This window comes from Rhinoderma darwinii, chromosome 3 (assembly GCF_050947455.1).
Source record: "Rhinoderma darwinii isolate aRhiDar2 chromosome 3, aRhiDar2.hap1, whole genome shotgun sequence".
NCBI lineage: Eukaryota > Metazoa > Chordata > Amphibia > Anura > Rhinodermatidae > Rhinoderma > Rhinoderma darwinii.
The window spans coordinates 330,398,147-330,520,042 of NC_134689.1; the positions used below are offsets into that span (position 1 = coordinate 330,398,147).

A 121,896-nucleotide genomic window follows, 5' to 3' on the forward strand; every position below is an offset into this window, starting at 1 on the left:
GAATCACCTCCCTAAAACAGCTTGTACATAAGGAAGACCATAGGACTCTTACACTTTCAGAACTCCGCTCTAAATATCCCGAGTTACCCATCGACCACTTCAGTTTTCTTCAAGTCGACAGGTATATAAAAAAGGTTTTACTGCAACTGCCAGACTTGGAATGGAATCCTTATTTGCTCCTAAAATTTTCCAGTCCCAACTCCCCGAAGGACCAAATATCTAGAAACTACCAATTCCTTCATGTTCCCCTTGATTACTCACAATCCCAGACTCCCTTAACTAAATGGCAGGGTGATGATCAAACTCTAACTCCTATCACAATACTGGCGGCTCTAGAGCAGGCACATAAATTTATTCCCTCTGCTCGTTTAATGAAAATGCGACTTAAGATTGCCCACAGGTCGTATTTGACTCCAAGTGTGGGGCATAAAATTGGTATCTATGAATCGTCGTGTTGCTTCAAATGTCAAGCACCGGCAGCCAATCTCTATCATTGCTTGTGGTCATGCCCGCACATTCGTGTATTTTTGTCTCGCATACGCACATTCACTACTACTCACCTCACCAATTTTGTCCCTGATACGATGATGTGGGGGGTATTTGGGTACATGGACCCTGAAGTTCACGGGTGTTCCCCCGGGGCACACAAATTGTTGCATTATGTGTCGGCAGCGGGGACAAAAGCCATATTACAAACCTGGCTTGCTAATCAGCCCCCACCTTTCAAATTATTCTTGGATAAATTATCCCATAAGGAATTACAGGTCCAACTATTTTTTTGAAACATGGGAAACATTTATTGCATTACTCCCGCAAAACATTCAAATACAAATATGGAAAGCTTTGAACCAACGGTCTGGTTCCACGAACAGGTGCTCCTGGGGAATGCACCCGTGTAAGATGTGGTCAGAATCCTGGTGGTTGTCTGGTGTGGGTGAGAGCCATGCTTCTTCTTCTTCTTCATGTCCTCCCTATTACTATAGACCCCCCAATATAACTGAGGGGATGGAAGGTCAGATATATAAACAGATGGAGCGGGCTGCACAGGCGGGTACTGTAGTGATAATGGGAGATTTTAATTTCCGGGATATTAATTGGTGTCATGGTTCTGCTTCAACTGCAAAGGGGAGACATTTCCTCAACCTGTTGCAGGAAAATTTTATGGGCCAGTTTGTGGAAGACCCGACTAGAGGTGAAACTCTGTTGGATCTGGTCATTTCTAATAATGCAGATCTTGTTGGGAATGTCAATGTTCGTGAAAACCTCGGTAACAGTGATCACAATATAGTTACATTTTACCTATACTGTAAAAAACAAACGCAGGCTGGGAGGGCAAAAACACTTAATTTTAAGAAAGCCAATTTCCCCAGGATGAGGGCGGCAATTCAGGATATAGACTGGGAAGAACTAATGTCAAATAATGGAACAAATGATAAATGGGAGATTTTCAAATCTACTTTGAGTTATTATAGTGCAAAATTTATTCCTACAGGTAATAAGTATAAACGACTCAAATTAAACCCCACATGGCTTACACATTCTGTGAAAGGGGCAATACATGACAAAAAAAGGGCATTTAAAAAATACAAATCTGAGGGTACAGCTGTAGCCTTTGTAAAATATAAAGAGCTTAATAAAATCTGTAAAAATGTAATAAAATTAGCAAAAATACAAAATGAAAGGCAGGTGGCCAAGGATAGTAAAACAAATCCTAAAAAATTCTTCAAGCATATAAATGCAAAAAAGCCAAGGTCTGAACATGTAGGACCCCTAGATAATGGTAATGGGGAGTTGATCACAGGGGATCAAGAGAAGGCAGAGTTACTAAATGGGTTCTTTAGCTCTGTATATACAACAGAAGAAAGAGCAGCTGATGTAGCCGCTGCCGGTGCTGTTAATATATCAGTTGATATACTGAATTGGATGAATGTAGATATGGTCCAAGCTAAATTAAATAAAATAAATGTGCACAAGGCTCCGGGACCAGATGGGTTACACCCTAGAATTCTTAAAGAGCTTAGTTCAGTTATTTCTGTCCCCCTTTTCATAATATTCAGAGAATCTCTAGTGACTGGTATAGTGCCAAGGGACTGGCGCAGGGCAAATGTGGTGCCTATTTTCAAAAAGGGCTCTAGGTCTTCCCCGGGTAATTATAGACCAGTAAGCTTAACATCCATCGTGGGGAAAATGTTTGAGGGGCTATTGAGGGACTATATACAGGATTATGTGACAATAAATAGCATTATAAGTGACAGCCAGCACGGTTTTACTAAGGACAGAAGTTGTCAAACTAACCTAATCTGTTTTTATGAAGAGGTGAGCAGAAGTCTAGACAGAGGGGCCGCTGTGGATTTAGTGTTTTTGGACTTTGCAAAGGCATTTGACACTGTCCCCCATTCGACGCCTAATGGGTAAATTAAGGACTATAGGTTTAGAAAATATAGTTTGTAATTGGATTGAGAATTGGCTCAAGGACCGTATCCAGAGAGTTGTGGTCAATGATTCCTACTCTGAATGGTCCCAGGTTATAAGTGGTGTACCCCAGGGTTCAGTGCTGGGACCACTATTATTCAACTTATTTATTAATGATATAGAGGAAGGGATTAATAGCACTATTTCTATTTTTGCAGATGACACCAAGCTATGTAATATAGTTCAGACTATGGAAGATGTTCATGAATTACAGGCAGATTTAAACAAACTAAGTGTTTGGGCGTCCACTTGGCAAATGAAGTTTAATGTAGATAAATGTAAAGTTATGCATCTTGGTACCAACAACCTGCATGCATCATATGTCCTAGGGGGCGCTACACTGGCGGATTCACTTGTTGAGAAGGATCTGGGTGTACTTGTAAATCATAAACTCAATAACAGCATGCAGTGTCAATCAGCTGCTTCAAAGGCCAGCAGGATATTGTCGTGTATTAAAAGAGGCATGGACTCGCGGGACAGGGATGTAATAATGCCACTTTACAAAGCATTAGTGAGGCCTCATCTAGAATATGCAGTTCAGTTCTGGGCTCCAGTTCATAGAAAGGATGCCCTGGAGTTGGAAAAAATACAAAGAAGAGCAACGAAGCTAATAAGGGGCATGGAGAATTTAAGTTATGAGGAAAGATTGAAAGAATTAAACCTATTTAGCCTTGAAAAAAGACGACTAAGGGGGGACATGATTAACTTATATAAATATATTAATGGCACATACAAAAAATATGGTGATATCCTGTTCCTTGTAAAACCCGCTCAAAAAACAAGGGGGCACTCCCTCCGTCTGGAGAAAAAAAGGTTCAAGCTGCAGAGGCGACAAGGCTTCTTTACAGTGAGAACTGTGAATTTATGGAATAGCCTACCGCAGGAGCTGGTCACAGCAGGGACAGTAGATGGCTTTAAAAAAGGGTTAGATAATTTCCTAGAACAAAAAAATATTAGCTCCTATGTGTAGAAATTTTTCCTTCCCTTTTCCCTTCCCTTTGTTGAACTTGATGGACATGTGTCTTTTTTCAGCCGTACTAACTATGTAACTATACTATGTAACTCCCCTGTCCCCGCATAGATACGATGGGTTCTGTTGGGGTGGCTGTGTGCGGTGGGCTGGTTCCCGCGGACGCCTCCATCCTCGATTTATGTTTTTCTTTTTCAAATTTAATGGGGTGGGGAATTGCTTTGGGGAATTGCTTACAATTTAAAACAAATATGAGTGCTTCATCTGCATTGCTTCCTTCCCCGCCCCCCCCCCCCCCCCCTAATCTACTTATACAGCTTGACCAGTTAGGTCAATCTCTTGATGATGTTTAATTTGTGTTTACTGGAAATCTAACTGGTCCTCCGGACTGCTGATTGCATTACATTGTTCCCCCTCCCTTCTTTCCTTCTGTTTTCCCCACAAACTTAATTGTTTGGAAAAAAATAAAATAAAAAGAAGGTTAAAAATAAAAAATAAACCATACCAGAATCCCAATTTTTTAGTCACTTCACATCCCAAAAAATGGAATAAAAAGAGATCAAAAAGTCACATGTACCATAAAATGGCACTAATCAAAACTAGAGTTCGCTACGCAAATAACAGGCCCTCACACAGCTTTCTTGATGGAAAAATAAAAAAGTTATGGCTCTTAGAATATGGCAACACTAAAAGTAAATGATTTTTTATATAAAAAAAAGTATTTTACTGTGCAAACGCCATAAGACATAAAAAAAACTATAAACATATTGTATCGCCGTAATTGTATCGACCCGCAGAATAAAGTAAATATGTCATTTATAGTGCACGGTGAATGCTGTAATAAAAAGGAATAAAAAAAACAATAGTAGAATTGCTGTTTTTTAGTCACCACGCCTCTTAAAAAAAAACTACAACCAAAATGGGGTCACTTTTAAGTTCCTTGAGGGGTGTAGTTTGCCAAATAGTGTAACTTTGGGGGGGGGGAGTTTACTGTTTTGGCACCACAAGACCTCTTCAAACCAGACACGGTGCCTAATAAACAGGAGGCCTCAAAATCCACTAGGTGCTCCTTTGCTTCTGAGGCCGGTGCTTCAGTCCTTTACCACACTAGGGCCACATGTGGGATATTTCTAAAAACTGCAGAATCTGGACAATAAGTATTGAGTTGCATTTCTCTGGTAAAACCTTCTGTTTTACAGAAAAAAAATAGAATAAAAATGGATTTTGTGACAAAAAAAGAAATTTGTAAATTTCACCTCTACTTTGCTTTAAATTCCTGTGAAACGCCTAAAGCGTTAAGAAACTTTCTAAATGCTGTTTTGAATACTTTGAGGGGTTTTAAAATAGATTTTAAAATAGGGTGTTTTATGGGGGTTTCTAATATAGAAAGCCACTTCAGAACTGAACTGGTACCTAAAAAAAGAGGATTTTGAAATTTTCTTCAAAATATGAGAAATTGCTGCTTATGTTCTAAGTCTTGTAACATCCTAGAAAAAGAAAAGAATGTTCAAAAAATGATGCCAACATAAAGTAGACATATGGGAAATGTGAACTAGTAACTTTGTGTGTTATTACTAGCTGTCTTACAAGCAGATACATTTAAATTCAGAAAAATATTTTTTCCAAATTCTCAAAATTTTGCTATTTTTCACAAATAAACATTAAATATATTGACCAAATTTTACCACTAACATAAAGTTCAATTTACCACGAAAAAACGATCTCAGAATAGCTTGGATAAGTATAAGCATTCCAGAGTTATTACCACATAAAGTGACATATCAGATTTGAAAAAATGGGCTCTGAGCCTTAACTGGTTCCCGACCGCTGGCTGTGTATTTACGGCCAGCGGTCAGGGTCCTTAAAACCCGCGCCATAGACTATTTACGGCGCGGGTTTTAACTTGCTGCCCGAGTGAACGGGCAGCTGAATGTCGGGTCTCCGGCAGTCAGTGACTGCTGGGGACCCTGAGGAGAAGATAGAAGCAGCTTTCGCAGCTTCTGTCTTCTCCGATCTCTTTTAAACAGCGCTCAATGAACGCGCTGTATATAGGAATAGAGGCATCGGCCGTGCTGGTCTCTATTGGTCCCGGTGATCATGTGACTGGTCACATTATCGTCGGGTGCCGTTAGTGGCAGACTGCTGCTGGGTCTTACTAGACCCAGCACAGCCCTATTAGTGACAATAGTCACAATGAGAGGGCTGATTTCCCCTGTAACTGGGGCTGCTGTGCAGCTAGCCCTGAGCCAATTACCCTAATATAGACTTGTAATATATTAACATTTACGGTAGACAATGACGATCACACATAAAAGGTCTATTTTAGGGTAAAACTATGTTATTACCAAAAAAAATAGCTGAAAAGTAAAAAAGCTTATTTTTTTACTATTATTTTCAAACTTTAAAGAGGCTCTGTCACCAGATTTTGCAACCCCTATCTCCTATTGCAGCAGATCGGTGCTGCAATGTAGATAAGAGTAACTTTTTTTTTTTTTTAAAACGAGCATTTTTGGCCAAGTTATGACCATTTTTATATTTATGTAAATGAGGCTTTCTAAAGTACAACTGGGCGTGTTTAAAGTTATGTACATCTGGGCGTTTTTACTTCTTTTACTAGCTGGGCGTTGTGAATAGAAGTATCATCCACTTCTCTTCACAACGCCCAGCTTCTGGCAGTGCAGACACAGCGTGTTCTCGAGAGATCACGCTGTGACGTCACTCACTTCCTGCCCCAGGTCCTGCATCGTGTCGGACGAGCGAGGACACATCGGCACCAGAGGCTACAGTTGATTCTGCAGCAGCATCAGCGTTTGCAGGTAAGTAGCTACATCGACTTACAGCAAACGCTGATGCTGCTGCAGAATCAACTGTAGCCTCTGGTGCCGATGTGTCCTCGCTCGTCCGACACGATGCAGGACCTGGGGCAGGAAGTGAGTGACGTCACAGTGTGATCTCTCGAGAACACGCTGTGTGTCTGCACTGCCAGAAGCTGGGCGTTGTGAAGAGAAGTGGATGATACTTCTATACACAACGCCCAGCTAGTAAAAGAAGTAAAAACGCCCAGATGTACATACACAATACACGCCCACTTGTACATAACTTTAACCCCTTAAGGACACAGCCTGTTTTGGCCTTCAGGACACAGCCGATTTTTTCAAATCTGACATGTGTTACTTTATGTGGTAATAACTCCGGAACGCTTTTACCTATCCAAGCGATTCTGAGATTGTTTTCTCGTGACATATTGTACTTGATGTTAGTGGAAAAAAAATGGTCGATAAATTCAGTATTTATTTGTGAAAAACACCAACATTTTGAGAAAATGTGTGAAAATTAGCATTTTTCTTAATTTAAATGTATATGCTTGTAAGACAGATAGTAATACCACACAAAATAGTTACTAGTTAACATCCCCCATATGTCTACTTTATGTTTGCTTCGTTTTTTGAACGTCCTTTTATTTTTATAGGACGTTACAAGGCTTAGAACTTTAGCAGCAATTTCTCACATTATCAAGAAAATTTCAAAAGGCCATTTTTTCATGGACCAGTTCAGTGCTGAAGTGGCTTTAAAGGCCTTATGTACTAGAAAGTCCCCATAAATCACCCCATTTTAAAAACTGCACCCCTCAAAGTATTCAAAACAGCATTCAAAAAGTTTCTTAACCCTTTAGGCATTTCACAGGAATTAAAGCAAAATAGACGTGAAATGTACTAATTTCATTTTTTTTGGGTAAAATTAATTTGTGATAAAAAAAATTTGTACCACAGAAGGTTTTAGCAAAGAATTGCAACTCAAAATGTATTACCCTGATTCTACAGTTTTTAGAAATATCCCACATGTGGCCCTAGTGTCCTCTTGGACTGAAGCACAGGCCTCAGAATCAAAGGAGCACCTAGAGGATTTTGGGGCCTCCTTTTTTTAGATTATATTTTAGACACCATGTCAGGTTTGAAGAGGTCATGTGGTGCCCAAACAGTGGAGACCCCCCAAAAGTGACCCCATTTTGGAAACTACACCCCTCAGGGAATTTATCGAGGGGTATAGTTAGCATTTTAACTCCACAGGTTTTTTGCTAAAATTATTGGAAATAGTCTGTAAAATTGAAAGTCCACCATTTTTCTGAAAAAACGTAGACATTTTTAATTTTTACTAGAAATAAAGGAGAAAAAGAACCACAAAATTTGTAAAGCAACTTCTCCCGATTACGGGAATACCGCATATGTGGTAATAAACCGCTGTTTGGACCCACGGCAGGGCTCAGAAGGGAAACAGCGCCATTTGGATTTTGGAGCACAGATTTTGCTGGAATGATTTTCGGTGCCATGTCGCGTTTGCAACGTCCTGGAGGTACCAAAACAGTGGAAACCCCCCAAAAGCGACCCCATTTTAGAAAGTACACCCCTCAAGGAATTTTCCTAGGGGTTTTTTGAGCATTTTGACCCCTCAGGTTATTTGCAGAATTTAGTGGAATTCGGCCATGAATATGAAAATCTACTTTTTTTCTGAAAAAACGTAGACATTTTTAATATTTACTAGGAATAAAGGAGAAAAAGAACCACAAAATTTGTAAAGCAACTTCTCCAGATTACGGGAATACTATATATGTGGTAATAAACCGCTGTTTGGACCCACGGCAGGGCTCAGAAGGGAAACAGCGCCATTTGGATATTGGAGCACAAATTTTGCTGGAATGATTTTCGGTGCCATGTCGCGTTTGCAACGTCCTGGAGGTACCAAAACAGTGGAAACCCCCCAAAAGCGACCCCATTTTAAAAAGTACACCCCTCAAGGAATCTTCCTAGGGGTATAGTGAGCATTTTGACCCCACAGGTTATTTGCAGAATTTAGTGGAATTCGGCCATGAATATGAAAATCGACTTTTTTTTCTGAAAAAAACGTAGACATTTTTAATTTTTACTAGGAATAAAGGAGAAAAAGAACCACAAAATTTGTAAAGAAACTTCTCCTGATTACGGGAATACCTCATATGTGGTAAAAAACTGCTGTTTGGACCCACGGCAGGGCTCAGAAGGGAAGTAGTGCCATTTGGCTTTTTGAGAACAGATTTTGCTGGAATGGTTTTCGGTGTCATGTCACGTTTACAGAGCCTCTGAGGTGCCAGTACAGTGGAAACTCCCAAAAAGTTACACCATTTTCGAAACTACACCCTGAAAGTATTCATTTAGGGGTATAGTGATTATGTTGACCATGTCGTTTTTTTTAGCTAGAATTACGGGAGAGGATAAAACTGAAGGAGCGCCTTGTGGCTTTTTGGGCCTAGTTAGATGAATTCCAGGCACAATTTATTTGCAGACTTTCTGAAGTGCCTGAGCAGAAAACACTGTCCTTCAGTATTCATCTAGGTATAATGAAGTATTTAGTTTTTCAGTATTCATCTAGGGGTATAATGAAGTATTTAGTTATTTTTTTAGGTTTAATTCCAATTCATAAATGGGCAATAATGTACTAGTATTCATCTAGGGGTATAATGAAGTATTTAGGTTTTTTTTTAGGTTAAATTCCAATTCATAAATGGGCAATAATGTACCGGAAATAGGGATGAAAGGCCAAAAATGGGTAAAAAAAAAAGTAGAGAGTAAGTCATAAAATGAATAATTTAGGGAGGAATGGTAGGCGCGAAAACAGTCCTTGATACACAATGCTGGCTTATCAGGACAAGTCTCACACTGATAGCCCGTGTCTTTTCGCATTCCATTTTTATAACAGACGCGACATTTTTTGTATGGTCTTCTCTTTTTCTCAGTGGGGGGCACTTCACTTGGGAAGTGCTGCCCTGATACAATTCTGCTGGCCTCGCTGCTATGGGATGTACTTGCAGCCTCTTCTGCTCGGTCTTTGAAAAGTAGTTGCTTTATTACTTTTTCCTGGTATTCAAGATACCGTGCTTGATTCCCTGACTTCCTATAAATAATAAAAGAATTGTACAGCGCTGTTTGTATGAGGTGCACTGCAGTCTTCTTGTACCATACGCGGGACTTCCTCATTGCGCTGTATGGCTGTAGCATTTGATCTGCCAGGTCTACGCCACCCATGTGCTGGTTATATTCCTGTATACACACAGGCTTGAGGGCGGTGGCATTACGCCCTCTTACTGGAACAGGGGTGCTGCTGTCCCCATGAATGGACGTGATGATAAAAACATATTTTTTATCCCTAAATTTGGTCACCATCACAGTCCCATTAGACAATGACCTGCTATCACCAGATCTCAGTTTCTGGTCGACCAAATTTTTTGGGAGGCCCTTTTTATTCCTCCGTATTGTGCCACAGGCGACTGTATTTTTATCAAATAGGCAGTGGAACAGTGGGACGCTAGTATAGAAATTATCTATATAAAGGTTATAACCTTTATCTAGCAGGGGGTACAAAAGGTCCCACACAATTTTGCCGCTTATATTGAGGACAGGGGGACACTCTGTTGGGCAGATTTGGGAGTCTTTTCCCTCGTAAATTCGAAATCTGTGAGTGTACCCACTTTCACTCTCACAGAGCTTATAAATTTTGATCCCGTATTTTGCCCTTTTACTTGGCTAGTATTGCCTAAATCGTAGCCTTCCTTTGAAGAGCACGAGTGACTCATCTATTGCAATATTTTTATTAGGGGTGTATGCCTCTGAAAATTTTTCACTCAGAAGTGAAATGAGCGGCCTAATTTTAAATAATCTGTCCTGGTTGGGGTCACCAGGCGGAGGGCACTGGCTGTTGTCAGTGTAATGGAGGAATCTCAATATTGCCTCAAACCGAGTTCTCACCATTACAGCCCTGTACATTGGGGTAGCATACAGAACGTCGGTCGACCAGTAGGACCATATTAAGAAGGAGCCCCCAGAACTTTTTAATTTCTGTAGCACATGTTGGATGCCACTTCTGGCCTCTAGCGTAATATGATGCGGGGTGACTGGCCAGATACTGTTCGGCATAAATATTTGTTTGGGTGACCATTAGGTTCACCAATTCCTCCGTGAAGAAAATGTGAAATTTTTTTAATTCCGTGTACCCAGTGGTATCAGTTTTTATTCCTGGGGCAGAAGTGAATTCAGGAATTTGGGGTGAAAAAATATTTGGGGGCACCCAATTGGAGTCACTTGAGTGACTGTCACTCTGCCTACTCTGCCTTTGTGGGGGTTCCTCACTATCGCTAGAGGATGACAAAATAAGGAAGTGTTCCTCATCCTCACTGGCGGTTTCCGTGTCTGTGTCTGAACACAGCATGGCGTAGGCCTCCTCCACAGTGTAATTCTGTTTAGCCATAACTTTATACTTTTTTTTAAATTTTATGACAAATAAAAAAACGATGTCTGAAATGTCGTCAGAAACCTGGTGTATGCGTGTGTATATATATGTAAACCTACCTAAACTACTACTAAAATTTTTTAGATTATTTAAAATTTTAACTTTTTATTTTATGCTAAAACAAAAAATCGCGCCTAAAACGTCAGCGCAGGAAGGGTTAACTCTTTTTCGGACGTCTGCGTACGATATATATAGCGTATATTTATTACCTATATATATATATATATATACTATATAACGTATATATGTATGTATATAATATACACGTGTATATATATATATATATATATATATCTCAAATAATCACCTATATATATCCTACACTACCTATAATTTTTTTCGATTTTTTTTTCGATATTTTTTTTCTTTTTTTAACAAACTAAGTAACTAGGCAAAAGGAGAGGGAAGGGGAGGTGGATTGGGGAGCTCTATGGGGTTAAAAAACGGGATTGTGTGCTGTTTTACAATTGTGAGGGGACACACTAAATTCACTCTGGTCCGATCTCCTCAGAACTGTCACAACTGTGACAGAAATGAGGAGATCCGTCACAGAGGAAGGGCGGCAATTCACTTTTCTGCTGTGATTGGTCGGTCTGGAGTGACTGACCAATCACAGCGATCCACGGGGGGTAGAGCCGTGATTGGTCCCACCGCCGATAGCTGTGACGCTCAGCTGTCTGTGACAGCTGAAGTCACTGTCCTGTCACCGTTTGTTTACAAGCGGTGACAGTTTAACTGCAGGACGAGAATGCTCGTCCTAATGCGGCAACGACCCGCCGCTCAGGACGAGCATTCTCGTCCTGCGTCTTCAACCAGTTAAACACGCCCAGTTGTACTTTAGAAAGCCTCATTTACATAAATATAAAAATGGTCATAACTTGGCCAAAAATGCTCGTTTAAAAAAAAACCAAAAACGTTACTTTTATCTACATTGCAGCGCCGATCTGCTGCAATAGGAGATAGGGGTTGCAAAATCTGGTGACAGAGCCTCTTTAAGCCTAAAAATTCTAAAGTAGCAAAAAGGATGTGTATAAAAATGATAAAAAAAGAAACCTGCATTGTCAACGGAAAAAAACATTGCAAAAATCACGTCGGTAGCCCAACAAATAAAACAGTTATAGCCATTTAACTAAAAATGGCTAAACGGTGTCTGGTCCTGAAGGCTCAAAATAGCCCGCTCCTGAACTGGTTAAAGGCCCAAACTAGGCTGCATCTTTAAAGGGAATGTGTTGCCAGCAAAACATGATTTATTTTTTTTAAACAATTAGTGTATAGGTGATTAAACATTACAATTAGTGTATAGGTGATTAAACATTGTTCTAATTTTTTATTTTTTTTCAGGAGTCAGGAAATATTATAAATTGGATTCAATTGGATTCTAATTTATAATATTTCCCATTGCTGGTCACTAGATGGAGCCATTCCCAAAATTGCAGCATTGCATGTGGTAAAGCAACCACATTGCTTTATGCTGCAAAATTGGGTAAAAAGCCCTCGCTCTAGTGAGCTCTCAGCATCCCCCCCTCCTTTATCCTGGCTAGTGCCGGGATAAACGAGGGGTTTGAACGGTCTAACCTCCTACACTGTGTGTCGCCATTTTTTGAGCTAACACACTGTGTAGAAGGTTAACATACAGTAGTAAACACACACAAACACGAACATACATAGAAATCTCTTACCTTCTCCTGCCGCCGCGGCTCACTCCGGCCCGTCCGCTCCGTCTGCTGCCGCTGGTCCAAGTGCACAAGTCCGGAAGCCGCGACCGGAAGTAGTAATCTTACTGTCCGGCCGCGACTTCCGGTCCACAGGAAAATGGCGCCGGACGGCGCGCATTTCAAATTGGACTGTGTGGGAGCGGCGCATGCGCCGTTCCCACACAGACGCCGTACACAGAAGTGTGTGGAACGGGCCCCGTTCGCAGTCCCTATGGGACTGGAGCTGCCGTATTCCATGTCTGTATGTGTCGTTAATCGACACATACAGAAATGGAAAAAAAAATGGCAGCCCCCATAGGGAAGAAAAAGTGTAAAAATAAGAAAAAGTAACACACAAATTAATCCAAACGTTTTTAATAAAGCACTAACATCATTAACATATAAAAAAAAAAATTGTGGTAACACTGTTCCTTTAAGGGGTTAACATAGTATGATACATTGTTTTATTTAAAAAAAAGTGTTCAAAAGTTTACATAGCCTTTAAACCACCCCATGTAAAAATGGACGTAGAAGGAGGGAGGAGAGGAATTTTGCCTTCTCTGTTGTGGGCACCAATCCACTTGAAGTGAATAACATGCTGGGTGGGATATATTAGGCAGCAAGTGAACTGTCAGTTCCTGAAGTTGATGTGCTGGCAGGAAGGGAAAAATGGAAGGTTATGAACGACTTTGATAAGGGACAAATTGTAATGGCTAGATGACTGGATCAGAGCATCTCCAAAACATCAGGTCTTGTGAGATGTTTCCGGTATGCAGTGGTTAGTACCTACAAAAGTGGTCACTGGAAGGACAATGGTGAACCGATAACAGGGTCATGGGTGCCCAAAGCTCATTGATGTTCGTGGGCAGTAAAGGCTAGCCTGTCTGGTCCAATCCTATAGAAGAGCTACTCTGGCACAAATTGCTGAAAAAGTGAATGTTTGCTCTGACAGAAAGGTATCAGGACAAACAGTGCATTGCAGCTTGCTACATTTGGGGCTGCGTACATTGTAATATTTAGAGTGCCCATGCTAACCTCTCTCCACCGCCGAAAGCTCCTACAATGGGCACATGAGCTTTTACATCATGTGGACGACTGGGTGCGTGTGCGTGTCTCAGAACCGGCATGCAATATGGGAAAAAGGCAACCCGGCGGAGACAGTGTAAAGCTCTGGGAAATGTTCTGCTTCTGTGGGATGTGCTGAAAAAAACAAGTCCTATCACTGGAGGCCCCACTTTGCAGCTTACAAATCATGACCCCACAGGTCAGAACTGTTTTGGCAGCACGAGGGGGACCTACACAATATTAGGCAGGTAGTTTCAATGTTATGGCTGAAAAGTATATTATATATATTTTTATTTTTATTGGGGGGGAGGGGAGAGATTATGAGAACTGTCCAGAAACTGCTTGATTCGTGGCAGTTAGTGGAGGTTACAGAAACAGCGTAGGTCGCAGGCTACTCTGTTTCCATAACTGCCATGCACTCAGTGAGCTTTGCTGTTTTCTTCTTACATGGGCGGAAATATCAAGCGTCAGCAGGAACACAGAATGCTAGAACGGGTTTAAGGGGCCCCGTTCTAGAGATAGGTGCGGGTCCCAGAGGAGGGACCTGCATCTATCCGACATTTATGGCATATCCTGTGGATATGTCATCAATGTCCCTGATGGGAAAACCCCTTTAAGTGTAATACACCGAACATAGTTAAAAGATTGTCATAGACGTTTTGCAATCGATTACATATGACAGCAATGTCTGGATGATGGGGTCTCAACCGCTGGGAACTGACCATTGACTAAAATGAAGGGAGTACGTCCCAGGCATTTTTGGGTGTGCTGATGACTATGAATGCATATTGTAGGAAAACCCCTAATGATGGTTACAATGTCATACACGAGTAATCATCTGCTGAAGATCCCAGACCAGTGAGCTCCTTACGTCTCATAGTGAATTGTTGTTTACGACTCACCGCTGTTATGACTGATATAAAAATAGAACAATGTGGATTATATAATTCTGATAAGAGGGTAACTTGAAGCTCATGGGTCCCAATACAAAATCTAACGGGGTCCCCACCTTAGGGATGCACGATGAATCGAAACTTCGATACGGTTTAGATACCGTGCACCCGCAAACAATTCGATACCGTTATTTTGTGTATTTCGATACTAAGTTGTGCGGCCGCACAGCTCAGTATAGTAACACATGAATGTATGAGAGCGGGGCTGCGGCTGTGTAATACAGCCATTGCCCCGCTCCGGAGTCCTGACAAGTGCGTGCCGTTAGCATGATGTGATGTGGCCAGCGCTGCACTAATGAGCAGTGGTACTGAAGACCGAACATGGCAGGCGCACTGCAAAACACCCCCATGTTCTGTCTTCAGTGTCTGTGCCGCCGCTCATCACCTCCCTGTGACGCGATTTAGGGCCATACCATATATGGGCAGACAGCCCAGGGTCCATTGAAGGACCCCAGGGCTGTCCTACCATATTTCCTGTTAGGGCATACTTAGGTATGTCCTAACAACTGCCTGTGTACTATCTGTACACAGGCTAATGTACTGGTATATAGATATATGCCGGTGTACTATCAGTATATAGATAACTGCCAGTACATTAAAGTTTAAAAATAAAGTAAAAACATAAAGTAATGGTAAATAAAATAAAAAATACACATACGCCTTTTTTACAATAAACATTAAAATAAGTCTCAATACATAAAACATACACATATTCGGTATTGGCGCAGCCGTAATAACCTGCACAACAAATTTTTTGCGTCATTTACAATGTGTACGCTGTAAAAAAATACAATAAAAACTTTTCTTTCACTTATTAATGTGAGGCACGAGGTGTAATGAATTTAACCTCCATGTACCTCACATTAATAGTAATTAACCCCATCATGTACCTTACACATTAACCCATTATGACTGAGAAACATGATGGGGTTAATTACTATTAATGTGAGGCACGTGGAGGTTAAATTCATCATCACACCATGCGCCTCACATCAGAAAATGGAAGAACTTTTTTTTTTTTTTATTACTGTTGGCAAAGTATCGTTTTGGTATCACGAAGAATCGCTATCGAAGTCCAAATTCTGGTATCGTGACTGTCCCTACCCCACCTACCATGTGTCATTTATACCTATGTATCCCCTACCAGGATGCACACTGTTACCTATGTACCCCCTACCAGGACCCAGACTGTTACCTATGTACCAACTACCAGGATCCAGACCATTACTTATGTACCCCCTACCAGGACCCACACTACTACCTATGTACCCCCTTACAGGGCCTGTGTGCGACTGCTACCTCTGCACCCCCGATTTGGTACCATAGACACGAAGGTAATTGTTACAAGCTGGTTATGGTCACAAATGGTGTAATGCACGGAATAATAGCTGCTATAAGAAGCGCCGCTGAAACTAGAAGAGTAGGGGGAAGCCAATGAAGCGAATGGCATCCAACAGCGACCGGTTTCACCCACGCAAGGGAAAGTGACCAGAGAGCCGCGTCACCAGGCGCATTAATCTCACCGGCCTTGTCAATCATCGTCTGCTCCTCCCCGTCACATTCAGTAGCCTCTGGCCTATATGTGCCGCACAGAACAGGGGCGTCACTGGGTGGGGCGGAGCTACAGGGGTGTTTGCGGGACAAGGTGGGAGTGACCGGTGCCATGGGCGGAGGAATACCCTCAGAGGGAGGGGAGGTGACGCGGCTCAGACGGAGGGGGATGAAAAGTTAGAATAGAAGAAAATTATAGACAGAGTCAGGGGAGAAGTGCGAGCAATGAGCGGCAGGTAGAGTGTAACATAGGGACAGTGACAGGAGAACACGGGACAGTTACCTGAGTGACACAAGTGTGTGTGAACGGGAGCCACTCCGCACCCTGCTGCCCACTCGTTCTAGCCTGCATCTTGTCCTACAGGGTGCCATGTCCTCCATCCTGCCCTTCACTCCCCCAATTGTTAAGAGACTGCTGGGCTGGAAGAAGGGAGAGCAGAATGGCCAGGAGGAGAAGTGGTGTGAGAAGGCGGTGAAAAGCCTGGTGAAGAAGCTGAAGAAGACTGGACAACTGGACGAGCTGGAGAAAGCACTGGCAACCCAGAGCATCAGCACCAAGTGCATCACCATCCCCAGGTGAGGGCTGCCAACTCCTCTCTGCTCCTCCACCAGCCATGCTTGCTGTTGTCGGGACGGGGGTACTGGCATAGCAATTATTGTTATGGTGATATTTCCATCATTGCGGCTATTCTGCACTTCATGTCCTGGAGTAGAAGTGACATGAAGCACATGCTTATATAATGCTCATGACACTGTCATATGAGTTGTCACCAGTTCATGTCAGCACTGTCACAGGGTCCTGAGTACTGGAAACAAACTGTGCCCCAATTCTTCATGGCACAGACATGGGGGTGGGGGCATCATTACTGTCACTTGTACTAATCGCAGCATTGTGTATATGGGTCTTCTGTCGTCTGGTTACCCCCTGTATTCACAATATGACTGCAGAATATAATGTCTCTGGAACACTCAATATATTGATCCATGTGCCCTATAGTATAAAACTTTCCCAGAGTTCATATATTATTAATTCTGTCACCTCCCCTGAAATAAAAAAAAATATATCACCTGTAGATCTAAGTCCTGGAGTCGTCCACTTCTGTCAAGTCTTATAAAGTCTTATTAGACATTTCTTAGTTCTATCTGTTTATGAGAAATCTGAGTGACAACCAACATGGCCAGCGTTAGCCAGCTAGCAGTCTGCCCCTGAGATTTCCAAGTGGCAAGTCTGCCTAGTTAAAGGGACCTGTCACTAGGTTTAGAGCCACTAAACCCTCAGCATGCCGTTATGTAGCTGGGGTCAAAAATGGCCGTTTAGGCAATACTAAGTAAAATCAATTACACGTCACTGAGATGCGGGAGCAGCATTGGGCGCATGCGTAAAGTGCACATGAAGCCGAGGGCAGTATACTGCTCATGTGCCCGATGCCGCCGGACTCCTCTCCCAGACTCTTCTAAATAACTTAAGTAAGTTATTTTACTAACTATTGCCTAAATTGTGCTGGAGGTTTAGTGGCTCTAAACCTAGTGACCGGTTCCCTTTAATGCAGGGATACATTACCTTCTATTATATCGCAGCATAACTTGATCTAGAGTCTGGAAAGCCGGGCGACAACCCCCGGGAGGTTTAAATGGCAGCCCTGTGCTTTTTGAAAATAGCAAGGGAAGGAACAGGTATACCGTAGACTATGTTCACATCTGCGTCGGTGGCTCCTTTAGAAGTCTCCATCGTAGATAAGCCGAAAAAAAGGCTCCGCATGCTGAAGGACACCGTGACGGAAACCTGACGGAACCCATTAAAGTCAATGGGTTCCAACAAGCGCTGTTGGCGTCAGTCTTGCGACAAATCCGGCCCTTATGTTTTTTGTTGTTGTTCGTTGTTCTAGTCCTGTGATAGAGCAGAACATTTTTACAAGGTGTTCTAAAAGTAGCTCATGACATTTCCTAGTTAAATTGTTCGCCAGCTTGTTATGAACCCTGTCGGCCAATAGGAAACTACCAAGGGAGTTGTTCCCTTCCTTATATATGTCTTCAAATCAAGAAGGGCTTAAAAAGGGGTTATCTTAGATTCCATACATGTTTGTAACGCCCTTCAAAGCACGTCAAAAGTTCTGGTAGATCCATGCCACTCTATCGGCACATCTCCTTGCCTGTTGGTGAGGCACCTGATAATCTATGGATGGAGCACGAGAGTATCTCTTTTGCCATTTTAGTTTGCAACACTCCTCCACCCACAATAAAAAAAATATCCTGTTTTGCGGATACAATGAATACAGTGGCGTTTTTTGGTTAATGCAGAAAAGTTTTGCTCATTTGGACCTTCTGCAGTCTTACAATATGTCATAGGGATGTCACGATACCAGAATTTGGACTTCGATACCGATACTTTGTGTAGTATTGCGATACTCGATACCAAAACAATACTTTTGCCAATAATAATAATATAAAAAAAGTTCTTCTGTTTTCTGATGTGAGGCGCGTGGTGTGATGAATTTTGAACTTCCACGTGCCTGACATAATGGACAACATTGGGTTAATTACTATTAATGTGAGGTACGTGGAGGTTCAAAATTCATAATACCGCATGCCTCACATTAATAAGTGAAAGAAAGCAGTTTTGTATTTTATAACAGCGAAGAACATAAATTACACTATAAATGTGTTATTACGGTCACGGCGATACTGAATGTGTATATTGGTTTTTTTTGTTTTATTTAACATTACTTTATTTTATTTTTTTTTACTTTTTATTTTTAAACTTTAATGTACTGGCATATATGCTAACAGGAAATATGGTCAGACAGCCCTGGGGTCCTTCAATGAACCCTGGGCTATCTGCCCATATATGGTATGTCCCTCGATCGCAACACAGGAATTCCCTGTGACGTTATCCAAAGGTTCATCCCCCCTTCTCATTTACCTCTGAATTCTGCGGTCGGCTTTGATAGCAGCATTCAGGGGAATAGCGGCGGAGATTAGAGGTTTCTCTGATCTCCGCCGTTATAGAGCGGGGCTGCGGCTGTGTAATACAGCCATTGCCCCGCTCCTGACAGGAAGTGCATGCGCGGTCAGCATGAGGTGATGCGGCCGGCGCTGCACTAATGAGCGGCGATGCAGGCACTGAACACAGAACATGGGGGTGTTTTGCAGTGCGCCCGCCATGTTCTGTCTTCAGTGCCGGCGGTCATTAGTGCAGCGCCGGTCACATCACCTCATGCTGACCACGGGCGCACTTCTCAGGACTCAGGAGCGGGGCAATGGCTGTATCACACAGCCGCAGCCCAGCTCCCATACATTCATGTATGGTGATGCGGCCGCACAGCTTAGTATCGAAATACATGAATTAACGGTATCGAACCGTTTGAGGGTGCACAGTATCGAAACAGTATCGAAATTTCCATGCATCGCGCATCCCTACTCCATGGGTAAGCTTTATTGTCATTGGATCATACACTATTCATTCATATAAGTGGCATTTGATCCAAGGTGTCAGTGACTGTGATGCCAGCATTTTATTATTTGTGTGAGGACGACACATAATCTGCATGTTACAAAAGTGTTCCAGGCAAGGAGGGCATGTGAGTACATGTATGGGGACGGGCAGGGGGGCAGGCTGGGCTCAGGGCTGAGAATAGTACAGTTGTAAAGCTGGATTTTAGCCATTCTTCACTGAAAGTATAATCCAATTGAAGGAATTTCTTGTTTCTAAATGCGCACACACTGAGTAGTTATGTCATCTTAGATAGCATTCATTTATCTAGGGCATAAATCATCTAACACGGCTGGCATCTGAACTGGCAGAAAAACCTTAAATACTTTTTCTTTTTCTCAAGAGGAACTCCGATATGACCGTATAGCAGATATGAATTTTCTTTTGTTTTATGAGCTTAGAAAGAGAGGACTCACATTAGTAACATGATTAGTAACATGATTGAACGTCATCGGATAATAAAGGTGGCTCAGTGGGTAACACTGATGCCTTACAGCCCTGAGGTCCTGGGATCAAACTTGACTAGGGGGCTCATCTGCATGTTTTTAAGGCCACAACCAGGAGTGGATTAAAAAAAGAGAAGTAAGGGCCTGTTCACATCAGCGTTGGCTTTCCGTTCCGGGGTTCCGTCTGAGGTTTCCGTCGGGTGAACCCCGCAACGGAAAGTCAAACTGAAACCACATCTTCCATTTCCGTCACTATTGGTATCAATGGTGACGGAAACATGCTAATTTCCGTTCGTCACCATTCCGGTAGGTTTTAGTTTTTCCGACGGAATCAATAGCGCAGTCGACTCCCTAAATGAGTGTACATACAGAGACAACTGTCAATCAGTGATTAGGACCGCCCACTGGACTCCTATGCCCAGAATGAGCAGAGGTATTTGCTACAAAACTAGATCTCAATCTGCTCAGCTCTATTACATCCTGCCCACAGATTGCTCTGCATTTTTAACGTGACAGATTCCTTTTGAACAACAATCTAATCTAATAGAAAATACGATGGCCTTGGCTCCATAAAAGGTATCACTGATTTCAAAGCACGGACTATGAGATCATACTTTACTGCTCATAACTTGACAGCGCTGTACACATCTATGTGGGTGGACCATTGTGTATGATCTTGCGGATGCCAGGTAAAACGGATAGAAGTATTCTTATTGGAAAACAACCAGAGCAACATTCCTAGTGCTCAGGAACTCAGAGACCTACTGCTTGTAAGGGTATGTGCACACGACCTCTTTTCAGACGTAATGGAGGTGTTTTACGCCTCGAATTACGCCTGAAAAGACGCTCCAATACGTCGGCAAACATCTGCCCATTGCTTGCAATGGGTCTTACGATGTTCTGTGCAGACGAGCTGTCACTTTACGTGTCGCTGTCAAAATACGGCGCGTAAAATGGCGGCTCGTCAAAAGAAGTGCAGGACAATTCTTGAGACGTTTTTGGAGTGGTTTTTTCATAGACTCTATTGAAAACGCTGTGAAAACGCTGCGAAAAACGCGAGTTGCTCAAAAAACGTCTGAGAATCAGGAGCTGTTTTCCCTTGAAAACAGCTCCGTATTTTCAGACGTATTTTGTTAATCGTGTGAACATACCCTTAGGGTATGTGCACACGACAATGGCAAATACGTCTGAAATTATGGAGCTGTTTTCAGGAGAAAACAGCTCCTGAATTTCAGACGTAATTGCATGTACTCGCGTTTTTCGCGGCGTCTTTTACAGACGTAATTGGAGCTGTTCTTCATTGGAGTCAATGAAAAACGGCTCCAATTACGTCCCAAGAAGTGTCCTGCACTTCTTTGACGTGGCCGTAATTTTGAATGACAGCTCGTCTGCACAGAACATCGTAAGACCCATTGCAAGTAATGGGCAGATGTTACCGACGTTTTGGAGCCGTCTATTCAGGCGTAATTCGAGGCGTTAAACGCCTCCATTACGCCTGAAAAATGGTCGTGTGTACATACCCTAATAGTCCCTCTCGATAATGGAGTCTTTCCAATTGCTGCAAGGTAGAGCTAATAAATAAACTGAAGGACTGATAGTATGATTATGAGTTGGGAGTTAGTAACATAGAACATAGATGTGTTTCACTTCCAGGTTTTCTAGCTAGTCTTTATGTACCTGCACCTGCTGCATGACGGAAAACCATGAAATGTTAAATTGTTTGGTGTTATTTTAATTGTTTAGCTTTCACTTATTCTTTCATCCCTTTAAATCTACCTGCAAGTTCTAAGTAGTCTATGGTTTCATTATATCATATCATTTCACCTTAAAGGGGTTTTCCCATCTCATAAAGTGATGGCATATCGCTAAAATATGCCATTACTTACTGAACAGAGGGGGTCTTTCTGCATCCCCTTTCCTGTATTTTCCTGCACAATAGTGCTACAGTCACCAGCTGTTAAGGAAACTGCAGCATGGCCCATTCAGGTAAACTGCACCACAACTGTGCTGTGTGATCAAGGCCATTCTGCAACTCCCTGCTCAGCTGGTGGCTGGGAATGTAGCACTAAATGAGCACTGCAGCCCTTTCGTTCTCCGGATTGGTAGGGGTCTCCCATCAGTCAGACTCCCCATTTATCAGAAAGTGATGGCATGTCTTAGATATATGCCATCACTGAATGAAATGGGAAAACCCAAGTTGTAAGCATGTGTGTAATATCCCAATTCTAAGTGACTGACTAGAGAAACACCTTATCAGCTAATAACAAGGTGACAAGTGCTGGAGGCCAGAATACAGATTAGCAAGTGTCATAGTTTGCAGTAACAGACGCAGCTACTCATAAGCGTGGTCACTGGAAAGAAGTTGTGGAGCTTCCCCGTGAGATCCAGTTGTTCATCCATCTGCCTTTTTTAACTACCCTTAGTAAGGCCAGGATCACACACGCAGCGTTGATGCAGTTTTTGATGCATTTCTTTTAGCCAAATCCAGAAGTAGATCTAAAAGGATGGAAAGGTATAAAGAAAAGACTGATGCATCTCTTTTCTTTTGAGTCCACTCTTATGATTGGCTCAAGAAACTGAGCCATAAACTGCAACAAAACTGTTTGTGTGATCCTGGCCCAAAAGAGGAGACTTTAGAATATTATATCATTGATTCCTATGAGTTGTGCAATTTCAAGTAACCCTGAGAGAATGTCAATTCTGAATTCTGTTTCCTATATATATATATATATATATATATATATATATATATATATAGTAAGGCAGGTAGGAGCAGCACAAGTGCAAATGACAAAATAAATGGCCGGTGCTAAGCTTCAAATGATAGGAGTGACTTCTCCCCATATGATGTATAACAAAAAGACAAGAGCATGGAAGCAGCAAGTGACGTTTATTTTGCATTTGTTGGGTGAATAAACGTCACTTTTTTTCGTGAGTGCTGCTTCCATTCTCTTGTCTTTTTGTTATATATATATATAGATCTTTGTGCTATTTCATGTCTTCCGTGTCAAGTACAGTATATGCCCTCCAAAGTCATTTTAAGGTCTGCTTTGGGTATTTTTTATTATTTAGTTGTTTTAAATAATAATGTAGCTGCGAATGCCTTGTAGTTATTCCTTAGGGTATGTTCACACGCCCTATTTACGGTCGTAATTGAGGCGTTTTTCGCTTGGAATTACGGCCGAAAAAACAGCTCCAAACCGTCGGCACACATCTGCCCATTGAATACAATGGGTCTTACGGTGTTCTGTGCAGACGGGCTTTTTTTTTTAGTGCCGCTGTCAAAAGACGGTGCGTAAAAAGACGGCCGCCTCAAATAAGTGCATGTCACTTCTTGGGACGTAATTGGAGCCGTTTTTCATTGACTCCATTGAAAAACAGCTCCTATTAAGTCCGTAATGGACGCCGCGAAAAAAAAACACGTGCACTTGCAAAAACGTCTGAAATTCAGGAGCTATTTTCGCCTGAAAACAGCTCTGTAATTTCAGACGTATTTTACGTTCAGGCTTCATCCACTACAATGTATAATCCATCGGTGCATCGACTTCTCATGTGTATTGTTGCGCTACTTTTCAAGCTGCGATCTGATCACACCCATAGGAATAGGTTCAACTGAATTCAAGTGCGACTGTAGATCATGGCAAAGCTTTATTGCCTGCAATTGTGGTGCGACTTACAGACGTCTCATGTCTAAACTCTAGAAAGAGTAAATGTGGACCAGGGCAATTGGGCAAAGTTTTCCATTCACTTCTATTAATCTGCAGTTCAAGATAAGAAACTTTACATAAAAGTCCCACCAGGCTGTGACATTGTGGTTCTGTCCTATATATAAGCCAGTATTTGTAAAATAAAATGGAATTCAATCTGTTGACTGTCCATCGTCTATCATTGGACATCACTGACAAGTGTCCTGATTTGCCCCATGTCCTTTAATTCCGTTCTGTTACTGCATGTAACCTACCAGTCCGTAGAGGGGTGGTGCTGATACCCATGTGCCAGGCTTATTCTCCTTCTTTCTTTGTCTATACTTCTGGCATTAATATGTGCATATTTGTCATGGAAAGGGAAAACTTCTGCGTTTGATTATTATTATAAGTACATCGCAAGCTACATATGTTTGCAGCTAAAAGTTGGCAGTCCGATTCCACATGCTGCACCTTTGGCACTGGCTGTGTAATGATCTGTTTACTCTCAGCTCATTCACTGGTATATCGGATATTGTATTTCACGGTATCTGTCACTGTCTCATTCAGAGTACATTCCTATGTTTGTTTATACACACAAGTCGTGTGTAGCTAGCGGTGTATATCAGGGAGCGGCTGTGTTGTGAGACAGGTGTGAACCTTGCCCAGATGTGGTAACTCATGCCTAGAAAGACGTCCGATTGTGACTCATAGCTTCTGCATCTACTGGATCCCTTCAAATCATCAGCAAATGGAGTGATCAATAAGCAACTTTCAATTGGAGACTTCATAATGTGACAGGTAGACTGTGATATATTGCTAAATGCAATATTGGATCACCTACCTTTGCCTTAGGTTTCATTTCCTAACATAGTTCTGTATATAGATAGTGGTTTGAAGTCTTCACTTGTCTACAATGAGGTAATAGAGTGGTCTTTGCTTGTAATTGTTGTACAATACAGTGAAAATTGATATAGCAAGCACCATATTTCTGTTTTCCATAAGAATATATGCTTTGAAGACAACAGATACATACATGGCTGTTGAATGAATACCAAACCGGAGCACAACGCAAGGTAAAAGTATTGACCGAGTCTCCTACATGCTGTACTATAGATGAACACGGCAAAGGGAAGGCAACCTGGAAGTCTGGAGAGTGGCATTTGCTGTGCACCAGACATTTCTGTCATATAGAAGTCACTGACCCCCTGGCTGGGTATGTTGTTGTTGTCGTCTGCTCTTGACCCAAAAATAGGACAAAGCAACGCTAGGGTGAATGTAGCGTAATACATTTCCACTACATGTGCTGATATTTGTGTCATCTTGAAGCTGCAACTACACCCATAATGCACAAATGCATCATCCCAAATGGCTTGGACAATATGAGAAATTTTATGATGATATTGAGTTAGATATCACTTAGCAGAGCGAGTGCCGTCTTAAAGATACACTAAACCTTCAGTCTAATGTAGTGGAAGGGTTTTCTGGGCTTTATAAAAAAGATGTACTTTTACGGTTACCTGCATACAGCATCATTTAGTAAATTAAAAAATCGTACTCACCTTCGAGTCGATATCCGCTCCAGCACCACAGGTCCACGGTGACCTCTGTTTACATAGGCTGGAGCTGTGACTTTCCATACCAGCAGATGACCACTCCATACAATTACTGGCCGCAGTGGTGATCTCGGCACGCACATCACATGATCGCTGCAGCCAGTGATTAGTCACATGCCGCTACGACATGTCACAATTCCAGTAAAAGTGTCTGACTTTGTTTTTAATGCTCATTTAACAAGACAACCATAGCGTTCCCCCTAATAGATGCAGTGTTCCTACCTGAAAACAGTGATCCACTTGATTATGGGCATCACTTTACATTCCAGCAAGCTCCTGTACCACTCTGCACCTAGAAACAGGAATTTGGTTCTGTGAGACCAATCGGTGACTGCTTATATATGTATGTATATATATATATATATATATATATATATGTGTGTGTGTATATATATATATATATCTGCAATTTTCCGATATAGGGAAATCAGCCCCACATGTCATAACATTCATTTTGGTGAAATGTGAAAATGATTGTATCAAAACAGCAATGTGTTTGTGGTCATTCTGTGGCCAGATTGCTGGGCTTCTAACTATAGGACCTTTCTTCAGTGCTAATTGTAAGGGTGGATTCACACGCGGCAGATTTTTTTGCAGAAAATTTTGCAACTGAAAATCCGTTCCATACATCTGATAGGGTTATTTCTGCAGCAAGCACATCGATTTCTGCAACTTCTATTCAGATGAATGGAACTGATTTTCAGTCGCAGAAGTTTTTGCAGCAAAATCTGCTGCGTGTGAATCCATCCTAATAAAACCGTACTTAATGTCACCCACATATTGCGCAAAACAAAAGCTGGCTCTGGTTGTGTATATTCCCACCAGCAAGTGTGGATCAGCTGCATAGATTTCTCTACCTCCTGAGGATTTGGCATAACAAGTTGAGGGCTGTACTTTTCAATGTTTAAATTCAGTATAATTGCCGTCTTGTTAAACCCCCCATCCTGTTGTATCAGGTTGCAATATAAGAGCCCCGTTTCAATTAATGATAACCATCTGTACATGTGGATTTCTGTATATGCAGATGTTATTCTCACTACGAAACCTTCATAGTGCAGAGGGGGCGAGGAGCAGCCGTGTAGATGTGTTCCCTTTTATTGCCTCCCGCAGCTGCACGTCTACGCTCACAGAACAAATTTTCAACTCTAAATGTAGAATAGCAATAGCAAATGCGGATGCTTTTTTTGCAAATGAAAACATAGAGTTTTCATTTAATGATCATCAGTCCCTGTGTAAAGGGTTAATGGCGCAGCACTTGGATTTATATGTACAGATTGTTTTGGTAAAGTTCCAGAATTGCAAATAAAAACAGTTCTTCTCTGCTAGAAAGGAAGTTATCTGCTTAGTAAATTCAAACTTCAGTTTGTAGGCCTGTGACCTTCAGAAAATTTAGTTTCTCATTGAAATTAGATTGTAAGCTCTGTGAGAAAGTAACAAATATCATTTAGTCCAACCTATGATTTGTATGGAGCCCTAATTCAGCACTTATAGACTCTTATAGGGCTCTACTGTACCTCCGTATTCCTGTTTTCATACCGGTTTTCTTCTGTCGGAATCCATATAGAAAATAAAAAGTAGCCTGCTCCATCAGAGCGATTGACCACCGTAACACAGTACTGTGAGGAGCAATATATGGCTGTACACTGAGTGCCTGTGGCTATGTAATACTGGGCTGCAGGTACTCCGTGGGCCTCCTGACAGCCTTCATGTGCCACCAGACAACCTCTGTGTGCCTTTGGATAGCCTCCTGCTCTGCCGTGTGTACCTGCTCTAACGGAGACATTGATCCGCAAAAAAAATAAATGCGTGCATGGCCCCATACAGATGAATCGTTCAGTATGCTATCTGCAAAATCTGAAGAAAAAATGGTCGTGTGCATGAGTCTTAAAGGAAAAGTGTAGAAATAATCTGATGTTTAATCTAAGGGCTCATTCAGACAAGTGTGTTCCTCCTCCGTGTGCTGTCCGTTGAAATAACGGTCTCTTGCAAATCAATGGGGCTATTCAGACATGCCTAATTTTTCATGCAGCGTGTCCATTGCGTGAAACTCACTGCATGTCCTATATTGGTCCGTTTTTACGGACCTTTACACCTATTGAAGTCTATGGGTGTGTGGAAAAACATGGACAGCACACGGACGACATCCGCAGGCTGTCCGTGTTTCACGCATCAGTAGCTAAAGAAATGCTGAGAAATACAAAATTCAAAAAAAGGCAGTGCTTGCCGAGGATAATAACGGACCTGAAAAACGGATGCCACACGCAAAGTATGCTGATGGCACACTAGAACGCACACTGATGGCACACGGACATGAAATGCAGGAAATACGGTCCTTTTTTTGCGCACGCAAATCGGACACACGCTGGTGTGAATGTAGCCTTAAGACTAGGGTATGTCCATTTGCTGTGCAGTTGAATGCAGTAAAGTTTCTCTGTTTATCTGTCACTTCAGACTGGAAATAGGCTGTGTGTTTTTCTATGGGTTTACTTACAGGAAGTTCAGAAAAAAGTCTTCCCTCATGATCCACTGAGGAATGTTTGTCCACACTTTAGCGTTCCAGAAGGAAGGGGGAATATGCCGTTTACTTCTGTTATCTTTTGCACACACAGGTCATGCAATCTATAAGAACTAATAGGTTATAACTTGAGAAAGTGATAAACGCCAACCCCAACGATCTACTCCACTGTCATCTGAAGATGAGGTCGTCCTCTTCTTGAACTCATAGGCCCTGTTGTGGTTGGCCATTCCTACCTGCCCATGCTTTATCTCAAATATCTCCAGTTTTGATAGTATCCGATCCAATAAAGTGCCATGATATACCTAGTGTTTGGACAGCTATATGCTTAAATGACCTTGTGGATTTTATATCTGAATCTTGCTACATGATATCACTTATAACATAGTGTTTTTGACATTTTGGAGAAGGGAGTAAGGCTATGTTCACACTGCGTTTTTCCCGTACGTTTCACGTATGCATCTGGAAAGCACACAGTGCATACGTCAAATGTACTCATAGGTCCCATTATACAGACGGAGGTCAAAAGAGTGTTCTGGGTGACGGATGCCGCTGTATGATCGGGGAGGGTGCTGGGACTCCGTCACCTGACTCTATTCCCTGAAATCTCATCACCCCACACTGCTCTGACTGAACAGATCGAGGGACACTGTCATTGCAGTCGGGACAGCAGCAGTAAGAAAAAGCTGGGTGACAGGATCGGGTGAAGGAATCTCAGCACCCACTCTCCCTCTGTCCTGTTCCCTATGCTGCCCCTTTTAAACAATTGCAGGCAAGCCTGCAGTCCACCTGCATTGCGAGCCAACTAATCACCCTTCAAGATCTGCAAAGCAGCTGGAGTCCCCAGCTGCTAATCTCCGCCCAGGGAAATTACGGCACTGGAGCTTCCCTGGGATAGCCCCAGTGACATAATTGTCCATATATGCGGATCGGGTGCAGGCTTTGCTCCTGCTTGCATACAGCAGCACTGCATTTGTTTAAGGGTCGGAGGGGCTGCTTAGGGGACAGAATAGATGGACAGAGGGTGCTGGAAATCTGTCACCCCTTTGAGATCTTTAAAGCAGCCGGAGTCACCGGCTCCTTATCATTGCCTGGGAAAGTTACTTCGCTGGAGTTTCCCTGGGGTAGCCAAAGTGATGAAACTGTCCATATATGGACAGTTACGTCGCTAGGACTACCCCAGAGAAGCTTCAGTGTTGTAGCTTCCCTGAGTGGAGATAAGTGGGGACTCTGGCTGCTTTGAAGACCTTGAAAGGGAGGATAGTCGAGCAGCCGTGCAGGTAGGTGTGGGGTTGTACTTTAAGGAAGTCATGAGGAGATCTTCTCCAGGAAGCTCCAGTGATAACTGTCCATATATAGAGATAGAGATATATATATATATCTCTAAGTGTAAGACAGTCACCGGAGCCCGGAGCTTCCCGACGTTTCTGTTTAATGTTTATGCCATGAACTGAGTCATGAGGTTCATGGATAATGGATACCATTATAGTCAATGGGGGATGGATTCCACTGTATGGCATCTACCAAAGCTTACTTCAACGTATAAGTCGGAATATTTTGCCGACGTATATTTTAAAACAGAGACCATAATGCAGTGTAAACAGGGCCTAACAAAACCCTTGAAATAGAAATGAAATAACTGTTGACCTTAGCCCGTATAGACTTTAGATTGTGGGTATGTGCTGTTGAAATGTGCAGGATCCGCTGACAAAAATATAAGTGCTGCCATTGTGCAAAGCTGGTGCATTGAAGGCATTTCTGTCTGTTTGGAGTTTTTATGCTTCCTACTTATATGTTTGGATGTTCTTGTTGGTTCAAAGGGATTTAATGGTTTGTTGTGAGTGAGAAATTGGATTATAGATTCCCCTGGGCCAGGTACTAGCATCTTATGTCTGGATGAAGTATACGTTTATATACGTTATAAATAAACTCTATAGGCAACAAAAGAAAATATTGTATATACATTCAGTGCCTTGAAATTGGTTGAATTTTGTCTGATTCTACTTAAAGGCTATGTAAACCTTTGATGGGCATTTTTTTTTTTGAATAAACAGGTTGATCATTGTGTTTGGTGTAACTTTATAATTAGTCTTTATTAAAAATATTTTTAACTTTTTTTAGATGCAGCTGCTCTGTATTCTGTATACAGATCAGCTGTATGTAGCGCAAAATCCTGTTCCCGTCAGGTCCGCGGGACTGACGGTTTCAGTGACAGAGGGTCCTGCGTGTCGATCCACCTGTTATCCAACACATCTAAGTTCAGAGACACATAGGACCTGCTGACACTGAACCTGTCAGGTCCGCGGGACTGACGGATTCAAGTCAAAATGAAAGATACAGCTGCTCTGTAGAGAGGATACAGAACAGCTGTATCTAAAAACACATTTTTAATAAAGACTAATTCTAAAGTTGCACTAATCACACTGGAGATACACTATTAGGCCTTATTTACACGAACGTGTACGTTTTGCGCGTGTAAAAAACGCAGCATTTTGCGTGCGTTGCAGTTCCGTGTGTCATCAGTGTTTGGTGTGTGTCTGCGTTATTTTCGCGCATATGGCATCCTTATGTCACACGGTTTTGAAGTTTACAAAATTAAATGAAGGAGGTGGTTTTCTTTTTCCCATAATTTCTCGAGCAACTGTTGCGTGAATCACGCACAGGACACGGATGTGCGTCCGTGTGTTGTCTGTGATTTTCACGCACCCATTGACTTCAATGGGTGTGTGATGCGCAAAAAACGCTCAAGTATAGGACATGCAGTGAGTTTCACGCAGCAGACACACGCTGCGTGAAAAACACGGAATGTCTGAATGGCCCCATTGACTTACATAGGTCCGTGCGACGTGCGTGAAATACGCTCTTGTAAATAAGGCCTTACTCAGGGTTGGAAAAGAATAAAGCAATAATCCCAAACAAGTTAGGTGCCAGTGACAGATATTTAGGCACATTGAATACTTGGATTTATCTAATTCTGCAATATTTCATGCTGCAAAGGAGTTAGTATAATATTTCATAATGTATCGTTGTTTTGTTAGGGGTGACGGGGGGATTTAAACGTTTGTTCAGTTGTGATCCTAGCGGATGCACCCCAAATAGCAGAGCCGGCTTGTGGTTGGTTTGAGTTTCCCCAACAGAAGCTTCTTTCCATTTTTCAGGCAATAAATAGTTCTCCTCTTTAACCACAAACCATGTGACTTTGGAATCTGTGCACAGGGAGTGGTTCATACACAGCTACTTCTGTGTACACCCGGACCATTCCTCTCCCATCTCAATACTCACCGGAGGCTGTCTGTGTATATAGATTGACTTATGCCCCGTAGATTTGGGGTGCTGCAACTCAAGCCTGGAGCTTTTATTTATCACTGGACAGAGGTTTTATACTTAAGTGATATCTGAAAAATAAACTAACCTGTGCCACATATGTATCAATGTGTCAAACTCCAGAGAAACATCCATCAAGACTGCTATTTTGTTTCTCTTTCTAAGAGCAAAAAAACTTTTTTTAACTGGCTGACAAAAAAAACATTTTTTCTTTTCGACTGATAAGTGAGATATATCACATACGTATACTTAACCACATCCTTTCTATCAACAACAAGTTGTCAGTAGGTGTCCCAGTATATTCCTTCTATATTCATTTTTATGATGTACATCAGATGTCCCAATTTTTGTATGGCGTAATTATCAATGAACATGTGAATGTCCCAGGAATCTCATAGTCCTGCTGGGTGTTGGGGATCCGTATCTTGTCTGGACAGGACACAATGAAGAACATTTGAAAGTTGTATTGAAAGACAATTGTAAATCCCAAAGAGACAGAAGGGTCTGGGAATACAAATTTCCAACAGTCTTTGACACACTTAAAGGGAACCTGTCACCAGCATTTCACCTATTGAACTCCTCTCACCCCTCGCTGGCCACTGCTGATATTGAACGCATGAGTTGAGTCAACCTAACACAATAATATTTACAACCGCTCTTTTTTTGCTGACATTTTATAACTCATATTATTTCACTCTACCCTCCAAAAACAAAATGACACAAAAACCTGTAAGGAAGTCGTGTGACCATTACACTGATAGGAATGTATTGATTCGCGCAACAATGGCAACTGTGGCACTAAGTTACAACAAAACACTTTCAACCAAATTCTGCAGGACAATTGTACCCCAGTGTAAATGAATGGAGATCAGGGCAGGTGCGCACAAGTTGCATAACTTTCACATTCACTTTTATTGAACTCAAAGTTAGAAAATGTACATGAATTGTGTATAAACCACGCAAACTGTGTCGTTGTCTAGCACCGGCCTGTGCTAATGGCACTACTTGCTGCACTATCAAATGGAAAGCAGAAAAAACAAACTAATATTTGTAAATGTGCCCTACGGTTCCTTTGTCATCCCTACTGTGAGGGCAGATTCAGACGAACGTTGCGTTTTTGCGCGCGCAAAAAACATTTGACAGCTGCGTGTGTCATCCGTGTATGATGCGCGGCTGCGTGATTTTCGCGCAGCCGCCATCCTAGAGATGAGGCTAGTCGACGGCCGTCACTGTCCAAGGTGCTGAAAGAGCTAACTGATCAGCAGTAACTCTTTCAGCACCCTCGACAGTGAATGCCGAACACAATATCGAGAAACCTGTTAAAAAAAAAGAAAAAGTTCGTACTTACCGAGAACTTCCCGGCCGTTGCCTTGGTGACGCGTCCTTGGTGACGAGTCCTTGGTGACGCGCCTCTCTTGACATCGGGCCCCACCTCCCTGGATGACGCGGCAGTCCATATGACCGCTGCAGCCTGTGCTTGGCCTGTGATTGGCTGGAGCTGTCACTTGGACTGAATTGTCATCACGGGAGGTCAGACTGGAGGAAGAAGCCGGGAGTTATCGGTAAGTCAGAACTTCGTTTTTTTTTACAGGTTCATGTTTTTTGGGATCGGTAGTCACTGTCCATGGTGCTGAAACAGTTTAACTCTTTCAGCACCCTGGACAGTGACTATCTCCTGACGTCGCGTACCGGAATTTTTTTTGCCGGGTTCGGCCGAAACCGGTGAGGTTCGGTTCGATTGTCCGGGTTCGCTCATCGCAAAGACACTCCATTTGGATGTTTGGAAACAGAAAAGCACGTGGTGCTTTTCTGGTTACATTCATCCTTTTGACAGCTGGTGCGCTGCTTCCGTGCGACCTGCGTGGTTTTCACGCACCCATTGACTTCAATGGGTGCGTGATGCGCGAAATACGCGGAGATATTGAACATGTCGCGCTTTTTGCGCAGCTGACAAACGCTGCGCAAAAAGCACGGACTGTCTGTACTGCCCCATAGACTTGTATTGGTCTGTGCGTGGCGCGTGAAAACCACGCGGCCCGCACGGACCGAATACACGTTCGTGTGAATCCCCCCTGAAAGTGACAGCTCTTGCAGCTGCTGCCTCCTGGGGAGCCTCTGTTCAGAAGACCGCAGCAGCAAGAGCTGACTCTTCACACTAGTGATGGCAAAATGACATTTGCCTGCCCAAAGATGTTTGGCATGAATACAGAATTATAGTCAACAATTGGCCACTTATAGAATGCTTTACCTGCCTCTACAACAAGCTTCTTTGATGTGGAGATGGGAGTAGGGGTTCCCTGGGAGAGAAAACTTGTTATTTTCTTTTTTTTCAGGGGTTCCCCATTCTAAAAAAAAGATTGGTAGTCACTGGCTTACATAGAAAGATTTTTCTTTGGTGTTCAGTTTCTTTTTATGTGAAGATAGAAATGAAACTATTTACACACAGGCCTGATATTGAGAGAAGGCATAAGGAAACCAAAGTAGTATTCTGCCTGCAGCATGGCATGCACAAGGGTGTTTGTGTTCATTGTTGTAACTCTGGAATAAAAATTGTGAATCAAATCTGCCAAATAGAGATAAAGGCCCTGTTCACACAGAGTTTTATGGCGCTGATTTTGACGTGGAAACCACGTCGGAATCGGCGCCAAAAAACGCCTGAAACCGACTCCCAATGCCGTAAGAGGAAAAAAAAGCTACATGCTCTTTCTTCCCGCGGTTCCTTCTCTGACCTTCAATTAAAATCAATGGGAGTCAAAGAACATGCAGGCAGGTCAAAATCTGCCTCAAACTTCCGGAAGGAATTTTAGGGCAGATTTGTTCTCCGTGTGAACAGGGCCAAACGCTTCTTTTATTTCTAGATCCAGTCCTAGTTTTGGCTAAATAATACGACTACTATTAACAAAAATAGTAATAATAATAATAAAAATCCTGCAAAACTCAACTTGTAAAGTGTCTTTCCTATGACACTATTGTTGAAAGTACCTCCTTCACCTTGTTTTTCTTACCCAGAAAATCTCATTATTAAATAAGGGGGTTGCCCAGTTTAAAGGGAACCTTTCACCAGCATTTCACCTATTAAACCAGCAATACCAGGTGGTAGTGGGTGAAAAATCATTTCTATATAACCTATAATTGTCTTCTTAGTCGGCTCTGTAGGTTTAGTATTCAGTTATTTGGTGTTCCCACACCGTATGCTAATGAGCATAAAAGAGTCAAATCTTCATTCCTCAAGTCTTTCCGAGTTGACTCCGCCTCCTATCTTTTGATTGACAGCTCCTCACCTCCCCCCAGCACACAGAATCCTGCGCTTGTGCATTGATGTCCTGTCCTGGGGTGTGAGCACAAGGGGACACCGGATTATTACGATAAAAGGCGCAAAATGTTTGCAGACCGTTATTTACAGTCGGAGGAGGAGTTTAGGAGCGGGGATAATGGCAATGAACTTTTGATAGCAGCGGCCAGTGAGGGATAAGTAAAGTTCAATAGGTGAAATGCTGGTGACAGGTTCCCTTTAAGCAAATAAATGTTATTTTTTTTGTATAATGAAAAGTTCTACAATTTTCCGATATATTTTCTGTATTAATTCCTCACAGTTTTCAAGATCTCTGCTTGTTCTTATTCAGTAGAAACATTCATTGTTTGCTTACAGTGTATACTATTCTGTCCCTGGTCATGTGATGGACACACAGGTGCTCGGCTCGTTACAGTTACAGTATGTGTATCAGAGCTGTGTCTTCTAATGATCCCAGCACCTGTGTGTCCATCACATGACCATGGACAGAATTGTATACACTGGAAGAAAACAATGAATGTTCAGACTGAATGACAACAAGCAGAGATCTTGAGGAATAAATACAGAAAGTAAATTGGAATAGTATAACTTTTAATTATACAAAATAAATAATATTAATTTGCTGAAACTGGGCAATCACTTTAAGGAATCTGCCCTGGCGAACACCTGATTGCTGTGGGTCCCGCTTCTGAATGTGAAGGAAGTTTTGGCCGGACACACATGTCCCTTGGAGTGGCTGCCACAGGAGAAATGTTAGAATTTTTAATATTTATGTAATCCTGGCTTTGGCTTGGAATAAAAATGCATAAAAACTGCAGCAAACTCAGCAATGTGTGAACAAGTCCTTAACCTAAGCATATTTTTGGTTGGAACTGGTATATATTTCGAGTAAGCCTATGGAAAACTCTATTCAGAAGTTTTCTTGGATGGTCCCAAACCCAAGATCTCAGTGTAACCGCTGAGCCACCCTGAAATATCACATGCACATGAAACTCGACAAGTCTGACATTCAGAACTAGGAAAACGCTGGATTGAATTTTTAACAGAAGAGGACCACTGAAGGACGTATATTTACTAGTCATTGTTTAACTTTAGGGGGAAATGCTCTTTAATGGAAAATGAATGTTCATAATTCCTGATAAACAAACCAATATTTTGTTCCTTGACATCCATCTCCGTTGTGGGCTTGGTAAGATTAGGTGCGGGGCAGAGTGCAGACAGCACCAGGGTGAGAGCTCCAGGCATTAATGCAATTAGTCTGAACAGGCGGCTGCTTACAGTAATAGGCGGCACTCGCAGGGATCACGTTGCTGCAGACAGTGTATTCAATCTCCACTCAAGAACACCAGGATCTGACTGCTCCATCTTAACCCTTTACTCCCCTGCACTTTCCACATACAAATGAAGGGCTTCTCCTTCACTGGATTTGTGGCAGCTATTTCTGGCAGTATTCCACATGTTGTATAACCAGTTTCTGAAGCATTCGACATTCATTTATATAATATAAGCTGTGGTAATAGTAGACATTTTTTAGGGCAATTTGTACTCGCTCATTAGACTTGGTTTTGTCAATAAATCGAAGTAGAATTTTTTGGTTGTATTTAATTAGTAGACTGGATGAAACTACTATTATATGTTTGGATGCAGTTTGTATAGAATGTGTCCTTTATTTATTACAGACATTTTTTTTCCTCTGCAGTTTCAGAGCATGCTTCCTTTAATGAAGATTGTAATATTCTCTAGTTGTGTTTTTGTGGGTCCTCCCAGTTGACTTAAAAGGGTAAAACTGCAGTATAAGCAACTGCACGCAAAATAATGTGTGGTAAGTCACATCTGGATTTCAATGGTGATTGTTCTAGGTACAGAGAGGCTTTTTAAAGCGTACCTAACCTTTCAGGTGACTTACAGAATAAGCTGCCATATGTGTGTACATGAGGAATAACACTATTTCTGACCATTATATGACTTGAATTTTGCATTTAGCAGTTTTCCCCTATGCAGGCTCTATCTCTAATTCTCTGCTTTCTCTAAGCTAGTGGGTGGTATTTAACTGCTATCATGTCTCCTATACAAAGCACACACATAGCAGAAAACATCCTCATCTACAATCTCTTTGTAGCATACCCTCAGGAACCGCAGCAACATAGAGGCCATCATACAGCAGTAATGAGCAGTGTAGCTGTGAATCCAGCACTGGGGTGAAATAGAACAACCACTAGAAGCTGCAGCAGCATCTCTATGTGTCTCTCTGCCTCTCTCACTGCTCCTGCTCCCCTCTCCATAGACTTATATGGTCAGCTGTAACCTTATCCCTTAGTGAGCGGATAGTGCATCTTGTCTTGAGACAAAAAGCAGTAAATTCATAGTGAGTAAACATTTAAATGGAGGGGGCAAAGGAGGAGTCTAATAAGTGGAGAAAGACATTTTATGTAATAAGATATATTACAGAGTTTCTGATATTCACTTGTACTATTGATTTGTGAAAAGTTTGTTAAAAAGTTACTGACCATTTTAGAAAAAACATCCACCAAATTTAACTGGATACAGTAGTGGTGCGCCACCATTGTTGCCTGTGTGTGGACAAGGCCTAAAACCTCTGCATGGGAAGGGATGATTCTATGATTCTGTACAAGATGCGCCAAATTTCTCACAGTGACTCATTCTGTATGATAAATCTGGGGTATCTTACTAGACATGTTGGGCTACATTCAGACGTGCGTGCTCGATTTGCGCACTTAAAAAACACTGCATTTTTCCTACTTTTCATGTCTGCGTGTCATCAGTGTGCGTTGCGTGTGGCATGCGCTTTTCACGCCCGTGCAAGCACTAGGTGTGCAAAAACACACCAATATAGGACATGCAGTGGGTTTCATGCATCCCACACTCGCTGCGTGAAAACTCACTGTCTGAATAGCCCCATTGAAATGAATGGGTCCGTGTGCTGTGAGTTATTTCAATGCACAGCATGCGGACGAGGAACACGCTCATCTAAATGAGCCCTTAGACACTTTTGTCTATCGATACTTCATAAATGTAGCGCACAGTTTTATGACTCAATTGGGGGAGGGGATTTACTAATACTGGCGTTTCATACGGCAGTCTTAAACTAAAGTGGGCTGAAATAGGAAGCGCCAAATTTATTAAGAGGGGCACGATGTAACGTTATGGTAAATCTGTCAGGCCGCAGAGGGCCCCGTCCCTCAGCTAAACCCTGCCCACTTTTTATTTTGGAAAGTGGCAAGTAGTGTGAAAAGTCACAAATCATAGAAAAAATCTAGCATGCTCCATTATCGGCAACTTTTTTTGCCATTACAATGGCGCAAAAGGCTTTGATAAATTCCACCCTATGAATGGTATAATATAGTAGAGTCTGGTTCCAATTTGGTTACACAAGCACAGCCCTTGTGAGTACATCAGCTACAAGCTACAAATTTATAAAATTGAGGTGTTAAATTGTAGTTCTAAGGTGTGAAATAAATAGGGATCAAATAGCAGAGTACCTGTATACCTGAAAGCTCATACTTCCTAGAAGGCTCAGTGTTAAAAACTATGTACACCTTTGAAATCATTTATTTTTTTTAAATAAAAATTCCTATCAGTTTGATGGGTGCAACTTTTAAAATACTTCTTATTAAAAAAGTATTTGTACTTTTTGAGATACAGCTGAACCTGCCAGTCCCGGGGACCTGACAGATTCAGCGCTAGATACAGCTGTTCTGTATATGGACTATAAAAGCAGCTGTATCTCAAAAAGTAAAAATAATTTTTAATAAAAAGTATTTTGAAAGTTGCATCAATCACACTGATAGACATTTTTATTTAAAAAATTATTTCAAAGGTGTACATAGCCTTTAAAATCTGCGCTGTAGAAAGATTATTCATCCAGATCACTCTAGGAATTGGATGCTTCCATAGTTCTCCATAGATAATGTATATCTAATCCATAGAGGCTGCCCATAGTGATGATAGTCATGTATAGTTTTTATATCACTTACACTTTTGGTTACTGTTTATGTAGTGTCTCTGAAGCTGGCCATTGATGTAATGATTATTAACAATCCAATCAATTTTATGATCGTCGCAATTTTCGACAATGGTGCTGGAAATGACATGACCGATGGAAATCTGCTCTGTTGATCGGATCACTTTTTTTTAATGCTCTTAAAGAGGCTCTGTCACCACATTATAAGTGCCCTATCTTGTACATAATGTGATCGGCGCTGTAATGTAGATTACAGTGTTTTTTATTTAGAAATACGATCATTTTTCACGGAGTTATGACCTATTTTAGCTTTATGCTAATGAGTTTCTTAATGGAGAACTGGGCGTGTTTTACTTTTTGGCCAAGTTGGCGTTGTACAGAGGAGTGTATGACGCTGACCAATCACTGACCAGTCAGCGTCATACACTTCTCTCCATTCATTTACACAGCACATAGTAATATAGCTATATCGCTATGTGCAGCCACATACACAAAAACAGTGTCCTGACAGTGAATATACATTACCTCCAGCTAGGACGTGATGTCTATTCATAATCCTGACACTTCGCTAACGTTTCTGTGAGATTTACAGCAAGTCAAGCGTAATCTCGTTTTAATTGACAGTTTACAGCGTAATCTCGCGAGATTACACTTGCCTTGCTGTAAATCTCACAGAAACGTTAGCGAAGTGTCAAGATACTGAATAGACATCACATCCTGGCTGGAGGTAATGTATATTCATTGTCAGGACACTGCAGTAACGTTATTGTGTGTATGTGGCTGCACATAGTGATGTAGTAAGATCACTATGTGCTGTGTAAATGAATGGAGAGAAGTGTATGACGCCGATTGGTCACTGATTGGTCAGCGTCATACACTTCTCTCCACAATGCCCACTTGGCCAAAAGGTAAAACACGCCCAGTTGTCCATTAAGAAACTCATTAGCATAAATCTAAAATAGGTCATAACTCCATCAAAAATTATTGTTTTTCTAAATAAAAAAAACACTGCTGTAATCTACATTACAGCGCCGATCACATTATGTACAAGATAGGCCACTTATAATGTGGTGACAAAGCCTCTTTAAAGAGGCTCTGTCACCACATTATAAGTGCCCTGTCTCCTATATAAGGAGATGGGCGCTGTAATGTAGGTGACAGTAATGCTTTTTATTTTAAAAAACGATCTATTTTCACAACGTTAGGAGCGATTTTAGTTTATGCTAATGAGCTTTCTTAATGCCCAAGTGGGCGTACTTTTACTTTCGACCAAGTGGGCGTTGTACAGAGGAGTGCATGACGCTGACCAATCGGCATCATGCACTCCTCTGCATTCATTTACACTGCACTAGCGATATAGTTATATCACTATGTGCAGCCACATACACAAACCCTAACATTACTACAGTGTCCTGATAATGAATACACATGACAATCCAGCCTGGACGTCATGTGTACTCAGAATCCTGACACTTCTGAATCTTTTCTGTGAGATTCCAGCAAGTGAAACCAAATCTCGCGAGATCACGGAGGTAAACGAGATTTCGTATCCGTTGCTGGAATCTCATAGAAAAGAGTCAGAAGTGTCAGGATTCTGAGTACACATGACGTCCAGGCTGGATGGTCATGTGTATTCATTATCAGGACACTGTAGTAATGTTAGGGCTTGTGTATGAGGCTGCAGATAGCGATATAACTATATCGCTAGTGCAGTGTAAATGAATGGAGAGGAGTGCATGATGCTGATTGGTCAGCGTCATGCACTCCTCTGTACAACGCCCACTTGGTCGAAAGTAAAAGTACGCCCACTTGGGCATTAAGAAAGCTCATTAGCATAAACCAAAATCGCTCCTAACGTTGTGAAAAAAGATCGTTTTTTTAAATAAAAAGCATTACTGTCACCTACATTACAGCGCCGATCTCCTTATGTAGGAGACAGGGCACTTATAATGTGGTGACAGAGCCTCTTTAAGCCTAAGTAGTAGACACTACAATCCTAGTGTTCACTTTACTATTGTCAGAGAAAGTTGTTTGACTTCGTTCTTTTACCGACAAGCATTGTGGAAACAAATTTTTAAAAAACTGTTTTAGACTTTAATTTCATATGGCTCAATACTTTTTTTTTTTTTTTTAAAGTTTTTTTCCTGTTGCCAATTTCTTCATGGTAGGTTTCACACACACACACACACGGGGTAATTTACCGAACTTTCTACGCCAGTTTTGTGGCGTAGAGAAGTTGCAAAATAGCACATAGTTACAATTTATGGTGCATGTTGTGACATGGCCTTTTTACACCACCCTTGCCACTTTTGCGGAAATGAGGCTTGGCTTTGGAAAAAGGACGGGACCACATCGGCTGGACAAATTTATCATAATTTACGCCAGAATACTGGCCTAAATTATAGTGGTAGGGGTCCTCTACCTTGCTACAGCCTATAGAGTGAAATCTCCACCAGCTGGGAACCGGTGTAGATTTCACTCTATGGGTCGCAGCACGGTAGAGGACCCCTATGTTGCCCCACCCCTTTTGCCACATTAGACAGTTAAATATAAAAAATGAAATAATAAAATATAAAATATATATTCACCTCTTCTCACCACCGGGTCCCCTTAGCATTATTTGGCTCATACAACGTACGGACGCCGGGCAGCGTCAGGATGTTGTATGCGCCACATCACTGATGACGTTGAACTGCTGCCTTGCATATAAGGCCTTGAAGCTGCCTGGTATCAGGACCTTGTATGAGCTGTGCTGGAGTGCTGAGGGGACCCGGAGGGGGAGAATAGGAGCGGTGAGGTGACTATGTGTTTTTTTTAATTTTATGGCCGATGTGCGGGGAATGGGTGGCGGCATGGCTGCGGTCATTGTGGCATACAGCCTGGCCAAAAGATGTGAGACTTTTATATAGAGGCTTTCACATCTTAATAAATGTGTTGCATTTTACTCCAAGTTTTGCCAGTCTTTATAAATTGCCCCCATAGGGTTGTGCTTCACTTTTGTTGGCGTCTTTTTTTTTTGGGGGGGGGGGGGGGTCAAGCGCTGTGGCCTGATGTTTGTTCGAAGTGTATGGGAAATTCTACTTACAGAGTTTTTGTTTGTGGCGTTTTAGTGGTGTTTTTTTTTTATCACAAGGCAGCATGCTGAAGGTATCTCATTCCTGAGCCACGGCCCTGGTACATCTAAGTGCGGGCACGGATAATGTTATCATGGTTATTTCTTTTGTCATAGTTTTCGCTGCAGTGATGATCTGACTTGGTTACATAATGTTTTGCAATACTGTTGCTTTCCATACAGTTTACAGGATTTAAGATAAACTGCTGATCCCAAGAGATGTTCCGCAATTCTGGACAGGAAATGATGCACTGTAAAGATACTGGGAGCTGTTTGAGGCTTTTTTCTCCCTTTTCCCTGGTTTATCTTGTACTATTGATTTCATAATTGTTTGTTCTGTGACTGACTGAAAATATCCATCTAGCTTTTACCTTATGTCTTGTTGCAGATAGGTCGGTGCATTTGGAAATATGGGACAATCTTGGTTTATGAGAAGGATATAGGACATTTCATTACCACTTTTGTTAAATTATCTTCCACAGCTACAGCAGCCTGACGTAACTTTGCAGTGAACCGTAGCATTGTACACCTGAGCGCATTCTACTCTATATCCATTCTCGCTTCCATTTACTAAACGTTAACAAACTGTGTTCCTTTTTTTGTGGGGAAGAGGGGATTGTTAGCCATCTAATTCTGGGACATTATACTTAATAACACTAATGACTAATGTTTGTATGAAAAAAAATTAAGAAAAGAAATTAAGAAATCTATAACACGCGGGATTGTCACATCAGGGATCCAATTAAAATGATCATTTAAAAAAAATATATTGTTTTTATAATGTAAACTTGTGGGTTATAGGAGAAACAAAATTAACAAGATTTAATGGACTGAAGGACCATTAATTTTAATTTATTAATTTATTAGCAGCAGTTATTTGTACGTAACAGGAGAGAAATGTTATTATTCTGCTTGATCTGCTCACTGATATAAACAGCATCATGGAGCGCTTGATTTAAATTGAAATCAGATTTTATTCCCCTTGGTTTCTTCTGTAATATCAGCTTGTATTAAACAATCTGAGCTGCGCTGTAAGTACCCACTCTCAGCTGCACTCTTGGAGACAGGCACGTTAACCCTTCATGTTGATGGCAATGCCGAGAAATAGTACTTTACGCAACGCTTACTTATCCATTATGTCAAAACATATAGTTAATTAGAAATGCACCTAAGCCATTTTGATGAGACCGTCAGGAGCCCGTTTGGCTACTGGGATAAATTGATAGAGTGGTTTCCATGGCCGAGCCCTTAGGGAGTTACCTCGAGAGAATGCTTGTAATGTTAGAGACTATTTCTCCCTAAAGTAAAAAAATCACCAGTAGATGTAAGTCCTTAAGTTGTTGTCTCCTCTCAAAATGTTAATAATCAGTTTCTAGAAAAGATGCCACAGTAGTTGTAACTCAACTTCTCTAGACTACTAAAAGGCAAATTAGCCTATGGCTTATTTCAGAGGGCCGAAATACTGCCTCATTTAAGGGTCTGTATTACAGTTGCAACATACAGACCCCTCTGGTAATACAGAAACGAATTAAGAGCACCATAGCGTTCAGAAGAGTAGATTCACTCAGGAATCCGGATGTTGAAGTTGTCATACATTCCCTAAAATTGATCCATATCATGGCTGTCTGAAATAGGCCTTACACCACATTCAGACAGCTGCAATATGGCTCCGTATCACAGCCAACTGAATGCGGCCTAATTGCTTACTGGTACTTCCCATGATCCAGTATTTCTGCTTAAAAGGGTTGTCTCATCAGAGACATCTCCTGCATTATGGGGTCCAGCCCATGTCCGCCAGAACAAGAGCCGCAGCTTGTTAGCAGCTCTGCACTCTGTCTCGACGAGGTGAGCCCTGAGTGAGGTTGCCCCCTCTATGACGTCCATATGCCTAATAGAACATAACGAAAGGAGTTGTCCTGATAGGACTACAAGTTTAAAGGGAATGTATCATCAGAAAATGACCAATTTATAAATTAAGTTTTTATGTTAAACATATTTTTAAAGATTTTATTTCCTTGTCAATCTTGCAGTTTTCACTCTGGCCACTGAGCCTCACAACAGACTGATGACTGAGATGATATTACATGGCCCGACCTGGGCTGTTTAAATGCGCACCGATCAACGAGACCGCTTCTGTGAACGCTCGTTTGCCCAATAATTGGCCAGTGTAAAAGGATCTTTACTGTTGTTTAGAGATAATTTCCCAGCAGTCATCTCATCATAACAGGCAGGATTACAATGAAAGGTAACACATATATATATATATAGATAACACAGGATCCACCATTGACAATAGGTGATGGACACGGTTCCCCTCCTGTCTCCTCTCTACACAGTGACCTCTGCACAGGTCACAGAGCATGGCTACAACACTTTCCCATAGATGTCAATGGGTCCCCTCCGGTTCACAGGTTGTTATGGTACATATGGCTGCTGTAAAGCAAGTCTCTGAACTGCTGTTAACAGAGCAGATCAGATGTTCAGGCAAGATGGCTGCCCCTATAATCATGTACAGAAAATGTAAAAAAATATCTACAATCAGAAAATATAAACAAGTTAGAAGAAAAAACATGTTTTGCTATCAGATTTTAATTGGTAAAATAAATTATAGGTGATACATTCCCTTTAAGGCCTTGTACTCATTGAGTGGTTTGGTGTAGTTTTTGATATGTATAGATTTGAAGGTTATCTTTTTAACAGTTCGGTTTTCTAGTAGAGGAGCCCTTGCCAGGGCACACTTTTAGCTACAAGTGGCTTATTTGTTAAAAATAGTCCAGACAGTAGGAAACTAATGCGGTAATTTTAAAAGACACTTGACTCAATTTCCGAAACAATACAAAGATGTTTTTAAGGTTTGTTTATGCTCCATAGATTAAGCCAAGGGAATTCTCTAAGAAAAAAAGGAAACATACCCTGGTAACAATACACTGGTATAATAGCAAAGAACTTAATTGGCTTTGTTCACAAGAGAAAATGCGAGAATGTAGAATAAAGGCAAGACACAGTTACCCATACAGTAGTCTACAAGATCGATGGGAAGTGTTCTAAAGAATAAGAGGTCTGTAAACACTTTAAGATTGACAAAGAGTTTCTTAATTGATAGTTTTAGCTTGTTGGGTTTACAAAGCTGGAAGCTATTGTACATTTATTTCTTTTTAGACTTTTTCCTGTATTAGTTTTCTTATGTATTCGGTTTGGTCCTTTCTTTGTCAGGTTGAGATCACAAAGAGACATTTCAGAAGTTTGTCAAATTAAAACATCAAATTAAAATCAAAGATTATATTAATCGGCCAATCCTCCTGAAATCAGTGGGTTCTGCCAACTTTGATATCATTTCTATTTTAAGAATCTCTCCATGTCATATTACCTACCCTGCATTTGAAAGTTTTTGTTTGAGTTTTTGGCCTTGGATTCTCCGTATCTCATGCCCATTTTCAGAGATTCCTTGGCACACTTAATGGGGTAATCCGACGGCAGGCAAAAAACAAAGCAAAGATCCACCAAGCAACTAGAACCTGGCTCCCCGATGTAATTCTACTGTTTTAATCCTAAATTTTTTTTAATATGTTCGTACCATTACATTCAAATCGCTTCCTGGTTGTAGGCGGAACTGCACGCTGTTCTTTGGATCTTTTCCTACATGTCCCATGATGCTTTGCTGTCCTCTCTGCACACTAATCTCTGTCCACCACATCACTGCCTTTCCTCCTGAATTGTTCTGCCCCTAGTCTGCCTACACCTTCCCACGTCACAGTCACTTAGCCAATAATACCCTGCTGCAGCGCAATGCTAGATTTCTGAAGATGGCTAGCTTAGTAAACGATTGTCATCAGCGCCAACCCTTTTGGTCACATGTTGAATGATGCGCCAACTCCGAGTGAAGTAGGAAGCCGTCCGTTGTCATGTGGTGTCAGCGCGTCATCAAGAACTAGTGAACTACAAAGTGAAAGGATCATGTGACCGGTGTATTCACTGGCGTTTTGATCCAAAAATGAAAAAGCAAGTACGTTGAGAAACATGTTTATATGTAGTGAGGAACTGATTTTGACTGTTTATGTTGCCTGGATAACCCCTTTTAAGTAACTTCTTGGTAAACCTATCTCACTCAAAGATACAGAAATGGTACGAAATCCACATGGTCCTCCTATTTAGTTGTGTATTTAGGTCACTAACTTGGGTGAATTCCTACCATGCTACCCCATGGACTGGGCATTTGGGTTATTTCTGGCTTCATTTCAGTCTCTAAAGACTTAGGCATCACTTTCCCCTGTCTTGTGACATGCCATGACGATGGCATTGGTGGGGAAACTGTTTATTTATTGTGTTTACTGAAGTTAATTTCCTAAAAATGAGTGTTCTCTTTTATATTTTACATATTTGCCAGTGGCTTATTAATGTGAATCTTTATTATGTTCCTCCGTATTCTATATTCTCTGAAAATGTAGAGGAAATTAAAACTGCATTATGTCGCGCAATGTAGAGACCTTAGCTGGTTTTACAGAACTGTAGATGGTACTGTGAGACTTTTATTAAAGTTCTGTATTTTTAAATATATTTGAATCGATAAATTGCTTCATTTTTTTGGGCATTATACAGTGTATTCATCACTCAGCAGGTAGTTCGAGCTTGCGCCACAAATTAATTTTCTTCATAGTTCTGCTCACATAGCTTCTGTTATTGTCGTTGTTTGTTACGACCCAGCAGAGTTCTGCAAGAGCTGCTTATTTCAGACAACTAAATAAACGACATCTCTAGAGTAATTTTATGCTCCATACCACGCACACGTAGAAAGGTGTGACAAGAGCTCTAGTGTTCCTAGTCTTAACTACTGCAATTTTAGTCTGAAGTAAATATCTGCTCACCCAGCCATGTTATCGTATTACCGTGGCAGCATGTCAACAGGTCCGACCGCCGAGAAGATGTGCATATGGGACCAATAGATTGAAATTGTTTATGAAAAAAAGATTGAATTTCTTCAGAAATACTACTGTATGCTACTGAGGCTCAGAGGAATGGGGGATGTTTTCATTTTTGCATGTTCTTAGAACAGAAATTATGCTTTAACTTACAATGTAAACTAAAGGAAAGGTACACTGGAAGATAAACTATATATGGGATAATATACCCGATTGGTTAAATTATAGGTAGCTGCTTCAGAATCTCTTTTGGAAGAGGTTGTAGCTTCATGTCAATCACTGATATTGAATAACTTGATTCACCGCCTTACTTTTCAAAATAACGGTATGCAGCAGCTGAGGTGTGTATTACAGCATCAAAACTTTCAAGCAGTGTTAAGCAGTATACTCCCTCCAAACAGTTCCAACAAGTATGCTTCCTCCAAACAGTGCCTTCCACAATACTCCCTCCAAACAGTGCCAACCACAATACTCCCTCCAAACAGTGGAAGCACAATACTCCCTCCAAACAGTGACAACCACAGTACTCCCTCCAAACAGTGACAAACACAGTACTCTCTCCAAACAGTGACAACCACAGTACTCCCTCCAAACAGTGCCTTCCACAATACTCCCTCCAAACTGTGACAACCACAGTACTCCCTCCAAACAGTGGAAGCACAATACTCCCTCCAAACGGTGCCAACCACAATGCTCCCTTCAAACGGTGCAAACCACAATACTCCCTCCAAACAGTGCCAACAAGTATACTCCCTCCAAAAAGTACCATTCACAATACTCCCTCCAAACAGTGCCAACCACAATACTCCCTCCAAACAGTGGAAGCACAATACTCCCTCCAAACAGTGACAACCACAGTACTCCCTCCAAACAGTGACAACCACAATACTCCCTACAAACAGTGACAACCACAATGCTCCCTTCAAACGGTGCCAACCACAATACTCCCTCCAAACTGTGACAACCACAATACTCCCTCCAAACAGTGACAACCACAATACTCCCTCCAAACAGTGACAACCACAATACTCCCTCCAAACAGTGACAAACACAATACTCCCTCCAAACAGTGTCAGACACAATGTCACGCAAAACAGTATTAGCCACAAATACCTCCATACATTTCTAATCACAGTGTCCTCTCATAACAGTACAAGCGACAGTCCCTCCTGCATCTTACCTCATCACTTTTATTGGGGTACTCATGTGTAACGTACACATACTGTGTGTTTAATGCACAAAAGGATAACCTTCCCCACTAGCAGAAGCCGGGTCTCCTTCACGGTTATTTTTATGACATGTAATATATAGAATTTCATATATTTTGATGAGCAAGTTATGCCTTGAAGGAGAGGATAAAAGGCATATGATTTATCTCCAAGAATTGTCAAGGGAGAAGTCCAAATGATTAAGTCAACTGGATAAATGCTTTTGTTTTTGGATTGATGTCTCTATTATATTGCCATGTATAATAGCACTTTAAATCATACACTTGATCGTGCCCAAATGTCTGAGTAGGAAAAGTTTGTGATTCAATTTTTTTTCCATTTTGGAGTGAATTTTCAAGTAGAAACCCAACATTCAGTTTCTGTCCAGTCGTTCACACCTTAGTAGATTATTTACCTGGAGATGCTCCTTCTGCTGGCATGTTATATGAACCACAACTCTGTAAACACATTGATGGTGTCACCTGGAGCATGCAGAGAGAAGTCTGGATATCTTAGTATCGTGTCCCCGGATATTTTGGCTGGAATCTGCCTGGAGATTCAGGTTTATGGATGTTGCATTGCTAAAAACAATTAATAGACATTTAATCTGATAAATTGTTCATGATACAATCTCATGGAAAGCGTCGTAGATGGATATTAGCAGTTTTACTTCTGCTTCAGGCTTGAAATTCTTGTGTCCAATTTGTGAAAATGACAGCCTATACATAATAGGATATATGGCGCGGAGTTGTACCAGAGAAGAGCACAAAAGCACATTGTTGAGAGGGAATTGATGTTAAAAGTTAAGGCCTGTCGGGTAGGTTACATAAACCTTAGGACACAAGCCAGTATTGTTCCATGAGGATATAGTTGATGTATTCGTGTTTCTTTCTATATTTTAGGATATGATTATATATGATTGCTTATATATTGCTAGATCATTGCATTGACATGTGTGTCTAGATGTGTCTACCATTCCTCCTGCCCATGTAACCAAATACAAAACGTGCAGCACTTTTCATCTGGGAAGCATGGCTAAAAGAAACGTCGGGCCCTAAAAGCCAGTTTAACCACTTCATGAGCCGGTAGTGACACATGCATCAAATAGGAAATGCTATATACAGTAATAGCAAACTATCCAGAAAGGTGGACACCAATAGCAAATTTCTCGGAGTATTGGCCCCCTGGACAGACGTCTGTCTGGGTTGTGCTTTGTATTGTCCAGTCACAAGGTGTGCATACAATTGGAGCAAAAACTAACCAAGCAACACACACATGCAGGTTGTATTAAATGCTTTGTGTTGTCCCGGTGAACATCATGAATCACTTATTTTACTATTTGCCATAGCTTCTATGTACAGAATTTCCAGTCACCCAAATTAAACATCCAGCCAAGAAAATATGGCTTTTGTGGAAGGGAAAACCTAAGGCAGCTGGTTTCTGAATCAGTCAGGTATAATACGTATGATATCTGCTGAGAGCTGGTGGATACAGTTACAGACATGCACCGTACGTTTAGCTTTTGAAATTGACTTAGCTTAATATTCCTAGTTAACGTCTCCTTCCCTAAGGGATTGCTGTCAGCTCCGATGTGGACAGAAAACCTCACGAGGTCCAGGAAATCCTACGTCATTTCCGGTTTTTAATTGCAGCAGAATAATGTTTGAGGTTCTTGCTATCTAGAACTTTGTATACACTGTTGGCTTTATTGGCCATTTTTAACTTGATTGGATTCCTTATATTTTGCTTTTCCTAGTGGTATATTTTACAATACAGATACAACCTGGAAGTGAATCTGGGGCATATTTAATCCAAAATTTGTCCCTTTTTTAAGACCTAGTTATCAGTGCAATGATCATTGACTTGGGTTGAATGGTGCTGAATTACATTACCAGACTCATAGACAAGAATACAGCTGTCTGTATGACTACATGCAATAATTTGCCAATGGTAAAATATCCACACTCTACAGAGGCGATGCTGGATAATAAACTCAACATGTAGGAAAATATACTTTTTGCATTATTTACACGCATAGGTATATAAAACATATTAATTCCAACATTACTATTACTGTTGTAGGACATTTTTCAAGTACAGTGAGGGCTGTTAATCACCTAGAAATGTACATACTTTTCTGGTTATACTTGGGGCGTAAAACACTAAGGTAATGTTTAGACGGAGCGAAAACTGCAGTAGAATTTTTTTATGCGGATTCCACACCCAGAATCATCGTACATTTTCAATACAATACGTGTTCATAGGGTTTGTACAATCCCACCCACAGGTAGCAGAAAAATCTGCGCAGAAATCAGAGCATGTTGCAAATTGTAAAAATTTCAGTATGCTGATTTTTTAGCTAAATGGACGAGATTTTCACCGTGGACTTCAACCTTTGCAATTTATAGGGTGAAATATGCGGCGGAAAAAGTCTGCTACGTGTGGACTTAGGGTATGTTCACACGACCTATTTTCAGACGTAAACGAGGCGTATTATGCCTCGTTTTACGTCTGAAAATAGGGCTACAATACGTCGGCAAACATCTGCCCATTCATTTGAATGGGTTTGCCGACGTACTGTGCAGACGACCTGTTATTTACGCGTCGTCGTTTGACAGCTGTCAAACGACGACGCGTAAAAATACAGCCTCGTCAAAAGAAGTGCAGGACACTTCTTTGGACGTTTTTGGAGCTGTTTTCTCATAGACTCCAATGAAAACAGCTCCAAAAACGGACGTAAAAAACGCCGCGAAAACGCCGCGAAAAATGCGAGTTGGTAAAAAAACGTCTGAAAAGCAGGGTCTGTTTTCCCTTGAAAACAGCTCTGGATTTTCAGACGTTTTTGTTGACTACGTGTGAACATACCCTTAGGCTCAGGCCTTATACTCATGGCTGTATTACAGCTCCTTACAACCTCCGGGTTATGTGGAGTTGTAATAGAGCAGCTATAGACTTCTATATCACTGTGAATACTATATCACTGTGTGTCTTCGATTTCATACTCAGGCCCACAAGTTTTTTTTTCTGTCGGATTCCATATTCTTCATCGATGCCATATTATAGAGGCATTCTCCCCTAGAATATCTTTAACATGGCGCTGCATAAAGCACCATATGGCAGTACACAGAGTCCCTATGACTCTGTACTGTGCTTCACAGCCTTCTGTACTCGCTATCTCATCACCAGGCTTTTATTACATTTTTATTAGGCATAATACAATATGCAGGGGATGAGACCATGGCACCACCTTCATCTTAGACGGCTGCATCTTGCAGGAATGTCAGGAATTACTATTCTGGGTGTATGGGGTTTAATAGTACTGTATATGATTACTAGTGGGGAAAGTCCTGCTCAGGCATGTCATCTGTATTTAGGAAGAATCTACAAAGGAATCTTTAACTGTGCAGAGTAAGTATTATAAGTAGTTATTGGGCCTGCACTATGAGAGGTGCTACATTTGAGCATGTACAAAGTTCCAGCTCTGATCCCTATTCCTAAAGGGATTGTCCAGGATTAAAAAAATGGCTGTTTTCTTCTAAAAAACAGCACCACGCCTGTCCACAGGTTGAGTGTGGCATTGCTGCTCAGTCCCATTCACTTCAACGGAGCTGAGCTGCAATACCAGACATTACCCATGGACAGATGTGGTGCTAAAAGATGGCTGACATGTTTTTCTAATCCTGGTCAACCTCTTTAATTCTCCATTCCTAGATTTAAAGGGGTAAAAAGAAAAAAAAGATTCCCATTGTATTTATTTATCAAGGTGCTATTCTCCCATAGAAGCATTTCTTCTAGGGGAGAATAACCCCATTATACGGTGCCGCACAGGACACCAATCGGCAGTAGGGACTCTAGATGCCTCCGTACTACCTTCTACACATGGCACTGCTGTGTGCATGAGGCCTGACTCTATAAGTATGTGTGGATCCAGGATCTGGTGTGATAACAGGGCCCAGCCACAGCAGGGCTCAAACCACACAGAGGACAATCTCCTCTGAAGCTGATCTTGAAGATGACCTATTGCTGCTCAGTTTTTAACTTTTTTTATTTTTGTAATATTTCCCAAATTATTTACAACGTAGTTCCTATTGATACTATGAAGCGTGTTACACATAGGTTATTAAGCTAATAAAAATAGATATGTACTTTACATAATTGGATGGTGGTCCCTGAGAATAGTTTTTTTTTCTAGTTGACTCAAAGTATTTAAGTGCAGCACTAGTTTGGCAAGGGGAGGGGGTTCCAGCAGGGGTCTCAATGTCTCTCTGCCGGAGTTTCTCTTTAATCATTATGAAAATATATATTTTTTCTCCGATTTCCAAGAATGTTTAAAAAATTCCTTACTGGTAACATGCACTATTTGTATTTAGAAAGAAAAGTATAGCATAATTTCCTGCTGTGTCCAAAACCAAATATTAGAACCCAACCCTAATTGGATTAACCCGTTAGTGACCGGCCCATCGTGTTTCTACGTCGGTCACTAACGGGCCTTATTCCGATGCCATAGACTTTTTTGCGTCGCGGCATCGGAATAAGTAAACAGAGCAGGGAGCTGTCAAATCTCCCTGCTCTCAGCTGCCAGAGGCAGCTGAGGTCTGGGGGCGTCCCTGCTCTGCCAGGTGAGATCGATATTAGTATCGATCTCACCCGTTTAACCCCTCAGATGCGGTGTTCAATAGCGTGCACCGCATCTGAGTGGTTTTGGAGAGAGGGAGGGAGCTCCCTCTCTCTTCCACCGACACCCGGCGATACGATCGCCGAGTGTCTGTGTCTCCAATGGCAGCCGGGGGCCTAATAAAGGCCCCCAGGTCTGCCTGGAGTGAATGCCTGCTAGATCATGCCGCAGGCATGACCTAGCAGATGCCTGTCCATGTTAAACGGACAGGCAGTAATACACTGCAATACAAAAGTATTGCAGTGTATTATAAATGCGATCGCAGAATCGCATATTAAAGTCCCCTAATGGGACTAGTAAAAAAGTGAAAAAAAAGTTTAATAAACGTAATTTTAAAAAAAATTTGAAAAAAAATGAAAAACCCATCTTTTCCCCTTACAAAATGCTTTACTATTAAAAAAACAAAATAAAGTTAAAAAGTTACACATATTTGGTATCGCCGCGTCCGTAACGACTCCGACTATAAATCTATTACATTATTTAACCCGCACGGTGAACGCTGTAAAAAATTTAATAAAAAACTATGGAAAAATTGCTGTTTTCTGTGAATACTGACTTTAAAAAAATTTGATAAAAAGTGATCAAAAAGCCGCATCTACTCCAAAATGGTACCAATAAAAACTACAAGTCTTCCCGCAAAAAAAAGCCCTCATACGACCGCATCGGCGAAAAAATAAAAACGTTACGGCTCTTCAAATATGGAGACACAAAAGCAAATAATTTTGAAAAAAAAGCGTTTTTACTGTGTCAAAGTAGTAAAACATACAAAAACTATACAAATTTGGTATCGCTGCAATCGTAACAACCCGCTGAATAAAGTTATTGTGTTATTTAAATCACACGGTAAACGGCGTAGATTTAAGACGCGAAAAAGAGTGGTGAAATTTCAGGTTTTTTTCTATTTCTCCCCAAATAAAAGTTAATAAAAGTTAATCAATAAATAATATGTCCCCCAAAATGGTGCTATTAAAAAATACAACTTGTTCCGCAAAAAACAAGACCTTATACAGCTGTGTCGACGCAAAAATAAAAAGGTTATAGCTCTTGGAATGCGACGATGGAAAAACTTAAAAAATGGCTTGGTCATTAAGTTTTAAAATAGGCTGGTCATTAAGGGGTTAAAGTCCAGTTTATCCAACCCGGGGAATATAGGAGTGATTACCACTCAGAGTATCATGTTATTTTTTAACTTGTACTTCAGATCGAAGAAAAGCAGTTTTTGGTGTGTATATATATATATATATATATATAATTTATTTTTATTTTTTTAAATTTTACATTTTTTTTTAGTGATGGAACATATCTTGCTTTAGAGAAAAATAAAAGTGGGTGCGGTTCAATATTCCATATGAAGTGACACGGAGCACTGAAAACCCGCAGCCTGTGAATTCACCAAGAGGTCATTTTCACACGGCAGTATTTGGTCAGTATTTTGCACCACTATGTGGAAGCCAAGACCAGGAGTGGGGTCTACACAGAGCAAATGTATATTGGAAAAATGTTTAATTCTTCCATATTTTGCACCCACTCCTGGATTTGGCTTACAAATGCTGATGTAATACTGACCAAAATAGTGTCATGTGAAATGGGCCTGAGTTTAAAAAAAATACCCACAATGGATTCCCGACGACATCCGCATGTGTTATATACAAATTTCACCCTATGCATTGCAAAGGGTGAAAATCTGCTACAAATTCATGACAGAATTGACATGCTCGTGGATTTAAAAAAATAAAAAATCCGCTACATGTAGATGGGGTTTTGAAAACCCCATCCACATGTATTGTACTGTACTTTGCTGTGGACCCTTATGCTGCCTATCTGGGGGAATACAATAAAATCACTCCAGAAATTTCCATGAAAAAAGGTGTGGCGCTTTATTCATCCATAATTCCAATGCAACGTTTCAGCTCCTCCATAGAGCCTTTCTCAAGCCTTGAGCCGCTTGAAGCTCTATGGAGGAGCTGAAACGTTTCATTGGAATTATGGATGAATAAAGTGCTACCCGATTTTGGATATATTTGTCTAGGTCTTTGGTCCTGACCCTGGCGGGCTTCCACCCATCTACGTTTGGTGACTGTGCGGCTGGCTTTATTATTTTTGCTATAAGGGTCAGTTCACATGCAGCGTAAATAAAGCAGAAAATCCGCAGCATAATACAGTAGCAGCAAAGTGGATGAGATTTGAACATGCTGCGTAAATGCTGAGCCGAAAAAAAAAATGCTCCGAAATTTACCTGCGGTGAGTTTTTTTTAATCTGCAGCATGTCAATTGTTTTTGTGTATTCGCTGCATTTTTGTTGCTAGTTTTCCCCATTGAATTCAATGGGGAGGTAAAACCCGCAGCAAATAGCAGATTTTGTTTTTTTCTGCGGTGGAAACGTAGCAATACTGCTGCCGAAAACGCAACTCAGAAAAAATAATAATCTTATGCTTACTCAGAAAACTGTGTTTCTTCGTCCAGGACGGCCTCCTGGGATGGTGCTTCGTCCCAAGTCACAGGCTGCAGCGGTCACATTGGATGAAACGTCACCCAAAGAGGCCGGCCTGCAGGGAGGCAGAGGGATGCGTCGCCATGACTACGTAAATATGAATCTGTATTTTTTTTTCAGGTGCAGTTTTCCGCAGTGGACATTCCGGTCAAAAAACTGCACCACAATTTGGTGCGGTATTTCGGCCGGAATTCCCTGCGGTGCACAGGGCGGATAAGCTGTGTGCTTTTACGCAGAGTATCCGCCCTGTGTGAACATACTTACTGTGCATAGGAAGAAAGCTGTCAATCAACGGCACCTAAGCAGGGTCAGCGCCAGCTCATGAATTCCTCCCACTGCGATGTGAGCGCTGAAAGTAATAAAGTGTACATTTCCCAAAAAGTACACCACATGCACATATAACAAACACAGTGCTGACAGCAGCATCTCTGTCACTACTTCATGCTGTCCTCAGAGAGGGCATTATAAACGTGGTGACAGATTCCCTCTAAATTCCATCCGATTGCCAGTGGATAGGTTAATGGGCAGCTTCAGTCTACTATAAAAAATGGCTCTGTAAATATACATACATTAAAAGTGTATATACCGGTGTAGGGTTGTCACAATACCAGAATTTGGACTTCAATACCGATACTTTGTGTAGTATTGCGATTCTCTATACAAAAAAATGCAGTCCTCAAGTATTGTTTTGTTTTTTCGCTCTTTTTGCATCCTGGCATTTATAACGTTAGATTTTTTTTGTTTGATTTTTTTACAGTGTACACTGATCATCATAAGTGACACTATAAATTTGTTGAGCAGGTTAAGGCTGTGATTACGGACACGGCTGCGGACAGCCACCCGCATTTGCGTGTCGGGCTCCCATATAAAGTATGAGAGCACATTACGTATAAAGCAAAAAATAGGACGTCCTATCTTTTTTCGGAGCCTTTCTACGGCCCAGACTTCTTCCCGCAAATATACGGGAAGGTGTCCATGGGCAATAGAAATTAAGGGGTCCGTAATTACGGACGAAATCTACAGTCGTGTACATGGGGCCTAATACGGTCTCTACAAAATCAAATATGTGTGTTATTTAATATATTAGGACTATTTAAATAATGTTTATATATTGTGTATACTACAGACTTTTTTATTCAACGTCACTTCTTTTTATTAATGTTTATTTTTTATTTTTTAACTTTAATGTACTAGCATATATATATATATACTGATAGTACACAGGTATATATATATATATATATATATATATATACTGATAGTGCACAGCCATATATATATATATACTGATAGTACACAGGTAGTTGTTAGGACATACACTACCGTTCAAAAGTTTAGGGTCACTTAGAAATTTCCTTATTTTTGCAAGAAAAGCACAGTTTTTTTCAATGAAGATAACATTAAATTAATCAGAAATACACTCTATACATTGCTAATGTGGTAAATGACTTTTCTAGCTGCAAACGTCTGGTTTTTAATGCAATATCTACATAGGTGTATAGAGGCGCATTTCCAGCAACCATCACTCCGGTGTTCTAATGGTACATTGTGTTTGCTAACTGTGTTAGAAGGCTAATGGATGATTAGAAAACACTTGAAAACCCTTGTGCAATTATGTTAGCACCGCTGTAAACAGTTTTGCTGTTTAGAGGAGCTATAAAACTGACCTTCCTTTGAGAATCTGGAGCATTACAATTTTGGGTTCGATTAAACTCTCAAAATGGCTAGAAAAAGAGAGCTTTCATGTGAAACTCGACAGTCTATTCTTGTTCTTAGAAATGAAGGCTATTCCATGCGAGAAATTGCCAAGAAACGGAAGATTTCCTACAACGGTGTGTACTACTCCCTTCAGAGGACAGCACAAACAGGCTCTAACCAGAGTAGAAAGAGAAGTGTGAGGCCCCGCTGCACAACTGAGCAACAAGACAAGTACATTAGAGTTTCTAGTTTGAGAAATAGACGCCTCACAGGTCCTCAACTGGCAGCTTCATTAAATAGAACCCGCAAAACGCCAGTGTCAACGTCTACAGAGAAGAGGCGACTCCGGGATGCTGGCCTTCAGGGCAGAGTGGCAAAGAAAAAGCCATATCTGAGACTGGCTAATAAAAGGAAAAGATTAATATGGGCAAAAGCACACAGACATTGGACAGAGGAAGATTGGAAAAAAGTGTTATGGACAGACAAATCGAAGTTTGAGGTGTTTGGATCACACAGAAGAACATTTGTGAGACGCAGAACAACTGAAAAGATGCTGGAAGAGTGCCTGATGCCATCTGTCAAGCATGGTGGAGGTAATGTGATGGTCTGGGGTTGCTTTGGTGCTGGTAAAGTGGGAGATTTGTACAAGGTAAAAGGGATTTTGAATAAGGAAAGCTATCACTCCATTTTGCAACGCCATGCCATACCCTGTGGACAGCACTTGATTGGAGCCAATTTCATCCTACAACAGGACAATGACCCAAAGCACACCTCCAAATTATGCAAGAACTATTTAGGGAAGAAGCCGGCAGCTGGTATTCTATCTGTAATGGAGTGGCCAGCGCAGTCACCAGATCTCAACCCCATAGAGCTGTTGTGGGAGCAGCTTGACCGTATGGTACGCAAGAAGTGCCCATCAAGCCAATCCAACTTGTGGGAAGGCCTTCTGGAAGCGTAAGGTGAAATTTCTCCCGATTACCTCAGCAAATTAACAGCTAGAATGCCAAAGGTCTGCAATGCTGTAATTGCTGCAAATGGAGCATTCTTTGACGAAAGCAAAGTTTGAAGGAGAAAATCATTATTTCTAACCTTGTCAATGTCTTGACTATATTTTCTAGTCATTTTGCAACTCATTTGATAAATATAAGTGTGAGTTTTCATAGAAAACACAAAATTGTCTGGGTGACCCCAAACTTTTGAACGGTAGTGTACCTAAGTATGCCCTAACATCAGGAAATATGGTCAGACACCCCCGGGGTCCTTCAATAGACCCTGAACTGTGTGTCCATATAAGGTATGTCCCTTGATCGCGTCACAAGGACTAAAAAATTTGTAAAAAATATTCGCATGCTATTTAAGCGGTCTAGCGAATATATGTACTCTTTGGGTACAGTAAAGGGTGAACCAAAATTAATTAGCTTTGTGCATGCCTTCGTTTTTACCTGCCTCAACATTTTATAATAAGGAGCTGAGATTGATCTTCTAAGGCTTTATTCAAACAGGGCGTATACGCTTTGTAACAGCACACAGCTTATCCGCCCTGTGTGCCGCACCAAAATTGTCCGCTGCGTAAAACTGTATGGAAAAAAAAAAGGATACATACCATGGCTACACGACCCTCCGACATCCTGAAGTCATGACGCTCTACAGCCCTGGGATGACCCCATGTGACCGCTACAGCCTGTGATTGGCGGCAGCGATCACATGGGAGGAATCCTCATCCCAGGAGGCCGGCCTGGACGAGGAAACACAGAATTCTGGGTAAGTATAAGATTTTTTCTGAGTTGCGTTTTTTGTGGTGGAATCGATGCGATTCCGCCGCAAAGAGATACAACATCTGCTATTTGTTGCGGGTTTAACCTCCCCATTGAATTCAATGGGGAAATCCCGCAAGAAATAAGCAGTGTTTACGCAAATACAATTGACATGCTGCGGATTTAAACACCACACCGCATGTCAATTTCTGAGCGTTTTTTCGTTCAGCATTTGTGCAGCGTGTGGATGCGATTTGTTCTATCTCATCCATTCTGCTGCTACTGTATTATGCTGCGGATTTTACGCAACTAAATCTGTTGCGGACAATCCGCAGTATTTACGCTACGTGTGAAACGACCCTAAGGGTGAGTGCCATGCATTTCCTTTACACTTTTGTATTATTCTAAGTTTTTCATTCCATGCCTCCATGAATTAGGTGTCCATGGCCCAATAGTTGCCTGATATCACCATGTGAATTGTACTCTGGAGCAGTAGAAATTATTTATGAAGCACAGCTCACCAGCTGGTAGGCTGGCACACAAATCTGGGTTGGTGAATGCCAGAAGAACGTTTCCGGAATACGTAATGGCAACATTTGATGAGAAATAATGATCGAAACCGTTTTTCATGCTTTTGTCTGGGCCGCTTAGTCTTAGGCTGGGTTCACACGACCTATTTTCAGACGTAAACGAGGCGTATTATGCCTCGTTTTACGCCTGAAAATAGGGCTACAATACGTCGGCAAACATCTGCCCATTCATTTGAATGGGTTTGCCGACGTATTGTGCAGACGACCTGTAATTTACGCGTCGTCGTTTGACAGCTGTCAAACGACGATGCGTAAATTGACTGCCTCGGCAAAGAAGTGCAGGGCACTTCTTTGCCACGTAAATTGAGCCGTTCTTCATTGAACTCAATGAAGAGCAGCTCAAGATATACGAGCATCACAGACGCCTCGTATATTACGAGGAGGAGCATTTACGGCTGAAACGACGCAGCTGTTTTCTTCTGAAAACAGGCTGTCATTTCAGCCGTAAAAGCCAGCTAGCGTGTGAACATACCCTTAGAAAAGAGAAATCTTACAAAGGCATTGTAGAGAATTGTGTCCTTCCAACTGAAGTAAACATTGACCGGCTGCACAGAGCCCTGACCTCCGCTCCATTGAACATAATGAAGTAGAGTAGGAACAGTGAGTGTGAGCTAGGTCATCAGGGGTCAACCTTACTAATGTTCTTGTGACGGATGGATAAAAATTTCTGCACCTACATCACAAGATCTAGCGGAAAAGAACAGAGGCGAGGATAAACTATATCACACATATGGCACTCTAACAGCTGTGACGTTTGGGTGTCCACATCATCTTTCCTTCTCAAATAATACTGATATATATCTGGGCTGCTCTATGCAGAGTTTTCACACTGAGAAGCTACCTTCGCTGTCCCTGTGCTTTCAGAATTGACATGAAGGGGGAAAAAAATATTTTTCTCCTACAAATTGCAGGCAGGTACGAGGACCTGGCAAACAGCGACCCATCTCAGCTTCCTGGAGCTGTGTAATTAACCCTTTTTGGTGATGATGTGCTTTACATTGCACCTGTTGAAGCTGCCCTTACTATACAAAGCTCTGTGTGTTCACATATAATCTAGTGTGTTTGCAGTAGTGCTCCATGTGTTTGTTCATTGTATGGGGGGTGTGGAGGGTGAACTTCCTCATTCCACGCAGTTGACTTATGATAATTAGTGCAGAAAGAAGCGGCACTGATACTCCTCTGGCCCCGGCACAGCAGTGATGAAGTGTCTGCTTTTTCTGGAAGGATTTTCGCATACGTAAACTGTCACACATTTTCTCTTGCCCACTGAATTCATGTTTTTTTGATCATTTTCAGGAAATAAAAGTACATTTGCTTCTCCTTTCCATTGTAACAAAATCATTTCACTAGTACTCATCACAGCACTGGCATTTACTCTTTTTAGGCCTATATATATATATATACATACATACATACATACATACATACATACATACATTTCAAAATAAACATTATATATTTATAAACATATGAAAATACACATAGTAAATATTTATAAACATTTCAAAATAAACATTCTATATATTTATAAACTTTTCAAAATAAACATATTTTATATATATATATATATATATGTGAGTGTGTGTATGTGTATATATATATATATATATATATATATATATATATATATATATATATAAAACATTTATAGACGTTTTACAATAAATACTACTTGATTTAAATTCGGCCAAGTTCACACACACAGTTTTGATGCAGTTTTTTTACTTCGTTTTTTCGAGCCAAAGCCAGAGGTGGGACCTAGAGGTAGGAAAGACTAATACATCTCCTTTCTTTTGTGTCTGCTCATGTGTTTGACTAAAAAAAAACGGAGCCAAAAACTTCAGCAAAACTGTTTGTGTGTGATCTTGACCCACAGTTGTCAAAAAACTGTCGGATTGGACATGTGTTTTATATACTCAGAAGTTCATGGGGGAATATACACTACCGTTCAAAAGTTTGGGGTCACCCAGACAATTTTGTGTTTTCCATGAAAACTTACACTTATATTTATCAAATGAAATGCAAAATGACTAGAAAATATAGTCAAGACATTGACAAGGTTAGAAATAATGATTTTTATTTGAAATAATAATTTTCTCCTTCAAACTTTGCTTTGGTCTTGGAATGCTCCATTTGCAGCAATTACAGCATTGCAGACCTTTGGCATTCTAGCTGTTAATTTGCTGAGGTAATCGGGAGAAATTTCACCCCACGCTTCCAGAAACCCCTCCCACAAGTTGGATTTGCTTGATGGGCACTTCTTGCGTACCATACGGTCAAGCTGCTCCCACAACAGCTCTATGGGGTTGAGATCTGGTGACTGCGCTGGCCACTCCATTACAGATAGAATACCAGCTGCCGGCTTCTTCCCTAAATAGTTCTTGCATAATTTGGTGGTGTGCTTTGGGTCATTGTCCTGTTGTAGGATGAAATTGGCGCCAATCAAGCGCTATCCACAGGGTATGGCATGGCGTTGCAAAATGGAGTGATAGCCTTCCTTATTCATAATCCCTTTTACCTTGTACAAATCTCCCACTTTACCAGCACCAAAGCAACCCCAGACCATCACATTACCTCCACCATGCTTGACAGATGGCGTCAGGCACTCTTCCAGCATCTTTTCAGTTGTTCTGCGTCTCACAAATGTTCTTCTGTGTGATCCAAACACCTCAAACTTCGATTCGTCTGTCCATAACACTTTTTTCCAATCTTCCTCTGTCCAATGTTTGTGTGCTTTTGCCCATATTAATCTTTTCCTTTTATTAACCAGTCTCAGATATGGCTTTTTCCTTGCCACACTGCCCTTAAGGCCAGCATCCCGGAGTCGCCTCTTCACTGTAGACGTTGACACTGGCGTTTTGCGGGTACTATTTAATGAACCTGCCAGTTGAGGACCTGTGAGGCGTCTATTTCTCAAACTAGAGACTCTAATATACTTGTCTTGTTGCTCAGTTGTGCAGCGGGGCCTCCCACTTCTCTTTCTACTCTGGTTAGAGCCTGTTTGTGCTGTCCTCTGAAGGGAGTAGTACACACCGTTGTAGGAAATCTTCAGTTTCTTGGCAATTTCTCGCATGGAATAGCCTTCATTTCTAAGAACAAGAATAGACTGTCGAGTTTCACATGAAAGCTCTCTTTTTCTAGCCATTTTGAGAGTTTAATCGAACCCACAAATGTAATGCTCCAGATTCTCAACTAGCTCAAAGGAAGGTCAGTTTTATATCTCCTCTAAACAGCAAAACTGTTTACAGCGGTGCTAACATAATTGCACAAGGGTTTTCAAGTGTTTTCTAATCGTCCATTAGCCTTCTAACACAGTTAGCAAACACAATGTACCATTAGAACACTGGAGTGATGGTTGCTGGAAATGGGCCTCTATACACCTATGTAGATATTGCATTAAAAACCAGACGTTTGCAGCTAGAATAGTCATTTAGCACATTAACAATATATAGAGTGTATTTCTGATTAATTTAATGTTATCTTCATTGAAAAAAACCTGTGCTTTTCTTTCAAAAATAAGGAAATTTCTAAGTGACCCTAAACTTTTGAACGGTAGTGTATAAAGTCTTAAACCGATATCTGTGAGTGGGAAATGCGCCAAATTTATAAAAAGGGGCACACCTCTTAAAAAAATTGTCGCATTTTTGTGCGACAGAAATGCAAAGCTACGCCTTGAATTAGCATGTGTAGATTTGCACCATAATTTACATCAGTTTCAGACGCATAAATGATTGTAAATGTGTCATTCTGTGGGAGGCCCCCCCCCCCTCCCTCTAAACACCACCACCGTTGCTGGGAGAAGTAAAAAGTTGCAAATTTTATTGCAAATATGGCATGCACCAAATTATGCGACTTTTTGACACCAGAAAACTGTCGTAAAGCTTTTAACACTTTAGTGACCAGCCTATTTCGGGCCTTAATGACCAGGCAATTTTTTAATGTTTTTTTTTCATTGCCACTTTTCAAAAGCTATAACTATGCTATTACTTGATCGCTTTTATAATACATTGTAGTACTTATATACACTATTGGCAGACCTGTGGGCTTTTTGTTAGGCTAGTGGCTGCCAAGGAAACCATCAGCACCCCACAATCGTGTCGTAATGTGCCAATGGGGTGACAAAGAGAGCTACCTCCCTCTGAGAGTACTTAGATGCTGCGGTCGCTATTGACCAAGCATCTAAGGGGTTAAACTGCTGGGAAAAGAAGTAACTCCATTCCTGGCCGTTAGAACAGGAGTTTGGCTGTCTTTAGACAGCTCAGCACTAGCGGCGCTGTGGCATAAGTGCCCTTAATGACTGCCATGAAAAGGCATATGGGTGGTCTTAAGGGGTTAGTAGATTTCTCCCATGGTTTGTTAATGTGGATGTTACATGTAGAAGAAATGTGTGAAGATTTCATAATTTTACATGACAAGGACAGTGCAGCCTACAATCTTCGACTATATTTCTAATCATACAAAGGACTGGTTATTTGTTAGTCACCAGATTTTAGTAAACTTAGCAAGGTCTTGAGAACCAGCAGCAGCACCATTTAGTGGAGTCCATACAACCTGTTTGAGGAGCAATTGAAGCGAATAAAGAGCCGCTCACCAAGAGCTCTGGCAAACTAGAGCCGTCCCTGCTTTACATGGCCGACCATTTATTTTAGTGCTTGCAGGTAACACTACATTTTCTTATGCAGCTTCTTCCCCTAACTATAACAGCTGATCGTCAGGGGTTAGAGAAGCTGGACCCGGCTTCTACTTATAAAGGGCTTATCTTTCTGAGTCAATCTCTTTAACTCCTTAACGACGAGTGACGGATATATCCGTCAAAAGCAAGTACTAGTTCCTGCATAGACACTGATATATCCGTCGCTCTGATCTTGTGCGTAGTGCCAGTGCATCCATGAGATCAGCGGCAGTAGCACGGCTGTCATACACAGCCCGGCTCCTGCCCCGACTGCCGGAATCAAAGCTCTCTGACTCTGGATCTCCCTCTGTCAACCCATAGCTGGCCCCGCAATAATATTGTGGGGTGCCGATTGGTTTCCATGGCAGCCGGGGGCCTAACAAAGGCCCCCAGGTCTGCCTTCAGCAACTGCCTATTCATGGCCTAATAGATTGCCTGTCGGTTTTACACTGACAGGCAATAATGCTTTGGTATACTAAGTATACCAAAGCATTATATCTGCGATCAGAAGATCGCAAAGTGAAGTCCCTTAGTGGGACAAAAAAAAAGTTAAATAGTTAAATAAAAAAGAAAAAAATAAATAAATAAAAAGAAAATAAAACCACTTTTTTCCCCAAAAAGTGGTTTTATTCGGTAAAAGTGGAAAAAAACAACACATACACATATATGGTATCGCCGCAGTTGTAACAATAAAGTTAGCACATTAATTAAACCACCAGGTGAACGGCGTACAAAAAAAACTGCAAAATTATTATTTTTTCTCCCATTCTACCCATAAAAAATAAAATAAAACGTAATCAATAAGTCCCATGTACCCCAAAATACTACCAATCAAAACTACACCATGTCCCTCAAAAAATAAGCCCACATATGACCACATTGACGGAAAAATAAAAAAGTTCCGGCTCTTGGAATGCGGCGATGCAAAAACAAGTACGGTAATTTTTTTTAAAAGGGTTTTTATTTTGCAAATGTAGGAAAACATAAAACCTTTACATATTTGGTATCCCCGTAATCGTGCCGGCCCAAAGAATAAAGGTAACATGTTATTCATGCCGCATAGTGAACCATGTAAATTTATAACTCGAAAATCAATGCTGGAATAGCTGTTTATTAAAAAAAAAATCCTAAAATAAAGCTAATAAAAGTTCATCAATATATTATAGGCACCCAAAAATGATGCAGTTGAAAAATACAACTTGTCCCGCATAAAACAAGCCCTTATACGTCTATGTCAACGGAATTAAAAAAACGTTACGACTCTTAGAATGCGACAAAACAAAAAATAATCCTTGGTCATTAACGCGCAAAAAGGCCTGGTCATTAAGGGGTTAATGTGTATTTGCACAAGTCAAAAAAAATGCAGCAGTAACTCAAACCTGGAGCACGTAAATACACTCAACATGTGTCCCTTCACTCTAGTAGTAAAAATTGTGTCCCCCATATTTCCCTAAGTAAACCGGCATATGGAGTACACAGAAAAGTCTTCAGTTTCAGTATGTCTTTACTTTGTCTCTGAACATGACTTTGATCTCACCATGTCATATGCGCCTTCAGAGTGAAAGCTAAAGAACATTCCCAGGTATAGAAGACATAAAATATGCCATCAGTGGCAATGTTGTGAAAGATCTTCACTGTCTGAATAGAAACGTTGTTATCCCATTCACTGGAATGCCGGGGTATGCCTGCTCTGGGTGTAGGTGGATGTTTGGTTTGTGGTCCGCTCTTGGAGGTGGTAGTGCCCTCAGAATTTGCATTTCTTTGAACAACGACCGCTTTCATACGCTTCTATTCGATGCTAGTCAGATGAGCCGGAAACAGCTTGTGCTTGTCAGGGGTTTCAAAAATATCCCTTTTGATGTTTACACACAGCCTAGAAGGACAACACCAATGAAAACTGGAGCTTTAGTGAATCCTCCAAATCCTCTCTCTAGAAACCAGTATGTGCAGTTATTGCCACTACTATGGCTATTAAAATGTAATAACTAGCTGGAAGTTGTGGTCCATGCATCATGTCCCAAGTTTATTATGCCATTTAGTCCACCAGAGTATCTGCATTTTAAAGAAAACTTTTCATATGTCATAGAGACATAAGAAGTTTTGATCGGTGGGGTCTGGATACTGAGACCTCCACCATGGCTGAAATGAAGGTGCAGAAGCGCTCAGCTGAGCGCCCTTCACCTTCGGCTATGATTGGTACTTTTTTTTTTAAGCAGAAGGCGATTTGCAATAGTACATCTATAAGATTGTCTTCAGCCCAACAAGGGGCATCGATCACAGTTGAAGGCGCGGGCGCTCAGCTGAGCGCTTCTGCACCTTCAATTGAGTGATCAAGCAAAAATCAGCAGCATCGGACAGGTAAAATAGGTGGGTGCACACCTCTTGGGTCACAGTCCAATGACCCTTCAATATATAGGAAAGAAGAGATTGAGGCAGCACAACCAGATGGGTGAAAAAATAATGATCCTGTTTATTCCACACGCAATGTTTCAGCCCAGTGTGAGCCTTTCTCAAGCATGATTTCAGTGATGGTGGAGGTCTCAGCACTCGAACCCCACCGATCAAAATTTCTTATGTCTATATGACATATTCAATGTTTTTTTAAAGTGCAGATAAATTGTGTTTAGGCTTCGAGAAAGAAGTAATCTTGTGACTTTCGTCATTGTCAAAAATGTAAGAGCTTGTCTACAGCAGTGGGATCCGATCCCATTTTAGGCAAATACGTCATATGGACTGCATATACATAAAATAAGTTGCTTTGCTTATCTTAAACTGATACTAAGTAACAGTCTGTATTAAAGAGGCTCTGTCACCGCATTATAAGTGCCCTATCTCCTACATAAGGAGATCGGCGCTATAATGTAGGTGACAGTAATGCTTTTTACTTAGAAAAACGATCTATTTTCACAACGTTAGGAGCGATTTTGGTTTATGCTAATGAGCTTTCTTAATGCCCAAGTGGGCGTATTTTTACTTTCGACCAAGTGGGTGTTGTACAGAGGAGTGTATGACGCTGACCAATCGGCATCATGCACTCCTCTCCATTCATTTACACAGCAGCATCGCATTCTTACTAGAACATGATCTGCAGCCACATACACAGCGATTCTGCTTGATTAACATTAATCCAGTGTCCTGATAATGAATACACATGACCATCCAGCCTGGATGTCATGTGTATTCAGAATCCTGACACTTCTGAATCTTTTCTGTGAGATTCCAGCAACGGATACGAAATCTCGCGAGATTACGGAGGTAAACGAGATTTCGTTTCCCGTGCTGTAAATCTCACAGAAAAGATTCAGAAGTGTCAGGATTCTGAATACACATGACATCCAGGCTGGATGGTCATGTGTATTCATTATCAGGACACTGGATTAATGTTAATCAAGCAGAATCGCTGTGTATGTGGCTGCAGATCATGTTCTAGTAAGAACGCGATTCTGCTGTCTAAATGAACGGAGAGGAGTGCATGATGCCGATTGGTCAGCGTCATACACTCCCCTGTACAACGCCCACTTGGTCGAAAGTAAAAATACGCCCACTTGGGCATTAAGAAACTCAATAGCATAAACCAAAATCGCTCCTAACGTTGTGAAAATAGATAGTTTTTTTAAATAAAAAGCACTAGTGTCACCTACATTACAGCGCTCATCTCCTTATGTAGGAGATAGGGCACTTATAATGTGGTGACCGAGTCTCTTTAAAGCTGCAGTCATAATTCTGCAGGCTTCAGAGTTTAAGTTTCCCAGCATTCCCTGCTGACTCAATGACTGCACAGAGTATGTTCTGGTGATTTGCATTCTGGTAGGGGTCTTCTTTATTAGGCACTATAGAGTAATCTTCTGAAAGGAGAACTGACTGTCCCAGTGCATTGTAGGACCACCGCTAAGCTTACACCATTCAGCTCTGTCATGATCATTTTTTTTTGTTTTCATGATGTGTCATAATCCGTTTTTGGGGGGGTTTTGTCTTTACTGTGGTCTTTAATGACGTGCGACAGATTGTAATATCATCAGCCGGCTAATAAATTCATTGCAATGCAAAAATGCTTGTCAACTGTTTTCAATAACCACCGGCAGAACTGTGGGTGCAGGTCCGGACTATAAGGCCGCATTTAGATGCATTTTAGCGTCCATATTACAGCCACAAGACCCAGACCCCCTGTGGTTCAAGTGAAATGAACATAGATTACAATAGGGTTCTATGATGATCTAAATTTGGTTTACATGAACTGCCATGAATTAGGGTCTTGTAGCCAAATTATGACTGTGTGGAAGCGACCTAAGGGTGCGTTCACATATTAGGTTTTTTTTTTTGCCTAAGCTGGACACTGCTAATAGAAAATCCATAGCTAGAGAGAGGAACGGTGCATGCAACATTTTCATCCGACTCAAGAAGACGTCTGGCAATACAATTGATGTCACCGTACATAAAACTGACCATAGAAAATGATGTGATACATTTTGTCATTCGTTTCCCTCCATAGTTTTTGTTACACACTGGAGAGAAGAAAGAAATTGGAGGGCCAGGAATATGTGAACAATCAGTACAAGATAATGCAGCATATTTACAAAGTTACTATTTTGTGTAGATTAGATATCTATCTATCTATCTATCTATCTATCTATCTATCTATCTATCTATCTATCTATCTATCTATCTATCTATCTATCTATCATCTATCTATCAACTAGAAAATGTTTTACAAAGGTTTTGCTGCCTCCAACAACCTAACCCTTCCCCCAATCCGCCTCTTTCAATAGGACCCTTTATTATAAGGAGCCATACCTGACAACCCTGACAAGCATTTTTATGGAAGCAGAAACTTGGGGGTGATTAGTTGCTGATGTTGCAATTTGATACGTGGTATGTTTTAGTGATTATATGCCACACGTGGTGCAAATTCGGACAGCTGCAGTACCACTCACTCCCGATTAACCTCACATGTAAGTCAATACCGCTGAGATATTTTGTTACTTTTATGACTAATATCACCCGTCATTAATAACAACCCTGATAGTAGGGCCTCTGATCACAGGCAATTTATACAATAAATACCCTGCAATCCTGATCTTAGGATGATGTAAGTTCTCCCGGGTTTTCCTGGAATTACCTCTGTAATAGACATTAACTCATTGTGGTAGCCAGTAAAATAGGAGGCGGCTGCAATTGGAGTTCATGGATAGATGTGGATTGTGGCCTCAGGCAGAAAACTAGCAGTAAATGTAGACCCGTTCAGTCCGTGTAGTGAGTGGAGTCTGCTTTATTCAGTGCGGAGTGAGTTTACTTCTGGCATCAGTACTCTGTAAGAATGCTGTGCCGAGTGAATATTTGACATTCTGTACTATTAGTTTCTCAGCGCTTGATTTGTAAGCAGAAGTGCTGAGACGCTAACATGCTCAATATACGCCGTACATTTAGACGTGAAAATGTATTCTTTGTTTATATTTAATGCTTTCAAAGCCTTAAAATGGCATTAAAACCCCTTCAATATAGTTTACAGGTGGTGTTGCATTATAAAATGCTATCAGGGTCCATTCACATGTCAAGGCTACGTGCATGGACCCTGCATGAGGGCACACAGTCCTATGGCTCCGTATCACAGACTAGTCATTCTGTGTGCCACCGTATATTGCCTCCATGACACGACATATGGTGAAACGTGCCACCATTTTTTTTTTTTACATGTGCCTTTGTATAATGCATAGTCAGCCATTGCTTGAATATCTCTTCCTGCCGTCATGACTATTCTCACTAAGGTTTGGGAGAATTAGTTCTCTGGTGAAGCCATTAATAGAGAAATATACAAAATATAAGTGATTATTATGACATCCATTCCTCTGCAACTCTTATGAGGGTTCAAGAAAAAGTGAATTTTGTAATGTAAATGATTGTGAAAACTGGTGTTGGTGACATTACACAGCTTGTGGTATATTGTCTGACAACATGGACATAGACGATGTAATAATGTGTAAGTCTTGTGCTTCCCCGGCCTGGTGTAGACTCCTGCGCACCTTATATCTTTTAGACAGAGGCCCTAGACCTCTCACAGTATACAGAATGTGTCTCACATTTGTCCTCAGTTGGCAGTCACTGAAGACTTGTGATCCACTGCTGGTGCCCTTAACTACCAGTCGCTGAGGGACTGGACACAATGGTCATGGTGACCTTTAGTTTAGTTTCAGGAAGATATGTTTTGTGAGAACAGCAAAAATGTCCAGTAGGAGCGATGTGACATGGTTACCAAGAATACAGTTGTGTGTAGCAGGAAAAGAAAACCCAAAAACTTGAAGCAACTAGGCCCTGACAGATCCTAGGAGCCAGGTAACCAACGCACAAAGATCTCATGCTTGCCCCTAACATTACGGTTCATGCTTATGGCCGTATTACAGCTCCTTTTTGTACGGGGCCATAATAGGGCTGCATTAACCCTTTATTGTTCCTTTGTATTCTTCCGATTTCATATGGAAACATCACATCGTGGCATGCTCCATCAGACTCAGAATATCTCCTTACACAAAGAGTTACAAAGAGCTTGTACAGTATATGGATGCTGTCCGTAAGGAGACGTACTGTTTTTTTTTTTTTCGATTTCTAATTTTCTATGTTTTTCTTTAGTGACCAAACTGATATGTATATCCTGAAGATAGGCCATCAATGTGTGATCAGTGTGGCTCATACATGAGAAATGAAAGCTTATAGAAGCACTCCGTGGAAGAAAAATTCAGCACCTCCGTTTAAAAATGTGATTGAGTGAAAGGCAGTGAGGTATATTGGCTTACCGGGCACTTTACTTGACTGTTAACCGCTGTGCTCCAGGCAACCATTGGGTCATGTGAACTTGCCTCGATGTGAGTCGCATAGACTTGCAATGGGAGACTGACCTCCAGTGCCTACATCTGACACAGTAGGATTTGGGTGGTCAGAGGGGAAATCCCATGACCCAACGGCAGCCCAGGACCGTCAAATAAGGTGCCCGGTAAGCCAATACATCTCACCACCTTACACTCACATCATCACATTTTGAAAAGGTGGGGGGGGGAGGCGGGGATGGAATTTTTTTTTTCCTGTTGTGCATCTTTATCTTCTGTTAACTGAACACTTTGGCTTGATTGCAGATACTTATAAACTTTAACTCCCCTATATTATCCCTAATGAGTCCATGATCTATGTCGGTATTTTGAGGGGTTATTTCACATTGGAGGACTGCTTTTGCTGTCCCAGTGTCTTCACCATTGTGATTTATCTGTACTCAAACCTGATTTTTAAGGTTTTGAGTGACGTTAAAGAGGCTCTGTCACCACATTATAAGTGGCCTATCTTGTACATGATGTGATCGGCTCTATGTAGATTAAACCAGTGTTTTTTATTTTAAAAAACGATCATTTTTGTTAGTTTTTGTTAGTTTTATGCTAATTAGTTTCTTAATGAACAACTGGGCGTGTTTTTCATAGCATCTCCATGATATTTACAGCTAGGCAAGCGTAATCTCGTTTGAAATGACAGGTTACATCGTAATCTCGCGAGATTACGCTTGCCTTGCTGTAAATATCACACAGATGCTACAGAAGTGTCAGGATTCTGAATACACATCACGTCCTGGCTGGAGGTAATGTATATTAATTGTCAGGACACTGCAGTAACGTTAGTGTGTTTATGTGGCTTCACATAGCGATATAGCTATATCGCTATCTGCAGTGTAAATTAATGGAGAGAAGTGTATGACGCTGATTGGTCACTGATTGGTCAGCGTCATACACTCCTCTGTACAACAGCCACTTGGCCAAAAAGTAAAACACTCCCAGTTGTTCATTAAGAAACTCATTAGCATACATCTAATATAGGTCATAACTTCTGTAATCTACATTACAGCGCCGATCACATTATGTACAAGATAGGCCACTTATAATGTGGTGACAGAGCCTCTTTAAAGGGATTGTCTCATCAGAGACAGCTCCTTTCAGTTTGCTACAGCTGATTTTGCTGAGAAATTCCTGCAGCTAAATGCTGTTTCCCCCTGCAGATGAATGGCTGACCATGTTATATATGGATGACTTGAATCCACCTGACAAAGCGTCTCTCTGTTCTGACTCATAGATGGGGGTCCTGAGCAAGGGACCCCCGTCTATGGCATCCAAATGCCTTATTATGACATATGGACAGGGTTTCGCATAAAGACCTCATACACACATTGCAAATTTGATCAGTGTTTTCCAAGTCAAAATCAAGTATTTGTAATCCCAAACCAGGATTGGAGCCTAAACACTGAGAAAGATTTATACTTCTCCCTTTTTGCATAGCGTCCCCCATACAGTATAATGCCCCTATAGGTACCTCGTACAGTATAATGCCCTTATAAATGCCCCCACACAGTATAATGCCCCCACACAGCTCACAGCCGGCATTACATAGTGAATGCTGGAGCAACGAGTCATCAGCTCTCTGCTCTATCATTGGATTCAACTGTATCTGTGTCCTGAGGACGCAGATACAGTTGAAATCGGGACCATCCGTGAGTGGCTCCTGACGCCCCAAGGACTTCACAAGACCCCCCCAAGGAGTCGCGACCCACAGTTTGTGAAAAACTGGTCTAGATAATTAGGGTCCCTCTGTCTTAAAGTTAACATACTAGACAAATTGTTTCCTACACTTAACCTCTACATGTATCTGTGATTTTTATATTGCATGTCTAGCGGATCCATGGCCATTATAATGTAAGGCACCAATGTCATTTGCACCTGTTCATATACTGCTTGTCTAAAGCTTAATTGGTCAATAACTTTTCAACAAACTTTGCCTACTTCAATAGTTAAATCAAATATAAGAAACTTTGTAATATATCTTCTCAGAGAAAAATGACTATTTTGCCACTTATGAGGCTCCCTCCTCCTGAACTGTTCACTCACTTGGAATTTACAGCTAGACGGACTCTGGGATCAGGTTACAGGTGTTGTATAGAAGCCTGTGGAGTGGGGAGCAGGAGCAGAGTGAGAGAGAGGCAGAGAGACACACAGACGCTGCAGCTTCTAGTAAGTGTTATATCTCACCCCAGTCCTGGATTTACAGCTGCAGTGCTCTTAACTGCTGTATGATGTCCTCCATAACAATGCTGCTTCTGATGGTGTGCTACATCAAGATTGGGGAGCAGGATGTTCTCTTCTCAAGTACATACAAGTCATATAATGTGCAGATATCGCGTTATTCCTCATGAACACACACGTGACAGCTTATTCTGAAAAGTCACCAAAAGGTTAGGTACTCTTAAATAAATATAGATTTGACAAAAAAAATCTGCAATGTGTGTATAATCCCAAAAGCTATTTCCAGAACTGTTTCAACTCCATTTCAATGGAGAAGGAAAGTGAATATGTGTCCTGCTCTCTACCCAAATCCAGGATTAAAGTTATTTTATTTTTGAGATTGGTGGGGGTCCCAGCAGTCTGACTCCCATGATCAATATTTTATGAGCTGTTACATTAGTACTCCTTACGTTTTAATCTTTTTTTTGGAGAGATGGAAACTGTATGATAAATTATTACTGACTCATTGTCCTCTGTCATCTCTTTTGGACTTTTATTTGTATTTACTGACATGTGAAGCAGTTGGAACTGCAGTATAAAGTACCGATGGGGGCCAGATTACGAGAATAAAGGTAAAATACGTTTATGACAGTACTAAGATATAGAACAGGGGTCATCAACCTTCGGCACTCCAGCTGTTGAGAAACTACAACTCCCAGCATTCCTTGACAGCCAAAAGGCTTTATTCCAGCCAAAAGCTAGGGAATTGTAGTTTCACAACAGCTGTAGTGCCGAAGGTTGCTGACCCCTGATATAGAATATGAGCCACACATCCCACTTACCATGAATACTACTGGAAGTGTATTTTTATTGTCCGTGGAAAAGGAAAATCCTATTTTAACGAAAGGTAGATTTGACTCATAAGTAAATTTGTCTGGACACAAACCATGAAGGTCCATTTTCTGACCCGCATTACAGGAAATTTTATTTTGGCCATAGAAGAAAATGTTATGGGCTTGGTAGAGGCAGTTACTGGAAAGGCTCAGTAACACTGACTAACTGCTTTAAATTGAAACTTTAGGGACATGGAAAGTATTCAAGTCATACATTCCATAACTTTACAAGTCAGCATTCTGCTATTTAGCAGAGGAAATTAAAATAATTCTATTGTATTGTTTTTTCTTTTGGGAATAAAAGTGAAGGTAACATTTTCTACCATTATGTTGGAAACCACTGCTATGTAATAAATATAAAATATTTATCCACAAAAGTTCTGGAGCATAGAAAAGAGTGTGAAGAGCCAACACCAAATGGATTTGTACAATGGTTCCGGCACTGCGTCATGGTTTCCCTCATAAACAGAAGCCATGACATAGATGAGAACAGAGCATTAGCGGTTCCCCAAGTATGCAAAACTGGCATGGGGCAACCACTGTAGCAACAATCTGTTTCCCACTTCTGAGCCCTGCATAGTGTTACCTCCTTTGTTCCTTCCACCACAGCCTTTCAATTCAACAGAAGCATAGATCCGAGCTTCCTAGGCATCAGTGAGTATGATATAATATAGTTATAGACCATCCGTTTCTTTAGAGACACCTGCTGTCCTCAGAACCTCCACTGCATCTATGGTTGCTGCTGGCTGGCCCGATCCTTCCCTTTTCAATGAGAAGGGTAAAGTTTGATTTGCAGCATGAGTGGGTGCTTCTGTCTGTCCCTACACAGTCACGTTATCGTCCTGTCAGATCGAGTAGAAGAATCGGACCATAAGTCCTTTCCATAATTGAAGTGATGGTTTCTAACCTTGGGTGCTTTGGTGTAATTGTAATGCATATACAGTTAGGTCCAGAATTGTTTGGACAGTGACACAATCCTCATGATTTGGGCTCTGCAGGCCACCACATTGGATTTGAAATGAAACAACTGAGATGCAATTCAAGTGTAGACTTTTAGGTTAAATTCAAGGGGTTTAGCACAAATATCCTGTGAAACGTTTGGGAGTTGCAACCATTTTTCTAGACAGCCGCCTCATTTCAGGGGCTCAAAAGTAATTTGACAAATTAACATTACAATAAATAAAATGGTTTTTTTTCAATACTTTGTAGAGAATCCTTTGCAGGAAATGACTGCCTGAAGTCTGGAACCCATGGACATCACCAAACGCTGGGTTTCCTCCTTTGTGATGCTTTGCCAGGCCTTTACTGCAGCAGTCTTCAGTTGTTGCTTGTGTGTGGGTCTTTCTGCCTTCTCGTTTACCTCCGTAATCTCGCGAGATTTCGTTTCCCTTGCTAGAAATCTCAAAGAAAAGAGTCAGAAGTGTCAGGATTCTGAATACACATGACGTCCAGGCTGGATGATCATGTGTATTCATTATCAGGACACTTGATTAACGTTAATCTCTGTTTATGTGGCTGCACATCGCTGCTGTGTAAATCAATGGAGATGAGTGTATGATGCTGACTGGTCACTGATTGGTCAGCGTCATACAGGTAAACACGCCCAGTTAAAAACACAATACACGCCCAGTTGGACATAACGAAAAAAAAACGCCCAGTTGTCCATTTCAAACCTCATTTGCATATATATATAAAATAGCTCATAACTTGGCCAAAAATGAACGTTTAAAAAAAAAAAAAATAATGTTACTGTTATCTACATTGCAGCGCCGATCACATGCAATAGGAGATAGGGATTTGAGAATCTGGTAACAGAGCCTCTTTAAGTTTTGTCTTAAGCAAGTGAAATGCAGCTCGATCGGGTTGAGATCTGGTGATTGACTTGGCCATTGCAGAATATTCCACTTCTTTGCCTTAAACTCCTGGGTTGCTTTCGCAGTATGTTTTGGGTCATTGTCCATCTGTACTGTGAAGCGACGTCCAATCAACCTTACTGCATTTGGTTGAATCTGAGCAGAAAGTATATCCCTGAGCACTTCAGAATTCATCCGGCTGCTTCTGTCTTCAGTCCCATCATCAATAAACACTAGTGACCCAGTGCCTTTGGCAGCCATGCATGCCCATGCCATCACACTGCCTCCACCATGTTTTACAGAGGATGTAGTGTGCTTTGGATCATGAACCGTTCCAAGCCTTCTCCATACTTTCTTCCTCCCATCGTTCTGGTAAGGTTGGTCTTAGTTCCATCTGTCCTAAGAATGTTGTTCCAGAACTGGACTGGCTTCTTTAGATGTTGTTTAGCAAAGTCTAATCTGGCCTTTCTTTTTTTGAGGCTGATGAATGGTTTGCACCTTGTGGTGAACCCTCTGTATTTGCTCTTATGAAGTCTTCTCTTCATGGTAGACTTAGATACTGATACAACTACTTCCAGGAGAGTGTTCTTCACTTGGGTAAATATTGTGAAGGGGTTTTTCTTCACCATGGAAATGATTCTGCGATTATCCACCACTGTTGTCTTCCGTGGACGTCCAGGCCTTTTGGAGTTCATGAGAACACCAGTGCGCTCTTTTTTTTTCAAAAATGTACCAAACTGTTGATTTGGCAACTCCTAACATTTGTGCTATCTCTCTAATGGATTTCTTCATTTTTTTCACCCTAACGATGGTCTGTTTCGCTTGCATTGAGAGCTCCTTTGACCACATGTTGTGGGTTCACAGCAACAGCTTCCAAATGCAAATGCCCCACCTGGAATCAACTCCAGTCCTTTTACCTGCTTAATTGATGATGGATTAACGAGGGAATAGCCCATGCAGCCCATTAAATAGCTCTTTAAATAATTGACCAATACCTTTGGTCCCTTGAAAAAGAGGCAGATACACATACCCTTCCTCAAATTAGGATGTGAATACCCTCAAATTAATGCTGAGAGTCTGCACTTTAAGCCCATATGGATTATATAACTGTATATTCAATATGTTTTGGTAAACAGCTAAAATGACAAAACTTGTATCACTGTCCAAATAATTATGGACCTAACAGACAGACATACTATTATATCCATAGTGAGTTACATAAGTACAAGGCTGATTGTTAAATTGGATGTAAATCAAGATCCAAACAGGTTTTAAGCGTTTCACACAGACCCAGAAGTGTGCCGTTTTTTAAAAAAAAACATATTTTCTTCACATCTATAGATTGAAAGCATTATTTCCGTGATCGATGGCCAGTTTTAAACAAAGTGTGATTCAATACAGTTGAAGGGTTGGAGCCTGGGCTATAATCACTTCCAATATATTAATATCCATATTAATCTAATATTTAGCCTATATTTATTTGTAGGTATGTTCTTTAAATGCTTACACAGAGTGGATGTCCTCATCCATATTCGGAAGCACATTAGCACTACCACAGATCATATTAAATGGAACCTTTCACCTGCATTTCAACTATTAAACCAGCAATATCTGGTGGCAGTGGGTGAAAAATTTGTTTTTATATAACCCATAATTATCTTCTAAGTAGGCTGTGTACCATTAGTATTCCGGTTTTTAGTGCTAATGAGCATAGAAGAGTCATATCTTCGATTGAAAAGAGTCATATCTTCATTCTTCAAGCCTTTTCGAGTTAACCCCGCCTACATACTTTTGATTGACAGCTCCTCGCCTCCAGCAGCACACACAAAATCCTGCGCTTGCGCATCGATGTCCTGTTCTGGTGCCTAGACGAAGCAGGAAAGGGTGTCGAACCATACAGGACGGGTGTATGCGCACTATCTCAGATGAGATTTCGGCATTCATGGCAGGCCAGTTGTCGGCGGTGGGCGGGGATATGAAGACGAACTAACAAGACTGCTGGATTATTACCATAAAAGGCGCAAAATGTTTGCAGACCGTTATTTAGTAGAGGGGATAATTCCAATGAACTTTTGACAGCAGCGGCCAGGGAGGGGTGAGCAGAGTTCAATAGGTGAAATGCTGGTGACAGGTTCCCTTTAAGTTCCCCTATTTACTTTGCTTATATCAAGTGCTAGCTCTTCTACCGGGTACCCATTCAGTGTTCAGCTATTTATGTGAAGGCTTGACCTCAGTGTGTTACTTTTCTTCTACTTTGTCAATGAATTTTTCTCATTTAAAGAGGCTCTGTCACCAGATTTTGCAACCCCTATCTGCTATTGCAGCAGATAGGCGCTGCAATGTAGATTACAGTAACGTTTTTATTTTTAAAAAACGAGCATTTTTGGCCAAGTTATGACCATTTTTGTAGTTATGCAAATGAGGCTTGCAAAAGTCCAAGTGGGTGTGTTTAAAAGTAAAAGTCCAAGTGGGCGTGTATTATGTGCGTACATCGGGGCGTGTTTACTACTTTTACTAGCTGGGCGTTCTGACGAGAAGTATCATCCACTTCTCTTCAGAACGCCCAGCTTCTGGCAGTGCAGACACAGCCCTGTTCTCGAGAGATCACGCTGTGACGTCACTCACAGGTCCTGCATCGTGTCAGATGAGCGAGGACACCGGCACCAGAGGCTACAGTTGATTCTGCAGCAGCATCGGCGTTAGCAGGTAAGTCGATGTAGCTACTTACCTGCAAACGCTGATGCTGCTTCAGGACACTGCAGTAATGTTAGTGTGTGTGTGTATGTGGCTGCACAGTGATATAGCTATATCGCTATCTGCAGTGTAAATGAATGGAGAGAAGTGTATGATGCTGATTGGTCACTGATTGGTCAGCGTCATACACTTCTCTCCAACGCGCACTTGGTCAAAAAGTAAAACACGCCCAGTTGTTCATTGAGAAACTCATTAGCATAAAGCTAATATAGGTCATAACTCCGTAAAAAATGATCGTTTTTCTAAATAAAAAACACTGCTGTAATCTACATTACAGCGCCGATCACATAATGTACAAGATAGGCCACTTATAATGTGGTGACAGAGCCTCTTTAAACATTATGGTATTAAAAAAAGGGTTGTCTGACAAAAAAAATGTCAGTCTTCCATAACTGACTTCTATGGACAGACCACTTTGTGTATATGTCCACCTCACAAACTGGAATCCATGGTTCTTGACTTTGGCGGTGTTCAAGCTGCCAGGCCTCTCCCAATGTGAGTTTTCTGTTTAGTGTCACTGACATATTGTAACAGTTATTTGACAGTGAACCCAAATGTCAAATAACAAAACGTACATAAAGTCAAATGTAAGTATTCAAGTCTGAGGGAAAGTCCCTGGATTTCAGCCTTTCACATGTAGATGTAGAACACATGTGCTTGACAATGATCACATGACTTCATGCCAAGTTTGTGTTTCCCTCTGTCTGTGGGAGCAGACGACTGCCCTGGGCCTCCAGTATGAGCTCTATCTCTCATAAAGGGAGGTGTGATTGCTCATTTCCTGTGTTTAGAGAATAATGTTGTTTTCTGCTGCTGTTACTTAGGCTTGTGTGGGTGTTGAGAACCAAAGGCTTGCTCAGGGGAACTCTCTGTAACCTCCTCACCTACACAGGATGAACATCCAATGCTTTTTCATTCACACGTGGGCTGTGCAAAGCTTTTGTTTGAGATTGCACTTACTCACTGGCTTGTGAAATCCTGTAAGTGACTGACCATTCATGTCTTATGTGCAGTCTACATGGACTTTCACTACAGTCTGTATCTTTGTTTACACAGGGCTAAACAATGATCCGTGTCCCAATCCTACATTTCTCCTTTTCTATCTTCCGCAGGTACTGTATGATTATGTTGAACAAGGTCATTTTGTTCGCTTGCGGTGATTCGTTTGACTTCATTGAGCATTTGAGCTTTTATTATTTCGTACGTGTTTACTTCAAACTTAGAATATAATCATAGACCAAGGTGGAATGTGCAGTCCAGAGATAATATGTAACATCCTAAAATCTGTCTGGGTAACAAGGCTGCAGGGAAAATCAAGCATTGCACGGTGCCCATTGAAGTCAAAATGGTATCCATTAAATGCACAGATGCCAGCCCTCCTCCTTGTGGCGGCTCTCTGTTCACATATACTGTAGACATACAGTACATATACAGTAGGGGTCTGAATAGTTGACTTCCATTTTATATAGAAAAATGTTGTCCCCTTTGGTGTTTTGTAAGGCGTTATCCATTGCTTCCATGCGTCGGCCTTCCCTGAAATGACTGGCATTAGGTGACTGGTGTACTATGTCATAAATTTGCTTACACGGCATCTAGTTTAGTATCTTAGACAGGAGCTCTCAACTCTCGAGATGCATTTTATATTACTTCTCCTGCTATCATCTTTTGCTGATGGATCACTTGTTGAAGTGACCGACTGCAGTGTTAACACTAGACTGTGGACTGACCGGCGGAAGTGTTTACACTAGACAGGACTAATTGGTGGCAAAGTTTACACTATACTGTGGACTGACCGGCGGCAGCATATACACTAGACTGTGGGCTGACCAGTGGCAGTGTTTACACTATACTGTGGGCTTACTGCCGGCAGTGTTTACACTAGGCTGGACAGACCGGCAGCAGCATTTACACTAGACTGTGGACTGACCAGTGGCAGGGTTTACACTAAACTGTGGATTTACCGGCGGCAGCATATACACTAGACTGTGGGCTGACCAGAGGCAGTGTTTACACTATACTGTGGGCTTACTGCCGGCAGTGTTTACACTAGGCTGGACTGACCGGCAGCAGCGTTTACACTAGACTGTGGACTGACCAGTGGCAGGGTTTACACTGTACTGTGGACTGACTGGCGTCAGCATATACACTAGACTGTGGGCTGACCAGTGGCAGTGTTTACACTATTTTGTGGGCTTACTGCCGGCAGTGTTTACACAAGACTGGACTGCCCGGCAGCAGCGTTTACACTAGACTGTGGACTGACCAGTGGCAGTCATTACACTATACTGTGTGCTCACTGGAGGCAGCGTTTACACTAGGCTGTGAAATGACCGGTGGCAGAGTTTACACTATGCTGTGGGCTGACCAGTGGCAGTGTTTACACTATACTGTGGGCTAACCTGTTTAACCCCTTAATGACCGGGCCATTTTGCACGTTAATGACCAAGGATTATTTTTTGTTTTTTCACGGTCGCATTCCAAGAGTCGTAACTCTTTTTTTATTCCGTCGACATAGCCGTATAAGGGCTTGTTTTTTGCGGGACGAGTTGTATTTTGTAATTGTACCATTTTTAGATGCTTATAACATATTGATTAACTTTTATTAACTTTATTTTAGGAGAGAATTGAAAATAAGCAGCTATTCCAGCATTAATTTTCACGTTATAAATTTACGCCGTTTACTATGCAGCGTAAATAACATGTTAACTTTATTCTATGGGTCGGCACGATTACGGGGATACCAAATATGTAAAGGTTTTATATGTTGTTTCTACGTTTGCACAATAAAAACCCTTTTAGAAAAAAATTACTTGTTTTTGCATCGCCGCGTTCCAAGAGGCGTAACGTTTTTATTTTTCCGTCGATGTGGCCGTATGTGGGCTTGATTTTTGCGGGACAATGTGTAGTTTTTATTAGTACTATTTTGGGGTACATAGGACTTAGATTAACTTTTATTTTATTTTTTATGGGGGGAATGGGAGAAAAGAGAGAATTTTGACGTTGTTTTTTGCGTTTTCTTTGGACGCCGTTCATCCGGCGGTTTAATTAATATGTTCATTTTATTGGTCAAGTCGTTACGATCGCGGGGATACCATATATGTGTATGTGTGATTTGTTTTGACCGTTTTACTAAATAAAACCACTTTTTGGGCCAAAAAAGTAGTTTTATTTGACTTTGACTGTAATTATTTATTTATTTTTTTCACAAACTTTATTTAACTGTTTTACATTTTTTTTTTTAGTCCCACCAGGGGACTTCACTATACGATGTGCCGATCGCATATATAATGCTTTGGTATACTTCGTATATCAAAGCATTATTGCCTGTCAGTGTAAAACTGACAGGCAACCTATTAGGTCATGCCTCTGGCATCTCCTAACAGGCAGATGCTGAAGGCAGACCTGGGGGTCTTTGTTAGACCCCCGGCTGTCATGGAAACCCGACGGCGACCCGCGATTTGTTTGCGGGGGCGCCGATCCGGTGACAGAGGGAGCTCCCCCCTCTGTCAAACACATTAAATGCCGCTGTCACTATTGACAGCGGCATTTAATGGGTTAAACTGCCGGAATCGGCGCGCGCTTCGATTCCGGCAGTTGCAGCAGGAGCCAGGCTGAGTATAACAGCCGTGCTCCTGCCGCTGATCGCGTGGGTACAGTCTCAGTACCCGCGCCATCACAGGACGGATATATCCGTCCTCCTGCGCGAACTAGCAGCTGCTGAGGACGGATATATCCGTCCTTCGGCGTTAAGGAGTTAATCTATAGGGTATCTATATACAAATAATGCTGAGTATTTATTCTGTTGCAGCCTACACGTGAGGAGTTAACCGCTGTAAATCATTATACAATGAGAATAATAGCATTTACACTAGACTGGACTGACTGGCAGCAGCATTTACAATGGGCCGTGGACTGATTGGTGGTGTTTACATTTGATTGTGGACATACCGGCGGCTTCATTTATACTAGACTGTGGACTGACCGACTGTAGTGTTTACACAAGACTGTAGACTGACCAGCGGCAGCTATGAGCAGGCGTAAATTTTCGGCATTACTTACACAGTTTATGGCGTAAATTATGATAAATCTGTCATTCTAGTGGAGATCCCGCTGCTTTAGCGAAACTCCACACCCTTTTCTCGTCACTTTCTGAAAGTGGTCAGAAGAATAAAAAAGTTATACATTTTAGTTCAACTGTGGCTTTTGCCAAATCTTGTGCGTTTTTTTTACGCTTCAAAACTGTCGTAAACCTATTGATAAATTCCCCCCCAGTGTGCTCTACGTTGTGTCTGCCGGCAGCCATCTCTAGAGGAAGTGTAGACACTTACTGCACACTTTATGCATTGAACTTAACAAAAACACAGTATGCAGTAAGCTCTTATGCGCTCCCTAGTGGCAGCTGCAGGCAGCCAGAATAGTATGCTTTATATTTATGTCACAGCAGAGTTTTCTGATATTGTATTAAGTAATTGTAATTTTTAGGCTTCGTTCACATCTGCGTCGGGAATCCATTCATGGGTTTCGTCTGAGCTTTCGGTCAGGGGAATCCATGAACGGAATCCAAACTGAAACAAATGGAAACCGTAGGTGACGGATCTGGTGCAAATGGTTTCCGTTTATCACCATTGTGCAAGCGTTCCGTTGTTTTGACGCAATCAATACAGTAGTCGACTGCGCTTTTAATTCCGTCAAAACGACAGAACCCTGGCACAAAGGGGACAAACAGAAACCATTTGCACCGGATCCGTCACCATTGAAATCAATGGTGATTCAAACGGAAACCTATGGTTTCAGTTTGGATTCCGTTCATGGATTCCCCTGACGAAAAGCTCAGACGGAACCCATGAACTGAGTCCCGACGCAGATGTGAACGAAGCCTAGTGAACTAAATACAAAAGCAGCATAAATCTCTTTCCTGTCCTGATAGTTTGCTCCAATGTATCAGTGCAGGTCAAATAGATTACTGCAATGCTTACACTGGATGCAAACTGCTGTCAGAAGTATTAGCTCTGTATGGGTTTTATATTGTCAATTTACGGCAGAGAAAGTTGCAGAACTTTTCATTTAATAAAACTGGAAAACCCCTTTAATTTATCTAATGCCAATTAACATCAGGAATCATTAGCATTTTTTTCTTGAAACAATGGCTGGAATTTTGGTTTTGGTGACCTTCTTATACTTCGCCTTGTAAGATTTGAGATGGAAATAGTTCTATAAAGCTGTCACTTCTCTACCACAGAGTTTTCACTTTGCCAAGCAACAGCCCAAAACGTATTTCCCTTCTTTACTACAAAGCAGAAGCGCAGTTGTGAAATGTTGTTTTCAAGCAAACTAAGATCAGATTTCGTTTTGTAAAGCAGATCTGTCATCAGATAATACAGCCCTATGTAAGGGCAGCATAGTGTCGCTCTCCTAGGAGTCAAAACAGCACAAAAAATGATTGTGCCATTTGGCTATTACGAGTTATCAAAGAATAGAGTGGACTTCTAGTTATTGATGGGTGGCTGCTCTGTATGTAGTCCATCAATAACTGCTGAGAGGGACAGGGGGAAGGTTCCCCTCATAAATACAGTGGACTCATCATTACGAGTCCGCTCTGTTCTCGGATAGCTCCTATCTGCCAAACGGCAAAATTATTTTCGTGCCATTTGGGCCTGTTGGAGAGCGGACGTATACCCGGGGCAGCATAGTCTTATGACTGATCCGCTTTATTTGTATACTTAGGAAAACAGGAACCTTCCCCTATGTTGTTTTTTTTTTTTTTTTTTTTTTGAAGAGTGAACAAGTTAAGTTCAGGCGACCAGACCATTTAATAGAGTTGTATAATACAATTCTCTCCTAGGGCTTCGACGGCTATCCAGTCATTGTACCCAAAGAATGCTCAGCTCCAGACATAATACTGTAAACATTTAGACTATAAGCAGTGAAGAAATTATATTCTGGATTAGTTTCCCATAACCTTGATATGCCACAAACCATTCCAAGTGACCCAGCAGTAAACGGTGTCACACTGAGGATGAAGTGTGAAGGTAGTAGGTAACATCTCCTTATTATTGTGCTTTCTTACCATACTTTGAGGTAAGTGTTCACATTTTACAACAAGAATACACTCATTTTAACTTCAGCTTTTGGGCCAGGCAACTAGTAGCCCAGGAAAGAAATGTTGAGGTCCCTACTTCTGTGGTGTTTCGGTCCCACAAATAACAGGATTTCTTTTTAGCATATAATTGCTGGAGCTGATTTAGCTACCACAGCGCTGCACTGAGCTGTTTTCGTCATTCCCATTGACTTTGAGAAGGAACAGGGGGGTCAAGACCCCCATTCTTGTGTTTGGTGGGGGTCCAAGCAGTAGGGCCACCAGCGATCAGACTATTGCCACCTATCCTGCGGATAGTTGATAATTGTCGATACTTGGAATACCCCTTAAAGTTTCTGACCCCTGCTACTCTTAATGAGAGATGTAGTTGGACGGTTGGCTGTCCCCATACACATTATATTGTCAAAATTTGTTTCACCTAATAGCAAATATTGAATGTGTGTGGCCAGCTTTGGCAGCTTCTAATGTTGATGGTCCGCTTTGTTAATTTAAGGGGAAAAGAGAATGGTCTTTGTAGATTTTTTTTTCTTTTAGTCGTTTCTTGCTCTTCCCTAAGATGAGTTGTGGCAAAGTTGTCAGGCAGCGGTTCACCCCTGCTCTCTCCACAGAAATAACACATAATGTATCACATCTAAACGTACATGGGTACATTGAGGGATATAATCGTTAGTGAACAACTTTCAGCTGCAATTATTGTATGCTTATGGCTAGCTTTAGGCCACATCACGCAAATAATATGCTGTCGAACCAACCTAGAAATCAGCACCGAGATCCGCAATGAAATCTGCACGTGTTACATGAGGATTTTGATGCAGATTAGGCCGTGGATTTCACTCATTGCATTGCAAGCAATGAAATCCATGCTGGAAATATGTGGCACTTCCATAACAGAAAGGGGCATGCTGCAGATTTGAAAATCCACTGTTTGTCTAGAGTCCACTGAATGTGAACTTTAGAACTGGAAATTGGAGCAATGGAAGAAAGTAGCCTGGTCCGATAAATCACATTTTCTTTTACATCATGTGGATGGCCAGGTGCATGTGCGTCGCTTACATGGGCAGAGATGGCACCAGGATGCACTAAGGGAAGAAGACACTCCGGCGGAGGCAGTGTAATGCTCTGGGCAATGTTCTGCTGGGAAACCTTGGGTCTTGGCATTCATGTAGATGTTACTTTGACACGTACCATCTACCTAAACATTATTGCAGACCAAGTACTCCAGTATTCCCTTCATGGCAACGTATTCCCTAATGGCAGTGGCCTCTTTCAATACCCTGCCACACTGCAAAAATCGTTCAGGAATCATTTGATGAATACTTGGCCTCCAAATTCCCCAGAACTCAATCTGACCGATCATCTGTGAGAAGTGCTGGAAAAACAAGTCCGATCCATGGAGGCGCACCCTTGCATCTTAAAGGATCTGCTGCTAACATCTTGGTGCCGGATACCACAGGATTCCTCCATAGGTCTTGTGGAGTCCATGCCTTGACTGGTCAGAGCTGATTTGTTGGCACGAGGGGGACCTATACATTATTAGGCAGGTAATATTAATGTTATGGCTGATCAGTGTATGTGCCTATAACTTTATTATGTTCCTTACTACTACAGTGTTCCCTAGAGTTATCCATTAATCCTGAGATAAGCAGGAAACGGCATGAGTCAGCTGATACACACCGATACTGCAAATGACACCGCTGGTATAAAACTCTTCCATATAGCGCGGACATAGATATGGTATATTGTGTTTGTTATTGGGTTCATTCACAGAAAATGAGGTAAGCTCCTCTCTGTGGAGGAAATGAGTCATCCTACAATTCCTTGCACTGCGGAGGGGGTATGAAGAGGAAGTGAATGGGACCCGTGGTAGGAGAATTAGACTGCAGAACTAGTGTTTTCCATGAGGAGTTTCTTGTGAGACTGAAGGCCAACATAATGAGTATTGTGTATTGTTGTTTGCTGCTATTAGATATTATTTCCTCTTGGTGGTTTCCATACAGATATAATGCATTAGACACACAAATTTGTCTTTTAATCACTTTGGGTGTTTGTGATTTTTTTAGAATCGTCACTAATTTGTTAAATTGTAATAAAATAGTTCCATATGAATGTGACTAATGTACGGAGTATGTTTTACTCTGAATCTCAAGTTCAGTCCCTAAGTGATCATTTTGGGAACTGACTGAAGCGGGGGAGGGGAGACGCACAATTTGTTGACTTGTGCTGATCGATATGTACAAATTGCTATGGACTTGTCACAAGTCTGTGGTTGAGTATATACGCAAATAATGCACCCTACAAGGTAGATCGGAAAATCATATCACTTCGTCTACTAAGACCTCAGCATTGTCTTTGGTTCCTAGTAAATTCATAGACTTAAAGGAACACTCAAGGATAAACGTATATACTGTGTTATGACTAGTGCAGGACGTCTAACGTTATTGGTCTTTGAATTTCCTCATCGCCCCCACCCCTCTCAGGCCCTGCACTGGACTGATCCTTTAACCCCTTCCCGACATTTGACGTACATGTACGTCATGGAAAGTACTGACTTCCCGCATCTTGCCGTACATGTACGTCAAACGTTTGGCACCGGCTCAGAAGCTGAGCCGGTCCCATCATCACCGGATCTCAGCTGTATCTTACAGCTGACATCCGACTGTAACGGCGGGGACCGAAATTAGCTTCGATCCCCGCCATTAACCCCTTAAGTGCAGCGCTCAAACGCGATCGCTGCACTTAAGGTGTTTGCAGCTCATCGGAACCCCAGTAATGAAATTGCCGGGGTTCCGGTGGCTGCAATGGCAACCGGAGGCCTAATACTGGCCTCCCGGTCTGCCTAGCACCGAAGCCGGTCAAGATCCGCCCGGCGGCGGAGCCTGATCGGCTTCCGTAGCTGCCGGCAAGATGGCGCCGGGTCAGGAGCTGATCCGGCGTCATCAGCGGTGGAAGTCAGCTGTACTGTACAGCTGACATCCACCTGTAACGGCAGGAACCGGAGCTAGCTCCGATCCCTGCCATTAACCCCTTCGATGCAGCAATCGAAAGCGATTGCTGCATCGTAGCGGTTACAAGCAGATCGCCAGCCCTGACAGGCAATCGGGACTGGCGACTGCTGTTATGGCAACAGGAGACACAATGGTCTCCTGCTCTGCCATTACGGAAGCCGATTTAGGCCCCGCCGGGAGGCGAAGCCTAAACGGCTTGCTGTCAGTGAATGACTGACAGATCTAATACATTGCACTACATAGGTAGTGCAATGTATTAGAAAAAAAAAAATCTGACCGTTGGACCTTCAAGTCCCCTAGTGGGACTTGAGAAAAAGTGTAAAAAAAGTATAAAAAAGTGTAAAAAAAAGTGCAAAAAATAAAAGTTTGAAAACAATAAAAGTTTCAAGTAATCAAATAAAACACAATCCCCCTTTTACTCTTATCAAGTCCTTTATTATTGAAAAATAATAATAAACCATATGTATTTGGTATCGCCACGACCGTAACGACCGGAGGTATCAAAATATTATATTATTTATTGCACGCGGTGAACAGCGTAAAAAAAACCCGTAAAAAACGTTACCAGAGTTTCTGTTTTTTAGTCACTTTGCCCTACAAATATTACAATAAAAAGTGATCAAAAAGTCGCACGTATCCAAAAATGGTACCTATAAAAACTATAGCTCGTCCCGCAAAAAACAAGCCCTCATACAACTCCGTCGACAAAAAAATTAAAACGTTATGGTTCTCACAACTTGGCGACAGAAAAAATACATTCTTTTTACAAAAGTAATTTTATTGTGCAAAAAGTTGTAAAACATAAAAAAGTTCTATAAATGAGGTATCGCCGGAATCGTACTGACCCGCAGAATAAAGGTAACATGTAGTTTATAATGCGTGGTGAACTCTGTATAAAAAAAAACCAAAAAAAGCTGTGCCAGAATTGCGTTTTTTGGTTTACCTGGCATCCCAAAAAATAGGATAAAAGGTGATCAAAAAGTCACATGTACCCCAAAATGGTACCAATAATAACTACAGCTCGTCCCGCAACAAACCAGCCCTCATACCGCTACGTCTATGAAAAATAAAATTAGTTATGGCTCCAATAAGTCAGGAAATAAAAAAATATGCAGTTGTGCCCGAGGAGAACATTTCTTCTGTTTCAAGAGGCGATTTATCAAGGACCTAAAATTAGGGAACCAGGAAGGGAGGGCCCAATCATATCCGATGGAAGCGACGGTGCCCGTATTATACCAGGATAATACTTTCCCAGCAAAATTCCCCAAACTACAAAGGCGCGGAGTGTGGACCAAAAGGGGGATAAGAAATGACACCATTTATCAGTGCGACACCGGCCTGTGCAGAAAGGATTGCTTCACAGCGTAACACACATCTATGGATTATTTTTATTTTTTTATACCACCTGACTATGCCCCTTATATACTCCGCCCCGCTTACATGTACCCCCACATTATAAAACACCAGCAATACTCAAACAAATATAGTACCAAGCAAAATCCGCTCTCCAAAAGCCAAATGGTGCTCCCTCGGCCCTGAACCCTACAGCGTGCCCAAACAGCAGTTTCCTTCAACATATATGGCACCGTCATACCCGTGAGAACCCTTTTAACAATTTTTGTGGTGTGTGTCTCCAGCGTCATAAGCTGGGCATGACATATTTGCCACTGAATGGCATATCTAGGGAAAAATATAAATTTTTAATTTGCACCATCCGCAGCGCATTCATTTATGGAAAAGACCTGTGGGGTGAAAATGCTCACTACACCCCTTAATAAATGCCTTTAGGGGTGCAGTTCCATAATGGGGTCACTTATCAGGGGTTTCTTTTTATTATTTCACATCTGAGCCTCTGCAGTTGTGAACCAATACTTTGTAAATCGCCAAATTAGGCCTCCACTCCGCATGGTACTCTTCACTTCTGAGCCCTGTCATATGTCCAGACAAAAGATTAGGGCCACATGTAGGGTGTTTCTAAAACCGGGAAACACCGCATAATAATTAGAGAGCTGTCTTGTTATGGTGGCACAAGCCGGGCACCACATATTGGCATATCTATGGAAAAAAATCCCATTTTCACTCTGCAACATTGAGCGCACACTAATTTCTACAAAACGCCTGCAGGGTTAAAATGCTTACTACACCCCTTGGTAAATGCATTGAGGGGTGTAGTTTACAAAATGGGGTCACTTCTGGGGGGTTTCCACTGTTTTGGGCCCACAGGTGCCCAGAAACCAATCCAGCAACATCTGCACTCCAAATGGCGGTCCTTCCCTTCTGAGCCCTGCCGTTTGCCCAAACAGCAGTTTATGACCACATATGGGGTATTGCCGTACTCGGGAGAAATAGCTTTACAAATGTTGGGTTCTTTTTTTCCTTTATTTGTTGAGAAAATGAAAAAATTTGCGCTAAAGCTACGTCTTATTGAAGAAAAAGGACTGTTTTTATTTTCACTGCCTAATTCTAATAAATTCTATGAAACATCTGTGGGGTCAAAATGCTCACTACACCCCTAGATGCATTCTTCAAGAGGTGTAGTTTCCTAAATGGAGTCCCTTTTTGGGCGTTTTCATTGTTTTGTCCCCTCAGGGGCTTTGCAAATGTGACCTGGCCTCCGCAAATCATTCCTGCTAAATGTGATCTCAAAAAGTCAAATAGTGCTCTTTCCCTTCTAAGCCCTGCCGTGTGTCCAAACAGCCGTTTATTACCACATGTGGGGTATTGTTTTACTCGGGAGAAATTGCTTTACAAATTTTGTGGTGCTTTTTCTCCTTTAGTCGTTCTGGAAATGAGAAAAAATTAGCTAAACCTACATTTTCTTTGAAAAAATGTAGATTATTATTTTCAGGGCCTACTTCCAATAATTTCTGCAAAAAAACTGTGGTGTCAAATCGCTCACTATACCCCTAGATAATTTCCTCAATGGGTGTTGTTTCCAAAATGGGGTCACTTGTGGGGGGTTTCCACTGTTTTGTCCCCTCAGGGGCTTTGTAAATGTAACATGGCCTCCGCAAACCATTCCTGCTAAATTTGAGTTCCAAAAGCCAAATGGCGCTCTTTCCCTTCTCAGCCTCGCCGTGTGTCCAAACAGCCGTTTATTACCACATGTGGGGTATTGTTTTACTCGGGAGAAATTTCTTTACAAATTTTATGGTGATTTTTCTCCTTTAGTCCTTGTGGAAATGAAAAAAAATTAGCTAAACCTACATTTTATTTGAAAAAATGTAGATTTTCATTTTCACAGCCTACTTGCAAAAATTTCTGCAAAAAACCTGTGGGGTCAAAATGCTCACTATACCCCTAGATAATTTCCTCAAGGGGTATAGTTTCCAAAATGGGGTCACTTGTTTGGGGTTTTCACTGTTTTGTCCCCTCAGGGGCTTTGTAAATGTGACATGGCCTCCGCAAACCATTCCTGCTAAATGTGAACTCCAAAAGCCAAATGGCGCTCTTTCCCTTCTCAGCCACGCCGTGTCTCCAAACAACCGTTTATTACCACATGTGAGGTATTGTTTTACTCGGGAGAAATTGCTTTACAAATTTTGCGGTGCTTTTTCTCCTTTAGTCCTTGTGGAAATGAGAAAAAAAATCGCTAAACCTACATTTTCTTTGAAGAAATGTTGATTTTAATTTTCACGGCCTACTTCCAATAATTTCTGTAAAAAACCTGTGCGGTGAAAATGCTCACTACACCCCTAGATAATTTCCTTGAGGTGTCTAGTTTCCCAGATGGGGTCACTTTTGGGGGATTTTGACTGTTTTGGCACCGCAAGAGCCCTTCAAACCTGACATGGTGCCTAAAATATATTCTAACAAAAATAAGGCCCCAAAATCCACTAGGTGCTCCTTTGCTTCTGAGGCCGGTGTTTCAGTCCAGTAGCACGCTACGGCCACATGTGGGATATTTCCTAAAACTGCAAAAACTGGGCAACAAATATTGAGTTGCATTTCTCTGGTAAAACCTTCTGTGTTATAAAAAAAATTGTATTAAAAATGTATTTCTGCAGAAAAATATGAAATTTGTAAATTTCACCTCTACTTTGCTTTAATTCCTGTGAAATGTTTAAAGGGTTAAGACATTTTCTAAATGCTGTTTTGAATACTTTGAGGGGTGAAGTTTTTAAAATGGGGTGACTTTTTTGGGGTTTCTAATATATAAGGCCCTCAAAATCACTTCACAACTGAACTGGCCCCTGCAAAAATAGCCTTTTGAAATTTTCTTGAAAATGTGAGAAATTGCTGCTAAAGTTCTAAGCCTTGTGAGGTCATAGAAAAATAAAAGGATGTTCAAAAAACGATGCCAATCTAAAGTAGACATATGGGGGATGTTAATTAGCAACAATTTTGTGTATTATAACTGCCTGTCTTACAAGCAGATACATTTAAATTGAGAAAAATGCTAATTTTTGCAATTTTTCGCTAAATTTTGGTGTTTTTCACAATTAAATACTGAACATATCGAGCAAATTTTGCCAGTAACATAAAGTCCAATGTGTCACGAGAAAACAATCTCAGAATCGCTTGGATAGGTGAAAGCATTCCGGAGTTATTACCACATAAAGTGACACATGTCAGATTTGAAAAATGAGGCTCTGTCAGGAAGGTCAAAAGTGGCTAAAGAGGGAAGGGGTTAATTGTGAGTATTTTTAAGTCCACCAAGTGGTAGTCTCATTTATTGATGGGTTTTATCATTTATTTTGGGATTGAGAGGGCTCATGGAAACCATTTGGTTATGGAGAATTGACCATGTGTCTTACTTTCAGTGGAATTTGTGTTTATACACAGTAGTAAAGAGAACTATAAGTGGTATCATTACTCATTCCAGACTATTGGGAGTTTGCAATAGTTCAGTCAGTTGAATTGTCCAGAAGAGTCAGATTTGCTCTGGTTTACAATGACCCCTACTGCTGTAGCCAGCGTCGAACTGGGGTCTCCTGGGCCCACCAGAGGGAATGATTCTGGGGGCCCATCCACCATCTGTACAAAATATGGGCACATACATTTGCTGTTATCATTGTACACACAGAATATAATCATCAATACGGTCTGATATGTTATTTGTGAATCACCCATAAGAAATAGACCCTAGTTGCAAGTGCTTGGCTCTTGGCATCTGCTAGACCAATTGGGACCCATTATTGGGTCAGAGTCTGGTCCCACCAAAGGATCCCCTGGTGGGCCTGTCCGACCCTGGCTTCTGCTATATCGTATGCTGTCGCAAATGTTCTCCATGTTATCTTACTAGCAATGTGGTGTCCAATATTCCATTCTTCTCAGATCTTCTGGGGAGTTGGCACCACTCATGATTTTTATTTAATTCTCATTTAAAGCAAAAGTGTCTTTGATGTTCCCCTTGACTTGAATGTTACGTCAGAGTTGTGCTGGATAGGATTGATGTCTCTAAGGAGCACCACAGTCTCTTTATTCTGTATATATGTGATGGTCCGATCTTGTAAACGACATAGGTGACATCTATGACATTTTAGATGATCCATTCCAGATGGCTTTCTCTTTTAAATACATAAAGTATACCGTAGAACATTATAATGTTTTGGTTTTTGAAAATAAATATCTGACTTTATTTTTTCTATAGCGCACAATTGTGAAACAGTCCCACTAATCGATCATCTCTTGCTATACAGGGTAGGAAAATAGTCAAATCTTACAAGCATGAGACATTCTTAGTGTGAAGTCTAGTTCCGACTCATAAAATAAAGTTGAGGCTAATAATCAGTGGCGGCTCGGAAGAAAGAATGTTTACTATTCAAAATATTCCAGAAGTAAATAAGAATGGCGCTTCTGATTTGTGTTGTACAGCATTTGTCTATTGCTGTCTAGTTTAGGACCACCAAGTGTGCTCCCGCAGCCTTGAAGACGTTCACAGGGATTCAGGGTGAGATGGTCTGATCCAGAGCTTTTGTATACTTGTGTTCATACAACATCCCGGTGTTGTCTTGTATGACTCCGTAGTCTCATTACTGCTTTGTTTAGCTGTATGTCAGACACGTGGGCACATAGTCTTCACTGTTCCTTATGGGTATTGAATTTGAGTTTGTATTTTTCAACATATCCATTGTTGGCTAAAGAAGGAAGGCAGTAAAAAAAAAGCACCAACACTAAATGGAAATGTATGACAGTATCATCATCCTTTTTTTGCCATCTAAATAATTCAGATAAATGGTAACACGGCAAATCTTTTGCCTTTAATATACCACCATTCCCATTTTATTAAAGATTTCTCAGTACATTATTTAGTAAACAGCACAGCGTGAAGCTTACAAATATACCTCACATATAGGCAAAATTGAGCATAAATGTATGTTTAGAACAGGTACATACATAGTTTTTTTTTATAAAAAGCTTCATTCACATCTGCGTTGCAGGCTTTAGGGTCCTCTGTCGCAAGATCCAGCTGAAAATACCAGAAACAATAGCGCAGCATGCCATCATATGTATCCTGACAGAACCCAATAAAGTCAGGTGGGGTTCCGTTGGCTGCCGATAATGTAGATCATGCAATGGAACAGAAAGCTGAACACTGGTGTGTACCCAACCCAAGACCTATTGTATGAAGAACTGGTGACTACATACTAAGGCCCAATGCACATGACCGCAGATTTCGTCCGTAATTACGGACCCATTCGTTTCTATGGCCGACTGACACCTTCCCCTATATTTAAGGGAAGGTGTCCAGGCCGTAGAAACCATCCGTAAAAAATAGAAAATGTCCTATTTTTTTATTTTACGGACCGTGCTCCCGTACTTTATAATGGGAGCACGGCTCGCAAATGCGTGTGATTGTCCCTGGCCGTCCGCCCGTAATTGCGGACCGTTATTAACAGGACGGTCGTACATGGGGCCTAAGTAAGGACAGTTGCAATGTGAATACCAGAGGCAACAATATAAGTAAAATCTACACCTTAAGGTCTAAACAAGTTATTTTGTATGTAAATTGACCGCCACACGTGAACACAATCTCAGGCCATAATAACTTTGAGGTTGTCTAAGAACTCCATTAGGACTGTATGAAGAAGAAAGAACGGAGACCAGCATGAAATCAGAGAATAAAAATGTATCAATGTAGAATGTGCGAGAATGCAAGGCTTTATGCACACAGCCATTGTATGCATCCATAATATGGTGCCCATAGCCTGTTATAGACCCATACTGTGCCCCTACAGGTGGAATAGCAGAAGGTCACATATACGTCTTCTAGGGTGTGATACATATGTACTATACAACACAGGCGAATTATGCAGACGTTGAGCATGCCTATGAATTCAGTGCAGCGCGACATTTTGCAGTTTATAGGTGGCTGACTTGGCAACAATAAGAGTACAAATGGCAAGGCTCCGCTCCACTGGATTGAGGCCAAGACTGGCAGTCGCTTGCAGGCTTTAGACGTGTTTTCTGGCAAAGGGCAAGTCCCAGCTAGAGCTCTATCCCCTTAAAATAACTTTCTCAAATATCTGAGTATTGTGACCTGGAGCTCAGCACATTCTCAGAAGTGTTTGCAAGTATAATCAGAATGTCAGTCATTGATCATAAAGCCTGTAGCTCATCTTGTTTACCCAAAAAATGTCATATGTACTTATTTACTAACATTTTTGTATACTGTATGATTGTAATATGCATATTAAAAAATAAAACTTAAAAATATATTTTTTTTGTGATATATTTAAACGTGAGATTTTGAAATAGGTTGTGTTCTGAGAAGTAATGCCTCCATTTCTGTAAAGTAATACTTCACTAAGGGCTGGGGATGTTTTCATATACATTTTTCATCTGGAATGACTTCGATGCACATTTACAGTTTACGTAGAAATAATTGACATAAAAAAATGAGTAACGTAGGTTTACTTTTTGTAACTGCATTGCTTTTCTTTTTGTATTGATCCTGAGTTACAGCTTGTGTTATAGTCCAGAGCCGCAATCACATTTATGCTGATTACTTTTGGAAACAGTCAGCAAAATTTGTTGACAGACACGCCCCTAACATAGCTGAGATCCTGTTATCTAATGAGTCACTTAAGCTAGATATGTGCCCGATAATTACAGGTTTGAAGGCCTTTTACACCGGCCAATGTAAACTGTATGGGTAGAACAATCGTTAATACAATCGTTTGGTCCCCACATATTGTTGGCAGCACATCCCTTGTATGTATGGGGAGAGATGCTGCTGACAAAGATGAAATCAGATTAAATCTGCTGACGAACGAGCGTTTCCTCATTCGTCGGCTGATCATTGCCCTGTTAACAAAGGGCAATGATTGGGAACAATCGTTCTTACGAACACTCCTTCACCCATATAAATGGGACTTTAGTATCTCCTACAGATTCCTGTAAACAGAACACTTCACAGAACGCAAATAACCCTCCAATGCAGTCAAGCCAGTACAAGATGTTATGTTTTATAACAATTTGTAGCCAATAGGATTCTAAAACTGCTCCGAGCAAGTGGGATCACAGATTAATCTATCTGTGTGACTATGATGAGCAGTTACAGAGCAAGAATGGGAGTCAGCTCGGTCTTTGACTTTCCCTTAGGGGGGGGAGTTCACACTGAGTTTTTCGACGCGGAAAACCGCGCCGCAAAAAACGGACGAAAATGCCTCCCATTGATTTCAATAGGAGGCGGAGGCGTTTTTTTCCTGCGAGCGGAAAAACCGGCTCGCGGGAAAAAGAAGGGACATGCCCTATGTTCGTGCGTTTACTCCTCTGACATCAATGGGAGGCAGAGAAAGCGTATCTCGTGGCGTTTTATGCCCGCGGCGCTCAATGGCTACAGGCGAAAAATACAGCGAAAATCGGCGTGCAGGCAGAGGAAAATCTGCCTCAAAATTCCAAATGGAATTTTGAGGCAGATTTTCCTCCTGCAAAAAACTCTGTGTGAACCCAGCCTTACAAAGGAGCATGGTATCCCATTCCATTTGCATTTCATTATTTTTCAATATTTTGTTTTATAATCTTTGTTCAGCTCTTGGTGATGTTGAGGTATGGTGCCCACACAACCTTAGCAATATGATACGTGGGTCCAGTCTCTGGACTAGCAGATCATGCAAACAGGCTACTCAGATTTCCATATTAATGGACTACAACCTAGCAGATTTAACAGCTTTCGGGCTTATTCAGACGAACGTGATATACGTCCGTGCAACGCGCGTGATTTTCACGCGCCTCGCACGGACCTATATTAGTCTATGGGGCAGTGCAGACTGTCAGTGATTTTTGCGCAGCGTGAGTCCGCGGCGTAAAACTCACGACATGTCCGTTCTTTGTGCGTATTTCGCGCATCACGCACCCATTGAAGTCAATGGGTGCGTGAAAATCACGCGCACCACGCGGAAGCACTTCCGTGGGAAGTGCGTGATTCGCGCAACAGCTGTCAAACTATGAATGTAAACAGAAAAGCACCACGTGCTTTTCTGTTTACAAACATCCAAACGGAGTGTCATAATGATGGCGGCTGCGTGAAAATCACGCAGCCGCGCATCATACGGTGCTGACACACGGAGCTGTTAAGTGCCTTTTGCGCACGCAAAGCGCCGCGTTTTTTGCATGCGAAAAACGCACACGCTCGTGTGAATCCGGCCTTCAACTCATCCAAAGTGCATTATAGAACCAAATGAAAATCTAGGTGCTTCTGATTCCTCTTTTCACAAGTTAGACACAAGGTTATAAGATAAGCATAGCTGCTTTTTTCCCCAAAATGAGCCTGAGATGCAATACCACTCACAACCTGTGGACTGGTGTGATGCTGTTTTCAGAAGAAAACAGCCATGTTTTTCTAATCCTGGACAAAAAATAAAGACTGCATACATGCCAACAGTCCCATTGGTTTCAAATGGGAGTCCTATTGGGTTGTTTAGAATCAAAGAATCCAAGTATTGGGTAGATCACGCTTTACACGGGTTCTATAGAAATATAGAGCACTCACTAGCATGAAGGGTTAAGCTTGAACAGATGGCATTGCCATGATTCTGGTTCCCCCTGCTTCTTATCTATATTTTATCTTATCTGGCCAGACCTCTCTTCTTAACTTTGTGACCTGTCACACATCCTGTATGTGTGCTAAATCCTGCTGATTTATATATAGCTTCTTCACAGTTCAGCCCTCCGCGTGGTTTGTAAGTGCAGCGCGTTTGGATCCAGTCTCTGGCCAACAAAACAATGACTCCTACCTTTTATGAGACATTTTGTTTCGGTTCAGAGCACGTAGAATTTTTTAAAAAAAAATACGTTTAGCCATATAGAATTTAATTTTCAATATGACAGAGATACCCCTAGATTTCTAAAAATGAAAGGAATGATCCTATTACTACTTTTTTCAACAATGTAAAAAGACCAGAGGACATTATCTGCATGGGGCTTGCATTAGTAATATAAATCATTATATAGATCATTTCATCCAAAATAGAACACATGTATATTAAGAGACATGCATCCTGCTGTCTTCACACGAGGTAGTGCAAAGATACACAGGATCGGTAATAATTGTGGATTCTGGGAATACCCCTTACAAAATGGCCCATTTGCACCCATGAACCCCAGTTGATATTGTTTCGAACTTCTGCAAATATTCACCATGAAAATCAAGTTCTGAAATGGCAGGAAATGTCTCTTCTTAGAGAGTCAATCTTTGCCTGAGTTGTGAATCTACTCTAACACCTGTTTTGCATATTACATTAGAATTATGAACACATGTTGTGCAAAGCGTTGATGATGATGATGATGATGATGGCTTATGCATTTTGTCTGCAGATCTCTGGATGGTAGGCTGCAAGTGTCCCATCGTAAAGGACTTCCTCACGTCATATACTGCCGGCTCTGGAGGTGGCCAGACCTTCACAGCCACCACGAGCTCCGGGCCATGGAAATGTGTGAATACGCTTTCAACATGAAGAAGGATGAAGTGTGTGTAAATCCATATCATTATCAAAGAGTGGAGACTCCAGGTATCAAAATTTACACTACAGTCCGTGCTATAGGAATCGTGTCATACAGGATAAATAAACAAATTGGTTACATATTTTATATTTAAAGGCTATGTACACTTTGAAAGGAATTTTTTTTTTATCAATGGCTTTATGTGATTTTAAACTATTTTTAAATTGATGTTTATGAAAACATACCAAATGAGAGAAAAGATGCAAAATGCAACTATTGAGTATCAAAAAAAATCGAAAAATCGAAATTGACAAATAATACATTTATATAAAAAATGATCCACAGACACACTAAAAAGCGGACAACACAATCAAGATGCTGAAATAAGTAAGGGACAGAGTGTAAGTATAGTATATACTGTCAACATAGAAGTATATATGCTTGTAATACATTGTTGAAATGACCATTCTTTATGTACTCCTATGTTGACAGTATATACTATACTTACACTCTGTCCCTTACTTATTTCAGCATCTTGAATAGGCTGTTCTCTTTTTAGTGTGTCTGTGGATCATTTTTATATGTATTTATTGTTTGTTAATAAAGATTTTTTCAAGTTTTGATACTCAATAGTTGCATGTGGCATCTTTTCTCTCTTTGGTATATATCTTGACAAGATACAGGCAATATATATTCATTATTTGATCACCTCCTAAAAAAAAGCTCTATATATACTATTCGATATTATATGGTGTGTGATCACTAATATATTACTCGGTTGTACTGTTTATTAAAACATGTTTTTACTTTTTAAGATACAGGTTCTATGTATCCTGTATACTTAGAAGCTGTATTGTATGCGCTGAGGGGATTCCGTCAGGTCAGCTGCACTGACAGCTCAGGAGGAATCTTTTCCTGCATGTCTGACACGCAGGATCCAGCTAATAATGATCACATGTAATTTCATAAACTTCGACGTGGTCATTATTAGCTGAATCCTGTGGTGAGAGACATGCAGGACCAGCTTTTAGGCCCCATATCAGTCGAACGTGTTTTTGCGGATGCAATTGACCCGGAAATCTGCGGGTGAATTGCGGTCCTACTCATTTCTATGGGTCCATGCACTCGACCATGGTTTCCACGGTCCGTGCATTGCCCGGGAGTCTGGACCGCCAAAAGATAGGACATGTCTTATTACGGCCGTATTTTGCGGTCCAGGCTCATTGAAATTAATGCACACGGCCATGTGCAAGGCCCGCGATATGCGGGTGGCCCGCAGATGATACTCCGCGGCCGTCCAAGCCGCAAATCATGGGCCGTGCTCACCACTACGGTCCTGTGCATGACCCCTTACCGGAGCCGTCAATGCAGCTGACATGACGGAATCGGCTGTGACTGAACGATACAGCTTCTATGTATACGGGATACATAGACGCTTTATCTTAAATAGTAAAAAAATAGATGTAATAAAAATCAATTTAAAAGTTGTTTAATGTGCATAAAATATTGACTATTTAAAAAAAATGTTTTTCAAAGGTGTACATATCCTTCAAGGGTTTCTATGAAGGCAAAATAAAATGTTTGCCCATGAGGGAACAGGGATTCTCTTTTCTCCACTTTGCTTTCTTGAAGTATTAGGCTGCGTTCACACGACCTATTTTCAGGCGTAATGGAGGCGTTTTACGCCTTGAATTACGTCTGAAAAAACGACTCCAATACGTCGGCAAACATCTGCCAGTTACTTTCAATGGGCTTTACGATGTACTGTGCCGACGACCTGTCATTTTATGCGTCGCTGTCAAAAGACGGCACGTAAAATTACGGCCACGTCAAAAGAAGTGCAGGACACTTCTTGGGATGTTTTTGGAGCCGTTTTCTCATAGACTCCAATGAAAACAGCTTAAAAAACGCAGCGAAAACGCCGCGAAAAAGGCTGCGAAAAACGCGAGTTGCTCAAAAAACGTCTGAAAATCAGGGGCTGTTTTCCCTTGAAAACAGCTCCATATTTTGAGACGTTTTTGACTCTACGTGTGAACATACCCTTAGTTAGACTGATAATTTCATAGAATTATATCACCTTTTTGCAGATTTTAGGTTTATGAATAACATAAGCCTAAAGTGTTTGTATCATCTTTACTAAGGGATCCTAAAACTATTGTTTTGTCATGTTGCTTTTGAAACGGTGTAAAATGCTATACTTAGGCTCTGTTCACACTTGCATCGGGGGTTCCGTTGGCCATTCTGGTATTTTTCACAGCAAGAATAGGGCAAAAAATAAAAGATCCCGACAGACACTATCAAAGTCAATGGGGTCCATCAGTATGGATCCATTGGACAATATATTCAACACAGGTTTATCACTTTAGTTATAAATGTTAACATGACCTAACAAGCTGCAGACAGCTTAAGGTCTTTGAATTGTGGTCAGTACATAACTCTGTAGTGACTTTTGTATGTACGGCTGTACGGGAAATGCCCAGCTGCAAGAAGCAGGAGTACAGCCAGATACTGTATAGAGGAGGTTTATTTACGTCTCTCTGCTTTCCTGATCTCTGGATACACAGCATTCAGTAAGCGCCATGTACACAATACAGTAAACAGCAATGCCACTTATTGATTAGCCCGAGTATGTGATTCTTGGGAGTAGAGTACGGTACGTGGTGGCAGTTTGCCCTGTAAGTGGGGTTGCTATGGCACAACAGAAAAACAGAACTGTAAAAATAATACATATATACATATAGAAGTTAGAATATCCCCAAAGATCTCTTCTGATCTTATGAGGGTCACACTGTGTAATAATAATATGAATATGAATAAACAAGAAAGCCAAAGACCTAAATGATGTTTCATACATCTAACTGACTATACATTGAATTACGTGACAACAAAAAACGTTTAAAGGATTAACCCTGTATGTACTAAAACTTTGCTCAACTGTGTCTGGTCATTTACGGGAAAAAATACTGTGATCCTGAAGTGGCTAATGGAAAGATGCAGTCGTATAGTAATCAAACTGCAAAAATGGATAGTGGTGGAGCCATGATAATCATTGCGTAACCTTACCGATGCGTGTCTGGTTGTAAAAACGAAGTAGAATAAAGCTTTTACTCACTGTCAATTTTTATTTTGTTTCGTCTCAGTTCTGCCTCCTGTGCTAGTCCCAAGAAACACAGAGATTCCTACAGAATTCCCTCCTCTCGATGACTATAGTCATTCCATCCCGGAGAATACCAACTTCCCAGCAGGCATTGAACCCATAACCAGCTACATTCCAGGTAAAGGATGTATACTCCATTCTGGTTTTGTTTGTTTATTAACGTACCTGTCTTATAATGTATTTTTTTATGCATTGTGGGACAGTTAGTGAACTATAATGTTAAAATGTCATTCTCACTCCTTGGGCTCATGCACATGACTGTATTACAGCTCCGTACAGGATACCTTTATATGCCTCTGACTTCATATGGAATCATATAGAGTTTTCTAGAGTTGGATGACGTATGAATCCAGCAGATGTCATATTACAGAGCTATACTCCCCTAGAAGCTGTTCCCTGTAGGATTTCCAGACCCTTGCCTAGCTTGGGAGCAATGAGCACCATACTATAACAGCTGATTAAAGTTAGGTCTCCAATGCAATATGGTGTGGCCTATGATCCGCACAGTATGAGGGTATGTTCACACGCACTGTTTTCAGACGTAATTCGGTCGTTTACGCCTCGAATTACGCCTGAAAAAACGGCTCCATTACGCCTGCAAACATCTGCCCATTGCTTTCAATGGGTTTTACAGTGTTCTGTTCCCACGAGGTGTCATTTTACGCGTCGCTGTCAAAATACGGCGTGTAAAAAGACGCCCACGAAAAAGAAGTGCATGTCATTTCTTGGGACGTTTTTGGAGCCGTTTTTCATTGACTCAAATTGAAAAACAGCTCCAATAATGTCCGTAAAATACGCAGCGAAAAACACGAGTTGTTAAAAAACGTCTGAAAATCAGGAGCTGTTTTCAGGCGAAAACAGCTCTGTAATTTCAGACGTTTTTGCTACTTCGTGTGAACATACCCTTAGGGTATGTGCACACACACTAATTACGTCCGTAATTGACGGACGTATTTCGGCCGCAAGTACTGGACCGGACACAGTGCAGGGAGCCGGGCTCCTAGCATCATACTTATGTACGATGCTAGGAGTCCCTGCCTCGCTGCAGGACAACTGTCTCGTACTGAAAACATGATTACAGTACGGGACAGTTGTCCTGCAGAGAGGCAGGGACTCCTAGCATCGTACATAACTATGATGCTAGGAGCCCGGCTCCCTGCACTGAGTTCGGTCCGGGACTTCCGGCCGAAATACGTCCGTCAAATACGGACGTAATTAGTGTGTGTGCACATACCCTTACTGTGAATTCCAGGCAACTTCATTGTTTCTCTATGTGAAAGAAAGTTGCAAATGACCTGATAAAAATTGCAAAAAATCCAACCATAATTTTTTGCAACTTTTTTTTTTTTTTTATATAGGAAAACAATGAAATTACCTGTAAGGGTATGTTCACATGGCCTATTTTCGGCCGTTTTTCGGGCCGTAAACGGCTGAAAAACGGTCAAAAGATGGGAAGCAGAACGCCTCCAAACATCTGCCCATTGATTTCTGTTCAGACGGGGCGTTTTTTTACGCAACCATTTTGAAAAATGGCTGCGTAAAAAAACGGTCGCGAAAAAGAAGTGCATGTCACTTCTTGAGCCGTTTTTCATTGACTCTATAGAAAAACAGCTCAAAGAACGCAGCGAAAAACGCAAGTTGCTCCAAAAAAACGGCTGAAAATCAGGAGCTGTTTTCCCTTGAAAACAGCTCCGTATTGTCAGACGTTTTTTGCTAAGCCGTGTGAACATACCCTAAGGCCTCCCACACACGAGCGTGTTTGGTCCGTGATATACGGTCTTTACGTCGGTCGCATTTCCCGGGACAACTCTCCCGTACTGTAATCATGTTTTCAGTACGGGACAGTTTTCCCGCAGCGAGGCAGTCGCACCTAGCGTCATAGATAACTATGATGCTAGGAGCCCGGCCCCCTGCAGTGTGTTCGGTCTGGGAAATGCGGCTGACGTACGGACCGTATATCACGGACTAAACACGCTCATGTGAATCCGGCCTAAGAGTATGTTCACGCTGAGTTTTTTGCCGTTTTCCGTGTTTTTCGCTGCGTTTTTTGCTCGCGTCCATTGAGCGCCACGAGCAAAAATGCATCGAAATACGCTTTCTCTGCCTCCCATTAATGTCAATGGGAGGTCAGAGACGTAAACGCCGGAAGATAGGGCATGACACTTCTTTCTCCCCGGAGACGGTTTTTCCGCTCGTGGGAAAAAACGCCTCCGCCTCCCATTGAAATCAATAAGAGGCATTTTCGGATGTTTTTTGGCACATTTTCCAACGCGGTTTTCCGCGTCAAAAAAAGTGTCAAAAACTTCATTGTGAACTGACCCTAATACTGCATGAATAATGGGTGACTTCGTATTGCGGTGGAGCCCTAGCCTTATTGACTCAAATTACATCCTCTTCAGGAGGGAAAAGAAGTGCGGTGCCTTTACCTCATGCAAGTATGGCAAACTTTTTTGCGAGTGCCATGTATGGTAAATACAGACAGACCGGAGAATATAACCCCCTAATACAAGTGTGCATGGAGCCTAAATACAATTTATTATTTATACGTAGAACTAAGACTAAGAGTTCTGAGTGGAGACGGTTCCATTGTAATACTGTTGCTTACATCTCTTTAGAAACTCCTCCTCCTGGTTACCTGAGTGAAGATGGGGAAACCAGCGACCAGATGAACCACAGCATAGACTCGGGTAAGACGTGCGTAGGTAAACATAAAAATTACTAGTACAGCATTAACTTGTGCTGCCAGGAATACTGCTATGTGGCCCATGACATAAGCATTGCAAAGGTGACATGTTAATAAAATACTTGTATTAACTGCTATTATTATATTTTAGGGTCACCTAGCCTGTCTCCAAATTCCATGTCCCCTGCACATAGTAACATGGGTAAGTTAATAGTTTTACTAGTTTGTTCCCCCAATTTTTTTTTTATACTTGTAGAAAAGTGCTGTTCTATGTAGTTTAGGATGTATACGAAAATGTTAAATAAATCACTCTAGCAATTATTATTTTTCCCTGTATAGTGCAGCATATGCCATTATTAACCCCTTCAGTACGCAGCCTGTTATGGCTTTGTGGCACAGACTAATTTTTCAAATCTTTAGGGGGTAATAACTTGAGAATGCTTTTACCTATCCAAACGATTCTGTGATTGTTTTCTCGTGACGTATCGTACTTTATGTTAGTGGAAAAATTTGGTCGATAAATTCAATATATATTAGTGGAAAAACACCAAAATGTAGAGAAAATTTGCGTAAATGTAAAACAAATTGTAATAACACACGAAATTGTTACTAGTTAACATTTCCCATATGTCTACTTTATGTTTGCATCGTTTTTTGAACGTTCTTTTATTTTTCTAGGACGTTACAAGGTTTAGAACTTTAGAGGCAATTTCTCACATTTTCAAGAAAATTTCAAAAGGCTATTTTTACAGGTACCAGTTTAGTTCGGATGTGGTTTTGAGGGCCTTATATATATTAGAATCCCCCAATAAATCATCCCATTTTAAAAACTGCACCCCTCAAAGTATTAAAAACAGCAGTCAGAAAGTTTCTTAACCCTTTAGGCTTTCACAGGAAATAAAGCAAAGTAGAGGGGAAATTTACAAATTTCATTTTTTTTTTTCCGAAATTCATTTGTATTACATTTTTTTCTGTAATACAGAAGGTTTTACCAGAGAAACGCAAATCAATATTTATTGCCCAGATTCTGCAGTTTTTAGAAATATCCCACATGTGGCCCTAGTGTCCAAATGGACCGAAACACCGGCCTCAGAAGCAAAGGAGTACCTAGAGGATTTTGGGGCCTCCTTTTTTTTTTTAGATTATATTTTAGGTACCATGTCAGGTTTGAAGAGGTCTTGTTGTGCCAAAACAGTAGAAACCCCCCAAAACTGACTCAATTTTGGAAACCACACCCCTCAAGGAATTTATCTAGGGGTATAGTTACCATTTTGACCCCACAGGTATTTTGCTATATTTATTAGAGTTAGTCTGTGAAAATGAAAATCTAAGAAAAATCGAAGAAAAAGCACCCCAACATTTGTAAAGCATCTTCTCCCATTACGGAAATACCCCATATGTAGTAATAAACTGCTGTTTGGACCCACAGTAGGGCTCAGAAGGGAAGGAGTGCCATGTGGATTTTGGAGCGCAGATTTTGCTGGGTTGATTTTCGGTGCCATGTCGCGTTTGCAATGCACTGGAAGGACCAAAACAGTGGAAATACCCCAAAAGTTACCCCATTTTGGAAACTACACCCCTCAAGGAATTTGTCTAGGGGTATAGTTAGCATTTTTACCCCACAGGTATTTTGCAGAATTTTGTGGAATTAGGCCGTGAAAATAAATATCAATATTTTTGTCCACTAAAATGTTGCAGGGATAAAGGAGAAAAAGCCACCCAACATTTGGAAAGCAATCTCTCCAGAGTATGTCAATACCCCACATGTGGTCGTAAATGGTTTTTTTTTATTAGAAATTAATTAACCTTTTCAGGACTGATCCTTTTTTGCTTTTCCATTTTAGTTTTTCACTCCCCGCCTTCCAAATGCCATAAGACTCAGAGATAAGATTCAGACGAACGTATAATACGTCCCAGCTACGGACCTATGTTAGTCAATGGGGCTGTTCAGACAGTCCGTGATTTTCACGCAGCATGTGTCCGCTGCGTAAAACTCACGACATGTCCTATATTTGTGCGTTTTTCGCGCCTCACGCACCCATTGAAGTCCGTGTGACGCGCGTGATTCGCGCAAAAGCAGTAAAAACTATGAATGATAACAGAAAAGCACCACGTACTTTTCTGTTTACAAACATAAAAACAGTTTCATAATGATGGCGGCTGCGCGAAAATCACGCAGCCACGCATCATATGCTGATGACACCCGGAGCTTTTATGGAGCTTTGGCGCGCGCAAAACGCCACGTTATTTGCGAGCGCAAAACGCACACGCTCGTGTGAATCCGGCCTAACTTTTATATTTTTCCATCAATAGAGTGGTGTGAGGGCTTATTTTTGCGGGAAGAGTTGAAGTTTATATTGACACCATTTAAAGTACCATATAATGTACTGGGAATCCGAAAATAAAATTTTTTGCAGGTGAAATTGGAAAAAACTGCGATTCCTCAACAGTTTTTTGGGTTTTGTTTTCATTGCTTTCACCGTGCGGTAAAAACGACAACTTAACTTTAATTTGCATCTCAATACGATTATGGTGATACCAAATGTATATAGGTTTTTTCATATTTTACTTCTTTTACAAAGAAAAAACTGTTTGTTAAAAAAAATGAAATTGTTTTGTATCAACACATTCTGAGAGGCTTATTTTTTGGTCGATTGAGCGGTATTTTTTATGGGTATATTAGAGCTTTTTAGAGTTATATATATATATTTTTAGAGCTAAGGTGACCAAAAAATGTTGGCGTTTTAAATTCTTTATTTCTTACAGCGTTCATCATGCGCTATAAACGACAGTTTTACTTTATTCTGCGGGTCGGTGCGATTACGGCGACACCATACGTATATAGTTTTATTTATATTTTGCAGCGTCTGCAAAATAAAATCACTTTGTTTATAAAATAATTTATTTTTTGTGTCGCCATATTCTGAGAGCCATAAGCTGTGTAAGGGCTTGTTTTTCTCGGGACGGGTTGTAGTTTTTATTGGTACTATTTTGGGGTACATGTGACTTTTTCATCACTTTTTATTCTATATTTTGGGAGGGGTGGTGACCCAAAAATAGTGATTGTTATTCTTTTTTTTTTTTGCGGTGTTCACCGTGAAGGTAAAATAACATTATAGTTTTATAGTCTGGGTTGTTACGAACGTGGTGATACCAAATATGTGTACTGATTTTTAACAGTTTCATTTTTTTCCTATAATAAAAGACATATTATAGGAAGAAAAACACTTTCATTTTTATACTTTTGTAAAACATTTTTATTAACTTTTTTTTTACTTTTTACACTTTCTTGTATTATCTGTAGCTCTGATCGCTGCTAGAATACATTACACTACCTAGTAGGGTAATGTATTCCAACTGTCAGTGTGACGTCACTCTGACAGTAAGCCTTTGAGGACCAGCCAGAGGCTGGTCCTCACAGAACCGATAAAAACACAGGGACATATACAAAAACACCGACAAAGGCCATACTTACAAATGGACACAGCCAGGCCAGAAATGCTGATGAAAGGGCGAGCAGGTGCTTTAAATAATAATAGCCACACATCGGCACCAGAGGCTTCAGTTGATTCTGCAGCAGCATCGGCGTTAGCAGGTAAGTCGATGTAGCTACTTACCTGCAAACGCCGATGCTGCTGCAGAATCATCTGTAGCCTCTGGTGCCGATGTGTCCCCGCTCGTCTGACACGATGCAGGACCTGTGAGTGACGTCACAGATCTGCACTGCCAGAAGCTGGGCGTTCTGAAGAGAAGTGGATGATACTTCTCATCAGAACGCCCAGCTAGTAAAAGTATTAAAAACGCCCCGATGTACGCACATAATACACGCCCACTTGGACTTTTACTTTTAAACACACCCACTTGGACTTTTGCAAGCCTCATTTGCATAACTACAAAAATGGTCATAACTTGGCCAAAAATGCTCGTTTTTTAAAAATAAAAACGTTACTGTAATCTACATTGCAGTGCCTATCTGCTGCAATAGCAGATAGGGGCTGCAAAATCTGGTGACAGAGCCTCTTTAAGGTCCTTTTACATGGGCCAATTATCGGGCAAATCAGCATTCGCAGAACGCTTGTTCCCGATCATTGCCATATGTAAACAGGACAAAGATCAGCCAATGAACGAGCAAACGCTTATTCATCGGCTGATTGTATAGTTTATGCAACATTAAATATTATCATTGTCGGAAGCACATCGCTCTGTGTAAACAGGGAGACGTGCTGCCGACATGATAGAAATGTATGGGGACGAGCGATCGTAGTAATGAGCGTTCGGCCCCATAAATAGCTCCTTGTGAAAGGAGAAAATGAGCACCGATCAACAAGCTGTCTCATTGATTGGCGCTTGTTTACACGGCCCACGTCAGGCCGTATAAGAGGACGCTTAAGAAAGGGACTCCACGCGAAATCAGTGCTGCGTCCCCTTCATTCTCAGGATCGTTGGGGGTCCCCAAAGGTTGGTCCCCTACTGATCATAAAATTATGGCATATCCTTTGGTTATACTGTATATATTGCATGTTTTTTTAGCATATATTTGTGCTAAGGTACTTTTATGGTATTGGTTTTCTGTAAGGACCCCTCTTAAGAGAGTATAGTGGTGCATTGCAGCCATTGCAGTTGTGTACAGCTAAGTTATAGCTTGCTTATGAACAGTAGAAATGAACGCACTGACTGCAGCATTTTACATCGAAACTCGCCTCAAAGTGCCCTTTGTGCTGACAAACCACAAGTCAACTCACGGCCTTAGCTAAAGTAGTGCTTATGCCAGCAAGATTGTTCATTACATGATTGCTATACTGTATAAGTGTATAAGTATATAATTTCTATGTACGAATAACATGCAGCGTGAAGGGGTTGTCCCATCAGAACAACTTCTGTCCATATCCCCCATTAGGACATATGGACACGGGACATAAGCAGCCACCCACATCATCCCCTGGCAAAATCACCATTTTGCGGGGTGGGGGTCTCTCAGGAGCTAGACCTGTAGCGACCAGCTAAATACTGCCACGGTGTTGATTAGACTAACTCGACAATTTTACAGCTTCATGTAACATAAATACTAGAACTAATGTACAGAGGTAAAGGTGCCATTTTCTATTTAGTGAGAGAAAGCGAAACACGGCGCCACATGGTGCAGATTACCCAAGTGGGAATGGATAATTTGAGAAGAGTGATGCTTACCTTGAAGCAATGAAAATCGAGCGATGGAGAGAAAGGTGCTGCTGCTGCCAGGACTCGAGGCCGGTGATTCAAGATGAACGACCGCAGATACTATGCTGGGTGAGCTGGAGAAAAAGAGTCTGCAAGGGCGCTGCTGCACACGGATGAGACCGAAGTGAAAACTTCGGAATGATGATAATAATATTCGATGAAAATATTCAATGATATTCAATGATAATTGAAGGTAATAATTAATAAAATTTAATGGTAATATGACTACGCGTTTCAATGCCGTACCGGCATCTTCATCAGGTCATGAAAAAAGAACACAGACATCTCAGTTTAAATAGAATCTCAAAGTTCGAAAAAACCCGCCAATGTGAACAAGGGCAGGGCGTTCAAGTGACGTCAGAGTTCAGAGGTTAAAAAATGACAGATAACGATGACCGGCACATAAAAAATGATCAAAAAATAAAATGTTAAACAAGGAAAGATAAAGTCCATGTGCTGGGAAACAATATAGGAACAATGAAACAAATGGTACAGAATGAATCGCAGGGGATGCAGAACAAAAACAAAACAAAATAAGGGGTAATCCGTGAAATAAACGGATAAATAGGTGATGGTGTCAATATAAGATATAAAACAATTATAAACAGTATAAGAACATAATAAAATATGTAAAATAAATAAACAACAAAGTCAGAAAGACAAATGGACATTAATCCTTACACATTCAAAAGAATGGAGTCGGCACTTGCCGTTAAAACATTAATAAATAGCGGCTCAACGAATGTAGAGAGAAGCGATGACATATGTATAAATTTAGAATGCCAAAACATAAATGTGAGCATTGGTGAGAGAATAGGGGTATCAATACTGCATATGAATAATTTATATGAAAAATGTGAACAGTTGAAACTGGTAAGGTATAATATTATTATTATTATACCTTACCAGTTTCAACTGTTCACATTTGTTTCATTGTTCCTATATTGTTTCCCAGCACATGGACTTTATCTTTCCTTGTTTAACATTTTATTTTTTGATCATTTTTTATGTGCCGGTCATCGTTATCTGTCATTTTTTAACCTCTGAACTCTGACGTCACTTGAACGCCCTGCCCTTGTTCACATTGGCGGGTTTTTTCGAACTTTGAGATTCTATTTAAACTGAGATGTCTGTGTTCTTTTTTCATGACCTGATGAAGATGCCGGTACGGCATTGAAACGCGTAGTCATATTACCATTAAATTTTATTAATTATTACCTTCAATTATCATTGAATATTATTGAATATTTTCATCGAATATTATTATCATCATTCCGAAGTTTTCACTTCGGTCTCATCCGTGTGCAGCAGCGCCCTTGCAGACTCTTTTTCTCCAGCTCACCCAGCATTTTCTATTTAGGGCAGATGCATTTTGCTTACAAGAAAATAGCTTTGGGGATATTGGGGATTGTTTAAAGTGGAAGTGTTAATAGGCATTAAGTTTTAGAGCATGTTATCATGGGCAATAAATTTGAGACATGATATGCTGTGGATTTTCATTTCTGCAGTGTGCCCTAAAATCAATGTGTGTTTTTTTCCTGCTACATGTTAGGAAAACCCCATTATCTCCTTTTTTACTGCAAATTTATGGTGTGTAATCAGCAACGACCATCCACACTTAAGGGGGTTTTACACTGGGTGATTATCGCGCAGATGAGCGTTCATATAACGCTCATTGCCAATAACTGCCCTGTGTAAAAAGGGCAGTGATCAGCGGATGCACGAGCAAACGCTCGATCCTCCGCTGGTCGTATCGTTTTAAAAAACGAAAAGATTATCGTTGTTGGCAGCACATCTCCCTTCGCACTGCCGACATGATAATAATGTATGAGTACGAGCGATCGGAGTAACAACCGCTCGTCCCCATCCATAGCTCTGTGTGACAGGAGCAAACGTCTCGTTGATCGGCTCTCGCTGCACCATCCGGGTGTCGGCCGGTGTAAAAGGCCCTTAATTACATAGTAAGTGACCCTGACCTTAAAGTGACCATGACCTTAAAGGGTAATCCACTTTGGACAATCCCTTTTTGTTAAAAGGACCCCTGACGATAAATAGATCATAAGGTGTCCCCATGCTTGGACCTCCAGTGATCAGCTAAAATCTGTAGGTGAACCAACAGCAAGTGTAAAATTCTCCTGCGGCGCCACCACAGGGTTAATAGGGCATTACACAATAACTAAAATCAATAGCTTTTGGAAAATGAGGGTCCTGAGTCAAAACTATTTTCATCCCTGAGCTCTGCTAGTGAGGGGAAGAAAATCACCATCATGTTGTCTATAATAATTTCTGTAAACTGCCAGGTATGGGTCTGCAGAATCCTATTTGGATAACCGTGCTGTCCACCGTCATACGGCTTAAACAATGTCTCTTTACTGGCAAGTTAATCCCAGATTGATTTAGCCTTGTTCTAATTCCTCAGAGATTTTCTTGTGTGGCTGTGGCACTACATTTGGAAAGAGACAGAGTGCATGTACCGGGGAACGTGGGCTGCAATCACTGCTGTGTTTCCTTATCAGTTCTTGGCCACAGCACCTCATCTTTCCAGCACTGTGACTCAGTCCTTCCCATCTGCTGTAAGCCCTGGCTCTTGCTAAGCATGAGCTGATCTGCCGTCACTTTGCAATAAATTCTAAAATTCTGAAAAAATCATAAAACAAAACATACAATCACAAAGCAAAAGATGCAGCCCAATGCCTATATCAGGCTATGTATATATCATACAGGACAATAGACAAAGGACAGCTAACCATGGTGTATCAGCCATTCTCGTAATATCATAGTATGTGCGCCCATGAGTCAAAGAGTCGTAATATCATAATAAATTGTGGTATGAAGTGAGCCTGTGGTTTCCATGTGGTCAGTAAACCTAAGGGAGGAAAAGAGGTTTAGTATTGTAGTGTACCCATGTGAATTAATGACTAAAAATGAATTTTTTACCAAAATCTAGAATTATACTGTAAATATATTAACTTGGTTTGTCCTCCGATATCTTGCATATTCATGTATGGGCAGATTGCCCATTTGAGAGTCTGTATAGCTGGGAGATAACCCCTTTAAAAACTAGTGGTACTAGTGGTGTCTCAATTTATAACTGAGACAAGGTTGAATAGTTTTTAGTTTTTTTTCCACAATTCTTCAATTTCTTCACAATGCAGTAAAAAACAGCAAGAAAATGCAAGTATAGAGTAACAAAGCAAATATAAAATGGCTACGTCAAGATACAATAGGGGAGAGTCCTGTTAATATGAGCTTACAAATTATGTGCGAATGAATGAATGAATAAATTGTTCAGCTGATGTTGAAGGGACAGTTATATTGTTTTTAGTTTGTGAAAAGTGGAAATATGTGTTAATAGTATAAAATGTAATGTCTATTGTATGTGAATTCGCTGTGCAGTTGAATGTGATTTATTCTTCCGTTATTAACCAGTTCAGGATGGGGAGAGGCTGACTGTAGTGTTGTAAAATTGACTTACTGACAGAACATTCAGAAACATCCCTACCCTATTAATAACCGCTATACCTCACGTATCTACCTCACAAATCTACCTCACGTACCTACCTCACAAATCTACCTCACTAATTTACCTCACAAATCTACCTCACGTACCTACCTCACAAATTTACCTCACAAATCTACCTCACTAATTTACCTCACAAATCTACCTCACGTACCTACCTCACAAATTTACCTCACTAATTTACCTCACAAATCTACCTCACGTATCTATCTCACAAATCTACCTCACGTATCTCCAGTTCTGAGAACTGGCAGGAACATTAGCTGTACTTCACATACGCGGCGGACCCTAGTGCCTCAAAGTCCTTTCTGTTTAGAACATAGAATTAAACGATCTAGTGTGATGTGATGGTCTGGCAGATACCTCTGTGGCACAGAGAGGCAAAGTGATCACATATTAGTCACTAAACCACATCTGTTCCAGATGAGTGCTGCATATCTATGTATATTTTTACAGTAAAGTGGATTGTCAGCAATTCTGTAAGAATAATATATTTCGATAGCACTGTATATTAATATTAATATAAACATGCCCCTGAGTGCTCTCCTCCCGATCCCGTGGAAGTTGGCCGGATGTAGAGTTTAGGTCAGGCGGTTTTGGTTGGCATTGAGCCAGGCCTGACTATACGAGGGGCCTGTCCTTATCAGAGAGGTTGCAGCTTTGTGGGAGTGAGCTCAGCTTTACTTAACTCACTCTGCTCTTCCTCTTCTTGAAGAAATCTGTGGTTTTTGAGGTGAAAACCTCTATAGTGTATTAACTTTAAAGCATATTATTTCATTGCTTCTCTATGAGCACAAAAAAGTTTTAACATTGTACACAAGGCTTCTTCTCCGCTTCTCCTTGGTGTACTATTTTAATATAGTTATGCATTTTAAGTCAAGAGGCATTCCTCCTGAAATTAAAACTAATATGGCCGCCATAAGAAGCCGTTTCGCTTTGCTATCCCAGAATCCTAAAAAGTAATTTTGCCTAGTTATGCAATGATAAATCTCCATCTCTCATAGTGCCGCATAACTGCGCAGATTTGACATGTAGAACCCTACACACGCTGAGTAACAAGCTGCAATGGTAATCGTGTTGGTTGTCACTCAACTTCCACATAAACAAGTAAGGCTCTGTTCACATTAGTATTGTGGCTTCTCTTCATAACGGAGCCACGAAAGCTATGACTGATTCATTCCATGACAGATCCTAGTTTGTTTTTTTTTCACAGCAAGAGACTATGCGCTATTCTTGCCATCAAAATTACTGGAATACCTGACAACAAACTAAAAACACCAATGTGAACAGAGCCTTAGAAACATCTGTTTACCTCAAATATATATTTATTAGAAATTTCTCTATTTTACGGAAAGTGCCCTTTTTGAACTAACCTGCAACATATAATAATCATATATTTTCTGCTTTATATATGCAAAGATCTCCAGCCTGTCACATATTGTGAGCCTGCCTTCTGGTGCTCCATCTCATATTATGAGCTCAACCAGCGAGTGGGGGAGACTTTCCATGCATCCCAGCCCTCCATGACGGTGGATGGATTTACAGACCCCTCGAACTCTGAGCGTTTCTGCCTGGGCCTGCTCTCAAACGTTAACCGCAATGCTGCTGTGGAACTGACCCGGCGACATATTGGTAAATATAATTTGAGGCGGAAGTGTTTGGATTTTGTTCTGATAATTGCATAGCCTTCTAGAAGATATTTGGAATAAACCACAGTTTGAGAAAAATCTGATCATTTATTTACTAAGGTTGTTAAAAGTCAACTCACTGAATACTACTACAACTCACAATTGAAGTGCATACTCTTTATAAGCTACATGTATTTTTAAGGCCGGATTGACACGAGCGTGTTCGGTCCGTGATATACAGTCCACAGGTCGGCCGCATTTCCCGGACCGAACACACTGCAGGGTGCCGGGCTCCTAGCATCATAGTTATCTATGACACTAGGAGTCCCTGCCTCTCCGGAACTACTGTCCCGTACTGAAAAGATGATTACAATACGTGACAGTTTTCCCGCAGCGAGGCAGCGACTCCTGGCATCATAGATAACGATGTTGCTAGGAGCCCGGCTCCCTGCACTGTGTTCGGTCCGGGAAATGCGGCCGACCTGCGGACCGTATATCACGGACTGAACACGCTCGTGTGCAGTCGTGTGGGTCCCAGAGCTGGGACCTGCATCATTTAGACATTTGTGGTATATCCTGTAGATATACTATACATGTCTGAATTGGAAATACCCCTTTAATGCTTGTTCCGGACTCGGCAGGAGAAATGATTTCTGGAAGGAGTTCATTCCCTCTCCACCTCTCACACCTTCGGCTATTACTCATAACTCCTTCCATTGCTCTTTACAGTAATCTGGATTCTCTCTTATCTTTTGCATTAAATAGTGAAACGCAAACAATAAAATAAAAGCGTTCGGTTATCGTCCTCCTCACAATTCAGTTTACAGGTCTTTGTTTGGGTCTGCTAGTAATAGTGTTCTAAACTCTTTCCAGAAAATGAACATTTGTGCCTGAGACGAAATAACTGGAACAATTCAGTCTTCTTGCTAATTCAGTGGTTACAAAAATTTTTCCATTCTGGCCCTTTGAATGTCAGAATACAGGACCTCCCACTACATGAACCCTGTGCAGCGAGCATTGCAGGAACCCAGCGTGTAACCTCAACACACAGAGTTCCCCCTTTACCCCACAAGACAGACCCAAGTTCCTTTACTCTGCGGTACACCGAGAAGCGTCTAGTCATGTGTTACTTGTATTTATAGGTTGTTTTTTTCCCTTTATTAAGAATTTTATTTTTTAATACAGAGATGTTTTACATTAGTTGCACTTATTTAAAGGGCCAACAACACAAAATAAACATGCCTTTTATGAACTAGTCATAATAAAACAATCTATAGACGTAAAGCTGCTGTACACAGGAGAATAAAACTACTAGTACTTTGTATCTCACCTCACTATGTCGTCTATGTACTGTATATACACTGTGTATATAATATATTTATATATAATTATTATGGAAGAACAACTCCCTTGTGTGTGCGGATTACCTGAATTTCACCCTTTACAGGCTGGAGTGATTGAGCGCAATCATTTAATAGAGTAGGGCAGTAGCTGCTTCCCTGTCATCAGTATACAGACACAGTTTATGGCAGCCTGTATTCTGGGTGGGTATGGAATGAGCAGAGAGGCTGTCACAGAGCATGCAGCACATTGTGAAAGCCTCCCTATGCTTCTTATATTTGCAGAATACAGTCTGCTATAAGTTTTGTATGTATTCTGTCTAGTTCAAAGGTTGGGCAATTTTTCCTAGCCTCTGCCCCGGCTATCAATTGTAAAGGCAGCAGTTTGGGTTGTAGACAAATATAAGAGAATGACTTATGCTGCAGTTCTCTTTTATATTTAACGTCGGCTTTCTTCCATAAACAGCACCACAGCTGTCCACAGGTTGTGTGTGGCATTGCAGCTAAGCCCCATTCAATAGGGCTCAGCTGCAATATCAGATACAACCTATAAACAGGTGTGGCGCTGTTCTAAGAAGAAAGCATACATGTTTTTCTAATCCTGGACAACCTCTTTAATTAAAGTAATTAATTCTATCCATCGTCTGCGGACACTGTTACTGTTTGGACAGTGGTGACATGTATTTCCTTGTTCTTTATTTTAGGTCGAGGAGTACGTCTGTACTACATTGGAGGTGAAGTGTTTGCTGAATGCCTCAGTGACAGTGCAATATTTGTACAGTCCCCAAATTGCAACCAACGCTATGGCTGGCACCCTGCTACTGTATGCAAGATACCTCCAGGTAATGGAGTACTATTAGACATAATCGTGAGCTACAAAACGGGATGTCTATGATAATATACTAACTAGTACATGAAAAAAACATAAGTTCTCAATGAAAAGAATTGTTCATACCACGTGCAGTGTAAATCTTAGCAAGACTCACGGTTGCATGTCTTGGCATAAGGCTATGGGATCAGCATTCAGGACTCTGTATGTGTGTGTATATATATATATATATATACATATATATTTATAGAATCCAAAAATCAAGCAGCACTCCAAGGTATAAGCAAGGTAGAAAAAGGTGCTTTATTGGTCCATATACACACGACGTTTCAGCTCAACACAGGAGCCTTTCTCAAGTGATATTTATATATACAGTGTGTGTGTGTGTATGTATATATATATATATATATGTGTGTGTGTAAATGTAAAATAAAAACAAAACTGTATTCTCTGTTTATTTTGTACCAGGGTGCAATCTGAAGATTTTTAATAACCAGGAGTTTGCTGCTTTACTAGCCCAGTCCGTGAACCAAGGATTTGAAGCGGTGTATCAGCTGACCAGGATGTGTACTATACGGATGAGCTTTGTCAAGGGCTGGGGAGCGGAGTACAGGTCGGTAAAGGAGACTAGCAGCTTCATGGTAACAGGCTGCTATTTCATCCAAGTTTGCAGATCTTATATATGCAGTGCACATACTGTATATCTAGATAAATGGTAAAGGAGGTTTGATAGGTGTCCTTTTTAAGAGGCTCTGTCACCAGATTATAAGTGCCCTATCTCCTACATAATCTGATCGACGCTGTAATGTAGATAATAACAGTGGTTTTTATTTTAAAAAACTATCATTTTTGACCAAGTTATGAACAATTTTAGATTTATGCTAATTAGTTTCTTAATAGACAACTGGGCGTGTTTTTACTTTTTACCAACTGGGTGTTGTACAGAGGAGTGTATGAGGCTGACCAATCAGTGACTAATCAGCGACCAATCAGCATCATACACTTCTCATTGTTCCAGTCCAGCTTCTTTCACTGCACAATCACACTGTAACAATGGGCTGGAACAATGAGAAGTGTATGATGCTGATTGGTCAGTGATTGGTCAGCGTCATACACTCCTCTGTACAACGCCCAGTTGTCTATTACGAAACTAATTAGCATAAATCTAAAATTGTTTATAACTTGCTCAAAAATGATAGTTTTTTTCAAAATAAAACCACTTCTCTACATTACAGCGCCAATCAGATTATGTAGGAGATAGGGCACTTATAATCTGGTGACAGAGCCTCTTTAGTAAAACCTCTAATCTTGTTTCTGTGACAGATTAGAGGGGGTGACATTCTATTTCTGGAATCTCCTAAATTGATTTAGTTGTGGCCATGCTGCAACGTCCGGGGACGTGTGACAAATGTCATTATGTGGAGGGTGTAACATTCTGCTATTGTGGGAGCAGCAGACACTCAGAGCAGATCTTCGCTTTGCCTGCTGGGTTCCAGATGTTCAGTGACCATTTATGGAGTTAACTCTTCCCTGCTGGGATGGCTTATGAAATGTTATGGCAAACCCAGTACAGTGATTTTAAAGGTGCATAGTGTTGAATGGGTTAAGTCTCATCTTCCACACTTGACAGCCAGTTTCAGTCCTGGCCCAGAGCCAGAGGAACTAATGGAACCCAGATGTGCCTCTGTTTGGCAGCCTCATTACAGATCCTGAGGTTTCTTGCTCACATTTCATTTAACGTCTTCCTTTATTAACCCATTCCTCACCAAACCTTCAGAAGGCTCTGCGTAGATGACTTGTCTAACTTGATAACTAGCAGCTAAATCAAAATTAATATAATTGTATGAAATAATCATTGTGTCACAGGCCGTGCATCGTTTCTGTTAAATAAAAAAATACATCTGTAGCATTTCAGATGCTGTGTGTTTTAGCAATATGGAGTTCACGTTATGGATAATTTTAATAACATACCTATTAATCTGGATATTGTTTTGTTAAATGCAATCTTATATATCTAAAAAAAAAAAATCACCCCTTTTTTTTTTTTGTTGCTGTCCGCGCCACTGATACTGGTGGATTCATAGGGGTAGATTAATCAAAAGTGGAGCACTTCCCCATAGCATCCAATCAGATCCCAACTCTCAGGAAGTGCTTACTTGGTAATCAGGTTGGATTACTTTTTTTCTCAGCAGAGTAAAAATGGCTGCAGTAAAGCTTAAAGGGTATGTACACCTTTACAATCAGCTCTTTTTATTGCCCTAATGCAGCTTAAATATGGACTAATTTTGCTAATTTTTTATGTCCTATCGTTTTGGATCTACAGTCGTTATGCAGTCTATTGCATCCCCATGGTAACAGACTATAGACAAACTCTGTGTAGTCTGGTCTTACAGTACTACTTGCTTCCATCTGTCCCCCACATACATTTGGTAGGATGGCAGGAAGTAGAGGACAGATGGAAGAGGGAATATGACTACTACAAAATCAGACTACTGACTTTGTTGTCTGTTACCATGGAAATGCAAAGGAACCGTAGATTAAACGTTTCCATGGTTGTAAAGCTGGATATAGGCTTGAAAAAAAAAAAGTATATAGAGGCCGATGAACAAAAACTATTTACAAGGTATGAGTGCATTATTAAAATGGATCTTAACTTTAGTCGGTTGTCTGCAGCCTGCATGACAGCATGCCATGATATATTTAAGCAAATGGACTTTTAGTTTTTATTGAGATGTTGTAACTTCCAGAATTACCCCTCACATGCATTTCTGTCTTTGCAGGCGCCAGACTGTGACTAGCACACCCTGTTGGATTGAGCTACACCTGAACGGACCCTTACAGTGGTTGGATAAGGTTCTCACCCAAATGGGTTCTCCAAACATTCGATGCTCTAGTGTCTCATAGAGCAGTATGTTCAGGTGATAAAACTGACCTGGAAATGAACAGTGCTACACAGTCCACATGGAGCAAGAGCTCAGCAGCACAAAGGCAAAGCAATGTGGAACTATTTCTTGACTTCTCATTGACCTGGAATCTATACCCCTTGCAGTTGGTATATTACCTCCCAGTACCCAAGATTACCCTGCAAATGAAATACTCAGCTGTTTTTTCCTGCCGAAGCTGCAGGAAACTTGGTGGCAACGAGTATATCTAGAAGACTGCAATACGAGACTTTTCCACAGACTTGACATGTAGTTATACTTGGGAAAGTCACTGAAACTCAGTGTAAAGACTAAACACATGTTTTGTGATACAGGGTACAGTTTTTACTACAAATGTCTAACAGAACCTATCAAGTATTAGGTCCTCTCTCCCACCACCTCTGACAGGGGTGGCCGTGCCTTTTAAGTACCATCTCTCCTATGGAACTCCGCTGCAGGGGTGGCTTTCACCTTTATAACTTTGGTCGGTTTTATTTTTGTTAAATGCATTATAGGGTCAGGTAATTCTGTTCAGCCTGTTGGAACAGATGTGTATCCTGAATGTGGGGCAGGTTTACAGACTGGACAATTGCGTCACACAGCAGCACGACTTGCATTGCCGCTCGTAGTCAGGTCCTGAGTTAAACTGGTCTTAAATGTCCCAAGAAATGACAACTGGAGGAGTACATTCTGTCTGAAGTGCTCACATGTATAAATGCCTGAGTGCAAAGCCTGCTGTTCTACAGGTACATCTCACTAATAAACCCAGCTTGTGGTGTGGGTGCCCGTCTCTTGCCACACAGGCCATAACTGGGTGGAAATCATTCCTGCTCATCTGGATAGCAGATAGGGGTTGCAAAATCTGGTGACAGAGCCTCTTTAATGTGTAACCCCTTCTATCTTCGAGGCTGCTGACCTTCCTCAAAGCTCATTCTTTCAGTAAAGGGCATGTATGTCTTCAACGTGTGCATCCCCAGCGTGTCGGACTAGCTGGAAACTGGTATCTACAAAAGCAGCAAGCTGCTATTTGTGGTGAGCGCACATAGATCACGAGATCTCAGATCTACTTTTAATTTTTATTCTTAATGCTACAGAAATCAATTTTCTCGTAGAAACAAAGTACGGAGGAGATCAGGGAAGCCCACACATCCATCATAGAGTTGCAGAGCTAAAGGTCTTCTCACGTACCTTTCTCCAGAGCAATGATCCCACTCTTATTGTGTGTAGTTGAGGTCAGTTGGCATTTGTAGCATGTTTGCGGGATTTGATCCCCCATCTGTTTGTAGCATGAAAGAACAGGGTTGCGTACAACCTGCAACAGATTATTTGTGTTTTGTATGAGAGGCTGCTTCTTTTTCTTGAGTTTATTCTGGTAAACGCTGACTTTTGGTTACTTTCTAAATTCACGTGTTGCGTAAGTACTTCTGAATTATATTGTAGCCGTACCGGTCATATGTGTCATCAAAGTCCATTTCTAGTTTTGATTAAGGTTTATCGCCTCAACCAATCACAGAAGCAAATAAGGGAAATATTCAATATATTAGTGGTATTATTCAGAACAAATCCATTACTTTTAACCTCTCCCCACTATCAATGCTTGTGAAAAGTTCTGATCGTGAATGTAAATAAACCCTTTCCATATATCTACCTGTAATTCACAACATGTCTTAAATGTGGACAGTGAGCTGAGGGATTCATACGTGGGCCTGATTTTAGGGTGTCTCCTCTTCAGCTCCACCATAAGCAGCACAAGGCACATGCCCTGTGGCAATAGTCATGTGTGTAGCCCACTATAGAGGTGGTTATATTGTAATTGCTTGTGTACAGATAATTACCCAGCAGGCTTCATTTTTGGGCAGTGATAGCATTTTGTTCACGCTTGAAGAACTGTACATACAGAACAAAGTTGGCCATACATGTTGACCAAACGCTCGTTCAACCATTTCCATTGTAAAAATTCATGCTCAGCTTAGCCAAACGCGCATGTTAATTTCAATGGGGAGAATAAGCTGCTGACAGACCCATCTGGGAGCAGATTTATTTTCTGTAGGAACAAAGGATCAGGCATGTTAAAATCCAACATGCAACTGAACACACAATCTCTTGACATTGGCGGTCAGCATGCCCTCATACACGAGATTGTTGGCAAATCACATTGATATAGGCAAGTTCAGCAGCCCTTTCCTCATGTGTATGGCCTCATGTGTATTACGGCTCCATACAAGCCTCAAGTTGCACAGACCTATATTACGGCACCCTTGGAAATCTTTGAAAGCATACTCTACCTCTGACTTCATATGGAGGCCTTCCATCAGCACATTTCAGAGATATTCTCTAAAAGCAGAATACCTCCTTAAAGAGAATCTGTCACCAGGTTTATGCTGCCCTATCGGAGGGCAGCATAAAGTAGTGCCAGAGACCCCGATTCCAGCAGTGTATAAAACGTACTTTGTAGTATTCAATCATTTTCATAAAATTCCTGTTGATCTCCTGCAGCGAGCCAAGAGTCCTCTCAATGATAAGCCTGTGCTCAGGAGTCCTCGATATTCAGGAGCTGCATCTAGCCCCACCCACCGCTGATTGGTAGCTTTCTCCTTATACAC

General features: G+C 41.2%; 1 protein-coding gene across 2 annotated transcripts; it reads left to right on the top strand.

The window, feature by feature from the left end:
- Positions 1-16,124: 16,124 nt before the first annotated feature.
- On the top strand, positions 16,125-120,936 carry SMAD3 (SMAD family member 3). Of its 2 annotated transcripts, none has more exons than XM_075858329.1 (9): positions 16,125-16,598; positions 97,873-98,066; positions 101,139-101,273; positions 103,771-103,842; positions 103,990-104,040; positions 113,995-114,207; positions 116,248-116,385; positions 116,841-116,985; positions 119,153-120,936. In XM_075858329.1, exons 1-9 carry the CDS (start codon positions 16,393-16,395, stop codon positions 119,274-119,276), a joined length of 1,278 nt encoding a protein of 425 aa, XP_075714444.1. In that variant the 5' UTR covers positions 16,125-16,392; the 3' UTR covers positions 119,277-120,936. The 2 variants fall into 2 exon arrangements, with proteins under 2 accessions (XP_075714444.1, XP_075714445.1); XM_075858330.1 differs by lacking the exon at positions 16,125-16,598 and adding an exon at positions 85,794-85,881.
- Positions 120,937-121,896: the final 960 nt, after the last annotated feature.

What these genes read in the sequence shown, in the direction of transcription:
- SMAD3 (XM_075858329.1), top strand. Translation starts at nt 16,393, where the DNA reads ATGTCCTCCATCCTGCCCTTCACTCCCCCAATTGTTAAGAGACTGCTG. An exon ending in TCAAAGAGTGGAGACTCCAG is followed by an intron (nt 98,067 to 101,138) that starts GTATCAAAATTT and finishes GTTTCGTCTCAG; the next exon opens with TTCTGCCTCCTGTGCTAGTC. An exon ending in GGCTGGGGAGCGGAGTACAG is followed by an intron (nt 116,986 to 119,152) that starts GTCGGTAAAGGA and finishes CTGTCTTTGCAG; the next exon opens with GCGCCAGACTGTGACTAGCA.